The sequence below is a fragment of the Leuciscus leuciscus genome (assembly GCF_965113295.1).
Source record: "Leuciscus leuciscus genome assembly, chromosome: 5".
NCBI classification, from domain to species: domain Eukaryota; kingdom Metazoa; phylum Chordata; class Actinopteri; order Cypriniformes; family Leuciscidae; genus Leuciscus; species Leuciscus leuciscus.
Window position 1 is genome coordinate 29,950,176 of NC_138729.1, and position 121,896 is coordinate 30,072,071.

Below are 121,896 nucleotides of genomic sequence, written 5' to 3' on the forward strand. Positions count from 1 at the left end.
ACATGTTGAGGTTGATGCTGATGTGTTAACTCACTTTTTATTCAACATAAATGTTCCTCAATTTATCAACAATACCAATGGACAAAAAAAATAGATAACATATGTTTAGTTATTTTATGTAGATTTGTTTATCATGTAATATAAGCAGTGTTGACAACAATAAATTCTCCTACACAATAGGACACATACTCACATCACTCACTCAGATGTCTATTTCATGTTGTGATGTTGTGATGTGCTCATCTGTGATACTTATAGACGATTTTCCTGTCAGATGTTAATAGACATTTAAAATAAGCGTCTTTAAGATGTATACGTTTATGTAAATCCAATTTAGAGACGTACGTGTGCTTACTGGAGCTCCCCTATACATAAAAAAAACTTGTTTTTACAGCAAAATCACAACTATACTGTACTGTCTAACATCTTTACACCTTCAACAGTTCAACAGTTTACAGTAGTTCAACACATGCGATTTTAACACAAGGAACAATGTTTACTCACATTTGAAAACACCCGCGTCGCTGATCTCCGTGATGTTCGATTATCCTCGCCCGTGGCCTCCTGGGATAGAAAAGTATCGTGTAGGTTTCGGACATACGACTCCTTTCACGTAGGCTACTGTTTTCTCCTACTATATAGTAAAGTAGGAATATTCGGACGCACTATTAGTATACGCACATCCGTATCTCACGAGAATTAGTACGTCACCCAGGTAATTCTCGCCCACTCTTTTATGGATACTAAGGATTCGGACATACTTATTCGCTCGCCTACTGCTTTTCCCCAACTATAAAGTAAGGAAGTATGCGGTTTCGGACACAGCCATAGTTTGTTGGCTGCTTTCACTCTGCTGAATGAAAATTAGTGTCCTTGCTGGACAAACAAATTACATGATCAGCTCTGCCAAAGCTTTTAAAGGGTAACTAAACCCTAAAACTATTTTTTTTAGTTATTGATCTGTAAGACTGGGGCTTTATTAGTGCTTTTCATTGATTCGAGTACATTTTCTGACATTTGGGTACAAATTACCACTGATCTGTCTCCAGCTTCAGTGCCATGGCCTGCTTTACTCCACAACCATAAACTCGAGCCAAGTCAAACCATTAAAGTAATTAAGTGTATGTTAGCTTGATGAGCACTTGACAAACTTTGAATGGGCTATGCCTGTGATATTGACATGTTTTCTATTTTAGTACAGAAAAAGAACTGGACTGGACTTCAAGCTGGCCACACTCGCAGACTTTGTTACTTTGATTGTCATTTAAGCACTGGACTTAATATTATAAAACATATCATAGTTATCAAGTATCCTTAATAAAGGGTTAGTTCACCCAAAAATGAAAATTCTGTTATTAATTACTCACCCTCATGTCATTCCAAACCCATAAGACTTTCGTTCATCTTCTGAACACAAATGAAGACATTTTTGGTGAAATCTAAGAGATTTCTGTCCCTCCATTGACAGCCTATACGCAAACTACCACGTTTCAAGAAGTTCAGAGAGAGATCGTATAACTAATCCAAATAGAAAAAAAGTTACTTTAAAATGCACCAATATTTCATAATATTACAGTTTTTTTTGTTCAAGTAAATGCAGCCTTGGTGAGCATCAGAGATAAGAAACATTTAAAAAAATCTTACCAACCTCAAACTTTTTAATGCAACTGTATATAATTACTTCAACATAACATTATAATGTTGCTATGTTTTTATTAAACTGTTCGACAAATGTCCATTGGAAATTCTTCAAAATGCACCCAAGGCAGTTTGTTATGTGACTTTATAATAAAACATTTTAAAACTTGAAAATTAAAGTTTTAAAGTAACATGGGAATTTACCAACTGTAATAATTATATTTGTATAGAAATTTTTTTTAATGAAATGTTACATGTGTGTTACTAACCCTTACCTAAATAAATAGCCAGTAATCAAAGCATGCATAAAACATCCACACAGTTTAGGTAGAGTAAAAAAATTAGACCTTGCAATTGCAAGTGTGATTGTAAACTGTATGATTATTTTAAACCGAATTAACTTGATGTTCCTTGGTATCTGGACTTATTTCAGTAAGGACATTTGAAAATCTGTTAAACTATTCATTCAGGGTGAAATACGATACAAATGGGCCGGTGTCCGGCACATCAATCTTCCCCAGCCCAGCGAGTGCTTGAAGTGTGTACAGAGCAATGTAAGGCAGCATTGCTTTTGTTTCAGGGTGATTAACACACTCAAGCACCCACGTAGAAATGGGCCTGGCAGCTCGATCGCGCCAGGTCTAGACACGGTGAAAATGACCTGATTGTGACTGTCTGCGATAGATACAGTGCCAAAAAGAAGAGAAGAGGAGTGTGTGTGTGTGTGTGTGTGTGTGTGTGTGTATATATATATATATATATATATATGAAGAGTTCAGATGCAAAAGCCTCTAAGTGCCATCTGAAATTTTCTTCTAGAATGATCATTTTTATCAAGCTTGTATATTTAAGTTCAATAATTTCACTTAAATGGCAATGCAAATGACCTATTAATTGTCATTTAAGTGAAATTACTTAACTTAAATATACAAGCTTTATAAAAATGATCATTCTAGAAGAAAATTTCAGATGGCACTTAGAGGCTTTTGCATCTGAACTCTTCATATATAGACTAAACAATCATGAACACAGTGACGGGGTAAAATAGGCTGCATGGGGAACCAGGTAAAATTCTTGCCAGAAAATTGATCAGGGCCGGCCCTGAATGTGAGACTTTTTTACATTCTCAATCTCACTGTCATAATGGCCTAATTAACCCGGGATTCACCTTATCAATTGTCTTCTTCATTTACTGGGATGGGCAATGAGGTCCCAAAGATGTAATCCCAGTGTCTGAAGTAGGGGGCGAAGTTCCCTTTAAAGTGCTGATGGTGAGCCAGGTGGTGCGGAGCCCCACCAAAGCATGGCAGCAACCGGTGCACTGCCCAAGGAAAGTCATATCCACAGTGGTCCTCCACTGCCATCCAGGTGTTAACCAGATGGAAAAGGATTTCGCTAACAGGGTGGCAGCCCACCAGCATGGCACTGATAAATGCAAGGGTTTGTAGAGACAGCAGTTCAGAAATACTGGAGTCTTGAGCTGCCAGAGCAAAAGTGTCCCTGTTCAGATGGTGAATGCGGTGGATGTTCTGGTACAGCCAGGGAATTCTGGGGAAAAATTCATACATTTGTTTTAGTTTGAGATATATATTATTGTGTGTTATAAAATGTTATTTAATTTATGCTGAATCTACAAGTGGAGAAAATAAGTAGAGTGAGATATATCATAATGACATCAACAGATTATAAAAGATGAATGGAGGAGAGTGATTTTTTCCCCAATATTTTCTATTTAGCTGCACATGATCTTTGTTCCTTATATTTGTAATTTTAAATGTAATAAAAAGAAGTTGGCACATCACAGCTCCATAAATAGAACAATTATTTATTGCATGTTCTCCTGTAGAACATGTTTTGTTTTTGTTTTTTATGGTTGAGCGCACCCTCATAGAGCTTTTTGTTTGCTGGATGTGCACAGTTTTGTCTAATTATACAAAGTTATGTCATGAAACTCTAGAATCTAGAGTCTAGATAACTCAATCTGTTTGAGATCACATCATTCTCTATAGGGCACAGCTGATTGGTTCCTGCTGTATAAACAGCCAATGAGTTTGCTACTCAACATTCAAACACTTGGGGCCCTTTTTTAACTATCTAAGCACATGGTCTAAAGCGCACGGTGCAAGTGCACGTAGGGCGTGTCCGAATCCACTTTGATGGGAAAAATGTTTGGCGCCCAGCTCATGGTCTTAAAGGGTTGTCCCTATTCTCTTAAAGGAGTAGTTCACTTTAAAATGAAAATTACCCCATAATTTACTCACTCTCAAGCCATCATAGGAGTATATGACTTTCTTCTTTCAGACGAATACAATTGGAATTATATTTATAAATGTCCTGGCTCTTCCAAGCTTGATAATGGCAGTGAATTGCAACCAACAGTTTGTAGCTCAAAAACTCCAAACGGCTCCGGGGTGTTAATAAAGGCCTTCTGAAGCAAAGTGATGAGTTTGTGTAGGAAAAATATTCATATTTAACACGTAAAATTCAAGTTTCCGCTAATGCGCAACTTGTGACGTCGGACGTGGCGTATAGTGCGTCATGGCGTAGCGTAAATATCCGCAGTACGTCGCATTGCGCTTTACGCTTAAAGTCCCCATGAACCGGAAGTTTCAAATTACTTTTCTCCAGTGTTGTGACGTATTTCCAAGTGAAACAGAATATTGAACAGAGGGCAGAGTTTTACTTTAGCGCTCCTCCTCTCCACCTCTGCTCATAGCAGACTAACGGTTTGAGGGGAGTGGTTAAGCGCAGGGGTGGTAAAAGTACTCAAAAGTTATACTCAAGTAAAAGTAGATATTCATAAATAAAAAATGACTCCAGTAAAAGTAGAAAGTCCTCCATTCAAACATCACTTGAGTAAAAGTACAAAAGTATCCGATTTAAAAAATACTTAAGTACCGAAAGTAAAAAGTAAATATTCAAAATTTAAATATAAATGTAAATATAAATAATTAAGCAGATTGTTTTGGGAGTGATATGCAATGTTTTAATTGAACAAATGATGAGATTAGATACTGCAATTAAGAATTTGTTAGATTTGCAATCAAGAGACAATGAAGCACCTTAACGCAGTAGCCTATAGGGGTTGAACTTGCAATAGACATGTTCCATATAACGTTAGTCAATATGAAATCATTTAGCTAACAATAGTAACATCATTAACGTCAACTCACCTAAATATGTTTTCTCAGATTTGAGAGTGAAGTTTTGAATACTGAAATTGCATTCACCCGTGGCAGGCAAAGAAGACATTTTAGCCGATAAGAATCTCCCTTGACTTCAGTGAATTCGACTATTTCCATGAGATATGGCCATGGGTGATCCCTATCGGGAATCTCGGGATCATTGCTGGCAGCAATAGCTGCAGCTTCATCTGTTTCATCAGTTATCTTCCACTTTGCAATGACAAACTAACTGACTGCTGCGAGAGCATAGGCTATGCCGGCAAAGAGCTCGTGGCCTCGCGCGTTCTTTTTTTCAAAAGAAAACCAAGTTTTTCATTGGTTTGGAAAGCCAGTGTAATAAATACTTGGGAGTGGGCATGGGGAAATGTATCGGAGTAAAAAGTAAACTTTGTCTTTCATATTGTAGTGGAGTAAGAGTGAAAGTAGATGCAAATAAATCATACTCAAGTAAAGTACAGATCCCCGAAAAAAATACTTAAGTAAAGTAACAAAGTATTTTTACTTCGTTACCACCACTGGTTAAGCGTTTTCAACACAAGCCGTCAAACTGACGTCATCAGAACCAGACCGGAAGTAACTTTTCAGATTTTGATTAAAGATTACCACGGCAAACAATTTTTTTCTGTGTATTAACTTGCATGGATTAATTGTTCCCCACAAGACTAGTAATATGCGCTAACAAAGTAAATAGGATCAATTTTGATTTCATGTCGACTTTAAGTCAGATCCGTATGTTTGTTTGGCAGGAATGTAGTTATTTTACTTTATCAAGTTTTAAATATGAAATTTTTCATCAAACTCATGGTTTGCCTCAGAACACCTATATTAATCCCCCCCCCCCCCCCTTTTTTTGGGGGGGGGGGGGGGTTGCAGAACGTTCCACTAATGTTCCCTTGATGTTCTATTAAACTGATTTCATCTTATTTATTTTAGATATTCTCCCGCGTCCCATAGTGGTATAAGCGGCATGGAACATAAATTAATGTTAATAATCAGAAGGATATAAACATGTTTTTTTTTTTAACTATTGTTTAATCAATGGAAATAATCCAAGCACATAAACCATCATATGGAGGATTAAATACGTTTTTTTTTTTAAATAATCAATTTTATTTTTACCCATTAATATGTTAGATTTCGTAATTTTTATCACTGTACCACAGTAACAGATTTTATGTTAAGCGTATTCAACACAATACGGATTTTTTTTAAATATATATATTTTTCACAAACATTACAAAATTAATAACAATTATGTGACTACAGGATAACATTACATTAATTCTATATGAAATAAAACATCCAGATAAAAAGTTAAGACTGACCAGTGAATGTTTGTTTGGTTATAATGTATTTATGAATATATTGAAACTGAAAATACGTATGAATATGTATTATGAATGAATTTATTATGATGATATTTATATGAATAAAGAATGAGAGGAAGAACCTGAACATTTAGAAAATATTATTCCAAGAAATGTACAGCATTTGTACTGGCTCGTCTATCTGCAAGCTGTGAGTGGAGGGAGGGGAGTGATTTGTTCAGCTCTGTGTTTTTCTGAATGTTACTTCATGTGTTTACCTGTATTGTTTTGACCAATGCTGCATATCTGTGTTTTGCAGTGTTCATTGTCAAACTTATTATTTAATTAATTTTTATTTTTTTTATTTTTTTAAATGCTATTTTTATTTATATGAAAAAAAAAGGATTAATTGTATTTTATTGAGAAAATATTTTAGTTTGTCATGTATATTTTTTTATTAGATCAGATAAAATTTTAAGCTGGCATATGTCATGGTGTTACAATGTGCCCCTCACATGTTACAGCGTTCATACTATGGGGCATGTTGTCACATTTAACTTTCATTCTTCCAGGGTAAATAAAGAAAAAAGTGTATACACAATGAACGAAACAAAGCCAAATATTTGTACCAGACATGTGTAAAATTAATGTGGAATAATAATTTAACAAAATACTGAACCCTAGTTTACACAAACTGAGAAAGTCATAACCTATTTAATAGCCAAATAGCGAGAACAGAATTTAAAACTTTGTCACTCCAATTGTGCAATGAGGAAGCTCCACATGCTGAGATCAGAGAGATGTGTCCTGCTTACTTGTGAATGGTATAATGAAACATGAAGAACAGCGTATCGAAGATGAGCATGCATGAGACACATTCCCTGAATGCTTGAAATGAGGACGGTGCTCTCTCCGTGAAATGCGTGCGCCGTACCGACAGAAACAACGCGGTTAACGGTAAAACGCCAACCATGTATTTCCATAAAATCCGAGAAGCACATCGAAACCACTGATACAAGCCAACAGCTTCACTGCGTATCCTGTACTTCTGAATCCACCCCACGTGTGTACTGAACACATCCAGAAGCAAGAAGGGAGCAGAGAAGATGAGATGAGTGCTGAAAGCTGCGCACACGCTCCAGTGGGGTGACATGAGGAGAACATGACGTTCCTTATACATGAAATCCCAGATACACTGCAGCAATGAGTCGCCTCCGAAAACAAGTAAGACGAGAGCAATCATTCTTGTGAACTAGCCTACTGTTGTTTTTGCATAATCGCCAAAGGCAGCAACAGCAGGGCGATGATGTCTGAACCGCTCTCACTGGACAGTATGAAGAGTATAGTCACTTAATTCTGAGGCGGGGTGATGCTCTCCTCCCACCATCGCAACTTTACCAACTCAAAAACAAGATCACTCCATCTCTTTGTACACCGAGTTTAAATTTGTAAAAAATGACAATTAACACAATAAAAATAAGAGTTCCGTGCTGTCTTCTGATAGGCCATTCCCGCCCTGTTAAAATCTATTTAACAATTGACACATGTCATCTGGAAGAACAGACCGCATTAAAAAGAGCTCTGCATCCAATTAAAAAAGGTGATTTAAATGTAGGCTACTTGATTTTTTACTGTTGATTACTTATTTAAGAATACATTTATTAAAACTTACTTTAACCCTCTACTGCACGGTGTTGCCATATGGCAACATACCCTTTCTTTGGACATTTCTTGAAATTTGAAAATAAATATGAGCTCTGATTGGTCTTAAATTCATGGTAGAACCTGGTGGTAAAAAATGATATGATTTGATGACATCACATGACACTACACACCCTTGCACTGTCATTCTTTTCACACACTTTTGATGACTCCAGTAGCTGAAGAAGTGCTCGTGAATATGTGAAGATTTTCCTCAATTTTTCATATTTCTTCAGAATTTAAAAATTACATAAAGCATCTGGGATAAGTTCTAATCTTTTTTCAATCATTGTCACATTGTTTTGATACTACTATTACCTTTTTATTCAATAAAATAGGTATGTTGCCATTGCCATATGGCAACATTGTGCGGTAATGGAACAATATTTTGCCCATGCTAATGCAGAGTAGCTTTGTATGAATGACAATGTATGGATGCACTGATATAGTTGGATGGTTGTATTCTACTCATATATTTATATATATTTGTATATATTTATAAAGTAAAGTAAAGTAAATACGCTTATTTTGTTTAGAAAATGAAGCCGCCAGTGTTCTATGGCAAGGCTGAGAGGAGGGCTGAAATGTACAGGGTACAAGTGGTTATACCATCTCATGAAAGTGAGGATGAGCTAGGGATCAGTGATGAGGAGTATGAGAGGCAGGCAGAATTAGGCCTAGTAGACTCAGAGGATGAAGAGACAGGTTGTTACGAAACTGCTCCGAGACTCAAAGAGGAGATCCAAATGCAGCTTTATTGTATGGGGCAATCCAAAGACGTAATCCAATGTACAGGCAAGGGTCATACACAGATTGTCAGTCCAAACAAACAAACAAACAAACAAAACAAAACAGGCAGGGACCAGAGGCAAGAGAGTAATCCAGGGAACAGGGCAAGATATCCAAAAACCAAGAGACAAGAAAACCAAGAGAATGCTCAGAAATGCTCAGAAATGCAGTGTAACACTAAAACAAGACTTCGCGGTGAGTGCATGAATATGGTATAAATAGACTTGAGACTAACAGGGGGTATGGGACACAGGTGAATGCAATCAGTGATAATGAGGTACAGGTGACTGTGATGAGTGATCAGAGATGAGTCCGGGCAGTGAGTATGGGAAATGTAGTCTGAGAGTGAACGTGAGTGTCTGATGTGGAGTGCCCTCTGGTGGCTCTCAAGGGCACTCCAGCTGGTGACCGTTACACAGGTATCTATTCCGGTATGTTCAACATTCAGGTTACATGTCGTCCTTTGCACAGTGTTGAGCTGATGTTGGGAAAGGTGTAAAGTAGATCAAGAATTTGATGTTTTTGTCATTCCAAAATCTGTATGGTGAACAAAAAATAACCACATACACAAGTCGCTGTGCAGTCCCCATGCACATGTGCACGCACGCACGCACACACACACACACACACACACACACACACACACACACACACACACACACACACACACACACACACACACACACACACACACACACACACACACACACACACACACACACACACACACACACACATATGCAAAGACACAAACACATGCATGTTCTATCATCTATGAATTTCATGTCATTTTGGGAGAAAACACATCAGGCTGTTCCATTGTCGCACAATGTTGCCATATGGCAACGCACCCAAAAGTACCCCCCCAAAAAAAATTTAAAATAAAAAAAGATGAATATGTTAATTTGAGTCTATTTTATATATAAAAGAACACTGTAACATTTTTTTCCATGATTGCATAATAATGCGTGCAGTAGAGGGTTAAATATGGAATATCATCCCTGAATTGATTTTTGAAAAGTTGGGGGAGGTTTTGAATTTTTTAAGCTAGAATTTTGATGTAGCCTAAATAAGGTTCCGATAAAGCTTTCTTGTTTTCATAAAGGTTTTTTTTTTAATGGATGCTCATTTTTAGCTTATAACTTGCACAGTTGTAGGCCCATATGTTTAAAAACAAGTCCTCATTTTACAGAAACTGCTAAGATAATGGTATAATATTGGTGAGACTATATTATATAAGAATAAAGGACATCTAATTACAGCACATTCCTTACTTATTATAAGATCCCTGTAACTGCTAAAGAGTTTGCAATAGTATTTGATGCTATTAGTGGCCTTATTCAACTCTTATCAGGTCAATATATCAATATATCCTCCAAGTCTATCTCTCTATATTTACTAATCAGTTAGGCTTAAGTATTAATTAATACAGACAATACGTTAACGGTGTAAAGATTACAGATAAAAAATAATAATAACTTTTATATAAAAGCATTGCAGAATTATTTCAATGTATTACCAGATTGAATGGAAAGAAGTCTGGGCCCGTATTCATAAAGATTCTAAGAATCCTCTCAGAAAACTCTTAATTTAGCTTAAAAACTTTTGGAGTCTTAGCTTAAGAGCAATTCAGGACCGATCTGAGAGCAACTCTGAGTAAGGAACATGGTAAGGAAAAGACAAAAACTTTCATCTTAGTAAGGAGGCGGGGTTGACCCCATTGCTATGTATGACACAATCTTTTGACGACTGTGATTGGTTGGTTGTCCAAGAAGGGGAAAAAAAGTGATTTTAAGTATAGGGTCTATTCTAAGCCTTCACTTTGAAATTACATGCGTAATTTTTCCTATTTGACCGTTCTCACACACACAAACACATTATATATGTGTATATAAATCCTTTTTTTTTATTTACCATGCTGTTAATTTCCTATAAGGTATTTGATTGGCTTAGAATGATAAAAATTGTTCCACTCTTTCCAATTACACTGATTGCTGGCATGTCTATTTAAAGTGGTGGTTTGAATGTTGGTTTTAATGTATCAAACAAGGAATTTTCCCAGTTGCCAAATATCGTAATGTAGTGATTACTTTCATTTCTGGCGCTATGGCATTTCTGTGCTGTGTTGGAGATGTTAGCGTGTCTCTAATAAGATCAGTCACAAACATGATCCCTGCACGATCTAATCTATAGCGTCTTATTAACTCACTGTCATCCATTGTCTGCAACACATTTCTTCTCCCTCTTCGTCTTTCTGCCATTTTCTCCTCTGCTCAAGAAACTCTTAAGCCTCTTAAAAGTCCTCGTCCGTGCTCCTAACAATTTTGACCTTAAGACCTCTTTTAAGGGTTAATATGCTTTCTGAATTACTTTTTTCTTTACTAGGATTTTTTTCTTTAATTTTAAGAGTAAACGCCCACATTTCTACGAATTTTCTTAGAATTTTGTCACTAGGAGCTACTCTTTGCATTAAGATTCTTTATGAATACGGGCCCTGGGCCCGTATTCATAAAGATTCTAAGAATCCTCTCAGAAAACTCTTAATTTAGCTTAAAAACTTTTACGTAGGAGTCTTAGCTTAAGAGCAATTCGGGACTGATCTGAGAGCAACTCTGAGTAAGAAAAAGACAAAAACTTTCATCTTAGTAAGGAGGCGGGGTTGACCCCGTTGCTATGTATGACACAATCTTTTGACGACTGTGATTGGTTGGTTGTCCAAGAAGGGGAAAAAAAGTGATTTTAAGTATAGGGTCTATTCTAAGCCTTCACTTTGAAATTACATGCGTAATTTTTCCTATTTGACCGTTCTCACACACACACACTCACACACACACACATTATATATGTGTATATAAATCCTTTTTATTTTTATTTACCATGCTGTTAATTTCCTATAAGGTATTTGCTTGGCTTAGAATGATAAAAATTGTTCCAATCTTTCCAATTACACTGATTGCTGGCATGTCTATTTAAGTGGTGGTTTGAATGTTGGTTTTAATGTATCAAACATGGAATTTTCCCAGTTGCCAAATATCGTAATGTAGTGATTACTTTCATTTCTGGCGCTATGGCATTTGCGCTGTATCTGAAATATTAGCGTGTCTCTAATAAGATCAGTCACAAACATGATCCCTGCACGATCTAATCTATAGCGTCTTATTAACTCACTGTTATTCATTGTCTGCAACACATTTCTTCTCCCTCTACGTCTTTCTGCCATTTTCTCCTCTGCTAAAGAAACTCTTAAGCCTCTTAAAAGTCCTCGTCCGTGCTCCTAACAATTTTGACCTTAAGACCTCTTTTAAGGGTTAAGATGCTTTCTGAATAACTTTTTTCTTTACTAGGATTTTTTCTTTAATTTTAAGAGTAAACGCCCACATTTGTAAGAATTTTCTTAGAATTTTGTCACTAGGAGCTACTCTTTGCATTAAGATTCTTTATGAATACGGGCCCTGGGCCCGTATTCATAAAGATTCTAAGAATCCTCTAAGAAAACTCTTAATTTAGCTTAAAAACTTTTACGTAGGAGTCTTAGCTTAAAAGCGATTCAGGGACGATCTGAGAGCAACTCTGAGTAAGGAAAAGACAAAAACTTTCATCTTAGTAAGGAGGCGGGGTTGACCCCGTTGCTATGTATGACACAATCTTTTGAAGACTGTGATTGGTTGGTTGTCCAAGAAGGAAAAAAAAGTGATTTTAAGTATAGGGTCTATTCTAAGCCTTCACTTTGAAATTACATGCATAATTATTCCTATTTGATCGTTCTCTCACACACACACACACACACACACACACGCTATAAATGTGTATATAAATCCTTTTTTTTTATTTACCATGCCGTTAATTTCCTATAAGGTATTTGATTGGCTTAGAATGATACAAATTGTTCCACTCTTTCCAATTACACTGATTGCTGGCATGTCTATTTAAGTGGTGGTTTGAATGTTGGTTTTAATGTATCAAACATGGAATTTGCCAAATATCGTAATGTAGTGATTACTTTCATTTCTGGCGCTATGGCATTTCTGTGCTGTATCGGAGATGTTAGCGTGTCTCTAATAAGATCAGTCACAAACATGATCCCTGCACGATCTAATCTATAGCGTCTTATTAACTCACTGTCATCCATTGACTACAACACATTTCTTCTCCCTCTTCGTCTTTCTGCCATTTTCTCCTCTGCTAAAGAAACTCTTAAGCCTCTTAAAAGTCCTCGTCCGTGCTCCTAACAATTTTGACCTTAAGACCTCTTTTAAGGGTTAAGATGCTTTCTGAATTACTTTTTTCTTTACTAGGATTTTTTCTTTAATTTTAAGAGTAAACGCCCACATTTCTAAGAATTTTCTTCGAATTTTGTCACTAGGAGCTACTCTTTGCATTAAGATTCTTTATGAATACGGGCCCTGGAGTTTACAGGCTACATAAATACTGTGTCACCAATAAAGTTAAAGTTACATATAAAGTTATTCTTTTGATTTACCCAGTGAAACAATAGGCTCAAGATTTTTTAGAGACATGGAGACTTTGTATCTTTTGTAACATAGAGGAATAATCCATAAAACATTTATTTTATGAATGTGTATTTACCCATTATTTTTTTGAATATAATATTTTTAACTCACAAAATTAAAGATTCGGTTATCTGATAAAGATATTTTTTTATAAGAGTTTGGAGCAAAATTTGGTGATTAATTTAATAATTATGTATGGAAAATACTGTAACGAATGGCCTTAATCAAAATGACCTAAGCTGTGTCCCAATGCGAAGGCTGCATCCTCCGAAGGCCGTATTTGAAGGCCGATTGGCCGTATTTGAAGGCCGATTGCGTCACAGCGGCGTGACGAAGAGTCTGTCCCAAAAATACCTCTCAATGCACCCTCGTGGACTCGCGCCATGGGCCCTATAAGTCTGCACTACATGACGTCACCAAAGTGTGGACTCTGAGGAAGTCCACAAGTCCGGAGTGTGCCATTTGGGACAGGGCCTTTGTCGCGCTGCGATGACGCAACCGGCCTTCGAATACGGCCTTCCAAGGATGCAGAATTGAATTGGGACAGCCTTCATCGCGCCGCGGTGACGCAATCGGCCTTCAAATGCGACCTTCCAAGGGTGCAGCCTTTGAATTGGGACGTCCTTCGGCCCTGTCCCAAATGGCACACTCCGGACTTGTGGACTTCCAAGCCGGAAATAACGGTCTGGTTGTTGTTGGACACGAGAAATCACATTTTTGCGCTCCGACGTCTTATCTCCATGTCAACTACACAGCATAATTTTACAGTTCTATATTTTGATATTGTGCATGCCACCTGGGCATTAGACAATAGATACATCATGCTTATTTAAATGATGTATACAGTTGTACATAATAATACATAATGTTCCATTTGAACTAAGATTACAATTTTAACACATAATGAAAATGTGCATGAGTTTCAGATAAATTTACAGGTTTCAATATTCATACTATGTTTACATATGACTCAGTAAAGCCCTGACATTCGGTTCTATTTATTTAATTAATCATAATGTGATCGTATTATTCAACGCATTCTTATTATGTTTGAGACATCAACCACTGGTCGATGACCATGTTTGTATAAACTGTAGGTAACAACTGGTAAAATGTACATCTAGGTCATAAAAAATGTAATATTTTCTTCTCAGCCATGTCAACAATTATCCGTGAGCGAAATCTCCTCCCATCCGTTGTCTGATTGGCCTTTCGCAAGGATTCCTGGGTAGTTAAAGTGTGTGGAGCCTGCATCTATTCGGGCTTCGCGGAAGACCGCTTCAAGGGTACAAAGGGTACCCTTGAAGGGTTGCTGAGCACACTTCAGAGCGTTAAAATGCTGAATGGGATGGCCTACGGACTTGTAGACTCGGCGAGCATGCGCAATTTAAGTCCACGAGACCGAAAGTCCACATGAAGTGGGACAGGGCCATAAATGGATCCTTAGCGGCCTATCCTACCCCATAAGTCACTGCGTGTTAAGCAGGACGTTTGAGCTTCCTCAAGAACCAATGAGGTTCATTCTTGTGTGTTATGCAGCACGTTTGAGCTTCCTCAAGAACCAATGAGGTTCATTCTTGTGTGTTATGCAGCAAGTTTGAGCTTCCTCAAGAACCAATGAGGTTCATTCTTGTGTGTTATGCAGCACGTTTGAGCTTCCTCAAGAACCAATGAGGTTCATTCTTGTGTGTTATGCAGCAAGTTTGAGCTTCCTCAAGAACCAATGAGGTTCATTCTTGTGTGTTATGCAGCACGTTTGAGCTTCCTCAAGAACCAATGAGGTTCATTCTTGTGTGTTATGCAGCACATTTGAGCTTCCTCAAGAACCAATGAGGTTCATTCTTGTGTGTTATGCAGCAAGTTTGAGCTTCCTCAAGAACCAATGAGGTTCATTCTTGTGTGTTATGCAGCACGTTTGAGCTTCCTCAAGAACCAATGAGGTTCATTCTTGTGTGTTATGCAGCACATTTGAGCTACTTCAAGAACCAATGAGGTTCATTCTTGTGTGTTATGCAGCACGTTTGAGCTTCCTCAAGAACCAATGAGGTTCATTCTTGTGTGTTATGCAGCACATTTGAGCTTCCTCAAGAACCAATGAGGTTCATTCTTGTGTGTTATGCAGCACGTTTGAGCTTCCTCAAGAACCAATGAGGTTCATTCTTGTGTGTTATGCAGCACGTTTGAGCTTCCTCAAGAACCAATGAGGTTGTGGTAAACAGAAGCTCAAGTATGTTCGCTTGACGTGCGAGGGATTCTTAATGGAAGGATTCCACTTAATAAATTTGCTTAACATTATACACAAAATACACAAAGTAACAGGGAATTCCGTGTCTTATTGAACATTAAAGGGATACTTCAGGATTTAGCATTAAGCTTTGTATTAGTAGAAAACCTGTAGTATTTTCGAATTACCGTGCTTTCCACCCTCATATCCCCCTGAGATGAGAGATATATGTATTTTTTTGTCTGGAAAAAATCCTCCGATGACGCAAAAATCGTCATTTTGCCTCATCGGAGGATTTTCTGGCCAGAGGCTAAAGACTACAGCCAGTAGGAGGGGCTGTCCCGCATGTTCTCAACCCGCCCATAGGGTGGGATCTCACTCACAGAATGTACACATAGTATCAGCCATCTTTCTTTGGAAGCTAAGCTAGCAGGCTCTTGCTCTGTGGAGAAAGCTGAGTAGTAGGAGAAAGCTGAGTAGTAGGGGTTACCATCCTCTTTTCCCGGACATGTCCGGCCATCGAGATCGTCCAAAATGTCCGTGAGTCGCCATTCATTGTTTACATGCACACCTTTTGTTTCAATCTAACTGAATTCATCCGATTGGTGAATCTGAATGTAGTGTTTACATGAACGCTAAACAAGTGATCGGCTGATGTGTGTTTTAACATTGCTAAGAAAATTCCTCCGTGAGCACTCGCGTAACGTTAGCTACGGGTGGGCCTGGGCCCACCCACCTGTCAGTCAGGCCCATCCAGTCAGTGGCCTCACAAGGTAGCCTAAGGAGGGAATTCTGTTGCGATTATCACAATTAATGTTTCTTGATTCTTGTCTGGTTGTCATGGTTGTCATGGTGATGACGAAATGCCCGCGTAGCGCATTTCGCAGTCAGATTGCGAACAGCCCATCCCCCCTTCACAACAACGAGCACATTTCACATAGGGACACTGAAGTGTAGCTAAGTATGTTAAACTAAAATGAAACAGCGCAACTTACTAAAGTTCGTGTTCATGCTCGCATTTGAAAGAGAATTGATTGAATCGTTGGACTATAACAAAATCATTGCAGTGTTCAACTCTAAGCCCCGTCATCTGCTTTTATAAGCTAGTCATCAAAAGTAAGCCAATATCAAGCGTAGCGTTAGTTCTGGCAGGTCACGTTAGTCAAGCTCGCATCAGCTGACCCTCAGCTGATCCACATCTACCTATAGTAATAGGACACCTATCACCATATACATATATAAGCTCCTTCAGTATTAACAGCAGCAGCTATCGCGTTTCTCAGGAGCTAATTACCCGCCTCCATCCCCAGCTCCTCCTCTCGCCCTGTCAGGATTTGACATTCTGATTCCCCTTGAATCAGAATAATTATCGAATAATGTTATACTTTAAAATCTTGAATTAAATATATTTGCAAATTTTCATGTTGGTTCTGTTCTGTTTACCCCAAGGGGGATTATTGCTGCTCTCCCTGCTCTTATCCATGCTAGGCTGCATGGATGCGCAGGGAGTTCGCGCCCAGAACGGAACCATACCGCCAATCCATCAAACTGTATGCTTATTGTCAATCATATTTGACGGTAGTGGTCCTGACAGAACTACGTTTACTATGCAGTTTCCTAGTCAATGTTGTTTATTTAACGTGATTTAAGTGGCCGCTGAGCCAGACTATGACCAAGCATTGTTTTTACACACTGTCCACTACTGTCCTGCTGATTTGATGATGGTGTTGTTTTGCATCTGTCAGAGGCGCGGTGTGTGGTGTGGCCGCGCGCAGTGGAAATGCTGTTCTTATCGTTATGTTCTTAACACTGCTTATGTTGACATACATGCTTGTGCTCTGATTAAACTGTAGTGTATTCAAGCAGGTGTTTGTGTTGGCCTATTTTGATAATAGATGCATTTTTAGGCTGTGCCCACCTGATTTTCTCTGGGCCCACATACATTGTGATTCCTGGCTACGCTACTGTCCGTGAGAGATACGAGATCGGTGCGTCTCAGTAATCACGCAAACGGCCTCGCGCTGTTCTCCCGCGGCTCTCAGCCTCGTCCTGCTCGCCACAGTAAACATGAGGAATGGCGACTGTAGAACGCAAAAGCCGAATCCCGGACATTTTGGGCGATCTCGATATCCCGGGCAAACTCGTCACGGAGACTCACTAGTAGCCTAGCCTTGTTGTTTTCAACAGCGCTCTCTAACCGGGAGGCGTGGCTTGGGAGTGGCCTCCTAGGGCAGCGAAGCAAGTGCATTCTGGGAGTTGTTGTCTTTCATCCACATAAGCCAAAAATACATTTTCTGGCTTTTCTCAGTCTAGAAAGCTCCAAATTAAAAAATTTCTTCACATTTCTTCTACATAAATGACCTATTTTAAATACACATTCATCTTTCCAGAGGTGAAGTATCCCTTTAAGTTACAGTGATTTTATGTTTATTAAAAGAATTTTTTTTTTATGTCATATAAAACATTACATGTGGGTCAAACAGTCACACTCCACAAGTCTGCTTTTAATTTAATGAAAAGTCATTATAAAGAAGTTGACAAAGGTTAAAGGGATAAAGGGATATTAAAGGTGGTATCAGTGATTTCAGGCCCAAAAATATTTTTGTCACATTCATCTAATCTTTCCTAACGATCCGCTAGCTGCCCGCCCCATAAGCATGCCGTCAAAAAACCACGTCTCTGTAGGCAGCCTAGGCTCTGAGATCTGCACACAAAAACAAATGGTTTAGCCAAACACTCAAAACCAAAACAAATAGTGTTCCAACCAATCACCGACAGGGGGAGGGTGTTGTGAGGTTTTGAGCCAGCTTTTTCTTCAGCTCTGACTTCGCGTGCAGACGTGCACGAGCACAAAACCTCACAACACCCTCCCCCTGTCGGTGATTGGTTGGAACACTATTTGTTTTGGTTTTGAGTGTTTGGCTAAACCATTTGTTTTTGTGTGCAGATCTCAGAGCCTAGGCTGCCTAGAGAGACGCGTTTTTTTGACGGCATGCTTATGGGGCAGGCAGCTAGCGGATCGTTAGGAAAGATTAGATGACTCTGATAAAAATAATTTTGGGCCTGAAATCACTGATACCACCTTTAAACCCCAAAGTGAAAATGTTCTTGTCATTCTCATGTAGTTCCAAAACACCAATTATTTCCAAGTTAAAAGAAAAGAAAAGAAGAAAACAATGCTAAAGGTTAAATAAAGGGGGACATTATATAACTTTTCTCCAATAATGACCACATATTTCTTTATTAACAGCATCTGTGAGTCTTTTGTGTGGAGTTCATTCTGTATGTAATTGAGATCAGGCCGTGGGAACGGAATAATACTCTTAGTCTTTGTTATTAGGTCTCCAGTCAGCAGTGACAGATGCCAAATTCAAATATCTTTCACATTATCAGTTATTTATTGTTGTGGAAGAAGGCAAAGCTCTCACTTCGGCAGACAAAGACACTAAATAGACCACACTGCATAAGTTTTTAATTTACTAAACAAAGCACACAACTTTACTGCTGTGTTTTGGATACCGTCAAATAGTGCAGTCATTCGTTTATCTTGGTATTCCTGTAAAAATAAGAAGAAGAATGGATTACTAATTACATGACTAAAATACTACATGTCCTCTATCTTAGTGCTTCCAGTTATCTCCTGACTCATTTCCAAATCCCAGTGAATTACACTGTAATGAATTTGTCATTTTGTCTAACATTTGATATATTTCTCAATATTTTATTCCAGGCTTATCTAGTTGGGTTTGGTGCCACTGTAGTATTCACTGTCTCAAATGAATGTGCAGCTATTATGAAGCCCCGCCTCTGAAGACCCGGCAGACAGATTACTGTGAATACAGGAAACAAAGAAGAGAATCGGGAATCGTGTCTGCTCCCTGCCAGCTCCTCTGTATCCCTGATGGCTGTGATAGGAACCAGACAAAAATGGGAGGAGTCAGGGTGGCAGAGGGATGCTGAAAACTGTCGAGGAACATAGGTGTGTCGGCTATATATAGTCCTGCTCTTGTGCTGATTAGATCATTTGAATGTGTTCCTCCCAGGGGCGTAGAATTTAGTGGGGACGCTAGGGACTTGTAGAGAGAGAGTGAGTTTGTGTGTGTACAACCCTACAAATTATGCTCCACAAAGATGGCAATATCCGAAATCCTTGTGGGGATTTTTTGTTGTTGTTGTTGTTGTTGTTGTTGTTGGGAAAATAGCTTAGGCCTATAAATCATATAAGTGATGTTTTTTAAAAACGTAAAAATACAGAAAGTTTTATGTGATGGGTAGGGTAGTGGGGGATAGAATACACAATTTGTACAGTATAATCATTATGTATATGGAAATTCCCAACAAAACATGAAAACACAACATTGCTTGGTCTGTTGAAGGCTTGGTCTTGTTGAAATGAGAGGTCTGTTGGTCAAGTTGAATCCCTAATCATTATCAGCTGAGGCTGAGTATGCAACAATTTACAGCGAAAGACTAACCCTTGAACTTGACGGAATGCGATTGACCAGCCCTATTTGTTTCAATTGCAAGAGGTGTCAAAGTTTACACTACTCCTACATCCTACGTCATACATCGCCATGTGTTACTCTTTTGGCATAAGTCGACTTGTGTACGGCCGTCCTGCTGGAAGCTAGTTATTTTAGTAAATATTTTTCTTACACAAACACATCGCTTCACTTCAGAAGGCCTTTATTAACCCCCGGAGACGCGTGGAGCACTTTAATCATGGATGGATGCGCTTTGATGGACTTCCAAAGACATACACCCATTCACTCCCATTATAAAGCTTGGAAGAGCCAGGACATTTTTTAATATAACTCTGATTATATTCGTCTGAAAAAAGAATGTCATATACACCTGGATGACTTCAGGGCGAATAAATCGTGGGCTAATTTTCATTTTTGGGTGAACTATCCCTGTCAGAAAGTCCGTCCTGGAACGGAAAACAGGCAGCGGTTTCTGACGGACTGATATCAGAGTTGCTACTTCCAGCAGACTGATGCAATAGCCAGGCCCAGCCGTGCTCTCCCTGATAGTGTTCAATGTTGTGCGTTCATGCATTAAATGTGAGTAATTATGTCAATATTGTTTAGTGAGTCAACACTTTATATTTATTATTGTGAATGTCAGATGTTTAGCAAATGACCATCGCGGCGCTACGCTAATCCTATGATCATGTTGAGTTAACACGTGCTGTTGTTATTATATGCTGCGTCATGCTGTATATTGGAGTTTATCTTATCATATAATGTTTATTTGTTATTTGACAGTTGAGTATTCATTTGTGATGACTGTTTAGTCAGTTACTGATACTTTGTGAGGTAATTTGTGTACAGATATATTGATACTGTTATTTATATATTCTACAGACCACTAACGTTACACAACTTGATAACATTACATAACTTCCTTACCATCCCGAGATTGTAAATGGATGTCACTGACGAGTGCTATTAAAGAGAAGTTTGAAGAAGATATACTTCTCCCGTGCCTGATTCTCTTACCGGAATCAGTGTCCGCCTGCAGAACTGTAAATTATCAAAGGTTGCCAGATGTGCTACTCTGCTAGCCTGGAAATCCAGACCTAAATCTAAAAGATTAATGGTCTGGCGTCGACTAATGAAAATCGGCCAACTCGAGGGGCGGCACCAAGCATGCATTTGAAAATTTCACTGCACGCAATTGGATAACACTATGACCAATCACAACAATAAACCCCATACGCTTAGCTACCAGCGGAGCTAACTGGTAGATTATACTCTTACCGTATCCGGTCGGCAAAACAGCAAAAATGTCCTTCTTGCAAAGGAACGATTCGAGCGGCGTCTTCTGTTCCTGTTTTAGATAAAAAGCCAAGTCTAACTTGTTCATTGTAGCAGCCAAAGCCGTTTCAAACAACTGGTATTCACCCATAGGCATCTTGCAATGTTTACTAATGACTTCGACGTCACAGCGCTGTCGTCATCTGTTTAGCTCGCCTCTGGCCCGCCTATATCAGATAACCCGATCTGATTGGTGCAGCTCAGATCGAGGGGCATATTTAATGAGCATCATTACTCGACACCAGAGTAACTCGCTGAGCAAATTCAACTTGTGCTCTCGCGAGAACTCTGGATTACCAGGGTACTACTCTGCAACAATCCCTTTAAGATTATAGGCTACACAATAATAATTGGAAATGGGCTAAATAGACTGGAGTGAGACCATAGACGTCTCTCGAGCTGTCGCTATCTTTTTTGCCACTCTAATGTTATTACAGTCACAGATCACTGTAGCGCGAGCGCACATGAACCGATCACCTGTTCCGCTTCACAGCAGGACAAAAACATTAGCTTGTCCGATTTTTTGGGGGGAAGTGAAAGATAATTTTACTTGCCCGACCTGACAAGTAGCTTAAAACTTTAGTGACAAAAAAGTAATTAGGGAAGCATCTAAACGCAAGATTTTTTTTTTTTACATTTAGTCTTAACAGCGATTGATTAAGGGATAGTGTATTTCTGGTAACAAAGTCGCGTTGAGGCTCGCACTGCCTGTCTCTTTGTTAGAGAGACATTCGTAGAGAAATCAAACCAAACGAGCATAACAACACACACACGAAACTTTAAAAATTTAAAATGTTTTTTTTATTTATTAATTTTTTTATAACATTTGATATAGTTAAGTAACATAAGGAAGCTGTTTTGCTGAATGTTATCACGATTGCAAATGTTACATTATAGTTCAATAAACCAGTAGCCTAGTTCATATTAACCCTTCCATGCATAGAGGTCACTACAGTGGACAGCTATTAAAAAAGCATTTTCTTGAATTTGCATGGGTTTTGATGGCATAGTTGCACATCAACCTCTACAGTGGACCCTGGTGCATCATCCTATACATTGCCACCAAGTTGCAAGCTGTTGTGTGTGTCGATTTTTTCCCCCTCCAGTCCAAATCAAGATGGCCAATGGCCAGTCAGAAATCCCAAGTTGCTTTGGAATATCCACCCATTCCTTCTATCCTAGGACACTCTTGTAAGCCCGTCTAAATCGTTCCAATGGGGGGTTTCCGATAGAACGGGTGAAGGTCTCTCCGCGTTTCTGTCTTTCCGCATGGCAAAGTAATTTAATTCCATTTAAGCTTTTATCTGATCCCATTTTATCACGACCTCGAATTTAGGTTAGATTGCCAATTGCTTATTGGTCAATTATATAATAGTTTAGCAATACATTTGATTATTCAATTCAACTATTTACTTTATATGTTACTCGTTCATTAGGAATCTATGTCACTCAGAGAGTCTTGTGCAGGCCATTCTTTTACGCAGATCTCACGATCACAAACCCGCCAGTCTGATAGAAAACCAGAGGTTATGGCTAAAGCAGTTCAACAGTGCCGCACACGTTATTGTTAAAAAGTAGCCATGTAGCCCACTACAGTCGCCCATATAACAACTTAGTTAAAGCCCAAACAATAACCAGAGGTTATGGCTAATACATTAAGATAATGCCGCTTCAACGCTTGCTATTACCTTAATAGTATTTTTATCTAGCCCCCTATTTGCGACTGCATAACAACTTAAAATCAAGCAGTTAGTCAGGAATCTAGAATACCACCAGATGTGCCTCACGCTCCATCTAAACTTGGATCTAGTATGTACTTAACCCTGGACGCAGATTTGCGGAAACATAAGACTTTGCATAATCTACTTGAGAAAATAATTTCAGAGTAATTTAGAATCAATTCAAATGTAACAATTTATTATGTCAGGTAAATGTATCATGCCAATTGCATAATCAGTTCAAAGATAATCAATACAAAATCATCAAATGCTCAAAGAGTAAAATATGAGCCTACCTGACTCCAGAAATACATGATGCTGAGTGTCTGAGAGACACTCAACATTATGGGCTGATCTCATTACAAATCGCCTCTTGTCACATTACTTTAAACACTCAGACCGAGACAGAAACTTCTTTCTCATAGAAACATCTGCTAACAATGGGAATTTGCATTCAGAGTTTACACCTTTTGGGCAAGATGCCATTTGCCTGGAGGACGCACCCTAACCCACCTAGGACCCTAACCCTCTGTAAGCAAGATATTTCTAAACTCTTAAAAACTTTACTACCTTTTGTGTTACTTCTTTGGGGATGAGACCTTTGTACCAGTTGCACTGAGACATTCCAAATTATACCAAACATGTTTAGTGTTGTATGATGATTGTTCATATTAAACCATATAGATTTTTGGGTGAATTTCAGGTGATCTCAGCATGAGAGAGAGAAGGAACGGGGGAATGGGGGGTCAAGAGAAAGAGATGTAGATTAGGATGATGCTTAGGTGAGACTTGTGTCTCGAATGGTGATGCTAATTTCACAAGAGAGAGTTCAAATGTTAATTTCCAGAAAGGTTTTGTCTCTCAGCAGCGTTAACAATTTTTTTTTGTAATTTGATGCAAAGGTAATATAATACTAAGTATAGTGTAACATAAAGAAAAAAAAGAAAATCTAAAAAACTTTGCAGGATTTACGATGCAGATAACCGTTAAAATGCATCATCACAGTTTGTTAAGAGGGTCCATTGACTTTGACTGAACACTTTATTTTGACATGCTTTTTATAGTTCTTAAATTTCCTAAATAATAATACCTCTTTAAATAATAAAATAATTTCTTAAACTGCTGCAAAAACATAATTGTTGATGAACTTCAACTTTTAGAACCTGAAGACCCCCTCCCTAATAAAGTAGGCAACAATGGCCTTACTTCTGGAGGAGGCACAAAATGTCCAGCATTCCTGTTCTCACAAACATGATGTGTGATGGAGTGGAGAGTATCTCGACCAGCCATTTCTTTGTATGAGTTCTTCAGCAAAATAACATACTTCCCATCATCATCGACATCCATCCAAATTTGTGTATAAAGTAAGCAAAAAGCATTGTAAAAAAAGAACAATTCTACTAATACAGTACCACTACCATTTCACGAGTTGCGTATTTGGCATACTGTCCGAGTAGAGGGCTCTGAACTCGGAATTTGTGCCGAACCCCGAGTACTCTCCCTGTATTCCTGGCTGTGGTTGGAACAAACCAAGAGTGAAGAGTCAGGGTGGTGAAGGGATTTTGTGTGTGTGTGTGTGTGTGTGTGTGTGTGTGTGTGTGTGTGTGTGTGTGTGTGTGTGTGTGTGTGTGTGTGTGTGTGTGTGTGTGTGTGTGTGTGTGTGTGTGTGTGTGTGTGTGTGTTTTATAATGCAGATCAGTACTGAATGTACAATATAGTTTTAATTACTTTTTTTATGTATATTTATGTCCCCATTTTTTGATGAGGAAGAAATCTTTTTCAAAAACAAACAAACAAACAAACCCTACACCAGATGATCTGATACTTGTTCAACAACAAATTCAATAAAATGATAGTAACCCGCCCGGCACTGCCAGAACAACAGCCCACTGTAGAACCCAAAGAATAGTACAAAGATCTCCTCGGCAGCTGCTGGAATCTCTGTGGAATAGTAGTGTCATTCACAGCATCCATGATACTGCTCTCCAGTCACCTATTATGACTAAGCTTTATTTCAAAGCTGGACAACAATGGATATTCAATGAAATACGAATGTAATGCATGGACATACATCTAGAGAAAACAAATTACTGAAAGATATGGTTTGAAAATTTGTGTGGTCCTTAAGACTTTTTATACTATGCCACTTATAAATACCTTTTTTTTTCTTCAGAAACCTAAACAAACATCAACTCATTGTGAGACACTTCATATGGATATTCAAACCTCATGTCATTCGTAACCTGTATGCGTTTAGTTTTTTTCTGCAGTACACAAAAGCAGCTATTTTGAAGAATGTTGGTAACCATATAGTTTTGGCAACCATTGATTTCCATAGTAATGTTTGTCCATAAATGGAAGTCAATGGGAACCAAAACTGTTTGGTTATACCAACATTCTTCAAAATATATTATATGTTCCAGTCATACAGATTTGAAACTACATAAGGGTAAGTAAATGATGACAGAATTTTCATTAACATGTCCAGACAACATATCTCTTTATTATTATTATTAGATTATTAAACCATCTAGAAATGCTGCCTGTGTCTGAAAAAAGAATTCAGGTTTTGTGCAGTTGTACCACTTTAAATTGAACTGCTGTTCTCTATTATCATGATGTCAATGTTCATTACATCACATCTCTTTATCATCAGGAAATTGCACAAGCATAACACATTTATTTTCCTGTAATGTTCTCACTAAGTTCAAACTGAACTCCGGGTATCTGGATAAAGAGACAATTTTATTTCTAAAAAAATAAGACCCTATAAAATAGCGTACCAGTTAGTGTGATCATATTCACAACGGTCTTCCATGGATGTCCAAGTGTTGACAAAGGATTTCTAAAAGTCAACCAATATTTCACAAAGTCGATGCAAAATCTGAATCTGAACACATGAATTTTGAAATCTTGAGTTGCCTTTTTTTACATTTTTGCAAGTGTATTTAAACCTCTGAAAAATACATAAATGCACATTTCACATATAGGATTAAAGTGTTTATTAAAGGACAAGTTAGGTATTTTACATTTAAAGCCCCGTTTACAGATCGTTTCTGATGAAATAGAACGGTTAAGATAGAAACCTAAAATTCTCGGCACAGCAGCATGTGTCCAAAATTTTATTTTAACCGTTCTATTTCATCAGAAACGATCTGTAAACCGGGCTTTAACGATCTGTAAATACCGAACTTGTCCTTTAAGTGTAAAAGTAACACTGACCTGCCTGTACCAAGCATGTTTCTGAGGATGTCATCTTATGTCATAAAATCTGAACACAAAGGCTTTTCTTTTTAATAAGAAAAAAAAAACTTTAATGTATAAACAATTACCCACCCAATACATAGCCAACTTTTAATGTACTGTTAATGTACATGAAATAAAGAAACTAAACTTGACAATACACTAAAAAGAGACAGATTCAATACACACTCAGTGTTCCAGCAAAACACAGACAAGAACAGTAAAGGTCTTTGGGAATTTCTGATGAGTCTCTGCAGTTTTGAACAGAGTATTACACAATCTGCTGAAACGTTTAAAACAAAAACCTCTGCCTAAACACAACTGTTCTGAAATAGTCACACTAAAGTTCTCACTAAATTTAAGCTGTCCAGCTTTCAAAGACAGTAACACTAATGAGATTAATATATAATTTAAAATGTACAAATATGAGGTAAGCTGTTCATTTTTAAGAACATTTATACGAATATCAGTGACAAAGTTTTTATTTCCTTCAAGTTCCAGATATGCATGAATGTTAACATATCTGACTTCTAACTACAAATGGAAGCAAGCTATTGATCCAGATGAGTTGATCCACAAGAGGTACTAGAATGAGATATACTGTACATGATCTTATGTAACAATTTTAGACACTAAAAAAAATTGTTTATGGAACATATTCAAAACGTAACTTACCAAGAAATGAAAGTAGAATAAACATTCCATGAGTGAGAAACAGCCCACAGACATGCAACATTTTGAAGGTCAATGACCAGACTGAGACAAAAACTAATTTCTGTGTCAACACCCAAAACCTCTGAAATGTGAAAGTGACAGAAGAACTGGAAGGTTTATGAGATCACAGTCCTGCTCTGGGCTAATCAGTGCTTCACGCGAGCTAGAAAAGGCACAAAACGCCTGCCGATTTAAAGGAGGACATCGTTATATAGTGTACTGTACACTGCTTAAGAGAGAACATTTCTTGCTGCATTCAAAATACTAAAACTCTGCACACAATTTATACATATATATGATGCGGTACTTCTATATTTAGCAACAAATACTTTATGCTACACTGTTATCACATGACCTTACTCTGCTGTTAGTTTACACAACTATCTTCTCACTAGAAATTCTTACCTCTCTCAAAAGATTTTCTCAGTACTTAGCCAAATGTCCCCATTTTGTCCCCATTTTTCCCCCATTAATGGAGCTAATTTATTAGTAAGTGAAAATGCAAAACAAATGGCAAATATTAGAACATCCTAATTGAATACATACTCAGTTTCATTCTGAGGGGGGTTGTAGAAGAAAAAGAAGGAATTTAAAGTAAAGCCAATAAAATAATCCCTGAGGTATAAGAGCCATTAAGATGCAAAGATGTCTATTAAGTACATAAACCAATCCCTCAGTGTAAAAAAACAACAACATAAAACTGAATGACTGTTTTAAGTTTATAAACAATATATATTTTAAAACATGCACAAATCTCGAGCGTACATTGTCACATTCAAATTTAAACTGCCGCATTCTGTTCTATTGAAAAGTATAATACTCTGTTCAAGCACCACTGGCTTGTGATCAAGTCCCCAGGGTATAGATACAGGTAAAGCACCGTGTTACTTTACTGAAGTGGTTTCAGCTGCAGATTGTCCCAATGCAGTCTACAGACAGGCTATTAGTCTTTCATTACCCGTTCATTTATTCTCAGTGATACAACCCAGAGTTCTACCCCATCTCTCGTCATTCCAAGTCCAGGATCCCCTCTGAGAGGGCGTCTATGGCTTTGGAAGCAGCGGAGGAGCTTCCTGGTCCTGAGTCCATAAACATGTGAGGGATCTCACTTCCAAAGTAAATCTTACTATTAGCTGCTATTGCCTTAAATTTCATCAGCTGGAGATATTCAGGGGTCAGCTTGAGCTGTGAGAAGAGAAGAGATGAGATGAGGAGAATAACATGTTTTATAAATCAATGAGCACGTTAATGATGGGGTACAGTTTTAATTGTTTACCTTATTGGCCTCAGCTGCTCTCTGTGCGGTGTAGAAATCTGCATCTGCTTTTGTTTTCTGCGTAGCAAGGAAAGCGCTGTCTATAAAATCAGCAACAAAAAAAAGAGTGCAAAATGAACACAACAGAAATCACAGCAACATTCAGTCAGAATTGTGATGAAGGAGAGTCAATGCAATTTAAATTCATGCTAAGCGTCTCATATAATATATTCAGGCGGTTCACCAAAACCTCAAAAAATTCAGTAAACAAGTTGTAATTATAATTTAAAACTACGAGTTCGTGACTGCTTTTTACAAGTCGTAATCTTGTAATTACGGTAATTCCGACATAGTGTGAAAGCATCTTAGTATCTCAACATGTTGGCCACCATGAGGCGACCAGCTTCCACGTAAAATAAAGCAGACGACTATTAGATGACTGGTATGACTGTCTACATGATTTTTAATTTAAAAAACATTACGTAAAAACTTTTAATGTGGGGAAAAAATTACTGACTTTGTTGCACTCCTGCCAGATTAGTCACTAGTTTTACAACCAGCATTCAAAACTCAGTTGAGAATTGCTAAGACATTCTGGCCAGTTTCAGTACCGCTGGAAAGACCAGTACAGCGGATATCCAAGTATTACGAGACAGTATAAACAGCAGCCCTTTTATAATTGTTAAGCAACCCTGCCAGAGATCAAAACATGATGAGGCCTTCTAGATAAAAACAAATCTCTTTTTATTATGATTAACACATTTGATCAGCATAGACTTTCCATCCAACTATATGTATTGTGTTATGTAATGAATAACGGCATAATAAACTAAAAGTTCCAAAGCATGTTCAGAACAAACAGTCCTTGCATCTGCATTTACAACACCATATTGCACAAACATTGAGAAAAAAAAATAATATCTGTCATTCTACCCAGTTTTTAGTTTCACATTAGTTCAGACACTCCATAACAACTTCCTAACAAATGTTCTCATAAAACCTTAACACTGTGGCTTTTGGCATGTATGATTCAGTCCATCTTCTCAGGAAAGTCATTTTCCCAGTATTACAGTTAGAAGGCAAAGAAACCCAACCTTAAAAAAACATTCCAAAAACTGCACAGTAGAAAACATACTGAAGAGTCAGCTGACCATTATAAAACTACTGAGTATAGTTGGATGGAAACTTTCATCAATACCTCTAAGAGTTTTTCTCGTCAACGTGAAAATTATGTGAGAATGAAATGAGCAAAAAACTAAACTACAGACAGAATGAATGATTGCATAGAAGAAAAATGGAAACGATTACATGCAAAGCAAGTCATTGTCATTAGTGCAAGACATCTACAAATCAAACCAGTGTGTCCATTGACATTCTATCTTTCTTACAAAAATGAATTATGTATTATTTATGTATCAATTCACCATGTGCTATTTACTGAGAATAGTTAACCAGAATATATATATAACTTCCCACTGGCCTTCTCCCAGATTCTGGTTAACTATTCTATGTAAATAGCACATGATGAAGCTTCATCATGCTGTCTTTCTTTTTGTTTTTGCTCATTTCATTCTCACATAATTTTCACGTTGACGAGACAAACTCTTAGAGGTATTGATGAAAGTTTTGAACCTGACAGCTTCTGTAACAATGTGCTTCAAAAAGTGATCTGCATGCTGGTTTGGTAGACACTTTAAATGCACCTTTGCTGAATAATAAATGTATTAATTTCCTTTAAAAAAAAAATCTTACTCAACCAGAACTTTTGAATTTAATTTTGAATTTATTTAATTTTATGAAATAGGTACATAATGCTATGGGGTAATTTCTTCCAAACCCTGACCATTATTAATTTTATATTTTGATCAAATTAGGGCCCATATGGTTAATACAACCTGTTTTTTTCTCTTACATTGCAGTCTTGAACCTCTGAGGGAACATGAACACACATTCACCTACCTTCAATTTCTGATATCTTTTTCTCTGTTTCTTTTTCCATAACTTTCTGGCCATATTTGATTTCAGCCACCTGTGCCACCTTCTCTGCCTCTGCAGACAGGAAAAAAATAGAGCAACATTCTTTTACTTTTTAATAAGCAAAAACTTCATCGGTATCCAATCCACACGACCAAACATGCTAATCAGGCGGAGTGCTAAGAAAAAACATATTTGTTCACCAATGACAGCCTTTTTCCTCTCCGTCTCTGCCTCCTTCTCTACCACCTTCTGTGTCTGAGCCGCAATCAGTAACTTTGTTCTCTCGCTCTCCCTGAGAAGACACACAAAATAAAGAAAAAGAGAGATTCTGTTTCAATCAAGCTCAATTGATAAGGACTGACAGAATATTCTTACTTTAGACAAAAATACAGTGTTGCAGTTTAGATATAGAATGACAAGCTATGGTGTAACCAGGGTCCAAAATGTAGTCTCATATGCAAGTACAAAGTTACTTGCAAGATGGCAACATTATACATTCTGTGACTAACTTAACAACTTGTACTGTGTGTCACTAATATGCAGGATTATCAATTAATTAAAAAAATTGTAAGAAGAATAATTCCTTTGTCATAGATAGAGGCATAATATAAATCATGGCCAATTAGAAACAATTATTACCACTACATTCACTCACTGTGTTAGTGTTAGTTCCTTTTGGGTCCTGGTTGTAACACAATAAGCTATTACATGCAAAAGGTTCTCATAAACTCACATTAATTCATAGTTCCTGCGAATGCTTTCTGGAATGTTTGGTTTGGTAACACGGACTGCCTGTTTACAGGGGAGAGGAACAGAGGAGAGAGTAAGAGAAAAAAGTTAAAGACAGACAGACATCCTTTTTGTTACTAAACAAAATCTAATTAGATATTTGATTTTCTCTCTTCTTTTTTCCCCTTTTTGCTGCAAGAGCCTTGGGAAAGGAGTCAGAACAAATGGATCTCGGAACAAAATTAGTGGACATGTTTACATAATCCTAATGTGACTCACAGCTCATCGTGCATCAAGTGAATGACACATTACCCACAAAAGCTCCATAAGAATATTCACGCTACAAGGAAGCATGAATCAGGTTACTAATGATCTCAGTGTTGTACCAACAAGCTGATGACTTGCACATTTTTAGTGATAATAGATACAAAGGAAATCTACTGCTTGCACAGTTTATTACGAGGAAGGCTATTTTAAGCTTCTTTGCTTGAGTCTGTGAAAACTTGGTTAATCTGCACCAAAGGGATTTGATTACGGAAATCGGATTCCTGCCAAACCAAAGCTAAATAATGAAAGACAAACACATGCACAAATACACAAAGAGGTTATAGCAGCATCTTATCTCTGGTCTTACAAAATGTATAACAAGATAAAGCCTTGAATGTTTTTGTAATAAATTACGAAAGACCATGGTTATCTTTCCTGAATTCGAAAGACCCATTTAAAGGGATAGTTCACCCAAAAATGAAAATTAGCCCATGATTTACTCACCCTGAAGCCAGCCTAGTTGTATATGACATTCTTCTTTCAGACGAATACAATCAGAGTTATAGTGTTCCAGTGTATAGTTCCAGTGTTTACTCTTTTGGCGTAAATCGATGCGTACAGCCGTCTCCCGTAAGCTAGTTATTTTAAGTCGATACATTTTCAAATATGGATATTTTTCTTACACGAACTTCACTTCACTTCAGAAGGCCTTTATTAACCCCCGGACACACGTAGAGCACTTTTATCATGAATAGATGCGCTTTGATGGACTTCCAAAGACATACAGCCATTCACTGCCATTATAAAGCTTGGAAGAGCCAGGACATTTTTTAATACAACTCCAATTGTATTTGTCTGAAAGAAGAATGTCATATACACCTAGGCTGGCTTCAGGGTGAGTAAATCATGGGCTAATTTTCATTTTTTGGTGAACTATCCTTTTAACTAAGCACTAATGTATAACCTGTACAGAAGATAGAATGTTGACAAGAACAGAACTCTGTGGATTGGAGCAGAAAACAGACTAAATTGGCAAAAAAATTATGAATCCCACCTGAATGATGAGTCCAGGTGCCATGCTGGTAAGATCCTCCTGTAGCGTGAGCTTTAGATTCTCATCTATTTGATCTAAGGCCGAAGAAGAATCAACAGATCACTTCATGAATGATACACAGAACTTATACACATAACTCATTTTCACAACACAACTGCAAATATTTACTTTCTTTATGATTTAATGCCATATCAGCATCAATGGCTATATATTCATGGAAAAATCAGTATCTGAATTAAAAAAAATTATGATGATTACATTATATTATATATTATGATAACAACTGAATAATTTTCACAACTGCAAATAAAAAGCACTTCAGAGGCTTAAAGGGATAGTTCACCCAAAATTTTTAATTATTTATGTACTACAATACTATAATACTATTTGTGTGAATTCTAGTCACATGTGCAACACCGCCACATCACCACTAGAGGGCTGTAATCCCCTCACACCATTGTGAAGTGCATTTTGTTTTAGAGATATAAAGCCACTATGAACTTCCCACACTGCAACATTTTTAACATGCATTTCTAGAGCTAAAGAAAATCCAAATGAATTACTGTTAAGGTGTTTCATTATATTTTCTATTTCCTAGACTAGACCTTCCTAGTGAATTATATTGTGAATTCAGGGTGTCTTGACATCTTAGTAGAGAAAAATATGCACACAATTATTTAAATTCACCCATCAGTTTGAAGAAAGAAAAAAAAAACATTTACAGAAATGCACTTTCAATGAGAGTCTTTTGTGAGGCAGTTGCTGTCAGCTACAAGGAAGAGACCCTTGCTTTGAAATATGGGTCTTAAAGCAGCAAAATATTAACAAGTCTAATGATATAAAATCATTTAACACGGTATAGCAACACAACACTTACCAAATAGACCTATGTAGACCTCCTGAAGTGAGTGCACACTACAGAACTGATTCAGCTCATGGTGAACCTTGTTGAAAATCAGGGCTTTGTCATAGTCAGCAGTGAAGTTTCTCACAATGCCATAAACTGCAGCAGAACAAACAATGATAAGAAAGAGATGAATAGGGCACATCAAATAAATGACAGTTATAGTCTGACTCATCACATAAATTCATGGGGAGCAGGATAAAATATTTATGAGCAAGCAGGCTATACCAAAAAGGCTCTTTAGTGGGCCCTCCTCCCATGTTACAAGCCCAGGAAAACGTTCCCAGTTGTCCACCCCCAACGACAGCCTTTTATGCACTTCTACATTATAAATAACAAAAAAAATATTTTACCTGCTGAGGGAACAAGGTAGTTCACCACCTCAATCTGATCAAAGTAGATCATTACACCTCCACTGCAAAGCAAAACAATGTTGCCATATATGAATAACTGTGAAAATCTATTTCTAAAATAAATCTCACGCTCTCACAACAGAATGTGTCTGAGATGATCAGTGATACCCGACTGACAATCTGTTTTGTGAACTTGTGCTACGCCAGATGTAATTTAAAAAGCATTTAGTGCCAATGACCCATTAAATGAATGAAAAACAACAGTAAAGACATTTATGTTACAAGTTTTCCATTTCAAGTAAATGCTGTTCTCTTGAACTTCCTATTCTTGAGCAGCAAATCATCATATTAGAATGATTTCTGAAGGATCATGTAACCCTGAGTAATGATGCTGCCTTGCCATCACATGAATAAATTACTTTATAAAAATATTTTAAATTGTATTACTCTTTCATAATGACTGTTTGCCTTTACTGTATTTTTGATTAAATAAATGCAGCATCAGTGAACATAAGAATCTTCTTTCAAAAACAAAAAAAATCTTACTGACCCCAAACTTTTGAACAGCATTCTTTATAGAAACATATGATAACACATTTACCCACATTAAAGTTGCAGTAAGCAATTACTGAGAAACACTGTTGATATTTGAAATCTACACCCAAACAAACACAGCCCTCCCTTCATTGCTCCGCCCCCAAAATAACAAACACACTATGCAACACAAGCAACCACTAACAACATCAGACAGCTTGCTCAAGTGTGGATGAATCAGCTGTGATTCAACAACAACTACAGCATATGGTTCTGGGAAACATAGCAAAAACCAATAGTACTCATGTATGGAGCAGAAACAAAGCAACCTCAGCGTCCACTTTCAGGCCTTCCCGCTCTCTAACGTCTCTCTAGTGCTGGAATTATTTTTCCAATATTAATGCGGATCCTAGCTCTTGTCTGGTCATTCTTCCAATTATTTTCCTCTGACCTTTTCCTCTTTGCTCTTATTATCTCTGCTATCTCTCTTTAGTTTCAATTAATTGCTATTCATTTACATATGAAACATATGTAACATATGAAAATCATATTTCATATGTTACAAAAACAGCCTTTTTCCACCTTAGAAACATTGCTAAGCTACGTAATATGCTATCAGTTTCTGATGCAGAAAAGTTAGTTCATGCATTCATGACCTCGAGACTGGATTACTGTAATGCCTTATTAGCTGGTTGTCCAGCATCCTCAATAAACAAGCTACAGTTAGTCCAAAATGCCGCCGCTAGAGTTCTTACGAGATCAAGAAAATATGATCATATAACACCGATTTTATCATCACTGCATTGGTTACCTATAAAGTTCCGTATTAATTACAAGGTATTGCTACTGACTTATAAAGCCCTAAACGGCTTAGCTCCAGTCTATTTAACGGATCTTCTATCGCCCTATAATCCATCGCGCTCTTTAAGATCACTAAATTCAAGGCTTTTGGTCATACCTAGGATATCCAGAACCACCAAAGGAGGGAGAGCATTTTCACATTTGGCTCCAAAACTCTGGAATAGTCTTCCTGATACTGTTCGTTGCTCAGACTCGCTCTCCCAGTTTAAAACTAGATTAAAGTCGCATCTCTTCAGCCAAGCATTCATATAATCCCACAGTTCAAACTACAATCCGGCCTCTAGCTCATAAATGCCAGAGGAGAACTGGCCCCCGACTGAGCCTGGGTTCTCCCAAGGTTTTTTTTCTCCATTAGGTCACCTGATGGAGTTTTAGGACACCATTAGGTCACTTGATGGAGTTTTTCGGTTCCTTGCCACTGTTGCCTTTGGCTTGCTCAGTTGGGGATATTTTGGGGATATTTAATTTAATTTTATCAATCAATAAATTCCTCTTGAAATAAACTTTGTTGTATTATTTAAATGTAATACTGTGAAGCTGCTTTGATACAATCTGTATTGTGAAAAGCGCTATACAAATAAACTTGACTTGACTATTAATTACAGCAATAATCTGAAAAACCTCAGGGAAGAATAAGCGATTTATTTTTAACCAGTTTATCTGGACTTTTGTCAAGTTTATTTTTATAGAACAGTAGAGAGATGACAGGAAATGATAAGGAAAGGAGGAGGGAACAGAATTGTGAAATGTTTTAAGCCAGATTTAAACGTCTTAACCTTAAACCTAATACTATAGTCGATCAATTGTGTCTGCTCAGTAAATGATGTTCTACCACACAGTTTCAACCTTCAGCCTAGATAGGATTCTCCTGAACTGCTGTGGAGCAGGAGTCTCTATTAAGGTGCAGTCAGACTAGGCTTTAAGCATGCAAAGTTTCTTTTCACCCTGCAATGACTAATTATTTTCTTGAAAAGTGTTTTCATTAAGATATGTTTTACAGCCTGTAGTGTAAATCTCAGAGAAGGCCTCAGGTCAAAGTGCACTATGTCTCACTTCAGCAGCTCTGAGCAAAACACCCAGCTAGCTATACCAGCCACTGAGGAACATCAGGTGAGATGTAAGAGACTGTATAAAAGTGACAGTCTTGACTGAGGTTGTTAGATGTTCTGCAGGCATCTCGGCTTTGTTGCCTCCTCCACCAATAAAGTCGATGTTTGGGCATCTGGAACTCCATGACTCAAGAGATTTCTAACAAAGAGGAGAAGACTTTTTCCACCACACTATCCCCCGGTTTCACAGACAAGTCTTAAGCTAGTCCCAGACTAAAATGCATGTTTGAGCGGTTTTAACTAAAAGCAACTTGCAATGACATATCTTTAAATAATGATGCACACCATAATGTTTTTTCTAAGGCACGTTTATAAAAGCTACTTAACTGCCCTAATTGAACTAAGGTCTGATCCTGGCTTAAGCCCTGACTGTGAAACCGGCCTATATTACTGCAGGCCAGATTTCAACAAACAAGAATTTGGTATGTAGCAATAGAGAAAACCAAACGCCTACACTTAGCTGGCTTTCTTGCTCTTGCTTTGCATGCACATGATTCTGATGAATGAACAATTAACCTCACCTTGTGCCGCATGGAACATTCTTTACTTCATCTGTTTGTAGGGTTGTCTTTACGAAAAGAGAGAGGATGCAATAAGAAAAAGAAAACTGAGTTTAACTATACATAAAGAGTCTGCCTTTTACCTGTACAGATCTGAATGAAGTAATGAACGGCAGCATCAGATGAAATCCAGGGCCACTGGTGGCGGTCAGCAGAGCTCCACCTCTGAGAGGAGAGAAGCACACCAGTTACACGAGCCATAGAGTAGAGACTGACATGCTGTGCAGCATCTCCTTGGTTCTGGGAGCAGATTATTGGAAAATCTTGAGCAACTGACCTGTAGTAAACACCTACATGTCCTTCCTCAATCTTATGAAGAGCAGAAAACATTGCGGCTCCTCCTATGGCGAGGATCACAGAGGCAATCGCTCCCAATGTCATTCTGAACAAAAAAGATACACGTTAATAGTTAACCTAATAAAGTACATCTCCATGCTATCAATAGTCAACAACATGTAAAGTAACTAATGTGCATTGTATGCATAATTTACCATTAATAGCCTCAAACAGGAAATGTATAGTATTGTATTTTAGCAAACAAAGATGAAAACAGATCCCAGAACAACTTAATAATAATAATAGTTAAAATATATTGTTTACATGTAACGTTTTGTTGTATCCAGCAGATTAAAAATGCCTAAACTGGTTTGCTGTGCATCAACGATTAAAACGATTATGTTGGTGTATTTTATGGGTAACAGCTAACAACATTACTAGTGTGAAAACTACCGAGTTCGTGACAGATTGAGAGAGCATGTGGAACACTGACATTGCTGTGACTTTGTGGATAAGAGGATTGAGGAAACCAAGCACAAATACCTGAATGCAAATGTCTGTTTTATTGACTGTATATTGTTTGAAAAACCACAAACGAAACCCTCAGTTTAGTAAGCACTAGATAAGAGCGTTCAAAGCGCGTGTTAAACGGTTTTAGAGACATAATAACATACAGGAAGTCAGAATTGGTGTTCGGTAAATATATGACTTGAGTGTCCAAAAGTTGCCGCTGGCTATGGGCTTTCTCTTGGTGTTACACAAACTAATCGATACAGTTCTACAAATTAGTTACTGTTGTGTCAAAATCACAATATTATCTTGGCGAGAAGCTGCAATCTAACCAATAGTAAACATTACTAGCTAGCTTTAAAAGATGTGTCTACAAAGAAAATACTTGAGACATCCAGTCAACGCGATTACAACACAGAAAAAAATACTTTGTGGATGAATGCGAACTAAAAATGATGTTACCTAAATACGCGCTGTAACTGCTTCGCGGTGACCGGTAGAGAGACACCTGCGATCGATGAGGAAAATACAGCGACGCTCTTTTGCGTCTGACGTCACCACAGTTTGACCTACTTTTCCGCTGTTGTTCGAGTATCACACCACTAGATGGCGACAAATACCTTCCTATCAGAGCAGGATTGTAAAGTGATAGGGACGAATTGATGAATAACCGGAATTATTTACTTTTCTTTATTTGTCTCAGTGTTATTTTACTATTATTTATATACTATTATAGTATTTAGACCTATAAATATTTTGAATTAGATGAATCAGTTTTCATTTTAATTTTAGATTTTGTAATTTTGTTATGTGCTTTTGTCATTTCTATTTTTTTTAAATGGCCTAGCATATAGCAGGATCCTGGAGAAGCAGAATTCTGCAGAGTTTTGTTCCAACTTTAATCAAACAAACCTGAATAAACCAATCAAGGTCTTAAGGGTTAGAAAGCTACAGGCAGGTGAGTTTTTATCGGGGTTGGAGCAAAACTGTGGCTATCACGACCGACGTTGGCCACATTTATTTACTTTTTCTATGATGAAGTAATATGACAGTTTTTTCGAGAATTCTATGTAGTGTTTCTGCATTACAGGCTATAGGCTATTTTTTTATAATTTCTACAAAAATATTCCTAAATAATTTAGGCTATTTACTTTTAAATAAATGTTCACATTAGAGTTAGCACATCAGTTCACACAAACCTGTGGCATCATATGACATGCGATGCGATTCATCAAATTTAAATGTTGAATGATGTCCACACATACACAACCACATAGCTTTAGCATGACTTACGGCTGGTTACTTTAATTCTCTTTTAATGAGTGATTTCTTTTAAAGCAGTTCTCCCTTTTGACACCTGTGTGTGACTATGATCTGTTTTATCAAACCCTAAATTTAAATGAAAATTTAAATGAAGATTCAAGATAGACTTTGCTTTAAAACCCCATCATAAGATACATTTTCAAATCGATAGCTAATGATTCATGGGCCATTAGTGCTTGGACCCAACGATTGCTGCTTGCGGCTATATTTACACTATGACATGAGATTTGTGTTTGACTCCAAATAAAAGAAAGCTTATAGCTTTTTTGCAATGATTTCTGATCATCAAATGATGTTTAATGCAGACACAGTTCAAACAAAATTCGGATTTTATTTTCAAGGTGAACAGAGATATTTATGGCTTAATGGCACTTTACATTGTGGGATCAGATTATATACTTACAATCTCTTTTTATTATTATGAATCACATAACTAGGGGCCATAAGAGTAAAAAAGAAAAGACAAAAAAAATAAAAAAAAAATTGTGAAAATGAAACTTAAAATGGAAACCTCTTGTTCCCTATATACAACATGCGTCATGTTTTGTCCTTCGGTTTCACTATTTGTTTTTGAGGTTCAGTGGGATGATGATGATGGTAGTAAATTGTAAAAAATGCGCTGTGCAATCTGGTTGCATCTCATTTGGCGTGTTTCTTGTAGATGGAGATATACTCCTGCACATCATCAGGGGAGCCCAGCACTACAGGAACCCTCTGGTGGATTGAGTCAGGTTTGATGTCTAGAACATTCATGGCTCCTGTTGTTGCCATACCTCCGGCCTGCTCCACGATGAACGCCATGGGGTTGCACTCATACAACAGCCTCAGCTGGAGCCAAGAAAGAAACATGAAATCAGTGAGACCGTTGCCTCAAAATACATTTTAATATGACATTGATCTTTTTATAACACAAATGCCTTGTGATGTACTGTAGTTAGCATTTCAAAGCATTCACTGTTTAACCATGTTTTTTTCTCACCTTGCCCTTGGGGCTCTTGACATTAGCAGGGTACAGGAAAATCCCACCATAGACCAGCGTCCTGTGCACATCAGCTACCATGGAGCCCACGTAGCGCCCTCCATAGGGTGAACTACCATCCTGCAGTTAGAGAAAGAACATTATCTTCAAAGTGGAAGAGGCTTATTATGTTGGCTAAAAATATTCACTGTGCTGAATTTGACAAACTTTCTATATAATGTTCTATAGGCTATATACTGCACATTAAAAATAAAGGTACTGAGAAATTATGTCAGTCAAAACTTCATTGAAACTTTCCAAACACTCGCTTGAGTGAAAGTAAAAATGTTTTCATTTAACTTTAATGGACTTACTTTTTTTTATTAAGAAATTAAAGATTTCAATTTCAATAAATGCTGTTTTGGACTTTCTATTAAACAGAGAGTCCTGGAAAAAAAAGTATTATGTATTACATTAAGCAGCACAACTGTTTTGAATATTGATTCTTGAGCATCAAATCAGCATATTAGAATGATTGCTGAAGGATGATGTGACACTGAATCCTGGAATAATAGCTTCTAAAATTAGGCTTTGCCATCATTGTAATATATAATACATGTAAATATATTTTAAAATATATTGAAATAGAAACATTTAATTAAAATTGAAAAAATATTTCACAATATTGCTGTTCTGACTATAATTTTTGATCAAATAAATGCAGCCTTGGTGTGCGTGATACTTTTTTCCCCGAAAACATTAAAATCTTACAGACCCCAAACTTTTAAACAGCAGTAAGTTTTCTTAAGTCTTTAGTTCAGACTTGACTCTACCATGATGTTAACTAAAATCACCACAGTTGCTAAACAGATGCAATATAATTCTTGGATGTTTTTTCTAGCTCGGACCCTTCAGTGAGATATGCTCAGGATCTGGGGGCTCTTACCGCTGGGAATTTCTTCTTTTGCAGATATTCTGTGACATCTGGGTAAAAATGCTGTGCATAGCCTTCATTGAGACTGTATATCTTTCCCTTCTTCTTAATCCTGACATTCTGGTCCACAAGTATGAACTCACCGATGGCCTAACGATGGAGGAGGAAAGGATGCAGAAGATTAGACTTTTAAGATTTAATGCATTGAAAGTATATAAACTTCAGAATATAAGGTATGTAACATAATGCTGACATACAGGATCAAGCATAAAGCAGTTGACTCCCTGGCCTGTGGAGAGAACCATCATGGTAGCACTGCCATAGAGAGCATACCCTGCTGCCACAATGTTTCTGCCGCTCCGCAAGGCATCCTTCTCTGAGGGCTCATCATCAGTTTCCTGGAGATCATGTGCACACAAACAAACAAACAAACAAAAGCATTTATTTAGATGACTGTAAAGACATCTGTTTGTACTGAAGTGGATCTGAAAGTCTGGACTGTACCTTTCTGTAGATTGCAAAAATGGTTCCAATAGAAGCTAAGCAGTCAATGTTTGAAGAGCCATCCAGGGGGTCAAAGCAAACCACGTATTTGCCCTGGGCGAACGAAAGGACAGTGTCATGTAGTTTATTGGCCAACACAAATGCATTAAAGTAGCTAGTTAATACTGATGGATTTAATGAAGCAACAAACAAAATAATTTCACCGACCACAATACAGACCATAACAAAAGTAGGATTATTCACATATTACTTTGGCTAAAAATGCAGACTAAAATTATTAACTCAAAATTCCTGCATGTTATTAATTAGTTTTTAATTAAAAAAAATAATTTTACTTTTAATTTAAGGTTGGTCAAAAAAACAACAACAACAATGACACACCCTTTTCTCTGGTTCTATAATGATGGCCTTCTCATCTTCTTCAGACACCAAAACACAGGATGTGAAGGAGGATTTAATCATGTTTATAACAAGATCATTGGACAGGACATCCAACTTTTTCACCTGGTCACCTGTAACATTTGTGCTCCCGGCAATTCCATAGCTGAGAAAGAGAGATGGAGATTTATAACAGTGATTGATTCATGCAGAATTGTGTGGCCTGTATGCTTTTTCTCTTACAGTGCTGATAACGGGAATGAGTCAACCTTTGCTCTTATTTCAACAAGAGACAAGGTCTAATCATTGCCTCAGTCTGAAGTGTGTTTGCAAAGTAGCTGAACTGACCAGCCACTACAACAGAGAATTGACATATATATATATGCAAGCATGATGCATCTGGAAAAAGTGTTTTGCACAGATGAAAATTAAGGTTTAAACTATTGAAAAGGTTTTAATCAATGGGACACCAAACCACATTGTATATTCTGGGAAGTGGTAGTGTACATTGAATACCACACTTTTTTGTACTATAGGATGCAAAAATGATAGAAACGGTCTAAAAATGCAATCATATACTGTTATTTAATATGGCTACAGTTTATGTGAAAGTCCAAATGTTTGCGTGGAGAAGATGCAACAATAGGCTACTCACAGATTGGCAATCCCGGCTTTTCTGACAGCTGTGGAAATGGCTTTGATGGCCGTGCACATGGAGTTGAGAAGGGTTGTAAGCTCTCCCGTTCCTTTGGCTTTTCTGCCTTCTTCCAAGACAAACCTAGTGAGGGTCACCACATTGGTATCAAATGCACCTCTGTCTGACATGATGACTGACTGCTGGACCTCTGAGTTCCTGCAAATTCCTGTCAGAAAGGATGTATTAGAACTTAGTCTAGATATTTGACTGGGTTTAAAGGGGGAGTGATGGTAGTTTAGCCAATTGCAGGAAGGGTTAGAAGGGAGGAGTGGTTTTTTGCACATGTAGTCAATGGAGGTGAGGGCCTGGCCGAAGTCCATAGAGTTTATCACAGATTTCACCCTGAGTGCAGGGGGACAGTCAGTCAGTATCAATGGAGCTGATTGTATCAATTTGACTGATTTGTGATTGACTGTTTAACTTTTTGCTCTTCATCCATGTAGCAAATTTGATCTACAGTAGATCTTAGTTTTAAGATCTGTGCTTACAACGAAGTATTAAAAAAGGATGGATGATGAAATCACTAAATATAGCTGTTCTACTCTACAGACGTTATTTTGCAACATTTATTTATCTGTTTATCTAAAGATCCACATATGGCATAGTTGTTGTGACTAATGATTGATCAGCAGTTCAGAGCTGTCAGCAGAAACAGTTCATGTGCACAGGGTGTCCGTGATCAATGTGCAGTTCAAAGGTTAGTGTGCTTTGAAGGTTAATTGGCCACATAACAGTGGGGCATAGGATTCTTACACAAGATTATAACAAACTTACATTAAAAAAGATCAGGTTCCTTAATTTTTCTTCTCTAATCTTTGCTGCATTTCCACATCTATAGGTCAGTTTGAACAAAGGGCTAAACATAATGGTAATGTACAATAATGCCAATTATGCTGCTAATAATAATAATAATAATAATGAAAAGATAATTATAGTAATTTTTTTACTATAAATAATGTGGAAAAAACAGGAGGTTCATCTTGGCTCTTGATGAATACATGATTATTTAATTGATCAATGTAAGTTCATATGTTTATCTACAAAATAACTGCCCATGTTTTTTCTAACACATTATATAAAAAAAACACAAAAAAACAGGACTAACAGAACCAGCCTCGCTTGTCAGAGGGTTTATTGGTTCTTAAATGTCTCTTTACCTTTAAGAGAGTTTTACAGTAACGTTACTTCCGGGTTAGAGGGCGGAGTGGACAAGTCCAAAACATTCGTAAGGAACGCGTTGTTGCGACAGAACCACAATCTGTCAAGTAATGCTGTCGTGAATTAATTGCTATTTATGAATCAGGTTTGGCTTTTTCGACCTTATATTTTAACATAAAATAACATTATGTTAACGTAACATAAAATCTACGTAAAGAGCTTTAGTGGCTGCAGTTTTGTGTTTTTGTGATTCAGACAGTAACGTAACGTTATATGAGTGTGACCTGTGCAGCTGTAAAACAGCCATGTGTTACTTCAGCTGCAGACTGTTGTTGGCTGCATTACAAGTGCACTTGACCTTATTGCAGTTACAGGTTCAATATTAATAGGAGACGACTAACGTTACCTAGAAATTTACAGCCGAATGAAGCCATTTTTGATGCAAAGACAATCATTTAAGATGCATTTATTTTAATACGTTCTACAGCCTTAGTGTGTTGATTGATTTTTAAAATGTTACTTTACTTGGGTCATTTAAACCACTTTAAAATAAATGTAGAAATAACCGTTTGAATATATAAATAATCTTTAGCCTTAACAACATTTCAACGAAACTCATTGTCTATTTCTGTTCTTTGATTTCAAAGGCAAATATAGTTATACAATATAGCGTTGTTCATAATTTTTTTTTTTAAATGATACATTTTTTTCAGAGCCTTTGCATGGAAAAAGCTGTGTAGTATTATTATAATATACTCTTTGTAATCAAATCATGCAATGATCTTATTACAAAACAAATAGGTCTAAGGCGTGAATTAGGTACCCAAATTATATTGTAATACCAATACCTTCAAGGTTTGGCCTCAGAATAATTTTAAATGTCCTTATTATGTCTTTTACTGAAAACATATTCCTTAATTATACGTTTCGGTAATGACATGTAACTAAGATAAAATGTGTAAATGTGCTTTGTGTAGGAATGTGTGTGATAAGCTGAAAATAACAGAACTTCATTTGAGTTTTGTTTTGTCTTGTCAGGATGGCCTCCTTCGGCTGGAAGCGTAAAGTGGGGGAGAGAGTTTCCAAGACGACGGTGGAGCAGTTTCAGCAGGACTCAGAGAAGGTGGATGATGAGGGTGATGTGGAGAAGGAGGGAGTTGATTGGTTGCACGTGATCAAACGGCGGCGAGAGGTGCTGTTGGAGGATTGTGCTGTCAAGAGCAAGAGACTAAAGGATGAAGGAGCGCTGCTCGCCGAGCAGGGCAGGTAGGTGTTTGTGTGCTTGTTAAATCCAAATGTCTAATTCCAGCAGCCTTGTGTTTTTAAAGTCAGCATGAAGCGGAAGTTGCTGAAATAAGTATTTGAACACCCTGCTATTTTGCAAGTTCTCCCACTTAGAAATCATGGAGGGGTCTGAAATTGTCATCGTAGGTGCATGTCCACTGTGAGGGCGCTTTCACACTGGCAGTTTAGTGCGGACCGGGGCACGGTTCGCATGAAAAATCGCTAATGTGAACGCTGTCATCGGACCCGGGTGCGCACTAGAGTACCGAACCCGAGACTACCTGGAGGAGGTGGTCTGAGCTCGGTTGCTCCCGAACCGTGGTGCGGTTCGCGTTAATGTGCAAGCAACACGGACTCGGGTGCGCGCTTGTTCAGGAAGTATAGTATCCCGCGCATGCGTATCACTGTCGATATCATTGTTTGATTGCGTTTGCGATGACGTAAGATCACTGCAAACGCACCTGGGTTCGATACAACTAATTGAGTGTGAAACCAGACCAACGCTGCGGGGGGCGCCGGGAACGAGCGCACTCTGGTTCGGACCGCAGCAAACGAACCCAGTGGAAAAACGCCCTGAGAGACATAATCGAAAAAAAAAAATCCAGAAATCACAATATATGATTTTTTAAAACTATTTATTTGTATGATACAGCTGCAAATAAGTATTTGAACACCTGTCTATCAGCTAGAATTCTGACCCTCAAAGACCTGTTAGTCTGCCTTTAAAATGTCCACCTCCACTCCATTTATTATCCTAAATTAGATGCACCTGTTTGAGGTCGTTAGCTGCATAAAGACACCTGTCCACCCCATACAATCAGTAAGAATCCAACTACTAACATGGCCAAGACCAAAGAGCTGTCCAAAGACACTAGAGACAAAATTGTACACCTCCACAAGGCTGGAAAGGGCTACGGGGAAATTGCCAAGCAGCTTGGTGAAAAAAGGTAGCCTAGAAATCTAGACGCACCCTAACGGCAGCAAAATGTATTTTGCAGCCAGGGCAGTCTAGCAACTCTCCATAGACTTTCGAGCTGCAAAAACCTAAATTGGGACAGGCCAATCACGTCGTGTATAGAGTAGGTGGGGCGGGCTTAACATATGACGACAGAGTTGCAACGGTTCCCTGGCTGCCACTTGAAAACAAAGAATGGCGGCTGCTGGAGAACAGTCTTTCGAATTGGCTTTGGCCACGACTCTGGAGGACTTGGAGTTACGTTTTTCTTTGAGAAAAGAGCAAAGAACGGCACTTAAGTCATTCTTAAAAAAGGAAGATGTGTTCGTCGTTTTGCCGGCCAGATATGGCAAAAGTTGAATCTATCAACTAGCTCCGCTGTTGGGAAAACGCTCTGGTTGGTTGCAGCGCTGTCCTATTGCGTGCAGAGGGAATTTGAAAGACAGCCGTTTATCCCGCCCCTCGCATTGAGCCGCGTCTATGGTGAGTTGCCAGACCTAACATCTTGATGTAGGTCTGGCTTGCCAGGCTAGAAAAAAGGTCCACTGTTGGAGCAATCATTAGAAAATGGAAGAAGCTAAACATGACTGTCAATCTCCCTCGGACTGGGGCTCCATGCAAGATCTCACCTCGTGGGGTCTCAATGATCCTAAGAAAGGTGAGAAATCAGCCCAGAACTACACGGGAGGAGCTGGTCAATGACCTGAAAAGAGCTGGGACCACCGTTTCCAAGGTTACTGTTGGTAATACACTAAGACGTCATGTTTTGAAATCATGCATGGCACGGAAGGTTCCCCTGCTTAAACCAGCACATGTCAAGGCCCGTCTTAAGTTTGCCAATGACCGTTTGGATGATCCAGAGGAGTCATGGGAGAAAGTCATGTGGTCAGATGAGACCAAAATAGAACTTTTTGGTCATAATTCCACTAAACGTGTTTGGAGGAAGAAGAATGATGAGTACCATCCCAAGAACACCATCCCTACTGTGAAGCATGGGGGTGGTAGCATCATGCTTTGGGGGTGTTTTTCTGCACATGGGACAGGGCGACTGCACTGTATTAAGGAGAGGATGACCGGGGCCATGTATTGCGAGATTTTGGGGAACAACCTCCTTCCCTCAGTTAGAGCATTGAAGATGGGTCGAGGCTGGGTCTTCCAACATGACAATGACCCGAAGATAGCAGATAGCAGATAGCAAAATAGCAGGGTGTTCAAATACTTATTTTCCTCACTGTATATATATATATATATATATATATATATGTATATGTGTGTGTGTGTGTGTGTGTGTGTGTGTGTGTGTGTGTGTGTGTGTGTGTGTGTGTGTGTGCGCGCGCAGTTTGTGCACGGATAAATTGCTAATAATAAAATCTGTGTCAGTTTTGAATTCCTTGCTACATAGTATATATTGTATATGGGTCAGTGACATGACGTGCATATTTTTGTGTCCAAGTGCATTATTTCCTTTTAAAATAATTTGACAATTTCATGACACATCACTTTATTCTATAAAACCTATTTAGTTTGAATTCCTTTTTAGTTCATTTAAACAATACATATTATTTTATGTTTTGTTATCTTAAAGAAGTAGTTCACTTTAAAATTGAAAATTAGTCTATGATTTACTCACCCTCAAGCCCCATCCTAGGTGAATATGACTTTCTTCTTTCAGACGAATACAATCGGAGTTATATAAAAAATATCCTGGCTCTTCCAAGCTTGATAATGGCAGGGAATTGCAACCAACAGTTTGAAGCTCAAAAAAGTGAATCCATCCATCATAAACAAATTCCAAACTCCACTCTGGGGCGTTAATAAAGGCCTTCTGAAGCAAAGCGATGAGTTTGCATAAGAAAAATATTCATATTTAAAACTTTAAAGTAAAATTACTTGCTTCTGGCCAAATTCAAATTAATCATTTGATACAATGCACTTTTTTGTGTACATGTTTTGTACATTGTACCTATATTTAAAAAACACCTGCATGTAATTACATCTGTAATTAATTTATGTAATGATATCTATAATTACACTGTTGATCCTTCCCTCAACCCACCCTTAAACCTAACCGTACATTAATCTCACCTCAATAACAGCAAAAGTGTTTTGCAATACAACATGAACACAATAAGTACATTGTACCTGTTTTTTTTTCCATTGTATTTATTGTAATGTAAGTACATATTAGTTAATGACCTAATATAAAGTGTGACTAAGCTATCTGCTTGATTTTAAATGATAGGTCCCATTTTAAGATACACTCTTCTCTCATCTTACCTGATTTTGTCTCTTTTTCCACACTCTATAGGCAAGTGCCAGGCACAACCCTTCCAGGAAAATAGACTGACAGCTATTTCGCCTTTTACGGTTATTCATCTGTTAGTTGTTATTTAAGCAGGTCAATGCATTGGCCAGCAACATGACACAGCAGTTATTGTCAATGATAAAAACAGAGTTTGATTCATCAGCCAATAATCTTAAGCGGCTGGTCTTATGTCAGGAGTAGGGAACCTTTTTTCACAAAAGAGCCCGTTTTGTTTCAATGCATTTTTTCGAAAGAGCTAATGCAAAAACTATTGTTTTACTATTACTATTATTATTATTTTACTAAACACCTTTTTTAACCACATTCTCTGCAAGCCCCTGCTGTGTGAACTGCATGGGACAACAGTGCAAAAGAACCGCTGTGTGCTTCATTTTCTTTCGGTAACTTACAGAGATGGAGATATGAGCTGTGTCTGTCATCTGAAGGTTTCAGATTCAGTCTCTATGTTCCATAGAAGTCTGCAGCGTGACACAAATGCTTCGCTCTCCACTCAGATATAAAAGCTGCTGTCAGGTCATTTAGATTTGACGAGCCCCATGATTTTGGTCAAAGGCCACGGGCTCTCAACCACTGGTCTTAGGTTATCAATTATAAAAGTACCGCATTCATCCAACAGATGGGGCTGTGGGTTCACTATGGACTTACTGCATGTGGATGTCACTTGTTTGGTTCAAGGAGTTCACTAAATGTGCTGTCTCAAACAAATCTATTATATGGCTTCAGAAGACTTGAAATACAGTGCAGAAGTTGAATGGAGTATGATACTTTTCATGGTGCCATTTTTGGTATTTTTGAGCTTGACAGATCAGATGCTCATTCAAAAAACATTTTTTTTTCACAACTTTTTTCAATTAAATGTATGGGTTTACTGACCTTTTGAGATCAGCCAACTACTTACATTATCCATCCTGAATGAAAACATAGCAAGGATAAAGGGGTTTAATATATCACTTTTCAAAGCAAATCTTGTACTTTTATATATCTGATGTAGAAAAAAAGATTACATCCGTGTACTTTTATTGACATACATTCTGTCAGTGACTTTGGATATCATTTATTAAGCCTAACACCAGCTGAAGAGGCCTAGACGAGTTCAGTGCAGCTCGTAGAAGCTGAACATTTTAGCACTCAAATGGGACTTTTCAGTTTTAGTATGTCTGTGAAAAGCTCAACTGACGGTCATGAAGCAAGACTGAGTGTATTGCTGAAAGGTAATACACTCCAACTTGTGCATTTTGCTTTAGTTATTTATTTTCTTAGATAATAAGTAATTAGCCTATGTCATTGTTTAATATGCACTTTCTGTTCCTGAGGCAGCATTTCTTATATGAATCAGTGCATCAGGTGTGTCCGTATAAACATTACGATAGTCCTTACAAAGGATGAGACAGAGAGGAAAAAGGGCTTCTTTCTCAAGTTTCTCATCCTTTTACCTCTTAACCAGAACAATAAGTCAAATTAGGCCACTTGTTTTCTCAGCGTCCAAAGAAAGGCTATAAACGTCATAGCCAGCAAGCGCTTGGAGAGGATAACAGAATAGCTTGAATTTACTGGAAGATGGTTTAGAGACGTGGATTAAAAACAAGCTGCCATTATTGCGGCCTTACCCTGTTAAGCCTTAACAAGTCCATGAGAGGTCAGGGTAGAGTGTCACTCTTCAATTTTACAACCTTTGAGCTCCTTCTTTTCTTCTCCATAGCTCTCTGTCTTTAGATTATTTAAGACTGTAGTCTGAAATGTTGTTTAATGGCATGATTAAGCAGCACTTCTTTGGCTCTAACTGTGTAATAGTGTGCTGTAGGTCGCTGCCGCTCGTGATGTGATTGCTGTAGCTAGTACTATGCCAATATTTGTTGCACCTGTTTTTCAGAGGAATTAAAGGTGTTTGCCAGAAATGTGATGATGTCTCTAAGGTTTTGATAGCAGCTGGTCTTTGTTGGGATGTTGCATTTATTTATTGCCAGATCAAGTCAAGTAAATGACAGGGCCACTGGTTTTAGTGTTTATGTATAATGAATTACCCCTGCGGCTCTCTTTGCTACAGGACAGTTTGTCCCTGTAGTGGCTGCAGATTTGTTGTTTTGCGTTTGATCAAGACAGTCTTAAAGTTGGGCTCATAATGTTGTCTTAACATTGCAGGTAACCGTGCAGTGTAGTGCTTTGAGTGTAATATATACAATTATTTTGTATATATAAATACACGCATATGCATGTATATATTTAAGAAATATTTGCATATATATATATTATACATAATTTTTATTATATATAAATATTTTTTATATAAATATAAAAAAAAATCTTAAATATATACAGTACATGCATGTGTGTGTAAATATCTGCAAAATAATTATACACAGTACACACACATATTATGTAAATGCAAACTTTTTTTTTGGGATGCGATTAAGCGTTGCCCAGCACTAGTTTAAAAAAAAAAAGAATTATAATTATAGATAACTGTGGTGATGTTGTTGGTGAAAATGTACATGGTTCAACTCTGCTGGTTTTTGTACCTGTTTGTTCATCCTGTTCAATTGTTCATTCATCCCTGTTTATTGCATTTGGACTTTTTTCATACGATGATTTTCAATTAAAAAAAATTGGAAAAATAGATTTGAACACTACATTACATGTCTTTTTTTACTTTTTGTTAAGTGGCCCATTTAACTGTGAAGGGCAAAAATAGCACTGTGTTACCAGGGAGGACTTATTTAGAAAAGGGTTATCTAGGCTCATCCGACCTTGGTACAGTCATACTGTATGTATACATCATTATTCTGTGAGAATGTTAATCTAGACCCTAATAGATTTGAATGTACAGTATTTCAGTTCAGTACAGTACTGGAGATCTGGAACACATTGAAATTGGTAGAGGATCCATAAAATACAGACATTTACATATAAACTTTACAGTTAGATTGTGGAAGTGCTCATAATCTATTTAGGCTATGTTTTATACTATCTGAATAGGAAGATAGCATTACTCTTAGAAGTCCATCTATCCCTCTGAGATTTTTATTGTAGAAATGCAGTGTCTTTCTGCATGGAGCCATCAAGGAATATTTCATCAAAAGCTTATATTTTGTCTTTTAGAAGACACTTTTTATCAGAATGATTAACCATACATATTTCATAAAAGCCAACCATATTTGCAGTAGAGTTGTAGAGATGCTACAGCCGGTAACTTGAAGTGACTCATTCACATTCTTTCGAAGCCATTATGGCTGGGGTCAGTGACCAGACCCCTTAAACAATGATCCTGGCTTATGCTTTACACCAGTAAGTGAAACCCCAGCAGCCCCTGAAGAGGCGTGTTGCCCCGGCGACTCTTGTAATCAAGTTCTTTGGAGAATAAGTGGATTGTGATGAGGAAATGACATGGAGCTGGAGGACAGTGGGTGCAGGTCAGCACAATGCACTCACTATGAGACTGCATTTAATAACTTGTGTTTTTATATCTTTTTGCTGGTGCATATAAATGTTGTATTGGTATCCAGCAGTATTACCATGCGTAGAAGATGCTGTGTGTTTATTTCAAACCCTGTAGAACAAGTTACTTATTGATCTGCATGGGATATTTGAAAGTTGGCTTTTCTCAGGAATTTGCCTTATTTGTCATTTAACCCTGAGTCCCATTAGTTATCCCAGTATTAACATGACATTCAACTTAGATTGTTTCTTTTACTTTTTGGTAGGATTTTTCTTTCTTATAAACTTCCACTCAGTTTGAGATCAAGGCTTACACCATAGTTACTGAATATAAGTTGCATGGTGTAGAACTGCAGTTACATACTTGTTAAAACAAAACTCTACCATTAATATGTGAAAATAATTTAGTATCTGACTTTTTGCCATGTGACTTTAGTGTGAACAGTTAGGTTGGAAATAATTTGTTTATGTAATTTGTTATAATTAGCTGTTTGATTTACATTTGGTCTGAAATGTTGTGACACTTGCGTTGAACAGTTTTTACGCTAAATTATACATTAAACAAAACATTCAGTTTAGGAGAGTTGCCTTTTTTTGACCAGTGTGTGACCCAAATTTTAAAAAGGGCATGTGAACGCCCTCTTAATCCTTGTCTCGTTGATGTTTAGTTGTCTTCAATGAAAAAGTGACAGGACAGATGGCTTGTGTCTCCTGTCACTAATGTTGACACGTGTTGGAGCTTTTCCGCTATTAGTGGAGCTATTTCCTGGATGACATTCATTTCGAGTTAAACTTTCCTTGCAATACTTTATTAAGTGGAATGAGACCATTTTTAAGTTTCCATTGCAGAATTGATTATAAATGTTTATACATCTGTAATTTAAGTTCCGAAAGTGCCAACAGGCCAGATTTAGCTGCCAAACAACAGAAAACACAAGAGTAGGTGATCTATTATTACCTAGTCAGCATATTCCTAAGCTCATTTTTTTTTTTTTTTTTTATAGTGTCTTCACATAACATGACCTTTTACATGTGGTCAATATCAGACATTGGTCAATAATGTCTGATTTGGAAAACATGCTTATGTGGTAATATGATCAAAATTAGGGATGTGCACCATGATGACTAATTTCCATAACATTTAAACAGAAATGTTGTAACCGACTAGTCTAAGAAACCCTCAGAAGACAGTCCAAAAAACAAAAACAGTCTGTAATCTGTATAAGTGATCCATTTGAAATCCATTTGGCTACTTAGTCTTTGAATCAAACAATTAAATCCCACACTGAATGCTGGAAAATATTTTTTTTGTTATAATTTGAAATTAGAGTAACATTTTGTCCTAAATGTATTAATTTACATTTTACATCTATTGCTACTGTTGAAAGCAAGTGTAATTTTTGAAACCATTATTTTAAACAAATATATTTGTGCACCTTTATGTGTAATACTTCATATAGTGCATAATAAATCATTTTAATATTATGCCATGGGTAAATCAAACAGACAATTATGATGAATGTTGATGTTCCATAAGATTAACTTAAAAATTGGATATCTGACCTAACCGTTTACACTGAGGTCATACTTATCTAAAGCATTTCTACTTATAAAAATGGCTTAGATCGAATTTGAAATGTCAGACTCAAATATAATTTTGCACAGTGCCATCCGAGAAACCAGATCTCTATCACATGCAAAGGAAAAACTATAGAGTTGTCACTTTATAGATGCTCTCATGCCATTTCGCTTAGCTCCAACTGTTCAAGTGCATTTAGTTCACCGTTGTGTTTGTGAGTCTGCCTTCTTCCTGTTTCATATTGTCTATGTTCTCAGCGCAAATGCCCAGTACAGTAGAGTTATTCATAACCTTTGTATAATGAGAAATCTAATATGAGGATTTCATTCATGTTCAGTAATGAAGACCACATAATTTAAACATAAAGACCTAACAGAGTTAGAGTGAATTGCCTCCATGTAATTTTTCACACAATACCACACCCAACCACGCTTTCACACTATCACATAGCTACAGCAGCACATGTTTTTTGTGGCAATTCTGGCAAAGTTTTTTTTTTATTTTTTTTATTTTTTTTATTTGCACAAATTAAAAGAAAATACAACACCAAGGACATACTGATGCATATACAGTGCTGGAGAAGGCAAAAAGCCAGTATGGCTTATCTAAAGCCTCCACCAAAGAAAGATAAAAATAACCAAAGAATGCAAACACAATATAATACAACTCATATAAATATTAATAAAAGAAAAAATATGTCATGATAATATTGATGATAAAACAACAAACACTTCTCAGTAAATACAAAAAAAAAAAAAAAAAAAATCAACCAAATGCACAAACTAGTTTATCAGCAGACCTCTTAAAACTCTTTTAAAACTCTCTATTGAGGTACATTGTCTCGCCACATGAGAAAATCTATTCCATATCTGTGTACCTTTAAATCTTATTGAAAATTGGCCTCTACATGTGGTAAAGTTTGGAGGATGGAGATCCATTACCTGCCTGGTATTATGAGCATGAACAGCTGAGTTTGCTTTAAAGTATAACATGAACTGACTAGGAATCTTTCCTTCCAATGAAAATAATTTGTACACGAAAACACATATTTGGAAGGTATTAATGTCAAAAATTGAAAAAAACTGCAGTTTCTTAAATAACATAGCTGAAGATGTGTAGGAACCTGAACGAGCCGCTATCCTGACAAACCGTTTCTGGAGAATTAAAATTGTATGTAGCTTTATAGGAAATGTGCTCCCCCACACCATGTTAGAATATGACAAATACGGATAAATTAAACTGTAATATAAGGTACGGAGACATTTTGGAGTAACAAGATGGCTAATCCTCCTTATTATGCCGATTGACTTGTTAATTTTGCCACAAACATAGTCTATGTGTCCTCTCCAACTCAAACCTTCATCAATAATAACTCCTAAAAATGTTGTTGTTGGTAACTGAAGCATCTCAGCAGGCCCAATTCTAATTTGCTCTAGTTCTTTGTTATATGCTTTTCTGCCACTGAAAACAACAAAATTACATTTCTTAATATTTAAAGATAATTTATTTAACGTGAACCAAGCAGTGTAAGCAACTAAGCCAACATTTGCATTGCTCATTAAAGTACTAAAATGTGAATGTGAAAGAACAAGGGTTGTATCATCCACAAACATGATAGGGGAAAGAACATCCGAAACACTAAACATATCATTTATATAAATGAAGAACAACAGTGGTCCAAGAATAGACCCCTGTGGGACCCCACATTTTAGTTTAGATTTATTGGAAAAATAACCCTTAAAAGAAACAAACTGTGCTCTATTTGAAACATATTTCCATTAATTTTCCATTAATATCACACAATAAGATAGTGATAGAGCATATTTGTTTTTTTTAAAACTACTTATTACTGGCTGACCTGGCTGAGAGTTCTATATATAGTATCAGTATACATTTTTTGTTACTTGTGAAAAGATGACAGGACGTACACCTTTCCTCATACCTACGCCCTCTTTTGCAGGTACATTAACACTGTGTACTTTTTGCCTTCCCATACAGGCTTATGACGTGTTTCACAATCACGTACCTGGAAAACATCTAGTAAATTCTTTGTAAATGACTTTGACTTTTTTTTTTTTTTTTTTTTTACCCAAGGGTGATTTGATGAATTCTTTCATAGGAAGTCCTTATCTATCTCACCATTTACCACAGGACTTTGTAAAAAAAGTACCCAGCACTTATGTTTAATCACTGTACATTATTTGCATGATAAACACAGACACGGCACAGATTAAAGAAGCTGGACCGTTTTATGGACTCTCAGAAAAACAGCATGTGGTATTTGCACAGCTGATGTTTAACACTAGTTAAGTTTCCCATTGTGCAAATACAGGAACTGCTTCTGTGAAGAGGAGGTGACTGTCACAGTCATGTTTGATTCTTCGTGTTTCATCATTGTCTGCGTTAATCACTCATTTGTTGTCCAACACTAAGGATTTTCAGCTGTGCACTCAATAACAAGCATCATCATCACCTGTATATATGTTCGGTTCTGTTTCAATTCAGTGTTGTCAGTATGTAGATATGTTGTATGTTGCTCTGTTGCTGTACCCATTGGATTTATTAAATGTTATCTGATTGCCTTCATCTTCTTCTTCGTGCTCGTTACTACAACCACCAGCGTGACAGTGACTGCCTGGTCTGGGGAATTATGGGAAGCTGCATGGCCTTAAAGGTCTTTAATTTAATGTGGTAATGAGGTCTGACCCTGACCCCTGAATTTTCAACAAGAGACGTTATATGAAATTTCAACCTTCGTGACGTCGGTGGAGTAGGTTTTCTTAGAAGGCTGCATTTTCTGACATAAAACATAAGTTTATTTTCAAAACAGTTGATCTATCATTCAAACAGTTCCCAATTAACCACCAAGAAATCTTTTAGTTTCTTTCACAATTAATTGGCAACAAGCAGGGTAAACTTGTTTAATTAAAATTTTATTTTTACCCCTGCTATGATGAAATGGTAAAACACTTACTTATACTCATTTGCCAGTTTGCTTTTTCTGCAAGGAAAGAAAACAAGAGAAGACTTGCAGTGTGAAACCCGTCGACAAATATCCTGTCTTTACCCCATGCATACCTTACACAGGGAATGTTGCTCAGTCTGCCAGAATCATTGTGAAGGTGTGTGTGTGTGTGTGTGTGTGTGTGTGCGTGTGCGTGTGTGTGCGTGTGCGTGTGCGTGAGTGTGTGTGCGTGCGTGCGTGCGTGCGTGCGTGCGGTCAAAATTAATGTTCTTCTCAGTTTTTTTTGTGTGTGTATTATATATTTAGTATTTTGAACCAGAAATTTATTTTATTTAAGCCTAGAATCATGTGTTTGTCTTTATTGCCAAGATTGACTGTGTTGGAGAAAGTTACTTTTAAAAGTATTGTGATACATTATTGCAAAAAAAAAAAAAAAACCTAGCTAATTGTTACTTAGTTACTTTTAATGAAAAGTAATGCATTACATTTTCTCACCTGGGCTGGACTTGTTTGTTTTATAATAGTAAACAAAGTTATATTTTTGGCAAATATAAAGGCCCTTTCAACACTCTTTAGTAATAAAAACAAAACAAAAAATGAAACCAATATGATGTTTATCTAAAGTAATTTTTGCATTTAGCATTGATGAATTGGATCATCAAAGGTCAGCAGCAAATACATTGGTTAATAAAGTGAGATTAAATGCATAAAGTACAGTATATTTAATTGCCGGTTTGAATGTTTTGCCTAACGGTTTGCATTTCACTTTTTATTCATTTTGAGAAAATTCTGAATCTGTTTTTGTGACAAGTTGAGATAGGTAAATGCATGCTCACATTTAGTCTAGAACAGGCTTCCTGAAATCCAGCCCAACCTCCAACAATGAAGATTGAATTATTCTCCAAGTCTTCATCTTCATAGGCCACTCAAAATGCTTGCTTTGTTTGGTCATCACTATTTCTGTTCTCTTTACAAAAATTTCTCTTTTTGACTCTAATTACTAAAATTGACACTTTTTTTCAAATACTTGCCATTGACTAGATTAGCTGAAAGATGTATTTGCGTCATCTATTGAATCAGTTTGAATTTTCTTTTCATATTGGTATGAATAAGATCATTTACTTGCCATTTTTTATTTTTTCGTTTGGTCTTGTATAATAATTGAAATTGCATTTGTCATATGAATCCACCTTGTTAAAAACTATTTTTACATGCTAGAGCGAGGTTTAAAGACTTTGAGGACTGTTTGATATCACCTGTTAAAATGATGAAGCAACCTGCTGCTTGCAGAAATGAGATTTATCAAGATATTGGTCAAAAGTAGATGTGTTTGCGTTCTTGAATATGCCTTTGAATATACTGCAGTTATGTGTGTTTGATCCTTTAAATGAAAATTGATAGGAGTATTTTCTGTATATGTGTTTGCTCTAGAAACTGGGAGGCATTGAAGAGGTGGGACGACGCTCTTCAGCTTACACCAGATGATGCCGTTCTGTATGAGATGAAGTCACAGGTAAAAGCGAAAAACCGTTTTGTTTATACACACTATAAAATTGATAGTTATTCTGCAATAGTGGAATATACTGCAGATGTAGAGGCACACAGCTGTTATGCTGACACACTCTTTTCCTCGCTTCTCTCTTTTTCTCTTGCTGTTATTTTCATTTCCTCCTCCCCAAGTTTCACTCTCCAAACACACTCCCTATCTCTGGCTTTATAACAGAACTTTTTGACATTTTGGTTTTTTTCCATATATTCTCTCTTCTCTTCTCTCACAGTAATGGGCTGGAAGTGCACAAACAAACTGTATCTTACAGAGAGAACACTATGGACATACTGTACCTCTCCTTCACTCTGGATGGAAGGAGAACTCTGCAAATTTTAGACATCAGTCATGACAATACAGCCCGCTTCAGCATAAATAAATGGTACCATTTAGCAGATGCTTTCTTGTGTCTTAATGTAGGGAAATCCCCACTGGGTTTAAGAGTCTTGCTCAAGAGCACAGTGGTTCTCAAACAAGGTTATTACAGTATGTCGTTAACTTACCAGTTCATGAGTCAGATTTACTTCCCATCGGACCTCGGATCCTTTGTGTTAGGGGCTTAGACATGTAACCATATGTCTACCACCTCTGTTTTGTGAAGAATTATGTTGAACACAATGAAAGGTTAAAAACAAGCAAATTGAAGTAGTGCTTCACACTTGTTGCTGTTTTTCTTTTATTACCTTGTTTGACTGATAATTAAATTGAATGAATGAATAAATAAATATTATAAATCTGTTATTCAAAAAAAAAAATCTGTAGGCACAATTCATATTTGTCGACAACGTCAAGTCAAGTCACCCTCATTTATATGGCGCTTTTAACAATGTGTAGATTGTTCCAAAGCAGCTTTACATTGATAATAGGAAATTAAAGTAACAGAGATTGTTTTGGCTTTATAGCAGCTCTAGAATAAAGTTATTGTCCAGCTAAAGTTAGTTTGATTGATTCACTTCCGTCGCAACGATCATTAGTTATTAACTTAGGGGCCGCTAAAATGACACCGTTTTAACAGAAAACTCTTAAGTTCTTTCTGCGCAAACTTTAAAAACACAAACCTTTGAGAACGCTGATGGCGTGCACATGCACATTACGAGTTCAGTCTATAGGTATGCGCGTTTGAATATATGTGCACACTGCGCAGGCATGTAGTCCTTCCCTACAAATACTACTTGTCTGGCCTTAAAATTAATAATACAGAATTTTTATAACTTCCATGTTGCCACGCGAACCGGAATTATCCCATCAACGCTTTATCTGAAGATAGGTAAAGGGAGGGATAGGTAAACATCATTTCACTCATTTAAAATTTTAGATAAAAAGCTTTTAAGACCATAAGATATGAAGCAAATTCCAAAAATAAAGTGAAATAAAATGTGTGACTGATGTTGAAAGTGGCAGTTGCGCACTATAAATGTATTATTCATATTTTGTTATTCATTGAATGTTGGTTAAAGTAATCCCAGAACAGAGTCATTGAGCTTGCTTCAGCTAATAGTAGGCTGTTTCTGAAAAAGTTCAACTTTATAGATCACATGAACATGTTAGCAATTTGTAATGAATATTAAACCTGTTTTATGATGATGTATGACAGCATTAAAGGGTTATTTTACTCAAAAAAGAAAATTCTGTCAGTAATTACTCACCCTCATGTTGTTCCAACCCCGTAAGACTTTCATTCATCTTCGGAACACAAATTAAGATATTTTGATGTAGGAGTGAGACAGCTCTCAGATTTCATCAAAAATATCTTAATTTGTGTTCCGAAGAAGAACGAAAGTCTAATGGGGTTGGAACAACATGAGGGTGAGTAATTACTGACAGAATTTTCATTTTTGGGTGAACTAACCCTTTATGGCCGTATAATGTGCCGGGAAAAGAAAAGAAAAAGCAGTTTGACAACCCTCCAGGCGGGCTGCTCCTTTCAGCGTTAACTGGAGAAACGTCTTTATCCAGTGACTTTGTTGACAAGCGGCGGCTCTACACAAATCACATGGTATACATGCAACAACAAAAAAAGCATACCCTAAAAAAGATAGTATTATTGTTCAGATGGCAAAGATAACAAATCTTTCGCCCAATTGTTTCCGGCTATGATAAGCCAAAGATGCCTATTTTCCATTTCCCTTTTTTTTTACCTCATTCACTCATCTTACCTTTAATATCCTGTCTTTTGCACTCTCTTCTGTCCATTATCCACTACCATGATCTCATCTCAGCTTTAGCTCTGACAATCAAAATGAGAGTCTGCTGATAGGACATTACAGGATCTTGGATTTGGCACAGACATAGAATTTTTCTGTTGATCATTTTCATCCCTTTGACAACTGAATAGAATTACATTTTACACTTAACAGAGGGTATTGATAGATTTTGTTATGTGATCGTAATAAATATTAATTTCTCTCCTATCTATCAGGATTATAGTCACAAGTATGTTTTGTCATTTTAACGTCATTTTAAGCGATAAGAAAATTCAGTGACAAATGAGAAGAGGCCAATTAAGACTAGAATTTCATGATTTGTTTGCAATATTAAGCACTTCAAGAATTGTCTTGGATTGCAATATTTGTTTTTCTCTCTTTTATTTTACTTCAGTGGCCTGTAGAAAATTTACTGAATGGCCCTAAATGTAGATGTTTGCATACTTGCTTAGTCACACACACACACACACACACACACACACACACACATATATATATGTGCTTTAGAAATACGTATGCATGTTCAATGGCTCAGCTGCTCATTGAGCTGAGTACACAAACACACTTGTTTACTCGTTAATATCACTAACATAAAACAGATTGCATCCAGTAGCAGTCATTGCATCTAGTCACTTGGTCTTTTCTATCCACTTGTGACCCTGTTTTTTCTTTCTCATCCTTTCACAGTCTCTTTTTCCGTATATCTCTCCCTCCATTATTGCTCACTTTTTATAATCTCCTCTTTCATCGCTCTTCATCTTATCTTTGGCGTAAGTATTGTCTTTGATGTCTCTGTAACCCTGTCTTTTGCAGTGTTGTTTTTCATGGCAGAAGAGTGTGTGTTGAATGACAGGTTGGACTCTGCGCACCTTTTAAGTGATTGAATTCCTCATTATTATGTCCTATCAAAGCAATAACAGATGCGTGTTTTCTCATCTAGTTATCTCATTCAGAGATCTAACACAGTCTCCTTATGTGGGTGTAAACTCTAGAAACTGGATAAAGTCAAAATCAAATAGTCTATGCGAAACTCTGAATGTGATATAACAGGTTTTACAATACAAATGGGTCTCTATGGTTTTGCAAAAACGCAGTATGTGCATTTAAACACATTATTTTTCATAAGATATACTTGAGAAAGTGTTAAAAAGAGGGAATCAATGGAAAATGGTATGAATTTGTTTATGACTTGTTTATTTTAGCTAAAGCTTATTATATTTAATAATAAATAATATCACCAAATAATATCACTGTAAACAAAAGCCTTGCGTTCCTTGTTGGTAATGGATGGCAGTCAGTGAAGCTTCACTATAGGTCAAACATATAGTATTGGTGCATTTAAGTCTTGTCAGAATGATTGAATTTATGAGTTTAGCGCACATGAACGACAGCGTAAAGTCATAGTTACCAGAAGAAAACTCTGGATTTTCTTTCAAATTGCTATTGATCATAACACATCATTGTGTGAATGTTGACGTTTACACTTTTTTTATTTGTTTGCCACTGAACACCTAATGTGCATTCTTTGCTTTTCTTTGTTGATTTACTTTTCTTCTGTCCTAAAAGCTTCCTGTCAATATGAAATTGTCCAGTCAGTCCGTTTTATTCTGAACAAAATCACTTGAACGTACATCATGCCATTATGATTTCCCAGAAGCACTTGAGTGCAGCATAGGTCAGGGTTTTGTTTCAGTGCTGGTCACAAGGCTGTCCTTATTTTCCCTTTCTTGTAAACCAAAGTAGTGACCTTTTCCGGGCTGATCTCATGATCATGTATACGGGGAGTCACCTGAAAAGAACGAGAAGGTGTTTGTCTCTCTCTCATTAGTAATCTGATCACATTGGAGCTGTTGGTTGGCTCTGGTTTTGGCCTGATTGATCTACAAGCAATGTTTACCATCAAGTTGAATTTGCATAAAGTTTATTTTTAATTTCCCTTCTCAATTTGTCCTCTCTTCTCTCCCACCATGTTCCCAGCATCTGCTTATTACACACCTGTTCAATGGTGACTCTTACCTCAACATGTGAATTTAACGTTTTTCAGCCAGCCTGCAAATTTAGAACCAAACCTGCTGGAAATTAAGATTACAGCTCAGTTTTGTCCTTTAACTGCTCTTACCCTGGCAACACCCTGCGTTGTATAAAGCTGGTATTTACTTTGATTATTGGTCTGACCTGAATTAAAAGGCTTAAGTAAATAAAACTCCACAATGGAAACATCTGTGATGCAAGAACATCCCTGTCTTGCCACGTAGTGCAGTGTTTGCTAATTCATTGTCATTTATATTGTCTCTCACTTTTGACCCAAGTGGATGTTTAGCAACGTGATAACACTTTATTGATGTTTAAAATAAAATGTTCAATTACATCAGCTTGGTAACTGATTAGATATGAATTGAGCTTTTTAGACTTGACATTAATTTATAGGCCGAACTTGAAGTCTAATTCAGTTGCGATATCTCAAATTCTCTTAAGTGCTTTTTATTCAGTAGTTTTGGATATCTGACTAAAATTAGGTCTGTGGTGAAATCACTTTTTTTGTTCGTATACAGTATAAAATAGTTGTATGCTTAAAAATGTAAGTTGCTAACAATGTTCTACAATAGCTGCTGTAAGTTGCATAAATCCGGTGCACGGATTTTTGTCACGGCTGGAGTACACCACAACATTTGCCCAAATTTTTTGCCCCGTTTTGCAACCTGGACGAATGCAACCCATTCTGAATATTTTGAGCAGTCAGCGACAGATTTAACTGAAAATCAAATAGTGTATGAGAGGCACAGGTTTGTTTTGTTTTTTGTTTTGTTTTTTTGCTTCACACTAACATGTTGGTATTGATGTGATATATACACATATTGTTTTCATCTGTCATGCATCTCCTAGCAGCGAGGCTCGTGTTTTTGTGTGAGTTTGTTGTGTTCAGAACGACTTGAAAGTCTGGTAGTGTGTGATCCTCCTCAGTCATTTGGTTTATGATGCCCAGTTTTTTTCTGTAACCATTTGCAAAGTTGCCAACTGTATGATGCATAGTGCTTTAAAATCTGTTCAGATTTAAAAAATAAATAAAAAATAATTGTGCTGAGAATGTTTCAAGAGGTGAGTCTGTAACCTTTTAATGTGTAATCCTTAGGTGTTGATCACCCTTCAAGAGGTGTTCCTGGCTGTGCAGTCTGCAGAGATGGCCACCAAGCTCCGCCCCCTCTGGTGGGAGGCGTGGCAAACTCTGGGCCGCGCTCAAATAAGTCTTGGCGAAGTGGAGCTAGTAAGTATGAGCTACATCATAGTCAGTTTTCTAGTCCAGTGTTTCCCAACCACTGTGCCGCCAGGTTGTCAGGTGTGCCGTGGAAAATATTCAAATTCCAAAACATAATAAAAAAAATGCTACAAATAAGATTATATCATTGCGCTGTTGGGCCGAAACATTTAATCTCTATATTTCGTCATTGTTTTTTTATTTTTATTAATGCTATTGGTCGTCCTTTAAGTCTGTATGTGGGTTTTACAAATATTTAACAATTAAAAATGTTTTGAGGTTGTGACTAAATTATTGGCTCCTCAAACTGTCACTCAAACCTCATAACTCTACCCGCCTCCATTTAGAATGTACCGTGCATCGAGAGATACCGAGAGATCTCTGCTTGTGTGCAATGCAAGGGAAAATAAAGAACTGATGTTTGCGCAAGTACAGCGTTTTATTTATTCAAGAAATGCATTCCATAACGTCTTTTTGTATTTGAGGAGCGGAGAATAGTCTTAGGCCTTACATAAAAATATTGATACCAAATGTTTTAACTTGTAATTTTCTTACTTGTTTGTTGTGAAAATGACTGTGCAAAAATAAAATAAGAATAAACAGAGAGAGCTGATATTGACAGAGACAGAAACATCATATTACTATATACACTATATACAACACACAAGTTCACTTAAAAATAAAAGTTGTTATATATGTTTCAGGCCTATTCAATGTTAAAAAAAATATGGCTTTCAGTTATACTGTAATGTTGAATGGCTATACATAAAAATTTCACCCCCAAAAATTGACAAAAAAAAATATTTTAATCAGTAGCCCATATAAACAGCCAACCGTGGGAGTCAATTTATTAGGTGACAAACTGTTTCCACACAAGCAGTTTATTCAGCATACTGAGGCATCTCTTCCATTGTAAACAGAACAACCTATAGTCTTCCAGTCGTGTTATGGTATCGGTGTCTTTGTCGCATGTTAGAACAACATTCCTGTCTGGAAATTTTATCCTAACTATATCTCTACTCCTAAACCTAACCCTACCCATAAGTTATCCGTAAAACCAGAGGGAAAGCATGGGTGAATAACACTGATGTAGAAGCACCTAACCCTGGTTGTAAGTCTAAACTTGGCATAAACTGTAAACTTGTCCCTTAAAACTGATTTGTTGATTGGAATGTTGTTCCAGGATCAACAAAGATGTTGCACTCTGTGAAATCAGGTTCTGCATCTTTGTCAGTCAGTATAAGGTGCATAAGTTCTTCTGCCACTTATCCATCATTCAGATCAAGCGTCATTGTGATGAAGTGTGTAGTTCAGTACATCCAAGCCCAGGAGCATGGAAGAGTACTTGAAGAGGAACACTGCCACACCTTACATGCCCCGACCTGTGTGTGATTGTGTGCATTAGACACAAATGCTTAATGAAAGAAAACCTTGCAGATCCAACATTTCTTTGGCTAGTAACTACTAGTGTGTGTGCGTGTGTGTGTGTGTAATCTAAACACTCATCGCACACACTGAGCTTGACATGTTGGCTAGAGTTTGAAAAAATACTTTACTACTTTGGGCTGAGCATGCCATGTCAAGTCAATAACCAAAGAGAAAAATAACCTGAGGATCGAGGAGGACTAATGTTTACGTTCCGTGATTTTTAAGAGGGCTTTAATTTTTTGCAGGATCATGGAACAGATTATTATTATATTGTGTCATTGCAAAGCTCACACTATCAAGTTAATGTGTTGTTTAAACTTTTTAATCTGTGCTGCTAACTTGTAATCACTTTAAAATGAGGATTGTCTCCATTCATTTAACTGTGATTAGCATTTACCTTGATTCTGATTCATATTATCCGCCGTTTTTAATCACGTTATTGCATAATAGAAAGAGAAAAACAGCTCATATAACTGTTTTACAATGTAAAAATCATTCCAGCCAACATAAGATTAATATCCAATCAGTTTTACCACATTTAATTATGCTGTTCCTGGAAATCTAATGTTCATTCCAATGGAAAGTTCTGTAAAGTTTGTTTGAGCGATAAATTAAGAGGCTGGTGATTAAGTGTCAGTTGTTTTTCTTTCCTGTAATAATATATTTCCAGATATGTTTGCACAAAAGGTGTAGCAAATTTTTTCTTAGAAATGACTGTTATTTTATTTCCTGGGCGTTCTGTTTTATTTAAAATTGCAGTCAGTGAAACTGAAAAAAGCAACAGATCAGTTCTTCCATATAGTGATGTACATCGAGTGAAAAAAACAAACAAAAAGTACTTTGAGGCAGATCTGAATGAGATCTTGCGGTCAGTTTTGAAGGGACAGGGTTTAAGAGATCTAAATGATTGGAGAAGTCCGAAGTACATCACCAGAGAGTAAGTCTGCTATTTCTCCAGAAGATCCTTATGACATTTTTTATATTATTAAAAATTACGATGTAAAAAAAATGAGATGTTTCGATGTTTTTTAAAAATGAAACGTGCATGGATCAATTACAATAATATCAAGATGCATTTAGAAAATAGATGAATTTCTGTTTCATGTTGACATTCCTATGCTATTGTTATAACCACATAAAAATGTCAAGTAACTTTTGTTTATGGACACACACACACACACACCAACATCTTGAAGGATTCAGCACTATTGAGTTTGATGTGCAAGTCACCCAGCAAAATCGAATGAATCTGTTCCATGACTTCATCACAACTGTTGAAATCATCTCTGTTAAATCAATCAGGACCCTGGAGGAGAAAAGGTCTCCCAAAGCCATCAGATGGCTTTATTCCTCATTAAAGGTTTTCTTTTTGACAAGGGCTGGATTCTTGGCTCTTGCTCACACTGGCTCTGATATTCTTCCTCTTTTCAGGCAGATATGTGATCTAGTGTTTCTGTTGAAAGAGTTGATCGTTCCTTTGTAGATTGTTGAGTCAATAGGGCAATTATGAAGGTAAAACACCCCACTAAATCCTATTTATGAATTTATTATTTGCTCAGAGAGCAAATGTCCTCCTTTCTCTCTCTTGAGAAAGTGGTTGCAGTTGCTGTTTTTTGTATGCAGGCATGGATGATGTGATCTGTTAAGGCTTATTATCAGCCCATAGTTTTATTGAGCTGAAACCACATTCCTGTTTCATTTATAGCTGTTATTTTTTGAAGTGGGTTTTTGGGAAGAAATGGGAAATGTCTTTATGTGCAAGTGGAGTTGTTTTAGTACATGTTCAGTAATCCCAGAAGACTGCAGAGGTTTATTTTATCTTGAGAACTAGTGAGAAGTCATGAATGCTTCGGTTTGAATGTGGAATAAACATCTGTTCATGTTCATTTTGGAGTGTAAGTGATCATTGAAGTGCAGTGCAGTACTGAGTCTGTACATGTTATAATTTAGCAGAGTTAACATTCAGTGTGTCACTGCTTTTGGTCATATCAAACATTTACATTGAAGATAAACAGGAATAGTTTGGGTCACAAAGCACAAAAACATGATAAAGCAAAAGTGATATCAATTATTTCATGTTTTTATTTCAATTTAAAGTTGTTTTGAAATCTAAAGTATATTAAATTTAAAAAAATGTATTATACCATTTTGGTATACTGTATCACCCATATCTATATCATTCACACTAATGTTCAAAGGTTTAGGGTAAGAATTTTTCAAATAAATTAATACTTTTATTCAGCAAGAAAGCATAAAAAAACCCCACTAAGTGCAAACAGCCCACCTTGTTGGCAGAGGCTATTTACACTAACTCCTCCCACTGATGTCTGTTAGGGCCACTAATTTCACAATATTACTGTTTTCACTGCTTTTTTGATCAAATAAATGCATCCTTAGTGAGCAAAAGAGATTTCTTTCAGAAACATAAAAAAAAAACCTGTACCGACCCCAAAATTTTGAACGGTACGGTATATCTACATCTATGCATTTTGCATGTAGTTTCACCGTTGCGTATGTTTCATGTTCCCTGTGTGTGTTCCAGGCTGTACGGTCCTTCCAAGTGGCGGTGCACCTGCATCCGTCTGAGCGCCTCCTCTGGGAGGAAGACCTAAGCTGGGCCTTACAGCTCCGGGAGAAGCAACAAGCTCTCCGTGAAAGGGCGACACAGGAAGAAGACGCCCGAAGGCTCCTTGTGGAAGCTCCAGAGCTAAAGAGCGATTATGATTTTGAAAGCGATGAAGTGATTGAGGCTTGCACAGCCATGGCTGATAGACAGAAAAAATATGAGGACTTAAAGAAAACGGCGGTTGTTGTGGACACATGTGGGGTGACCAAAGAGGTGGTTGTTGAGGATGACAACAAACCCACTTCATCCTCACAGAGTGTTTTAGTCAAGGCACGAGGACTCTGAGGGAAATGGAGGCTGTTTTTGTGTCTCCTCATCTGTGAATTTTGTTTAGATTATGTTTGTACTGTTGATTTGATAATCCAGGGTTCTGACTGGCTTCCTCATAGTGTTCAACACAGTTGTTCAACTATCCCCAGTGAATTTGTAAAGTGAGCACCAGATTCCCAGAAGAATCTGAAATGCTTCTGGATAATTTTCACTCAAACAAGAGCATAAATTCCTTCCTTTTACTGAAGTATTCTGTTGTTATTTCATCGCTTTTAAGTTCTCAAAATAGCAGAGAAATCCATTTTTAATGTACACACTTGATTAGGAATGTCATTCCCAGTCTCCTTTGTTTCAGTCTCGTTTTATGTGAGATGTGAGCCCTCGCTGGGACCAGAGTGCTGTTATAGCAGCGTGAAACTCTGATGTGCCCGGACTGAGTGGGAAGAGCATGATACACACACACACACACACACACACACACACACACACTTGCTCCATTACCTATTTACAGACTATTGGTGTTTAGTTAGTGCTACTTAGAAATGAAGTAGCAGTATTATAGTCATTGTTTAAACTCTTGAGCTAAAGGTCATGCAGAAGATAGAAGTCATGCAGGGAGTGATATGATTTTTTGTCTGTCTAGAGATCTAGATCTAGAGAGATAGTAGAAAACAACCCATTAGTTTATGTGCTTTATTATAATAATTAATTATTTTCTTATTTATTTTTTTGGTGGTGAAATTCTTATAATCTTTACGTAACCCATTCCTGTCTAAGGCCTGGGTTATTCACACAGATCAGAGTGCGTTTTGCATACCAATGCACTGCTTTTCCATTGTTCTTGTCATGTAAACATGCTAGACAGACATGTTTGACTGTTCCGCTTCAACTTGCACATGACATGGCATTCTAAAACTGCAGCACTCAAGTTAAAAGAGGTTCAGCTTTTAAAAATGCACCTCTTGACCTCACATAGTTTTTTTTACTCGTTTTTAAACTCCAAATAAAGTCAATTTACACAGAACACATTTTTGCATTATACTTTTCCATTGGTTTTCCGTGTAAACATGCCATGGACATGTTTAGCCATTCCGCTCGCATCTTTTCCAGCTTCTTGCACGTTCTGAAATTGTTTAAAATATGAATTTTTTCGTTGACTGCCCTCCGTCTCACGTTTTTAAATCGCAAAAAAATTGTTCTGTAAATGGCCTCAGGTCATTTTTTGGTAAAATATTGTGCAACAGGTTTTGATACAGAAGGGTTCATTCACACGGAAAGCCCCACGACCACCAACTCCATATTTTGAATGTCTCTCAGACACACCTATTTTATGCCTGGTATCAGGCTGTCCCAGATGAAAGATGACCAATCGTGCCGATTTCTGTGGTAGTGGCTCCTTTAATCGTACAACGAGAGAGGTTCAAAGATGGCCGTTGTCACGGTCTTGCGACCAGAGATAGTCTGCGATAATGTTCAGACAGTGTCAGAAATTTAGCATGATCATCTCACAGTGTGTTTGCTGCTACGACCTACGTCTACTGACTAGCTAATAAAAATGCAACATGAAATGGCATATATATCAATGCGACATGGTTACCTCAAGCTCCATTTGTAAGGTTGTCGTGCCAAATTAGCTTCTTTTCTGCCATGACTAGTGTTGGGAAAAGTTATTTTTAAAAGTAATGCATTACAATATTCCGTTACTAGTAACTAACTGCGTTATTTAGTTACTTTTTATGGAAAGGAATGCATTAAGTTACTTTTGCGTTACTTTTTCTCATCTAGGCTGGGCTGTTTGTCTGCTTTTATAACAACAAAAAAGTTACATTTCTGGCATATTTAAAGGCCCTTTCACACCAAAAGTGAAATGAATAAGCATCAGGCTGAAGAAAATGCAAATTTACGCCTGTACAGTGGAGGGCGCAGTTCAAACAAACAAGCCTTTCCGCTCTGCTGCTGTTCTGGAACACAGAAGAATAGGACAACGGAGAAGTAAATGAGTAAATGTATGCTCACATTTAGTCTAGAACTACAATAACCTTATGTTCACATAGTACGCACAACACCTCTGCACTTGAAATCGTCTGTAGCAGGCAATAAGTTGTTGCCTCTACGAATGAGCTGATGAGTTGAATTCGGTGTGTTAGATGGAGACATACAAAATGTGCAGTGGTGGGGCATCCCCAGGACAGGTTTGAGAAGCACTGGTCTAAGAGACAATGGAAAAGCAGGGCAGTGGAATGTAAAAATGCTTCTTTCTTGTTTTTGCGTTTAAACACGAAGCGCAGGTCGGTGAAACAAAGTAAAACACTTTTAACGCGAGTACTGCATGATGCTGCAAAAGACATGTGCAATGGTCAAACTCGCACAGCCTTACATTTTTATGTTGATGATTGTCTGTTACTGGCACTAACCCCATCATTCATAGGCATTCATATCTGCATTGATACTGTCCAGCTGTGTGCGTGGGCTGCAAACCGAGGGATTTATGTCTCTAATGCTTTTTATTTGGCACCTGTGGGACCTGGCGGAAGCTTCCAGCATCCTTCTGCCTCCCGCTAATCCTCTGCTAATTGATGCTTCATTCAAATAAATGAGGACACTAACGTATTCACTAATGATGGTTTAGGGAGGTGCCTGGAACTGATGAATCATATGGACTGTGCTGTGGTAGGACTGCAGTGAAAGATTGCTTTTGTCAGTTCTTATTTACTTATACGTATAGGTCCCAGGACAGGTGGCAATTTGTACGTCATAGCAAGTGCACAAATGCGTGAGTCATGCTGAGAATACTTGCAGTGGAGAGTTGAACTGATTTCCCTTCATGATCTAATGGAATTATGGGATGTCTACAGTCGGTGAAGGTCTCCAGATCTGTCCCTCCGCATTGATCATCATGTAAGGATCATGATGATACCCTAGTGATTCACGGCACGGATTTCGTTTGACCCACAAATCAAAAGGAATGCCAGAGTTTATATATTTAAGGATGTAAATTTTATGTTTATGTTTATTCAAGTTTATGAGGTATAATATGACTTACCCTTACCAGTCATTTATTAAAATGATTTTTTAAAGATAATGAGCTCTGGCCCTTTTTAACAAAGCAGACACAAGGATTGCTGACACACTGGAAACATTACATTTGAAAATATATTTTGGGTCATTATGGGTCATCTGTATTTTTCCACATACAGATCCAGTGACCTGCAGAATAGGATGCACATCTCTGATGAATACTGATCATGTTTTTTAGCTTGAACTAAAGTCTAGACTAGTCTCGTTAGTAATTATTTACAATTTGCAAATGGATCCATTGTTAATTATGATAATCTGATATAAATTCATTTGTAATACTTGAAGGACTGGGATCGTTCAATTATTTTAATGCTGCTATGCTTATATTAATATTGAGTGCAACAAAAAATTGTTGTTTTTTTTGTTTTCAATTTTCTATTTGTTGATAGTTTATTTCAGCATAAAATAGCTGGCAATTGCACATTCTGAAGGGTCACATTGAGGGTAATAAGCAAAACAAGGTTTGAAATGCATGTGTTTGAAACTGTGTAAATGAAATGGTGAAAACATACAGAGTAATGTTGAATCATTTATATACATGCAGCAGAGGATGGTGCTTGCGTAGTTTAAATCATGTCTCATACTGTTTTGATACATGAAATGTGAAATGAAACAAAAACCATATAACTGCTTCAACATGGGTAGAACTGTCAAACCTGACCTTCTCACAGAGAAGAAATAACTACAGTCCACAGATTGTCCAAAACAACTCAAATAAATAGGAGCATTACAATAAGAAGCTGTTCACATTTTAACATCACAAATATGTACAGATGAACTCAACAGTTCCTCCTTGACGGCCACTGACTGATCAAGACCTTAGTGATCGATTTTGACAGTTTGAATTTTTTCAGTGGTTACAAGGATTTAAAAGTGCAAAACGTATGACCTCAAAAGACATTCAACATCTTAATAGCTTTTACAATTTCACCTCCTAAACGTTCTTGACAATGATATGCTGTGTATCATGTGCTCTTACATTGTATGTGTTTTCGGTACTGATATATTTTGTGACGGTATTACTGTCATTAAACATATGAAATTGCTTGATTAATTCACAGAATATTGTACATATTATGGAAATTCCTAAAAAATTGCACAGTTATGCCTAGCTACATCTTGTATAAGTTTTGAAATAGTAAACAGTTTTTTTTATGCATCAGTGGAAATAAAGTATTCTGGTCACCTTAAAATAAGAAAAAGGACATTTTAAACCACGAGTTCCAGCATGAGAAAAGCTAACAAGGCACTCTGGTTACTTGAACTTGTGACCTAATGAGGAATGTCTGAAAAAGGGAATTTGAAGTGGGGCAGCAGATTTTGGATCGCTTGTACAACCCACAAGGTCTGTGTATCCTTCTGATCTAATCAAGAGTCGGAAAAAATCCACTCTCCCTGGGTCAAATCAGTCAGTCAATTTTTTTCTAGTCAAAAACGAATAGCCTTCCTAAGAACGTACAATATAGACACATTAAATTAGCTCTGTCATTCGCCTCGTTGTCTAGATTATGCAGGATAACCTGTTGCTCAACAAAGCAGTTACCAGAAAAGGAAGCCAGTTTGCCTCTCCATCCTCCTCTGCTCTTTCACCCTTCCCAGAACCCCATCATGTAGCAACATTCTATTTCCTACTTCAGAAACCATCTCTCTTTCACTTTTTGTTTAGTACTCTGATTGGTGTTTTTTTCTCGCAACTATCCTATAATTTTTCTCTCATGACTTTTTAGTTTTTTTTTCTTTCGATTCGGTCTGAGTAGTTCTGATTCTGTTGGCAACGTTCAAATCAGGCTCCTGAAATGTATCCCCCCTCCTGACATGTTGCTCTTGCTGAACTGAGCGAGTTTTCCAGGCTCACTTTCAGCATGTTTCATATGCTTCTCTCTTCTAAGCTCAAAGTCTCGTCTGTGAAGGTGACTTGCAGCGGCTGATGCTTGGAACACTGCGCTTCATTTGGGGTGGAGTGCGTGCACGAATGTGTGTTCACAAAGTCTGTGCTCGTTTCTGTTCTGTTTTCTCCGCTGCTGGGGTCTACCACCTGAGAGTCACTTGAGAGAAGGGTTTGCTCGGTTGAAGTTGAACACGTCCTGCTCTGCACAGAGTCACCACAGCAGCCCATCCCCTGTCCCGCGTCCAGGGGATACAAATATGTCTGTGACGTGCTGATCACCTCCGGCTGCTCGGGCAGAACCAGCGACGGCAAATCACGAGAGACAAACGATGAGCTGTGGACACCATTACTGCAGTGGAACTCCGTAGGGCTCCTCCCGTGACTACGTCCACCGATACGGCAAAAGAGGCACTTGATCTTTTCAAGAATCTTCTGCACAACTGTCTTTCTCAGCAGGATGTAGATCCAGGGGTCTAGAATGGGGTTGACAGAGGCAATTCGGATGGCCTTAAGGTCTGGGCTCATTGCTGCTAGTGTCCCTCCTGATGTGGGATACATCTGGTTCACAAACACCTGCACCTAGACAGGAAACGAGACATTATCTGTTTACTTCTTTATCTATATTCACCGTACATTGATTTCCGACACCAAACACAATCATGTTATGAGCACTGATATCAGATACTAGTTGTGCCTTTCCATTATGAGTCAACACATAATAAAATCATCAGGGTACAGATCATAGGGATACCCATGTAGTGAATGTCAATAGATAACAATCAATAGATGGCTCCTACACTTAAGTTATTTAGAGTGTGTGTGACAAACTTTATGAGCTTTTCAATCTAAGTCACTCTAAAAAATGCAGGGTCATTTCAACCCATGGTTGGGTCAATATGGACAAACCCAACCATTGGTTTAAATTAAAATTTTTAGAGTGCAATACACGAAAAGATATGAACATTAAAAAAAACATGCATTATGGGATAGCATTTGTCTGACTATATTTTATAAATCCTAACTACATATGTCATTAATTTATATTTTGTTAATATATATTATATAATGTTAAGAAATTAAAACTTGTCTGTTTCCGTACAATGCACTGACAATGATGCAGGTGGTACAATGCAAGGCCAAAAATAGGAAAAATTAACAAAATAAAAAAAAAGCTTTTACAATAAAATTTAAGAAAATGATGGTTGGTTTACACAGGAAATTAGTATCCAATTTAAAAGTTGGGATAAGATTCATATTCATATATTTGTTTTCATATTTTTCATTTATAAAAAAAAAAACATCTATATATTAAATAGTCTGCATTGCTAAATCTAATATACATTTTCCAGTATATTATAATGTAATTAATACTTTTCGCTTGTAATTTTACACTGCAATTTTAATGTATAGTAGGCTATTGTAAAACACAATTTTGTGAATTCATGGACTTTTAACGGGGAAACCAGTTTAAAATGAGCTAAGACCAGCAAGCCTAGACGAGCTTGGCCTAGTTTAAGTTTTTGTTGTTTTCAGTCGGGTATCCCACGTTATTGTGCAACACGCTCTTAATCAAAGTAGCCTACGCTGTCATTTCCCAAAAGCCATCAAATCCCTCTTACCACTAAAGGAATGGAGCAGATGAGCACGACACCCGACGTGGCTATGAGAACAATGACCATCTGGATCTCCGCACCAGCCAGACGCGCGAAACTCCGCCTGCGCCTCATCTCCGCGACGCGCGCCTGGTCTGTCCCCAGCGAGGTCCTGCGCACGAAGCGCTTGTGCATCATGATGAGAGCCGCGCACACCAACACGTTACAAATGACAGTGACGAGGATGAGGACGGAGCTGAAGCCCGCGTACATGTAGGAGAAAGTGGCGTTCGAGCTGTCGTTTTTATGCCAGTCGATGAAGCACCAGGTTCCTGGATGCTGGCGCGCCACGGATCCCAGTCCCATGCTGGGAAGAGCGCAGAAGAGCGCATTGGACACATAGATTCCCGCGAGCGTCAAGCCTGCCACCCGCTGGTCCACGTAGTGGTTATAGAAATAGGCATGATTGATGGCGAGGTACCTCTCGACGGACATGGCACAGATAATACTGAGACCTGCCAAAGAGAAGAAGAGTAAAATAAACCCGGAATACTGACACAGCGGATCCCCACCGGGCCAATCGCCCTTCACGTAGGTGGCAATGGTGACTGGGCTCGCGAGCAGCGTGCCCAAGAGGTCAGTTACGGCAAGTCCACACACCAAGGTGTAAAAAGTGGTCTCCTTTTGCTCTTTCCGTGACTTTTGAAGCACTACGATAGCAATAATGTTCCCAACCACGCCAAATATAAACATAATGACCGGGATGGTAGGGTCCATGTTCATCTTCACCGAGTTGTTTCTCACATGCAGGTCGATGTTCAAATCAGATCGGTCACTTTACACGCGCTCAAGACGCATGACGTGAAATGCTGACTTCCCCAATCTATGTCAAAGATCCCACGATCATACTTTCCAAATGTATGTTTCATGCGTTGTTACGCGTCTCCAAAATATCCAAAGCGCGTCTCGGATTAGGATACATTTTGACTCGCCTGAGTCCGGTACACATGCGATCTTCCACAAATTCAGTCCTGTGTTTTTGCCCGTGAGAGGTGTGTAGTCCACAGTTGCCCTGAGTCTCAACTAAACTGACTCACAAGTTCTTCCCCGAGAGCTTTCTGCCAACTCCGCCCCCGAGCTTTAGAGCGCAGTCTTGCACCCTCCTGTCACTGCAAGTTTACACATATATGTCTCCGCATAAAAAACCTACTGGGCTAATATTTATCTACACAATTTACACTCATTGCCCTTTCTTCGTTTCTTTGTTTCTTTCTTCTGAAAATCAGACCTACATGCAATTCTACATGTGGATTTAAGCTGTTCTGTGTTTCTGATAAAGAATGTGTTTGCTCCTTAAGCCGCCTTTAAGAGAATTACAAAGGCAGCACATCCTGACAGCAAAAAAAATCTATGATGACGTGTGACATTATAATACATGTGTTTAAATAGATAGCACATTTTGTTAGCTCATTTTGTCTCTAAAAGGACCAGCATTTTCCTCCCAAAAATTTTCATATAAGGATGATCATATAAGTATATTCATTTTACTGCTTTTGACAGCACTGAAAATGTAATACAGCCACTTATGACAGTGTTGTGATGCCCCAGTCCACCATCCACCTTCCATGACCCTAATCCATCCTTGAGGCAGAAATAAAAAAGCACATGGAAAGTGTACAAAATATCTTTAAATTATCAAGATTTACATTCTGCCTTCAATGTTGAGTTCTGGCCCTGAGTTTAAGTAGCGCAGTACTGTATAATGTATGTACAAAGGTGGGAGTTGACAAAATATATGCTATCCATTTTATGTTACTTTACTAAAACTTTAATCACTGACAATGAGATTTATACACTTGTGAAAAAAAGTCAAATTAACAAATCAAGTCAGAAGGATGTTTGGTTTTGTTTTTTTGCATTCAGATTTCTTTGTCACCGTAATTTTGTCATCTTAACTTTTTTTTAGCCATTGCACTTTCAAATATTTTTTTTTTTTTTTTTTTTTTTGCATATGACCTGGGCAGTTCTGCAAGGTTTTCTGACAATGACTCACAGAATGCACAGCTTTTAAAATGTCATTCAACCAGATATTTCTGGATTTGTTTGCTTCCGTCATCTTGTGGTATGCCTTGTGCTTATTGACGTCTGGTGTCTGTTTAAGCTACAACAGACGCAATGTTATTGAAAGCCATGCATGCACCAGCAACAACATCGAAGTATGTATGAGAACAGAGAACATTGTGGTTTTCTGTGAGGTTTGCACTTCTGGTGTCTTTTCGCTTTTTGGTGTTATTGCTAGCTGAGCTGTACCAAGAAAGTGTGCGGCCATTAGTTATGAACCAGTTAACTTGTAACAATAAATTTGTGATCACCAATCACTACCTCAGATCAAGAAACCCACATCTATATTGTAAAATATATCACATTCAGTCTGAACAAAGAGCAGACGTTCATCACTGGGTAGGTTGTGTTCAAAGAGCACTTCTTTTTAGTTCTGGTAGTGATTCACAATGCAAGTTATAATTTTTTTTAAACTGCACATTGCGTTAAGATATGAAGTCAAAAGTCTTATAAAATAAAGTTGCAATTACGAGAAATAGATAAAATTGTGACAAAGTTCAAATTGCAATTATGAGAAATAAAAAAAATGATTTAAGTTAAAATTGCAATTATGAGACATTAAGTCACAATTGAGATATAAAGTCACATTTACGAGAAATAAAGTCGCAATTACAAGAAATAGTCACAATTGTGAGATTTTACAGTAAGAGTAAAGTTGCAACTTACATATAAAGTCACATTTGTGAGATTTAAAGGGTCATCTTTAAATGATGTGCAATTATGAGAAATAAGGTCCCAGTTACTTTTTTTAACTCTTACGTGGAAACAGGTTTATCATAGGCAAAATTGGGCAAATGGGGATGACCTCAAATGGTCCATGAGCATCACTCTAATAGATTTTCTGTGCAGGTATTGAATCCAACTCTCACAGCACAAAGCAGTATTTTTAGAACGTCTATTTTGTATTTACTACATCATGTATTTAACCTTCTCAGCATAACTTTCTGCTCAGTCCACTAGTACGATAGCAGTTAATGAAACATAAAGCCTCTTGAACTACAGCTTTTGTTGATTGAGCTGTCTGTGTTTGGAAGGGTGGTGCAGCTGACTAAGTGGCTGTAATACATTTTCAATGCTTCTGTGACCAAAGTCAATAAGCAGTAATTAAAAGTCATTCAAATGAAAGACGAGAGAATGATGGGTATTTACTTTAATGTAGAACGTTATTATGCTTTCCTAGAGAATGAGCAGACATGAGTCAGTGTAAAAAAAATAAAGTTATCTGTTTGATGACCTCTAAAAGCAAATTTGGAATATTTTCTTTGTGGTGATGGATTGTCTTTTCCCGTACATATGATGTAGTTTGTCTAAAAGGGTCTTAAACCACTATTCCATCAGCACTCAATATTTCCATAAAATTTAGAGTTCATCTTTGCCCACGGTCACTGGCTTTTGTCTTTGTCCCTTAAAAAAAGGTAGGGTTGGCACTTTCGGAGAGGTTAGCAATAGAAAGCTAGCTTTGTAAACATAAAGGCCTCATTATACTTCTGCGTCGGACCTACGCCGGAGCCTATACGCCGTAGGCAACGTGTTGGTTTTAATTTATACTTCTGCGTTGTTATCCGCGTTGACGCGCACCTAGGGAGCATGTGAAACCCCGAGGGAGGGGTTCTGGCAGACCAATCACAGCGCTTGCGTCCGCGTAGAATTGATGCGTTTTTACATTTTTGGAGAGGTGCACGTCAGGGTACGCCGAAGGGTACGCGCGCTACACACAGCCTACGACGTAGCTACGGCGGCAGTTCGACGCAGAAGTATAAATAGGCCTTAAGACCGTACCCTCCCTTCAGAGCGCTTTCTCCAAAGCCACGCCTCCTTCAACACAGCAGATTCTGCAAAGCATCACAAGAGATGGCGTTAAATTACCTCATGTGTCAAAGCACAAAACATTACAATAATAATGAACGTAAACAGCTCTTTCTTGTTCCTCCTGACTGCTGCAGATTCATTTCAGCATTGATAGTGTTCACATAGAAATGCATAAATTTGAGTTTGAGGACATGAACAACTCCTGGTAGAATGTCTCGGGTAGCCATCTCGTAATTATGGTTATGACACGGTGTAAAAGCAGCATAAGCTTGTTATTTTGGTTCAGGAGGAACTGTAAAAGGCAACTGCTGTTTGTTTGCGGTTCTCGGTGACTGTCCGTCTACAACTCTGCATAGCCTTAAGGAACGTGCTGATGACGTGTGATGTCTGTGTGAGCAGGGTGCGCAGAGCAGTGCTTAATTTGAGCCGATCCTGTTCCGGAAAATGTCTGATTTTGGATTTTTGCGTTCCGGCATTGTTTTTAAACGATCCGGCATAAACAAGTGCATTACATGGTGACGGTGCGTGCACACTGGCGTGAAGTGAGCGTTTTCAGTTCAGTTCTCGTGCGTTAGCGTAAAGCTGAGCTTCCATAGGAATTAATTGAAAACGCTCACTTCGCGCCAGGGTTAATGCAAATGTAGCCTATTTGGAGGTTATGTTTTGCTATTGGCCCTCAGCAAATATATATTTTATCAGCTTTCTTAAGTTCAAAATCACTATCATTGGTTGGTGCTTAATGCTTATTGTTTTGCGCGCAGGAAAGTGTAACATTTGGAGAGTAGCATCAAGTTTGGAGAGAGTTTAGCATATACCGGATTAATTATTCTAATATAAATAAGTTAAAATCACCAAAATGTCAAAAAGACAGCCTAGCATATTTTCATTTTCCATTTTCCATATCCACGAGTAAAGCTGGAAGTGTTTCTGATCAAAAGAGATCCCGAAGATGGAACTGTTCATAATAATCAGGATAGCACGAACAACTGGAGTTAGATCAGTCAGAATCAGAAATCGATGTAAAGGCAAAGGCAATGATGTTGTCCATGAGAGAATATCGCAGATGAACTGAATGATTTTTGGTCTCAACGTAGCTATACGTGTCAGAATAATACACTAGGCTGTAGTTAGGGCTGTGCAGAAACTTGTGAATTACGATCTTACAGTTGTGCCGTCACTGTTTAGTGATGTCATTGTATGTTCCGGGAAAACTTCAATTGTATGGTCAGTGTCAGTCACAGTGCCTTTTAATTGCTCTTTTTGATCTGGCAATTATTTATTTACAAATTAAGCACTATGGTGCAGAGGTTTGGAAAAAAATATGTTGACAAGCAGGTAGGACATCAAGTCATGACTGTTAATTACCTTTAACAGTCATTAAAGGAATTCTTTCATTTGCACTCAGTAATTCAAACGTCCTAAATGAGGAAGGGTTATGTAATTTTGGTGTTTCTCAATCCTCTAAGAAAGACACCCAGCACTGCACATTCTGGACGCCTCCCTTATAGTAGAGCTCCAAAAATTGTATGTGTCAGAGACATCTAAAAAGAGACAGACCTACTTGGAAAATGTAGAAATATAAAGGAGTCGCTGTAAGAATGACTTTTGACAGATCATCTCTTTCTGCTAGCATTATTTGTTTTATAATATTTATAAATGGTCCAAATATACTCGCACTGTGGCACACCACATCTCTTCAAATACACTGCAAAATTGTCTTAATGGGAATTGTAACCATGTGAAATGCAAGATGTTTATTGATTCCTGACTAAAGGAAAGGGTGTGAAAAAAAACAATTTGGTCAGGGAACTGAAGAGGAAGGAAGAACTAGGGAAACAAGTGTTGTGTGTCTGTTGTACTCTGTCCGTCGTGTGGTTTTTAGTCTGTTTGCGAATTTTGGAACAGTTTTGTTTAGTGGACTTTTAGAACACTATCTTTATGCTGCTTGACTAATGTACGCATGCTTATGGCTGTGATGGAATTTCTGATCAATACAGTAAATTTCCTCTAAATACAAATATTTGAAAATAGTGTAAATCATCTGACGTGACTATGATGCAACTGAAACACCCGGGAATGGCCTAAGATGCAAAGATAAAATATATGAGCATTATGAGCTACATCTCTGGAACAATTTAGATCACGTCCTGTTTTGCTGTCACCCAGGGTGAGACCTGATGTGACCACTTCCTCTACAAGTCACAGTCATGTTAGTGTATTGGAAGAGTTGTCTTTGTAAACACCCCTTCAAAGACGTAATACAGTGAAAGTGTAAAAAAGGAACTGAAAAAACGTTAACTGACACACAAGCACACACACACACACACACACACACACACACACACACACACACACACACACACACACACACACACACACACACACACACACACACACACACACACACACACACACACATTCATCACAAAATGATTTTTATACTGCACAAACTAGTCTATCCCCCAACCCTACCCATAACAGAAAACTTTCAGTCAACGTCTCCTCGTAAACCATGTTTATATTGTAATACACATGTCATTATACGCACACACAGACAAAGAGTTCTTTATCACATCTTTTGAAATCTATAATAATCAGACTCTGAGGAGTGGAATTGGTTGCATTTGAGCATCTGAATGATGATTTAGATGTCCATCTGGACACCGCCCCCCCTCAGAAGAAAAACCACAATTTTTCCATAACTTTGCATTTACTGGAATCCACTCCTTTAAGTGTCAAATGTATCCACATGTCTGACACATCATATCTTTCTCATGATGTGTCACACATTACAGTGTGTGTTGTGTTGGTTTTTAATGTATTTTAAGGCGTCATATCATTGATTGCTTATCATCTTTCCAACTTATAATATTAGAAATGTAAGGACTTTTTGTGTAGATAAAAAAAAAAGTATAGAAGATTATGGATTAAATAAATAAAGACGAGGCTGTTTCTCAACTCTTGACATTAGCCAATGTTATCATATTTATGAAGCGTGACCCTTCACAAAACAGTCTGACACATTTTGAAAAGAAGCCAAGACAAATGGCTTGATCATCCTGCATGGGGTAAGTTTTTACCAAATAACTGCTCAGATAAAACATAAGATTACTGGAATTGTCGTCCTGAAAACGTCGTCATGGGAAGTAGAGCCAGTGTGTGTCTGAAGGATCATATGACATATGACATATGACTGGAGTATGATGAATAAAATTCAGCTTTGACATCACAGGAATACATTTAATTTTAAAATATATTACAAAAGAAAATTACTTTATAATAATGTTTCACAATATTTATACGGTATTTCTGATCAAATAAATACAGCCTTGTTGAGCATGAGACCTCTTTCAAAAAACATAAAAGGAACTGATATATATTGTGATATATGTATAAATACAACTCAATTTTCTCAATTCACTCACCTTTGTCATTTTGGACCCTGTATAAAAGTCAGTAGATTTCACTTGGCCTCTTGATTTATCTGAGCCAGCTGGTTAGAACGGTACATGAAGTGAATTGACAAAACATTGGTAGTAATTGTTTGTCTCTCACATTTAGATAAGAAGATCTTTAGTGAGACATTTTGTACTGGGACATTTTCTGATGCTAATGAAAGCCACAACAGCCTCCATTTAGATGAAAATGAGGCCAAATTGAACATGCTGTGACCAAGACCAAGGTTTGAGTGCAAACTAACCACATTTGTCTGTGTGAGGGAGTGTTCATGTGTGCATACTACACTGTAAAAAAAAAAAAATTATTTGTAATCACAACTTTTTATCTTTTGTCAAATCAACTTAGATAATTAATGTGGTTCAGATAACATAATATTTTGAGTTTCTATTGATTAAACCAATCTCCTTCATTGCATTAACTCAATTGTTTAATTTCAATTAACTCAACTGTCTACTCAACTTACTTTTTTAAGTTAAACCAACAATAATTTTTTTACAGTGTACACTTGTCATCTGCCTCATATTTGTGTGCTACTCAGTGTGCATATGTTCAAATACGCCTGTGTGTGTCTTTTCTTATCAGTGTTCCTCCTCTCTTCTAGTGCAGCTTGTCGCTTCACATGCTTCACATGCTTCCCATGCTGTTGGGAGAGGGAAGAAGTCACCAGGGAGCTATATTTTAGAGCTAAAGGTTGCTGGGACTGTGGTATTCAGCCCACATTTGACTCATTGACCTGCATTACAGACTGTGCATGGGTCACGAAATCCGAATCGAAGATACCAAATGAAAATAATTCGTAGAGAGGGGAGAACGGAGTGTGTGGGCATGAGAGAGATTATTCTCAATGTTCTCAGCATGGAATGTACAAATTCAAACAATGAACAATCTTAAAAGCACTTTTTACTCAGAACTTCTACATGGTGTTGTAGAATGAGCACCTGATGCATTGAGCCCTTTACCGCCCCTTGTTTGTTATTGTGACAAGTTTAGAAAACTTTGGGATTTCCCATAATATTGCAAGTTAAAAAATAAATAAAAAATGGAAAAAGTGGTAGGAATATTTTTCTTCATTCCATGGCTGGAATTAAAGGAATAGTTCACCCAAAAATGAAAATGATCCCATAATTGACTTACCCTTAAGCCATCCAAGTGCACGATATGACTTTCTTCTTTTATCCGAACACAATCGGAGTTATAATAAATAATAGCCTGGCTCTTCCCAGTAATGGCATTGAATAGTGCCCGAGTTTTTGAAGCTTCAAAAAGCACATCCATCCATCCATCCATCCATCCATCATAAAAAGTAATCCATACATCTCCAGTGGGTTAATAAATGCCTTCTGAAATGAAGCGATGGGTTTAGAAACATATCCATAAATTAAAACTTTATGAACTATGATCACTGGCTTCTGGAAACGTCCGTATGCGCGTTCACATGTCGAGTTCCGGTGGAATGTAAATCTAAATGTTACTGTTCCACTAAAGTTGGTTGAGTCAGTTTTCTGTACCCAAGTGCAGTTTATTCCATGATTCAAAATGTGTATAAAACAAAATGATGACTTGGAAGTAAACATGACTTAAACAAACATAAACATAACTTGGAAAAGCATGCCGTGGCATGGACATCAATCTCACAAAAGTGGACTACAGAATCCAAGGATGACAAAGCTAGACATGGCAACATGAGGGCTATACCAGACTATTGATGAACAAATGAGCAACACCTGAAAGCAATGAAACAATAGACCAATGAGAACGTAACGCAAATGAAAACAAAAGCACATGGCATGAACACAAAGGAAATGTGGGAATAACATGACATGGCAACAAAGAGCCCAACCAAACACCAGCCTTTCTCCAAAACTGTCCAATCACACAGGACTTCTATATCAAGATAATATGTAGAAAAGCAACAGTTGCTAAAGTATAGTATTGGTCAGTTGCCTTTTTTTTAAAGGTGGCATTGTTCTTTCACTGATTCAATTAATGTTAACACTTTATATAATGATCCGTCATTAATAAGTAATGCAGTACAAATGTTAACTAATATGGAAACAAGATGAACTAATCAGTAAGTAATATCAAATTTAGGACTAAGATATAGGTCATCAGTAATTACTGAATGAGATTAGCCTCATTAAAGGGTAACTAAACCCCTGGTCAGAGCCTGACTCCACCCACTGGCAATATTTGAAAAATGCTGGAAAAGTAGGCAGAGCCCAGTGGAGAGGGGGCGTGCATCTGTGACGTATCTCTCTGCAGGCAAGGGCGTGGTTAGCTGGTACCCTCTGATGTCAGAGTGTACCACAACTTCCAATAGGAAAATTCAACTGCAGTAGCCACTGTTCAACCTGAAGAGGGCAGCACTCAGACGTTTTTACACCATATTTTGTAAAATTAAAACACTTTAAACACAAATGTCAAAAAAACTTCTTGAATCAATGAACAGCATTAATAAAGCCCCATTCTTACAGACCATTAACTAAAAAAAGTTGGTTTAGGGTTTAGTTACCCTTTAATAACTAGGACAAATTATAAAGAATTACCATTTAATTATAAATGGTATATATAATGTAATCACAACATTATCATGTGTCTAAGATGTAATCAATCTTTTTTTTTTTTTACTTTCAATAGTCATAAAATGCTTTACTAATTGCTCAAGTGTTACCTACTGGAGTGAGGTAACATTTGAGTAATTAGTGATGCATTTTATGACCACGTTGAGAGTTTTAAAAAAAGGACAATTGATCACATCTCAGACACGTTAGTGTTATGATTAGTGATTAATTAGTAAATCTTTCAAATTTGTCATTGTTAGTTATTAATTCTTAATGTGTCCAATCTCATTCAGTAATAATGTATTACCTAAGGAAATATATATGTCCTAAATTTGATATTACTGATTAATCTTGTTTCCATATTAGTTAATAGTAGTAGCTGAAGTGTTAATGTATTACTCATTTGTCCTGCATTACTTCCTGCATAGTTTCATTAATTAATGGCAGACCATTATTCTGGTGTTACCCAATTAATTAATACATTACATACAAACTATTTTAAACACCAATAATAATTATTCACACAAATGTTTACTTCATTTCAGTTCAGTAAATGCCTGCGATACATTTCAAACCTCTATGAAGATTTCAAGACTCCATGAAACCCTAATGAAAAGCATCACTTCTTGGCAAATTGTTGAAAGGCACTTAGAGTTGAAAGCTGTTTGACCATCAGTCATGTAAAAGAACTCTTAATATGTTTATATGTAGTGTTTATTTGCAGTACATGTACTCAGACATAAGCTGCTGGGTCTCTGCAGTTATGATCCTCTGCTGTATTCACAAATGCTCTCTGATGTCTTTATGAAAATAAGCATCAGAGGCAGGTGTTGTTAATGATTGCAGTTCACTTTGTTTAGCTGGGTCATCTGATTTGAATTCAGAATGAGGGCTTTTCAAATGACCACGACTATTTTGAAATCAAATGCATTTTATAGGTTGTAAGATTTTAAGATTATAAGGGCCACATGTATAATATATATTAAAATTATAATAGCCTAATAAAAAAAGCGAATTACTGTTTTGTGGACGTTAAGAAATATTTATGGGTGGTACATTTTCTTAGTTTAGTAACTATTGGCAGCTAAATCTGGATCCTGGTTATTAATATCACACTGTCTATACAGTATCTATAAATATCCAAGGCAGGTGGTTAGAAGGCTACATATGTCACCCATAAAAAGCCTCTGTAGGTCAAGGTTTTGCGACCCCAGATCTACAAATGAGGTAGAGAAACAATTTACAATGTGTCAAGCAAACCAGATCCCGCAACATGTCCGTTAATACAGTTTATCATGACAGGTAGCGGCAAACAACAAAGGTACTCACAAGAATTTACAAAACTATTCAGAGATCAAACTACACTTTGGCAACCATCATACAGTGTGTCATCAGCATGACAGCTATGTTGTTTTACAACAGTAAACAAAGACTGACAACATAATAGCTCATTTTGACAGGCTAGCGGGACACATTCATTTCAGACATCCATAAAGGGGCATCTGTGTGGGGGCTGAAGGAAAATATTCTATTGGAAGAATTTATAGCTTGACCTCTCAAACCAAAACCAGGTTACTTCTAACACGCTTTCGTACAGGTCTGTTTGGATGTGTGTTACGTAAGAGCTCACAAAGGGTGTATGTTTATCCGTAGGTATACAGGTTGTGCACATCAGTATGAAAAGGAAATGCTATAAAGACATTTTAGCATGCATAAAATGAGTACTGGTTTCCAGAGGACTGTTTAATATATAGAATGACAAGATGGAAGAGAAAGGAACAGTATGTAAACATGCAAAATGTAATCAATAGGAAAAATGAGGGAAAACACCTGCAGGCATTTCCTACTAATACACTCCATACGTTCCAGAATATGTATACTTTTAAAGCTATTAGTGTTAACAGTAATTCATCTGCTGGATATAAAATATGACCATATATGATATTGTGAGATGTATATTGTTTTATGCAACGTAATCTAATGGCTGGTGCAGTATAAATATGAAGAACAGTATGCGTTTCTGTGACACTTCACAGATAAGGTGATTTGAGAGAGATAACAAAACAGAAGGCACTCATAACTCCCTCATACTGTAGGTATGTGTGTGTGTGTGTGTGTGTGTGTGTGTGTGTGTGTGTGTGTGTGTGTGTGTGTGTGTGTGTGTGTGTGTGTGTGTGTGTGTGTGTGTGTGTGTGTGTGTGTGTGTGTGTGTGTGTGTGTTTGTGTGTGTGTGTGTGTGTGTGTGTGTGTGTGTGTGTGTGTGTGTGTGTGTGTGTGTGTGTGTGTGTGTGTGTGTGTGTGTGTGTGTGTGTGTGTACAAATCCAACGATAAAAGTTGGTTGGGTGTAGAGGAAAGCATTCCTGCTCTGCTGTCGGAACTGAATCTGTGAGTTTCCCAGGAGTACCTCTGCCTCTGTATTTTCACCTTTAGGCAAACTTTTTTTTTTTTTTTTTGTCTTATGCATTTGTCTATTAAAACTGCCCTGTGTAATTATATTGTGTGTTAGTATGTGTATGGAGAAAAACAAAGATATAGAGAGGGAGGGAGGTGTTTTAACGGAATATCAATTTTCCTCTTTCTCTCACTCTCATTGTTTGTGCTTCGCAGAGGGAACACTCATTAAAGAAATTATGGCTTAAATTATGCCTGTCATCTCTAGTTTTTATGTGTGCTTTTAACACAAGCTTTAGTAGAACAAGTCTTGACAGTTGCCAAGTATTCTCCCTTGGGCAAACCAAAAACAACACAGTAACCAGAAACTCAAACCCAGGAGAGAATGTGTATGTATTGTGCTGGTCATTCGGTTTGCACTGCATATGTGTGTGTCTGTGTAAAGAGCAAAGGTGGTCGTTGAGGGACTGTAATTGTTAAAGACTTCAAACACATTACTGGAGATTAAGAGGACATCAACAACAAACAGGCTGCCAAGCTAAATTTAGCTTAAAGAGACATGAATGATGCACTGAGTAACTTTCTAAAGAAGCTGCTTGTCAAGTTGTCATGTTGATGTTTTCCAGAGACACCCAGAGATTTTGTCGAGTAAAAGCCGTTTGAGGACTTTGAACATCACCTACAGGCACCTTCCATTAATAAAAAAACAACAACTTGTGGAGCACACTGGAGCAAACGTTTATTGTTAACATTCATGTTGCCAATGTAGAAAATATGCACATTTAACATATACGTATCAGTACTCTAAAGCAAAATGGCTTACTAAAAATAATCAAGTTAATGTGTCATTTTTTCCTGATTAAAATACTTCCTCCTCCAGTTTAATATGCCATATTGCAAGTTTTTAATTTTGTTGCAGAAATTTGCTGCAGAAATTGTACATTAAAGTTGTAAAATATTGAAACATAAACAGCATAATTTAAATAATTGCTGTAAATTTACTGAACTTCAGATTTGCATATGTGCATATATTGTTTTGCATTTCCACATATTTCCACATATATTTTTATGTGAATTTTGGAGAGTGTGACCCTGGACATTTGCAACAAAGTCTATTGTGCAGATATAAATAGGCCTAATCAAATTTAACCAACTGTCAGTTAACTCTCTCTGTACCTTCATAAAACTCTCTCTCTTATCTCATATGGGATATTCTCCCTTCAAATTGCCATATATAGGACTAACACAGGGCAGTTGAGACAGTCCTATCTCTAACGGGAATGTTGGCAGGAATTGCACTCTGGCTACTGTCTATATTGCTATGATACAATGCTGAGTGATGAAATCACAAGACTACTGTATCACTAGCACTGCTGTCTCTAAATCACTCCAGGTTATTAGTTTATTCATATCCATTTTATTTATTTTTTAAAATTTTTATAAAGCTATATAATCTCTGAACTGACTGCATGCCTTTATAAGGTACTTCGGAAAGTTACTGTACCATGTTGTTCTTTGTGTGTTTTGAGTGTGTGCGGTACAGCGCGTGTGGACTTGTTACCATTTCACCCGCTGGCAACACGCTCTTATCTAAATATACTGAAGAGAGAGCGACGAAGACATAAACTTTACTAATGCAAACCACAATCAGCATCCAACATACCTCTCTCTTCTCTGCCTCTTCTCTTTCACTTTCTTACCCTCTCCAGCTCTTTTCTTTCTTTCTTTCTTTCTTTCTTTCTTTCTTTCTTTCTTTCTTTCTTTCTTTCTTTCTTTCTTTCTTTCTTTCTTTCTGTCAGAAGTGTCAAGCACATTCAAATGTGCACCTTTAGATTTTTGAACCTCTAAAACATAAAGATTTACACAAATATTATTGGTAAAAATAAAAAAATAAAATAAAAACAGTTTGTCATTCATATCTATTGGTCTGTCCAGTTGAGGTGGACCTTCTGCAGATCATTGGATTTAAACTGAAAATGTTGCTACACTCAAGTCAGTTAATCAAGTCAGCAAGAAGATAATGGTGAAAAAAAAGTTCACTGGACAAGACGGCTGTAAAAGATTGTCTGTATACTTTTAATTTGAGTTTATTTCATACACATGCTGTGTATTCACATTTTAAAAAAGCTAGTACTAAAAGTATTACTGATCTTTTTAGTCATTACAAAAACTCACTGCTTTTTATATTAAAATGATTTTTTTATTTTTTTATTTTTTTATTGTCATAATGAATCATTTGCATGTTGGTTCGCACTTGATTTGTTGCTGCTGTACTCGCGAATAGTATCCAGTAAATTTCCATTCAGTGAAACTGGAACTTTCCTAGTTACTGATCAAATTACTGCTTACGTAACGTGTGTGTGTGTGTGTGCGTGCATGTGTGTGTGTGTGTGTGTGTGTGTGTGTGTGTGTGTGTGTGTGTGTGTGTGTGTGTGTGTGTGTGTGTGTGTGTGTGTGTGTGTGTGTGTGTGTGTGTGTGTGTGTGTGTGTGTGTGAATTTGTGAATCATTATTGTAAAATAAGCTCAGAGAAACATTAAGAGCTAATATTAAGAGCAATTTATTTCTTGTGTCTAGTCTTCATATGAAAAACACTACTCCAAAATGATTTTTTAACTTGTTGATTGATTAATCCAAGAATGATTACATTCTTTCTTTCTCCAAGAAAGAAACTACTCACAAAGAGCAATTCATTTAATAGGATGAGGTCATATTTCCAAAAGCACATGGTCTTACGATGATTGTAAAGATGATAAAATAGAGTTTATTACTTTATTCTCATATTCGACTATATGACCTAACCTTCTCCTTTAAGTGGTAGCCACATAAAATAGCAGGTCAGTGTATGCCACTGAATGTGAGGACAAATGTTATCCTCCATCTGTCTGAACACGACCTCATATCCTGTTCAGCACAGGTGAGCTTCCCACTGCCCTGATGTGAGCTAAAGCTCTTTTCCTGCTTGTACTTGTCATTTTCTCTGCAATATCTGCCTTACTATTTTCAATTCAATCAGGAAACATGTCTGAGGAGCAAACAAGAAAAATAACTATAGCTCTCTTCACTAACCATTAACAGTGATAAAAAAAAAAATTACAGGATATCGGAGGCGACAATCCAACCAAACGGTCTGGATTTTATTGCTTCCTCATGTTGTAAAAGGCTGCCAACTTCTTAGCTGTTATCGAACTTGTTCTGAGACAGTAAGTGATGATTCGAGAGGAGTTATGAAAACAGTGAAAAAAGAGCTTAATTTGGTTCCTCTGTGACTGGACATCTGTTTTTTCTCTATCATCAGTTTTCTGTCACATAGAAAACACACAAACCCCCAAATTTACTTTGGACTGCAAACATATTACTCACACGGTGATTATACATTACACTGTTGCCACTTCTGTCATGACAACAATGTCTTTGCAGAGAGATATCACTTAATATTTCTGTCTAGGTATTTTTTACTAAGACGTTTGGCTTGTGAAGGCCAAATTGTGTGGGGGGAAAAAACATAACAAAAATGACTTGTGGTCATTTGAAGTGGTCCTTGTCTGAAAGGCTTATTAACCAGCCAAATCATGTTTCATTGTAAATCTAATAATATCAACAGGTTGGGGTTTGAGTCAGGGATTCCCAAATCTTTTTGTCACCTGAACCTCTTTAACCCTTAACCCATATCTTGGGTCTTTAGTGACCCGGGACGCTACCCTCCTCCTCATTCATTTTTTTTAAAGTTAGACATCAACCTTCTTAGTATTCCTCAATCAATTCATTATGGACAATATAACAAGAATAAAATTCTAAAAGTTTAAAGTTTAAAAACAGCCTGTTTTCTGTTTAGGGTCACTAACAACTCGAGGTGTGTAAGAGGGCAAGCATTTTTTTCTACTATACCTAAAAATTGGATAAGTCCAATTCACATTTATTCAACAAGTTGGCAATATCTGATACACAATGATGAAGTGAAGTTTCACTCATAGTTACTGCAGGCAGAAAACAAAAGAATAGGAATTTACTCAGTGATTTACTGCAGAGCAAGTACAGAACGCAATCAGATATTAGTGCCATAGTCACTTGATGGTGGATCTGGACCAGATCATCTGGTGAAGAAGCTTTCAGCGATCAAAATATTGATTTTGAAGATGTTGAAAATTATTGTTTTGAGAATACAGGCCAGTTCTGTCAGGACCACTATCGTCAAATATGATTGACAGTTAGCATACAGTTAGGATTGGTGGTATGGTTCTGTTCTGGGCAAGAACTCCCTGCGCATCCATGCAGCCTAGCATGGATAAGAGCAGCAATAACCCCCCTAGGGTAAACAGAACAGAACCATTATGAATGTGTTGCAGATATCATTAATTCAAGATTTTAAAGTACAACATAATTTGAGAATTTATTCTGAGTATTTAAATGAATCACGCAACACTGTAAACCCTAACGCTCAAAATAATTAATTGATTTGAGTAGGACAAACTTAAATTAAACTAATTAGTTCAGTCAAATTAACTTTTATGAGTATTTAGCACTTTCTTTTTCTTTCAAGTTCACAGAACTGATATATTTTAAGTAAACTGAACTGTTTCATTGTTTTGAGTTTTATGAAATTATTTCTTAACTTAAGTTTAACGGAAATGGCTGGGATGTCTATTTCCCAGCATGCTTTGCCTTTCATCTTTTCAGATGAAAGGAGAGTAAATGCTCAAATTAAGTGTAATATAATGGGGGGTTTTTGTGCAAGATTAATGTTAAGTGTGAGATTTAGTAGTGATTAATGTTTTGTTATGCTAATTTAGAAGAATTTCTGTTAATGTTGGTTTTAGGATAGTTAGTAGATCAGTAGATCACGCGCAGAACTTTCCACTCCCATCGGCGCTGTTTTGGAATTGCGCTCTCACGCTAGTTTGCCCTGTTTAGTAAACCTGCCCCTATGTTTGAGATGGTGAATATGAGCCAGATGCTGAATGTACTGGGAAATGAGCTCTGACTAGGACAGTGATGATGGTATAAAACATCTGCTCAAACTGAACCTTTCCAAGCTTTAAAAGGTAACAAAATATGCTTCATTTTATTCTTCCGTAATTGTTACTCTAATATCAGGATAGTTTTATATTATCGTGACAGGTAGAGATCCATCCATGTTAGACATAGATCCGGTTCACTAAAGACCCGAATATATAATAAAGATTGACGAACCAGTAAAATATTTAAGGGTCAGTGTAAAATATTTTCTTGAAGTATCCCCCCTGAAGTTATTATTCCAATAATTTAACAACAAATTTGCTTGTTCATGATTTTTTTTGTGTGTAATATTTAAATAACTTTCCATCCCTCTTGCAATGAACTCTCTCCTCTGATGACGTGTTTACTGGTGTGACGGCAGGACAACCTGTCACTCACATGAGATCACAGCAATAGCAAACCCCAATGATCCAATCAATTTCATGAACAAACTCAAGTCCCGCCCCAAATTATGTCTTGTTTGAGAAGCAATTTCACTCTGATATACAGTGCATCACAATAGGGAAGAAAAGACCATTGCAACTTCCGTTTCAGGCTGACTGTAATATAGGGAAGTCTCCTAAGGGAGAATAATGTTGCTTATATTGTTTTCAAAAAATGCTAAATGTTTTCTGTTAGGGCATTTATAACTGACTGTATATAAAATAGTATATAAAAACAGTATTAGTATGCCCCTATTTAGATAAGTATGTGTTTGAGTTTTTTTGTTTTTTTCAGTAGCATTTGTCTGGCCCGTGTAGGAGTCAGCTATTTGCTGATTGAGACAGACAACTTCCTGTTAACACAGCCCATTTCCTGTACGCAAGACAGGGTGAAGTATTCAGCCAATGAGAACACAGAAACAACATCTATTCTAGTTCATCTAGGCTATTAGTGCTGCTAAGCATGTGTATCAACAAGCAAGCTTCGGGCTATATTTCAGCGTCCCAGGGCATGAGAAAAGACTGAAAGTCACAAAGATGGCATAAATATGTAAAAGAACAAATGATCTCAGGAGAGAAATATTAAGGTTACACAAAATGTAAGTTGACATCTAATGTTTAATTACCTTAATATTGAAAATATTAACTATACTTACAAATACAAAATGCTCCAGAAAGGTCATAAATGTTTTTGCATCAGGAATTAAGTTTTTCCTCTTTTGCGTCATCAGTTATCTAACCCTTCCTCCCTATTCAGCTCATAATCCTGCAGTGAATCCTCGAGTAACAAAGAATGAATCCATAATTTACTTCTTGTGTCCTCAAATATGTCAAAATTATAATACAAACATTATATTGTCAAACCCTTGAAGTCATTTGAACGCCTGGTGGAAGAAGTCAACAGAAACAAATACAAATGTGTGTTTATGCCAGTTTATGACACGCTTAGTCTTTGAGTTTGTGTGATCAGCATCTTGTAACCATGAGAAAGGTTGTGTTTCTCACAAAGAAGTTAAAATTGAGAATTAGATAGAGATCTCATATGTATTTCCTGTCACACATATAGGATCTGTCAAAAGAAGCTGATGATTTATAATTTTTTATTTTCAAGGCTCACCCAACTTGAAAATTCTGTCATCATTTAGTCACCCACATGTCGTTCCATCCTTCTTCCATGGACTACAAAATGAGTCACATGGCTTTTTTCTTTACAGTGAAACTGAATGGTATGTCAAGCTCCCAAAAAAGACATAAAGGTGTTATTACAGTGATACATACAACTTCTGTACACTATGTATGCGCAATACCACACTGATAAAAAAGTGGTGTAGAAACAATTTTCACTCAGAAGTAAAGCTAATTTAAAAAACAAACAAAAAGAAAACAGCAAGTAACAGATTTGAATTAAAAGGTTAGTTCACTCAGAAATAAAAATTCTGTCATAATTTACTCACCCTTGTGTTGTTCCAAACCCGTAAGACTTTCGTTCATCTTCGGAACACAAATAAAGATATTTGTTATGAAATCTGAAAGATTTCTCAATGAGAAATTTTAATGTTGAAAAAAATTTAAAATCTATTTTCTTGTATATGTCCTCCAATAATCTTTGTATCGCCAATAATATATATATATATATATATATATATATTTTACAGTGCATTACTTCTGAAGCCATTTGATAGTTTTGTGTGGAGTACATATTGAAATTTAATCTGCAATTTACTGAAACTCTTCTATTAAAAATATCATTCATATTTCATAAGTCACACACAAACAAAACTATCAAATTGCTCCAGAACACTTAGAATACAGTTCACCAGTCATATGGACAATACTTTAAAGGTTTTACATTTTACATTTTGGAGCCAGCACAATGGCTGGTCATCATTTCCTTTCAGTATATGGAAAAATGCAGCATCAAAATTCTGCTAAACTGTGTTACACAAAAAAAAGAAACCATATTTTGAAAAAGAGGATGAGAAAATAACAGCTTTTACATTTCTTAAAATGAACTAGTCCTTCAAATTGATTTTACTTTAAAAAACTGATTTGACTGTAATTTCATTTATATTTTCATGTACTTTAAATTACCAACTTTTTTTTTTTTATCCCTGATTCATTAGCTGAATTCTTCTTATTGAGGAGGAATAGTTTGATATACAAAAATGGTTTCTATACCAGAGACTCTACACCATTCAGCTCAATGTTTGACTGGCATATCTTTAAGATATAGCTTTTGGCATTAAAGTCCTGTTCAGCATTCATGACACATTAAATAATAGTAGCAACAGGTGCCTATTTCCTTATAGTTTGCTAAAACACCAATGGAGCATGATTCAGCATAGGATGTATACACATTTAATATATAATATACCGGTAATATACACCTAAAATATGAATATGTAGATTTGAGTACATTTCCCTATTAAATTCCTGCATATGGATGTTCAGTGAACAGAGATTGAACAAGAATGTATCTGACTTGTGTGACTCAGCAAGTGACATGTTTTTAAGGGTAAACTACAATGCAGGATTTTCTTTATAGTGATTTTGTAGAGTAGCTACCAATGTTTGGTGTTAAAAGAAATGTTTTAGCAGCAGGATAAACCTGTGTAAACCTTCAGAGCTACAAATGAAAGATGCTCTTTTTCCTTTTAATGAGAGCTAACGAAATATATGGTCCATTACGAGAGTTAATTCAAACCCTGCTTCTTTCTGAGGCTCATGGGCAGAAACACTTACGCTTAATAGCCTCTCTCAACTGCATAAATATGAACAAGGAAGTGCAGGCAATTAATGGGTGCACATTCAGGAAACATCTTGATGGTTAAATATTAAACCTGAAATGTGTCCAATGCACTGAGAGAACTCTCTTGAATATTTTGTACTGACATTGTGTATTTGAAATAAAGATAATTCATTCTTCTCACAGTTCTTAAACAGAAACTCTGGTCCAGCTACAAAAAACACAAGTTTTATCAATGTATTGAAAAAAAAAAACATATAATACAAGATGAATCAACATAGAAGTCAACATTCTGTTTCCTTGATGCCGTGAAGCCTATAAAAATGTAATGGTCAAAGAATGTAGGGGAAAAGTTAAATCCACTCCATAAGTCTTAGTAAAAGCTTTAAGATTCTTTGCCTCAGATTAATTTTTAAGGCACACATAAATTCTAGTCGCTTTTTTTTGTGGACATAGATCATTAAATGTGAATTCTCTTAAACCTTTAATGTGATAAAACAACAACATTTGGGGGGAAAATTCAGTTGTGAATCTCAGTTGTACAGTTCAGTCCCAGAACAATGCAGATTCATTTAAGATTTAAAGAGCTAATTATTTGAACTGTGCTAAAAAAATATATAAAAACACACAGATGGTGAAAACAACAGTAGCATCCCCATAGTCATCACAGATGACCATTTTGAGCAATTAACAGAGTTTTAGACAAGATTCATTTGTGCTGTCTGATTTTTCTTCTTATAGGCAAAACTTTTGAATCATTTAGTTCTGAACATATCAGTAAGCAAAAGCACCGATTTAAAATGACTTGAGAATCCGTTTAAAATGGCGTATAAGATTACTAACACTCTGGACAGCTGCACAAAGTATGTGTTCTGAGTTCATGGAAAATACAACAAACAATGAATCTTAACAAAATTAGTGGGAAAACAAACAGCATATTCAGAGGTTAGACTTCCTCTATTGAATGGCCTGTGAATTTGTACAGTACATGTGTACCTGTGGGATTTTGTTGGTATGTGTCCCAGACTAAAGGATTTTGAGAATTTGCTTGTCATGTGCTTGGAAGCTCCGTTCACATTGAAGAAACCCTGGAGGTCCTTGATCCAAAGTGTGGGAGATGTCATGGGTCACAAATTACATAATTCTGTTAGTGTGGTCTTTCTTTGTATGACTTTGTACTTGTTTAAAGCCTTAAAGAATCTTAAAATAATGCTTTGTTTGGAACAGTAAACGCACGTTCTTGACTGGCACTGCATTTTAAGCACTTCCATGTGAGTGCTTAAGGTAAATGTCAAAGTACATTCATACACATTCAGCTATTTCAAAACTATGTTTGGACTAAATGGCAACTTTGATAGCAGTCCAGCGCATTGGGGATGACCTGCCAGCCTTTGCCAGATATCATGTCATCTGGGAATATTGCTATATTCTTCAAAAGCTCTTTATCAACCACTGACATTTAACCCAGGGAACAGATATGGAAAACAACTCACTGATGACCTGAACTTAGGCCTCAGAAAAATCATTAATCAGGAAGGAATGACCTTTTGAAACATGCAAATGAGATTTCTCTTCAAAACGTTGTTTGGACGCCATATTTGAGAGATTCTGCTGATGTAAAGATTCTCTGTTTTTGATTAAGTTTCTATTAGAGTTAATAGTTTCTTAATGTCATTGTATTTTAATTTAGGATTTCATTAGTATTTACAATGATCAAGACAGCACATCTACTTAAAGCAGCGCTATGCAGTTTTGGCAATTTCTTCGCTGTTTTCTCGCTTTTTGCTCGCAGGTTTCTCTATAGAGCTCCCCCTACAGCTTCGGAATAGATATTTGACAACACTGTCGTCAAAACTCGTTGGCGACTTTCCCCCATCCCATCTTCTCCCTCTGGTCATGTGCATTTGTTTTCAAGGAAGCCAGCGAACGCACGGAGCTATGTCCACTGAGGTATGTATGATACACAGAAGGCTAGCATATAAATGTTTAGATAGTGTATGTGCGCAGTGCCGTAAAGTAATTTGTTACATCGCGAGACCTGACATCACGCGATACTTCCTGACACTGAGGCCCGGAGTTGCAAGGGTGGTTTTTCCGCTCACAGGCGCTAGGGGGTGCAAGAAGACCACTATTCAACTCGAAAAAGTCATATAACCATTCCAATGACTCCGAAGCTGATCAGTTAGGGTAAATTAGGCTAAAAGAAACTGCATAGTTCTTAAATGATCAGAAAGCCTATACTTTATCTACAGTACGTGCACATTAAATTGACATAATTTGGTGTAATATACTGCACAACAAATATGGTCTTGGAAATCTAAATTAATTTTATTTAATGGGATCCGGCTGTGCTAAACTATGCTTTTCTGTGAAGAACCTCCACAGCCTGCCAACATGTATATGGTCTTATACTACAGGGCCGTTGAATGCTTGAATCTGATTGGTTGACGAACGTTCTAAGGTGTGCATTATTTTCAGGGAAACGCACGGCTAAAGTAGTTCCAGGCAGGTCTTGACCGCATTACAGTTCCATATCACTTCGCGTAGTCAACTGTAATAACGGAAAGTAGGATACAATTCATAACAAGAAAAAGCATTTCGCCCCGTGCGCTTGATCTGCAATTTTCAATGTCTAGCTTTACAATCAATAGAAACATGCAGTTTAATTTTAATAAATAAAGTATATAGTCCTATCTATAATCAATAGAAAATTAAACTGAATATATAGGCTAAATAAATGAATAGTCCTGCAGCACGGATTTTTATTGCAGATAATATAACAAATAAATAATTATTGATAGGCCTACTTGTTAAAAGGGCTTTGTGTTTTTCATTTATAGTCTACTGTCATCTGTCAATAATGGAAAAAAAATGAACGAATTAATTGAAACGAATTGAATTAATAAATAAATAATAATATTGACGCACATGCTTTTCTGTCTCATTATTGCAACATCTCTCTCTAATAACTGCATTAATAACTGCATAATGAATGTAACTTGATACTTATGACTGATCATGTCCAAACGCGTGTTCAGCGCGTTCAGTCTGTGTTCAAAGTCGGTGTTTAAAATCTGCTGCAGTCGATGAAAACAGTCAGAGAATGTGTCAGCTAGTCGTGTGTCCCCAGCATTAGTCTGCTATCAGCGGCTCAAACTTCCGTTACTAACTCTAAAATGACGTTTTGGAATTAGCAACGGAGGCATGGGATTAGATGCGTAAGAAATTAGTCCTTCATACAAGAGCATTTTAATGACAAAAACTTTACAAACGTCTTGAAATACATAATCTGAACAATGTTTAGAGGTGTGGTAACTGTAGTATAAGCGGAATAATTGACTTCAGGCCGTTGAATTATTAGAAAAATAATGCACACCCGAGGTGGTAATGCGGTCACGACGCGAAGCTGTCGTCAATTATTCCTTACTTTCATTATAACACATCAAATGAATGGATGGGAATGCTACAGTCTGTTGAACCTTACCATGGTAGTTCCTATTTAAACTAATTTTAACTAAACTGAAGTTGGTACAGAATCATCTGGATAAATATATTGTAGTTTATATTTTGTGATAATGTTAGTAGTTGGAACACACAATAAATCTGGCTGACAGTAATGAGTAGAAAGGAGGGAATGAGTGATGATTCAATCTAATTGTTGAGTGTCTGCAGATTTAAGCTAATAGAGAATGATTATTTTATAGAATATAAGAATATTTTTCCTCCTTTTATATTGTGAATAAATATGTACAAACAACACACTTTGGTTTGAAATGTAAAAAAAATAATGTATAGCTCATGTTTACTGTATACAGGGTAAAAATAAATGCATTCAATTCATAATATTACTTTAAATGTAAAGGCTTAAAACATCAAAGCTCTAACTTTAGAGAGTGTATCTCTCTCTCTCTCTGTGTGTGTGTGTGTGTGTGTGTGTGTGTGTGTGTGTGTGTGTGTGTGTGTGTGTGTGTGTGTGTGTGTGTGTGTGTGTGTGTGTGTGTGTGTGTGTGTGTGTGTGTGTACACTTCCCAGTGCCATCTGCAGTAGCTCACGTCAGAGCAAATGCGTCAACGGGCACAAACATAGACAGCTTCCCTATAGTAAATCTAATTTATAAAGGGAAATAAATATGCCCATGCATACTTTGATGGATGAAAGCATGACACAGAAACATCCGATACTGATATTCCATTCGGTCACAAATGAGAATTATTGCTAGAAGCTAGAATTATTAGTCGGGATTGTTAAGAATCCCTTAACTTTGTTAAGGACATATCCATTTCACCTCATATATTTCAGGCACCAGTCTATGGAGTGAAGTCAAGCATTCTGCCTCAACAGCTGTCATACATCAACTTAAATGTGGGTTCATTATCTAAAAATAATGAATGAAATGATTTCATAGTGAAGAGTACAGGAAAGGAAGTCTTTAAAGTTTCTCTTTCCTTCATGTTTCATGAGGGAAAACTTGAGGTGACCTTACACATTTTTTGGGGGGATATAAATGAACTCTTTTTATTAGCCGTCATTATTATTTTGTGCAATTCTGACTTCCTTTTTTGTTAGTGATCTCATCAGTGACTTGTAAATTACTGATGAGGTTTTACTGTGGAGTTTTGAAGGTAACACTTTACAATACGGGTGCACTAATACGCATTAATTCATGCTTAACTATAATGCACAGATAATCATGTGTTAATGTATGACTCATGAAGAACTAAACCATGAATTAATGATTACTGCATCAGTAACTAATGAAGATTCTAAATGATTAATATATTAAGTCATTATGAATTGTTATTAATTAAATATGTCATAATGTATTAATTCCTTAATAACATATTTTATTAACTAATAGTGTAAATTAATGCGTTAATTACCACAATGGGTTGAAGTCATGTACTTCAACTTCGAATTGTCTACTTTAATTAATCATTAGCTAATGATTTGCAAATGTATTATTATGTTAAGACTTTACTTGTTGAGGCACATGACTATTAACTAATTGTTAAGTAATATGCCATTTTGGCTTTGACATCCACACTAAGCCATGGATTTCAATTTCCAACCATCTACAACCAATATTTCACTGAGTCCGATGAACCTTGTTCATGCACAGGAATATGTCAGGTTAAGCTTGAGGTCGTGGAACACTGAGAACATGCGGCCCAGCGCTGCTATTTCATAACACTGTGTCTAGACTGGACAAAGACAATAGAACGTCCATTATAGTCAGTGATACTACACTGGATGCGGCGCGACGCTACACGACAAAACCCTGACAATAAACCGATGCCACATTCTATTTCTGACGTACTCCGAGCTCTTGTGCTAGTTCTGTTACAAAGGACAAATGGACTTGCAATGGTCTGTCATGTCCAGTGTAGACAGCTGGTCTCGTCCAGTTTAAACACAGTGTAAGAGCCATCAGGAATTCAGATTCTGGTGTGGTGATATTTGTGTGCAGCCCAACTTATCCATCCTTCAAACACATTCTTTGACATTACTTTCACTGCATGTGCAAACTTTCAAAACCCATAAATGGCATATTACTTAACAATTTAATAGTCATGTGCCTCAACAAGTAAAGTCATAATAACATAATGATACATTTGCAAATCATTAGTTAATGATTAATTAAAGCAGACAACTGGAAGCTGAAGTACATTGCTTTGACCAATTATGGTAATTAATGCATTAATTTACACTTTTAGTTAATCAAATATGTTATTAAGAAATTAATACATTATGACACATTTAATTAATAACAATTCATATATTACTTAATATATTAACCATATAGAATCTTCATTAGTTGCTGATGCAGTAATCATTAATTAATGGTTTAGTTCTTCATGAGTTATACATCAACACATGATTATCTGTGCATTAGTTAAGCATGAATTAATGCATATTAGTGCACCCGTATTGTAAAGTGTTACCGTTTTGAAGGACTCTAAGGGCCCTATTTTAACGATCTAAGTGCATGGTCTAAAGCGCACGGTGCAAGTGCACTTAAAGCGTGTCCGAATCCACTTCTGCTAGTTTAACAACGGGAAAAATGTGAGGTATTTCGACTAGAGTGCTTCATTTCGCAAAGCAATCGATTTAGTTGATTTGGGGTTTCTAAAAGCTCAGATCTATTTTAAAGTAATCAAATAATTTTTGGGACTGACCGAATCGTTGTTTAACCAATTAGAAGGCTTTTGAGGAGCTTTCTGTCTGTTAATCTTTTTGAATGTTCACTGCAGCAGTGAATGTGCGGCCGGAAGCTGAGAGGAACTTGGAGTGTTTTCAGATGTTGCATTGTGGTTACACCAGAGTGGCAAAGTTGTAGAAAGACGAGGGTGTGTTTAATTATTTGGCGAAAACTTTTAAAAAACGCATCTTGAGACCATGCCATTACGTTGCACTAGGTCTGGAAGTTAGGTCAGCTCACAGCACCTTTAATGCTAACAGAACAGTTTGTTGCCCTAGTTGAGTGAGGGACAGTATCGACCCACTCTACAGATTAATAAAAAATCCTATCTGAGATTTTAATAGAGTTGGAGTGTTACTATTACTGCAGCATGGGAAAACTCAATATTAAGAGTATGAAACTTTCTACAGAAGGAAAAAGAGGCATGTTTAGTGTGTGCAACATTCAATGAGAACAGAGAACAAATGCATATTTCTGAAAGTAATGCAAGAGATTACATATAATAATTCGTTAATTCGTTACATTTATATAGCGCTTTTCTAGGTTCTCAAAGCGCTTTACATGGGAGGGGGAATCTCCTCAACCACCACCAATGTGCAGCATCCACTTGGATGATGCGACGGCAGCCATATTGCGCCAGAACGCCCACCACACACCAGTTTACTGGTGGAGAGGAGACAGTGATGAAGCCCATCACTATATGGGGATGATTAGGAGGCCATGATGGACAGAGGCCAAGGGGCAAATTTGGCCAGGATGGGATTACAAATGGACCTTGGTTTAACGTCTCATCCGAAGGACGGTGCTCTTTTGACAGTATAGTGTCCCCATCACTACACTGGGGTGTTAGGACCCACACAGACCACGGGGTGAGAACCCCCTGCTGGCCTCACTAACACCTCTTCCAGCAGCAACCTGGTTTTCTCAGGAGGTCTCCCATCCAGGTACTAACCAGGCTCAACCCTGCTTAGCTTCAGTGAGCAACCAGTCTTGGGCTACAGGGTGATATGGCTGCTGGCAAAAATATATACATTAAACAGACTTAAAAAAAAAACGAATCTTGAAAATAACTTATTTTGATGAGTTAAAGCAATGTAAAAACATATGTTATCATAACTTATTGATCCTAAAAAAATGACATTGTGTTTGGAAAGGAATCAGATGCAGCATGCTCAAAAAAAGAGTTAGGAACCCTACAGTGTGGTATTTTGACCCCTGAGACCCTCTTGAGTGTTCCCAAGCGTTCCTGGCAGAGTGACTGTCCCATGTTGGCCTTCTTGCTGAAAATACTGTCCAAAAATGCTGTGGTTTCAATGAGCATGCCAGTGAAACGGCTCTGTCTTGGCATTTCCCCTGGCAAGCAGATGGCCACTTTCAAGGTATTTATTAGCCAGAAACCAGTCTTAAATCTAAATAATCTATGAGACTCTAGCAAGCCACCTGTCAGCTGATGCTATTTATCATTCATGCCCATATGCTAGCTTTTTAAAATGTTTTTACAATGTGAAAATCGCTTACACATCTTTTAATGGCATTGTGCAATGACCCAGTGCTTGTTTACCAGATTATGAGATATTTTCTTGTTTAGTTTGTGGGTCAGAGTGAGGTTTAACATTTTTGAGGGATAATCAAGCTGCAGGATTTACTGATTATCAGAACATTTAAATTGGATCTGTTTGTTGATTCTAACAAGAATGAAAAATGTTGGATTGGGAAACAAATGTAGGCCTACCAGCAATCCAAAAGCATGGAGAGTGTTTCTGAGAAATTATAGTTAGAGAATGAGAGTCCCAATGTTTTTTTCAAACTGGCTTTTCCCCGAACACAGCTCTGCCATACTCTTCATACTATCATCAATTGGTGTCAATGATTTCATTACAATTGTACTTTTTTTTTTTAACTATTCCCGCTCATCCACACATTTCTGAACACTGGAGGCCACCCACAACCAAATCCGCATGTAATGTCTCGGTTCACAGCTAACTTTTAAGGAATGTGCGCTTTTGCAAATGGCAAATGTTCTCAGATGTCGGGACCAGTCAGTCTCGCCAGATTTCTTGATCAAAAGCCTTTGACTGAGATGTGAGTTGAATGTGCAAATGGGTGTATATGCGTACATATAATTTATTTATCTAAGCAGGCAATGTGTTCTTAGGTGCCATAGTTGGAGACACAATGCTAGCAAATATGCTCAGTTCAAAATAGAGCATACTGTATGCTCAACACAAAGCATTGTGCCAGCGTTAACAGGAGTTGACATGGTGCTATTAATTCAGCAGTGATACGTCAATTATTAGTTAGAGCTTAATTCTAAGCAGTTTAACACAGTGTTATATGTTATAAGTGTTGTACCTGGAACAGTAAGTGGTGGTCAGGCAGAACCAGAGTTTTGGAGATGATAAATAGCAGGTATTGTGTCTCATTTACTGTTATCTGTTTGTTTTTTTCCTTCCTGAGATGTCTGTTGGAAAACTGGTTTGTTTGTAGAGAGGTGCATCTGCAAAGTGGCAGCAGCTTGTATATAGGCTTTTCAGTTTAGACTAATTCTAGCTGTTTAGGGCAGCTAATAATAAATAGTAGCTCATTAAACGACAAACGTTGTTGAGTTGAAAGGATTTTTAGACTGAAAATGTTAGTAACACTTTTTTTTACAGTGTCCTTGTTATATTTGCTACATGTACTTACCATAGTAATAACAGTAAATTATGCATAATTACATCCAACTAACCCTCAACCAAATCCTAATCCTACCCTAACCCTATAGTAAGTACATGTACACTCTTAAGAAAAATGGTTCTAAACGGTACCCAATTAGGGTTCTTCGGCTTGTAACAATAGCAGAACCCTTTTTGGTGCTAAATAGAACCCTTTTTTATAAGGTTCCATAAAGAACCATGCTTTGAAAGTGCTATATAGGACCTTAACCTTTTCAATGGTTATTAATGAATACATTAATAGATAAAAATTGACACTGAACATCGTGTTCAATGTCAATTGTTATTGTTATAGATGCAATGAAAACCAAGCTCCAGTGACATATCTTCACAATCCCCTATGATGTCTTTACGTCCTTCATTATGTGTGTATTCTGAGTGGGCAGTTTCTCTCTGCAGATGATGAGGTTATGATACGTGACTGTTACATTGTGTCTCTTCCATTTGATTATGTAAAAACAATTATGGAAATTGTTGTAAAAACAGGAAATGATTGTTACAATTTTTAAAGTTATAATTTATAGTCATTTTAAGAAAGAAATCATTTACCTGTTGAGAGTATGTTGACAGTCTGTGTAGTTATATAGCTGAGCTCCAGCTACTTTTAGAGTATACTATTATTCAGTATATAATTACACTAACAATGACACCTTAAAATAAAGTGTAACCAACATTTTTATATTGCTGTTGTGTTTCTCTCACCAGCACATGAAGTCTCTAGTTAGGTGTTGAATATGTACAAAAATGTAATGTAAATGTACATGATTTTGTTTTGAACACATAATCAAAGACCAACTATAGTTAGTCTGCAACAATGAGATTGTGTGTGTGTGTGTGTGTGTGTGTGTGTGTGTGTGTGTGTGTGTGTGTGTGTGTGTGTGTGTGTGTGTGTGTGTGTGTGTGTGTGTGTGTGTGTGTGTGTGTGTGTGTGTGTGTGTGTGTGTGTGTGTGTGTGTGACAAATTTGTACCCAGAAGTGACCAAAACCTTCAAAAACAAAATCTCCAAAAACCTCCCTTTAGGGACGTCCTCATTTGTAAATCTGGTATTTAAAAAAAAAACTAACGTTTTTTTAAAAATGTGAAAATGCAGAAAGTTTTGTGTGATGGGTAGGTTTAGGGGTAGGGTCGGTGTAAGGAGAGAGAATATACAGTATATAAAAATCATTACATCTATGGAATGTCCTCATTTAGATAGCTAAGTAAACGTGTGTGTGTGTGTGTGTGTGTGTGTGTGTGTGTGTGTGTGTGTGTGTGTGTGTGTGTGTGTGTGTGTGTGTGTGTGTGTGTGTGCGCGCGCTGTGTCCAGACCTGCTAATGCTCTGCCTATTAGTAACAAATGTACGTGTACCTCAGTCATTGCTAATGCAGCAACACTTTGATCCTCAATGTTCTTACAAATTGCAGTGTTACCCTGTCATACTGGAAAGGCTTTCAAGTTAAATTTGAATGAGTAATTTTCCAGATTATGTTTTTTTTTTTTGACAAACTAGTGATAAGATTTGAAATCCATTATAAATAAAGCCAGCAGAAAAACAATTTAAAAATCAGCCTCATGTTGCTTGTTTCTACTAATAACTCTCTTATGGATAGTCTGTTTTATGTATTATGAGTGGGTACTTTATCACAATCATAATTATTCTCATTTGTGAGTAACATTGACTTGCTATTGATGGTGATCAAGTCGAAATGTGCAGGGTAATAAATCATGACTGCATGATTTCTTTTTTTTTTTCTTTTTTTTTATGTCTGTAAACGATACTGAATGTCAGCCAAACGCATAATATATTGGAAGTCTTTCAAAAATAACAGAGGGGCAAAAAATATATTTTTTTAAACTTTGTAAATGTTTTGTTTGAATGTCTTGCACATCAGAGTGATTACAGCTTAGATGCTGATATTTAGCACAAGGGCTGCATCTCAAATTTCTGTTTTATGGCTTGTTGACTTACATTAATTATGATCATGATTATGATGTGAACCAGGTCCAGAAAAATCCTATATTGTACAGGCAAATAACAGAAAGAGCATTAACCACAATGGACTCTATAGGACCCTGAAGTGTCTCTGCAACTCTTGTTTGATGGATGGATATAAATGTGAATTGCAGTCTTGCCATAGTTCCCGTAGTGAGGCAATCAGCCATATCAGCAGTTCTTAGAATATGAGTCTTAGTCACTGTACAAACGAAATTGTGCAATTTGTTTTGCTGATCAGAGGCATTGCATTGCATTAACAGTAAACATTTAAGTATATAAACTCTCTACTCAAGTGTCATTACTGAATAGAGACCAAATTTATTGAATATTACAAATATTTGTACCAATTTGTACCAAAGTTTAATACAAGTATTCTGAGCTACAGGCAACTAGCCTGGGAAAACCCAGACAACTTATGGCAAATTTAGATTCGCTCTGCATGTAGTCTGGCAAAGAGCTCATTCAAGGCCATTTCCATGCCGTGGAAATCGCGGCACCAATCAGAAACGTTGAGGCGGGCTTTACACGATGACGATCGCTCTGATTGGTTTTAGGTCTAGCCTATCCAATTGTGCCCAGAGGCATTTGAGCGACGTCCACTCCGTTGGTGAAGCGCACCAACTTTTAAACGTACACTATGGAATTTTTTCTCCACTAGGGGTCGCTAACATATTTACAATAACAAAGGCGTAGTTTGATGATGCAACATTTGCTAAGAATTATGGATCTTGTCGTCAAAAGCCGACCGATCTAATAATGTTTATGGATGACTGAATACATCAATGCTTTTATCATGACTGTGGGAAGCAGTTCGGGATTGCTAAGAGACAGCTATCAGCTCCCCACGCGACGCGAGTCCCGCAGATATAAAAGGAATATGGACATTTCATTCTACCGAACTACACGAGTGCAGAATTACAACTCACAGGTCAGTTTATTAGACAAATTAAACTTGTGAGGTAACGCAGCGTTGTTTCACTTGGTCTAACATTACACTATCACACTAAACTGCATTTGAATGTGTTGAAATGTATGTGTTAGTTTGTCTGTATGAGACTAGCAGTAAGCTAGATCAACATTAGAATAACATTCAGATCATATTCTGACATTTTATCATTGTTGAACTATATAACATTGATTAGTTTTATGTAAATGTGCTCACCTGTTTAATAAAGTACATGTAGAAGCGGTCGAAGTCTCGGACGTGGAGCTCTCGTTTATATACGGTCTATGGGAGCTCTAGGCATCTCGAAAACACCGCGCTGATATTGATTCTCAGTTTAGTTCTCCTTTTTTATCCAAAGTCTGCTTGCCATGGTCCATAATGTTTGAACGAAATAACAACAGCGTGCAGATAGACATTGCGAACTACACAGTTGTCCACGTCTGTCGTCTTGGTTACTATCAGAGGGCTCTGGTTCATAGCTCTGGTTACCATGGTAGTACAAGCGGAAACCAGGGACAACGCGGATATGACGCCATTGACTGCGACAAAACGGAAATAAAGAAACGTGCCGTGTCTTCGAATTAAATTAAAATTTCTCCTGGTTTGAAAGTTGTTGGAAACAGTCGGGATAATGTAAGTACACAACTAAAAAATATATATAACATAGATATAGTGATTTTTGCTATTTTTAAAGCAAAAAAATTACATATTGTGCCTTTAAATGCAGCATTATTATATTCAAATTGCAAACACATGAGGACAGTCTCCATGAAAGACCCACTGGCAGATGAACGTGCTACTACATTTCTCTCCGAAACGGTAGGAAATTAAATTAGATTTAAAAGAGGATTTTAACTGTGACAAGATGATTGACAGGGCAGTTTACATGACGGGATGCACGCGACAGATCCGTCCGATAAAGATGATGAAGTAGTATGTCCAAAAGTTGCCATACTTTTTTGCTACACATTCAAAAGTAAATACATTTTCTTCACAAAAAGAGTACTTTTATGGCGTAGTTTAACATAGGCGAATTGGGACACAGCATATGGCTTTACACGTGACGATCGCTCTGATTGGTTTTTGGAGTTTTAGGTCTATCCAATTGCGCCGAGAGGCATTTGAGCGACGTCCGTTGGTGACGCCCCTTTGGAAATGATTTGTATATGGAGCTTTGCCAGACCATAACTCAGTTACTACTGAGAATGGTCTGGTTTTAACCAGGCTAACAGGCAACATGTCTGTGGTGGCATTTGCTGAGATGTGTTTAAATGAGTCCTCCTCTTCTGGAACTACTTGTAAAATCTTCAGGGATTTTAACAGTTTACTTGCTGTTATTTATTGTAGTAGAAAAACATCTGTCTGGGGTCTTCATGTAGAGACCACAGCATCAGCTAGTGGAAGAGGAAGTGGTCACAGTTGCTTGTCATTGAGTGTTTGTAGAGCAAGTAATATCTTGCCCCTTTTCACATTTTCAAAGATGCTTTTCCCCATTGAAGGGATAATTCACTCATTGCAACAGAGCTGAGGGCTTGTACTTACAAAAATATTTGGAAGTTGTTGAAATCACATAAAACCAGATAAACTGAGACAAAGTCACAGCACTGAACTGTAAGAAATCACAATTTACAATTAAAATCAACCCATATAGTTCTATTTCAGTCAGACTAAATAATTTAATTCACTTGGTGTTGTAACGACACGGTTGAAACATAGGAGGAGCAGGATCCACGTGCAGCAGTAGTCTTTTATTAAATAAACTCAAAACTTGACAAATTCAGACTAAGAAACAGGACTCAGGAACAGAACAACCAACATACAACATCAAGAACTCACAAAGACTGACCTAGACACAGGGCTTAAATACACAGGCAAATAAGCTAAACAAGATAACAAGGGGGCAGGGTTAATCAGAGACACCTGGGGAGACTAATAAACAAGAAAAACTACAAAGGACTACAAAACATGGCACAGGACAGGAAATGACAAAAGGTCCACACAAGACAAGGGGAACACAAGACAGGAATTATGACAGGTGTAAATGCTTTACAAATTAGGCTACATCAATTTAATTACTTTTCCCTTAAAAGTAAAGTAAGGGATTTGCCTACTCTTAATTTTTCTGTAGCCTACATCAAACATCTAACCTGAATGCCATCTGAATTTAGCCCCGCCCACACTCTAAAAAATGATTCTGTGGCTTAGTAAATATTACAGAAATATTTAACTTTATTAACTTAATAAAATCTCTGAATATCGTTTACTTGATTGTTTGAGTTAAACATACCAAAATAATTGAGTAAAAATCCAACAGTTAATTTTATCTAAAATGTACAGATATATTTAAGTTTTTTTCAATAAAATGATTTAGTATTTGACTAACCAATTATTTCTTTATAATGCACTTAATATATTTGTGAAATTTCTATCAAAATATTTGAGAATGTTGAATTAAACTGATCTGTTTCAAGAAACAAAAATATTACTTAATTCAAATCAATATTATTAATATATTTAACACACTCTTAAGAAATTGAGTAAGTTTACTCAATTAAAACAATGCACCCCTCCCCCACCCTCTGACGTGACGACAACTCGACGGTTGGTTGAGTGAGCGGCGCGCGGGCTGTTTGAACTCTCCAGTCTCCAGAACAACAGTTCTCCTCTTCTCTTCTCAGCGTCGCAGATTTGGTGCATTTCCTCTGTGAAATTCAGGTTTGTGTATATTTTATTTTATCTATAAAATCATTATTGTGCTTTAAATCATTTTATTTAATGCAAAACAACATACAGAGGTGTAATTTGACACCTAAACGAGAGTCGCGCCTGTCTTTTTGTGTGATTGAAACGCCTTGCATAAACACACGACTTTATTCCTAATGATAATGAATATAATTAATTTGGATGATAAAATGTCCTCAGAACTGTCACTGTTTGTTTATTGGCAGATTATGGAGTCAGTCGCTCGCAGTATCTTTCGGCTATGAGTGAAATGCAGGACAGTGGTATGAAGTTCGAAGTTCACCCGCAGAGTGCGAGTCCGTCTCCGGCACGAGAACCAGCGCTGATGGTATTGGATAACAGACTGGTTGATTTCACTTGAATTTAATATTACTCATAAATATTGCTTTTTAAATGTTTAAATGTTAAATTATTTCTACTCAATTTTAACTCAGATTTACTTAATTTTTTTACTTGCATTTACTCAATTCATGCAGTATATTTAATTGATTTCACAGCTTTAAAATGTAAAAAAAAAAATTGTAAAAGTGTAAAAATGTTTCACCAAAATTTTTTTGTAAATAATAGTTCAACTTTTTACAGTGCACAACATTTTATGTCGGGAAGTTCGGTCCGTTGTGAAGCAATTATGCTCGAACCAGAGCTGTTCGGACCAATCAAATTGTCAGGGCGGGCTTTATACGATGATGGACAGATGATCAAAAGTAACATAAGGCTTGTTCGACTTCATGCAGCTCTGCGCAGACCGATCGGCGGCTGACTTGAAGCAGTGCATGCCGGTTAGAAATTTTGTCCGACTTGATACAGCGCCGACGCCACGTGACTGTGACGTATGCCATCAAAGTACCGCGAGAGCAATTCGAGAGTAGCCAGAGAACTCAGCCAGCGCAGCTTCTCAAGAGCGGCTGCACTGGGCTGCACGTGGGCTGATGACGACACAGCTGTTCCACGATTGGCCGGATTCACCGAATGACAACGATCACGTGTGTTTCGTCTTTATTCGAACACCTTTAGTTCCTCTAAAGCTCTCAAATCAGTTTATTATAACAGTAAACACTCTTTTCATGTCGTTGTCATGTTATATTGTGTCATGTTTATCAAATTAAAACTGATTAAAAAAAGTAGACTCCACTTCATTGATAGTAGCTTATGTTGAACTTTATTCTTGTTCAAACAGACGCTGTATGAAGCAGTACATAAAGTATTGAATGAAAATGTCTCTGAAACATCTGTGTATTATTTGGCAAATATTGCATTTATTTCACTGCAGCTGTGGTAAAGTATGCAAACACCACGTGAGCGGTCACTACGGGAACCAGAAAGTGTCCGGCTTCACGTCTCCGTTTGCAGCTCCTCCCCGCCTGCACGCGGCTACTCTCGCCGATCAGATACATCCAGCCGCAGCCGATGTCGAACACACCTATAATCATCCACGTCACCAAAGAGCGCTTGGGTTGAATTCGTTTACAACAAAGATGACTGCCGCTGGACAATTGAGATTTCACAAATTCACACTTAGTTCACAATAAGTCAGATGCTGATGCTTAAAACTGTCAAGGAATGTTAGCTGAGTTGACAGAGTGAATATATATATATATATATACACACTCACCTAAAGGATTATTAGGAACACCTGTTCAATTTCTCATTAATGCAATTATCTAATCAACCAATCACATGGCAGTTGCTTCAATGCATTTAGGGGTGTGGTCCTGGTCAAGACAATCTCCTGAACTCCAAACTGAATGTCAGAATGGGAAAGAAAGGTGATTTAAGCAATTTTGAGCGTGGCATGGTTGTTGGTGCCAGACGGGCCGGTCTGAGTATTTCACAATCTGCTCAGTTACTGGGATTTTCACGCACAACCATTTCTAGGGTTTACAAAGAATGGTGTGAAAAGGGAAAAACATCCAGTATGCGGCAGTCCTGTGGGCGAAAATGCCTTGTTGATGCTAGAGGTCAGAGGAGAATGGGCTGACTGATTCAAGCTGATAGAAGAGCAACTTTGACTGAAATAACCACTCGTTACAACCGAGGTATGCAGCAAAGCATTTGTGAAGCCACAACACGCACAACCTTGAGGCGGATGGGCTACAACAGCAGAAGACCCCACCGGGTACCACTCATCTCCACTACAAATAGGAAAAAGAGGCTACAATTTGCACGAGCTCACCAAAATTGGACAGTTGAAGACTGGAAATATGTTGCCTGGTCTGATGAGTCTCGATTTCTGTTGAGACATTCAGATGGTAGAGTCAGAATTTGGCGTAAACAGAATGAGAACATGGATCCATCATGCCTTGTTACCACTGTGCAGGCTGGTGGTGGTGGTGTAATGGTGTGGGGGATGTTTTCTTGGCACACTTTAGGCCCCTTAGTGCCAAGTGGGCATCGTTTAAATGCCACGGCCTACCTGAGCATTGTTTCTGACCATGTCCATCCCTTTATGACCACCATGTACCCATCCTCTGATGGCTACTTCCAGCAGGATAATGCACCATGTCACAAAGCTCGAATCATTTCAAATTGGTTTCTTGAACATGACAATGAGTTCACTGTACTAAAATGGCCCCCACAGTCACCAGATCTCAACCCAATAGAGCATCTTTGGGATGTGGTGGAACGGGAGCTTCGTGCCCTGGATGTGCATCCCACAAATCTGCTTGTTTATTTATAATTTTTAAAAAACTCACTTACAACGAGAAATGTTTAATTTCACAATCTATAGCTTTGGTTAAAAATTTGTATATGAAACATATAAATTAAAATACATTAATGACTCGTTATAACGTAGTACAAGCGTCTTCTATAATAAAGTGATTTTGTATGATTTGTAACCAGGCACTAAAGCGATTAACGTTACCCATAAAACGTGCTTTGAACCAATCGGATTGCTTGGTTCCTAAGCTCGGACTCATCTCTTCAGTAGAAATGAGGGCACCGCCATCTTTAGAATATTGTCTTTGAACTTCCGTTTTTGCGGTCGCTCTGATGGCATTGCTGTCCAGGAGTAATTAGCTTTTGAAGTGGATTTACTTAATGTAAAGTTAATGAAAGTTATCATGAGGACTGTAGCCTATTGTTTAAAGCAGATTACTTAACTAATGTCAGTCGACCGGGAAGATTTTTAAACGTGTTCATTAATAAACACGCAAAATTGCTGTGAAAATACAGACCGGAAGTCAAAAGACAATGAGCGCAGCGCTGAAAAGGGGCGGGGCTACATAAGGTCATGCCAAAATTATTATTACAGCTAAATTGTCGCTCATTAAATAAGAAAACTAAATTTGTGTAGATGATTTACTTTGTATAACCCGACATCAGACACTAGGCCAAAGCATATTTTTTTTGCACACAGTGCCGCGACCAATCAATCACTCCTTTACGACTGGCTGCCTGCACATTCACTGTCCTCGCGGCTGCAGCAACGTGCGCTCGCTTATCAATGCATATAAATTCGCGCCTACGGTATATTTGTAGAACTTCAAAAAAGAAAAAAAAGATGCTGCAGCCAATGGGCTGCCGGCGGGGGCTGGCTGCAGGGCAACTCAACCTCCACGGACAGTTTTTAATGTTTTATCAGACAATACTCAAGATTTTGCTTTAGTATAATTTTCGAGACAATTAGGGCCGGATTCGGGATTCGGAAAAACAGCTTAGATTTCGGAACTGTCCCGATTTTTTCTGGGTTCTGGTCACCCAACTCTAACCGGAAACTCCCGATATGTACTAACTACTAGAACGCGTAAGTAGTAGTACATTATTACTGCACATCTAAATGTAGGCTACTTAAATTAATTCCACTCAGTCAGAATAAATGGCTGATGGCTCGATTATCATTGGAGACCACACATTTGAGTTGTCACACCCTGAACATCATCAATTGCTTTAAAATAGGAAAGGAAGCCATCGCAGACAAGATAAGACTATGACCGTAATCGCATAATATCGAATTGGTACTATTAAACAAGAACTTATTTGCATCATGCAAGTAATGTGTGCATCGTATGCAGAAACTCGCTGAGAGTAGTAGTCAAGGACATTTTGCCTACCATAGTAGGGAAGTAGGCTATGCATAACCTATTTGGATGCAGCCAAATAGTGCCAGACTTTCATGGGTCTCATAACTTTGAGGATTTTTAATTTACATAATTGACATCATGTGGCAAACTGTTTTGTACTTCTATGTTGGGATAAAAAACAAAAAATCAACATTTTGGCACTACGCCAAGAGTGCTGGCCTATATGAAGATATCATAACATTCCCATCATGGCCATTACAAATTAAAAGATTTAACTTTATGACTCATTTAATACCGTACATTGGTGGCTTTGTGGTTAAAACTCTTCCATAAATCTAAAATACCAACTGAAGAGGTGCGTTGTTATCCTTGTTGAAAAGCTCTTTTAAAAGAGTAATAAACTATGACCAGATAAAACATGACTCATGATGACACACCCCCCTTTTATACAAACACAGGACGTTCAGACTTGTAGTTAGAGGCACTGTCTTGAGCAACTGTTTTAGTAGTCTGATTTGACGAAGGCTTACCATAAATTACTACTATGTCCACTGTTCTTTTTCTCTCGAATCAGTATGTGTTTGAATAAGTAGTCATGAAGAAGGGAATGTGTAAAATAGTATGATAGCGACACCTAGTGGAGTATTAAGAAAATGTTGCAGGATTCATAGACTAGATCAGGAAGATACCTGGGGCCTATACCATGAAGCCAGTTTAGGTGGCTAGCCAGGTATGTTTCAGCTTAGTTTGCACCAACCCTGGGTTTTAGGCACTATGAAAGTGGTTTGGCTTTTAGCAGTGTTCATTGCCATAGTAATTTACGCTCCACGGCTAACCTGGTCCGGGGCAGGTTATGGTCCAGGTAAGAGATTGCAAACCGAACTTGGACCAATGAGCTGTGAGCAAAGGATAAAGTCACTCCACCTGTTTCTACTCCAAATTAAAGGTCATTACATAGCAAATGATTTTTAAAGACAAAATCGTCTAGCTTTTACTAATGCTTATTTAGAATAATTATTTTGAATGATTTAGATATTAGATGTACCCTTAATCGATCACATGTACAATTTTAGTTGATCAATTATTATTACGCACAGTTTAAATTGATGAAGGTAATATAAATACGCTTTAGAATCAATAGATAAAGCTATTAAATGACTACATGTGATCTTAAATATTCAATTCTCTCTATACCTTTATAAAATTAACTTCACAACTTATACTTGCACTGATATAGCAAGACTTTTTCTTTTAGTTGTCCTCTTTCATAGACAGCCATTTTCTTCTTGCTCTGTAAATTGTTTAAATTCTTAATGTTTTTCAATCTTGTAACATTCTGCAGAAGAGAGAAGTGAATCGCGCTGCTTCTCTCGCGAGAAATGAATCGCAGTTTCACTCTTTCTCTGCATGTGATTGGCTGTTCGCTACTGATGTCACATCTAAACTCCGGATCAAAGCCCGAGTTGATAGAGAAAGTTGATGATCAGCATCATGGTACCAACAAAGCCTGGTTTGGATCGGTTTGGTTTTGTCAACTCGAAACTAATCCTGTAACCCTGAGTTTGTTAAACAACCATATGGCACAGGCCCCTGGTAAGTTAATATTTTGCAGGCAATATAGTAGCATGTTAAATAAATAATAATCTGAGGCCTCTTTTAACTACTGAGACAAGTAGGAGATGGTCGTGCACCAATTTATATCTATGAGAAACTGTTGATTTAAAAAAAAAGAATTAAGACAAACATACTGCACACTGAATGATTTTTAACCGTCCAATAAGTACTTTAATTGACACATTTTTATATAGATGCTCTGAAAAGTAAAACAAAGAAGCCTTTACATTGTGATACCTCATCAGAACACTAGAGGGAAACGCGATACTGAAACGTCCAGATCCTGAACAGATTACGTTGAGAGCGTTGAGATGCCCAGGATACTTTTGAATATTGCTGTGATTTGAAAAGAGCATAATAGTAAACTTATTTATACTTGTTTTGTAATGTTGCCTTGTGAGGTTACATTTAAATTAACTGATTTCCTACAAATCCCAAATATTGCTTAATATGACAGAATCAGCCTGACCACATAGGCTATGTAAGTAGCCTTTATGTATCTATGTGCTGGCCTACATCTACATGTATAATACATTTAAGGATAAAGTTGAAATCGATCCTTAAAGGCACAATATGTAAGATTTTTGTAATAAAAAAAAATATAAATAAAAAACACATTTCATACTTACATTATCCCAAAAGTTCCCAAGGATTTTTAAATCCAGAGAAATTAAAATGTTAAATAATGGCTCGTCATTATCGCCTATCAATGACGTAATATCCGCGCTGTCCTCAGTTTCTGCTTGTAGAAACCATGGCAACACACGTGGACATATGCGCATCTTGCACGCCTGTTGTGCCATGCAGTCATCATGGATCACGATTATTCATTGGTGAGTGCAGAAAATACCCAAAAACGTAAACTTAGTAGATCAACTGAGACAAGCAGGCTTTGGGACAAACGGAGAAATAAAACAAGGGTCAGTATCGGGGTGGTGTTTTCGAGATGGAGAGAGCTTCGCGAAAAAACTTGGACTTGACAGAGACTCCGCTCTCACATATGTTTTAATAGACCGGTAAGCAAATGTATATTATTTATTGTAGGAGTAATAGTCATGTGATTTGAACTCTTTCCCCGCCATTAACGGAAATTTCCAGCTTTCCTTGTTTTTATTGTAATACAGTAGGGGGCACTATGACGCATCTTCTGAAAGAGTTCTGAATCTCCTGATCAAAACACATGCAAAGAAGATGCAGAAAAAACAAGTTTCCCTTTCGAGAACGGTTTACTCGTATTGCGTCGCTAGACGCTATGGGAAAAATAAAAGCTATGAGAAAAATATTCTCGAGAATATTGAAGCCATTATTTTTAAACATAGTGCAGCTGCACAGCCAGCACAGTGCAGAGCTGTATAGCCAGCACAGTGCAGAGCTGTATAGCTTGCTGATTGGCTGGGCTGCGGGAACTGCACGAACCTATAGCGAAGCAGCAAGGACACGCAACATTTTGTTATGTTGCATGTCCAAGTGCCTATCAGGGCGCTTCCCGATTTAATCTCTTTCAGCGACGAATCACCTCTTTGCTGATCTTCTCCTGCTTGAAAGCCTTCTCGCCGTCGAAACGAAGCCAGCAGTGGAACGCAGCAAATCTGCAGCAGCAGTTCAGCGGACGGCGGCCTCCTGCTCAGTGCTTCTGACTCGATGCCGTCATCTGCTGATTCGCGGTTTCCCTGCGGCCATCCGGCGAAGTATCCTTTTTAACGAGCGAATCCGCCTAAAGGCAAATTTCTTTCTAAAAGAGCATGTGTCACATGCAGAGCCCCTCTGCATCTCACAGACGAGCACCGTGAGTGTGTTTCCTGCCTGGGCAAAAACCATGCAGAAACTGCACTCACACAGGGTGGCTGTTCTCATTGCGAGAACATGCCGCTCTCTTCTCTGCGCTTGCGGCTAGCTTTCTTTTTAGAGTGCTCTTTACCGAGGCAGACCCGCTAAAAGCCGTCTTGATGAATGGTTCCTGCCGGGGCGCCTGCGTTCTTCCCTGAGGTTCATGACGAACTGACAAAGTCATGGCGCGCCCACTACTCGGCCCGCCTACGCACTTCCGCCTCTGCAACGCTCTCGACTCGACGGCGCTGAGGAAAAGGAGTATGAGAAACTGCCCCCCCTAGAGGAAGCAGTAGAAACGCATCTCTGCCCGCCCACCGCCGTTGGATGGAGGTCTAAAGTGACTCACCCATCCAAGCTGGGCAGGACCACGTCAGCTCTTGCTGGTCGAGCCTATGCATCCACTGGTCAAGCTGCTTCAGCCCTGCACACTATGGCGGTCCTCCAAGTGTTCCATGCGAAACTCCTCCACTCCATGGACGAGTCTGGACCGGACCCCGTGGCCTTCCCCGCCCAGCGGCTGAAGCTAAACAGCGCCTGGTGCCAGCTAAGCGCTTCCCTTTCCCGAAACGCCAAGGCTGTTAAGAGTTAAGTCTTGCTGCGGCCGGACCACCCCTAAAAAGAGCTTGCATGCTTCTTCCAGCCCCCTTTTCAGTTCAGGCGGCTGGAAATGTTCTAATTACAGCCAAAGGGCCCGTTCACGCACATTTGCAAACAAACGCTATTTCAACAGTGACAAAAATAAAGCACAAAAATTCTCAGGAAAAGAGCACTTTTCCTCTTCAAATCTGCCCACCCCCAAACTATATTCAGCCTCTATTCACTCGGGCCAAGGCCTGGGAAGCCATCCCCGATGTGTCAAAATGGGGACTGAACACAATAAAACGAGGCTACTCGCTCCAATTCGCTCGAAGTCAAAATACTTAATTTGGCTGGCTAAGTTGATCGATCAGCTTGGTCATCTGCATTTTCCGGTTCAAATTCGGGCTTGAATTGATAAGGTAGTACGACCATAGATATCATATAATAAAGGCTAGATGTCTCGTCCGCACTGCTGGCCAATGGAGGTCGACGTCCGCACACAGCGGCCATCTTGCCAAAGGGAGCTTGCTCACTCGTAACATTGTGTTTTAATGGTGCATGTACTTTTAAATAACCATAACTTGCAAAATTTTCTACCGATTTTCAAACGGTTTGGTTTGTTATAAATGTCAGAGATGTAGTTATGACACTGCATACATATGAATAATTATAACATACATGTTCAAGAAGTCGGAATTATAGCCACGTTAATAACGTTTGTAAGAAACCAAACAAGTTTGTAAATCCGTCAAGATTTCAGCGAGATAAGAGGATTTGTGTTCGTGCTGATCACTCACCTTACTTCAGATACCACAGAGCTCGCCAGAAAGCTTCCCTGTGACAAGATGGCCGCCGGTGATGCCGTTCGAGACTCCGCCTTAAGACATCTAGCCTTATATGGATATCTATGAGTACGACATTATCACCTGTCATGAGTTGATGTTCCAAAAATGGTAAGGGGCGCAACATTTCCGTCACACGCTTAAGGTTTTTGGGCCAATCACAATGTACTGGATCGTTGGCCAATCAGAGCACACCGCGTTTTTCAGAACGATGAGCTTTGTAAAAATCGACGCGTTTCAGAAAAGTGGGGCATAGAGGAGCAACAATAATGTACTTAATGAGTTAAGGCCTATGTGTAAAATAAAGACTTTTTTTTTACCTAAAACTGCATAAACACATTGCATTTAACCAAATACACAAAATAATGTTGTTTTTAGAACCATCATTTGACCCCTTTAAAAGTCATTGAAATAAATATTTTATGACAAGTATCCGATTCCTGACCTAAAGTATTTCGGATTCCCCATCCCTATGAAACAGTGGCTTGGACTTCAACAGTGCTTAAAGGGGTCCTATTATGCCCTTTTACAAAGTCTTGATTTACTCTACTCAGATGTAAATATTAAGAATGGCGTCAATTTCAAACCAATTCAAGCCTGATTCAGACTTAAAGAATGTTTACGAACAAGAGGATTGTGCAGAATGGATTTCATGAACGGACTTTACAAGCACGGATTTCACAGGACGTTTCAGTGTGGTATGTTTGTTTTTTGTAATTTTCTTATACATTTTAGATACGATTTTATACACCATTTATTCATGATATTTGTTGGAAAACTATGGTAATACAAACAGTAATCGATAACAAAACCAAGGTTAATTTTCCTAAGAGGCGTTGAACAGTCTTACAAAAGCGAGAACTTACAAATGCAACAATAAACACTCCATCAATACAGTAATGTTAGTTAGCAGGTGAGCGGAGGCAAAGCTTGGCCCTTTGTTTACATCGTAGCACGTAGTAGTTTACGTTATCAGTAAAATGTGCAGCATGCAGATACACTTTGGGATTATAATGTTCAGGAACTGTGTTTAAAATAGATTTTAACCACTCTAAGTTCATCAGCCTTAGGAAGGTCAAACGAATGAGTTTTGGTAACGTTGTGGAAAAAGCAGCATCTCTTTGACATGGCGACAACACTGTCTTCTCTAATGCAGCTCAACCAGGCCTCATCCCCTTTTTTCCATATTCAGTGGGTGGCGATTATTTAAATGAGTAACATTATGACTTCACAAAGCCCTGAAAAATCGTGTTGTAGTCCAAAAGAGCTGTTCGCTGTAGTTCTTGAAAGTGGATTCTGTTAAATAAAATATCTCCCTTTGGAGTGGACTTTTGGCTTTGTAACCTTGCAGATATTTTTTATGCTTAAACAGCAACATTACACACTAACTGAAGTTGAAAAGTGAAAAAGCACAATATGACCCCTTTAAGCGCTGTGAGACTATACAGGAATGGCAAACTATAATTACCAATTAAAGGTCTGGTGGAAGAATTCAAATGCACCAAAGCAGGTTATGACACTCACTGAATCTGAAGATATTGCTATTTGAACAGCGGCCCCTCGGGTGGCAGCGAGGAGAAGTGTACTCCATCTGAAGCCGTGTACAATGCAAAGTCAGCACTTCATTTCAGAAACGTGGTTGGTCAAGCCCAACATGGGAGAGCAGGCCTTGGGCTCATCCCAAAAGCTCCTTAATGGTATGCAACATAAGGGCAGAAGAGCTGGTTCGTGGTAGAAGAGATGAGGAGGCAGGAGGATCTCAATGGCCAAGCAGGGTCAATGGACTAACTGGGTGAATCTAGAAAAGAGAAAACGCCTCGGTTACGACTGTAACCTCGGTTCCCTGAAGAGGGAACGAGCGTTGCGTCGAGAAATGACGCTGTGGGAACGCTTTGCGTGATGACGTCTTGAAGCACATGTAAAATCAGTCCAATGGTGTGGCGGAACGTCAGAGGCGGGTGACGTCACGTACCAGGAAACTATAAAAGCCGGCCCAAAACAGAAAACGAAAGCTTCGTAAAAGTCTGAAGTCGAGCTGACAGGCATGAAGGAGATATGGCAGGGCGACGCAACGCTCGTTCCCTCTTCAGGGAACCGAGGTTACAGTCGTAACCGAGGCGTTCCCTTTCAAGGGAACTCCCGTTGCGTCGAGAAATGACGCTGTGGGAACGTCTATACCAACGCCTCCATAGCTACAAATGTCTGTCCTGTGTGAAATCTGTAGAGCAGCACTAGGAAGACAAAACATGAGACCCTGGAGCAGAGTCTAGATCCAGAGAGTAAAACCTGACGAAAGTGTGCGGTGAGGACCAGCCTGCCGCATCACAGACGTCCTGTAATGAAACTCCTGAAATAAGGGCCTTAGAGGCCGCCATACTCCTCGTCGAGTGCGACCGGACAGCCAAAGGAGAAGGCTGCCCAGCCGCCTCATAAGCAAGTGAGATAGCCTCGACCACCCACTTGCTCATCCTTTGCTTAGACACCGGGCCCCCTTTGTTAGGGGACCCAAAGCACACAAATAATTGATCACTTTTACGCCACAAGGCAGCTCTGTGGACGTAAGCGTCTAACGCCCGTCAGCATTTTGGAAGGGAGGAGGACAGAAGGCCTGCAGAACAACAGGTCTGACCACATTAGTGGGGACCTTGGGGATATAACCCGGTCTCGGATGAAGGAACGCTTTAACCATACCCGGAGCAAACTCTAAGCATGACGGAGCAACCGACAATGCTTGAAGATCCCCTATTCTCTTGAGAGAAGAAATAGCCAGAAGGAAAAGAGCTTTCAGAGTAAGAAACTTCTCAGGAACCTCCTCAATGGGCTCAAAGGGGGCCTGGGATAAGCCTTGCAGCACAAAGGACAAATCCCAAGGTGGCACCCTAGAGCGAACTGCAGGCCTCAGCCTCCAAGTGCCACGAAGGAAACGAGATACCAAGGGGTCTTTCCCCACAGACATTCCACCCAAAGGAATGTGGTAAGCACCTATGGCCGCCACATAGACCTTTAAAGTGGACGGGGTCAGACCTGCAGTGAACCGTTCCTGCAGGAACTCCAGCACTGTACCAATTGGGCAGTGGACTGGGTCCAACCGACGGTCACTACACCAAGAAGTGAATACTCTCCACTTCAGGGCATAAAGTTTCCTCGTGGAGGGAGCTCTGGACTGTAGAATGGTCTCAACAACCTCGGTTGAGAGACCTGACTCTATGAGCTGGGCCCCCTCAGAGGCCAAGCCCACAGGTTCCACAGTTCTGGCCGAGGGTGAAATATCGAGCCCTCTGCCTGGGACAGAAGGTCCCTCCTGACGGGTAACTCCAGAGGATGCCCGTCGAGGAGGGACACAAGATCGGGAAACCATACTCTGCCCGGCCAGCGCGGGGCTATAAGAAGTAGATGGACCCGGTCCCTGCGAACTCTTTCCAGAACTCCCGGGAGCAGAGCAACTGGGGGAAAGGCGTACAGACGTAGCCTCGGCCACGTCTGTACCATAGCATCCAGTCCCAGAGGAGCTGGATGCGTGAGGGAGAACCAAAGTGGACAGTGAGACGTCTCTCGAGACGCAAACAGATCCACTTGTGCTTGGCCAAACTCCCTCCATATCAGCTCCACCACCTCGGGGTGGAGCCTCCATTCCCCGGGCCTCGGCCCCTGCCTCGACAGAGTGTCTGCTCCTATATTCTGTACCCCGGGGATGTAAGCTGCCCTGAGTGACAGTAACTTCCCCTGGGACCACAAGAGGATATGGCGTGCCAAGTTGGATAACGGGCGCGAGCGCAAACCCCCTTGGTGGTTGATATAGGCGACTACCGATGTGTTGTCCGTATGTACTAGCACATGGTGCCCCCTGAGATCTGTGATAAAGCTCCTCAGAGCCCGGAAGACAGCTAACATCTCTAGGCGATTGATATGCCAGGAACGATGATGGTCTTCCCACAGACCTTGAGACGAGCGACCCTCCAGGATCGCTCCCCAGCCCGTGAGGGAAGCATCCGTCGTTAGCAATTTGCGACGACAAGGAGCTCCCAACACTGGGCCCTGGGACAGGAACCAAGGCTTCTTCCACATAACCAAGGCACGTAGGCATCGCCGCGTGACCTTGATTGTGCGAAATGGGTTGCCCCTCGGGGAAAACCCCCTGGTCCTGAGCCACCACTGCAGGGGCCTCATGTGTAGCAGTCCAAAAGGTATCACGTTGGAAGCTGCTGCCATGAGACCCAACAGTCTCTGGAACTGTTTGACAGTGAGTAGCTGGCCTAGCTTTACACTTTTCACAGCTGCAAGGATGGAATC

General features: G+C 37.8%; 5 protein-coding genes and 2 long non-coding RNA genes across 14 annotated transcripts in view; 3 read left to right on the plus strand and 4 right to left on the minus strand.

Annotated features, from left to right (window-relative positions):
• The window catches only part of ch25hl3 (cholesterol 25-hydroxylase like 3), a 13,221-nt gene extending 5,740 nt beyond the window's left edge, over positions 1-7,481 (minus strand). For 3 of the 7 annotated variants that reach the window (XM_082169050.1, XM_082169049.1, XM_082169048.1), the window contains exons 1-2: positions 6,946-7,481; positions 2,807-3,186 (exon numbers count right to left, since the gene is read on the minus strand). In XM_082169050.1, the coding sequence (XP_082025176.1) occupies positions 2,811-3,186; positions 6,946-7,373 (804 nt within the window). In that variant the 5' untranslated portion in view covers positions 7,374-7,481 and the 3' untranslated portion in view covers positions 2,807-2,810. Of the gene's footprint in view, positions 565-2,806; positions 3,187-6,945 lie in introns of those variants that run through there. The other 4 variants (XR_014205912.1, XR_014205908.1, XR_014205909.1 and 1 more) reach the window with 4 other exon arrangements.
• The window catches only part of LOC309498361, a 205,525-nt gene extending 189,675 nt beyond the window's left edge, over positions 1-15,850 (plus strand). The window contains exon 3 of the long non-coding RNA XR_014205926.1: positions 15,782-15,850. This is a non-coding gene — a long non-coding RNA (uncharacterized lncRNA). The remainder of the gene's footprint in view (positions 1-15,781) is intronic.
• An 11,455-nt stretch (positions 15,851-27,305) lies between these two features.
• erlin2 (ER lipid raft associated 2) lies at positions 27,306-37,807 on the minus strand. The gene is made up of 12 exons (XM_082169059.1): positions 37,701-37,807; positions 36,730-36,834; positions 36,536-36,617; positions 36,414-36,460; positions 33,389-33,450; positions 33,009-33,134; positions 32,132-32,205; positions 30,815-30,873; positions 30,282-30,373; positions 30,064-30,153; positions 28,126-28,205; positions 27,306-28,034 (listed from the first exon to the last, which is right to left on the minus strand). The coding sequence occupies exons 2-12, from the start codon at positions 36,831-36,833 to the stop codon at positions 27,858-27,860; spliced, it is 993 nt and encodes a 330-aa protein (XP_082025185.1). The 5' UTR covers position 36,834; positions 37,701-37,807; the 3' UTR covers positions 27,306-27,857.
• A 1,065-nt stretch (positions 37,808-38,872) lies between these two features.
• On the minus strand, positions 38,873-42,204 carry fbp1b (fructose-1,6-bisphosphatase 1b). Its single transcript, XM_082169055.1, has 7 exons — positions 41,991-42,204; positions 41,339-41,501; positions 40,958-41,050; positions 40,711-40,851; positions 40,466-40,603; positions 39,541-39,660; positions 38,873-39,389 (listed from the first exon to the last, which is right to left on the minus strand). The coding sequence occupies exons 1-7, from the start codon at positions 42,158-42,160 to the stop codon at positions 39,201-39,203; spliced, it is 1,014 nt and encodes a 337-aa protein (XP_082025181.1). The 5' UTR covers positions 42,161-42,204; the 3' UTR covers positions 38,873-39,200.
• A 964-nt stretch (positions 42,205-43,168) lies between these two features.
• Positions 43,169-67,300, plus strand: ttc33 (tetratricopeptide repeat domain 33). 2 transcript variants are annotated; one of them, XM_082169061.1, is made up of 5 exons: positions 43,169-43,257; positions 44,229-44,456; positions 57,163-57,244; positions 62,612-62,743; positions 66,705-67,300. In XM_082169061.1, the coding sequence occupies exons 2-5, from the start codon at positions 44,230-44,232 to the stop codon at positions 67,071-67,073; spliced, it is 810 nt and encodes a 269-aa protein (XP_082025187.1). In that variant the 5' UTR covers positions 43,169-43,257; position 44,229; the 3' UTR covers positions 67,074-67,300. The 2 variants fall into 2 exon arrangements, with proteins under 2 accessions (XP_082025187.1, XP_082025186.1); XM_082169060.1 differs by having other exon boundaries at positions 43,210-43,335.
• A 3,352-nt stretch (positions 67,301-70,652) lies between these two features.
• Positions 70,653-74,701, minus strand: ptger4b (prostaglandin E receptor 4 (subtype EP4) b). Its single transcript, XM_082169054.1, has 2 exons — positions 73,644-74,701; positions 70,653-72,603 (listed from the first exon to the last, which is right to left on the minus strand). Exons 1-2 carry the CDS (start codon positions 74,397-74,399, stop codon positions 72,004-72,006), a joined length of 1,356 nt encoding a protein of 451 aa, XP_082025180.1. The 5' UTR covers positions 74,400-74,701; the 3' UTR covers positions 70,653-72,003.
• A 21,305-nt stretch (positions 74,702-96,006) lies between these two features.
• On the plus strand, positions 96,007-108,126 carry LOC309498352. The gene is made up of 3 exons (XR_014205916.1): positions 96,007-96,091; positions 100,884-105,416; positions 107,210-108,126. It is a non-coding gene; the product is annotated as an uncharacterized lncRNA (long non-coding RNA).
• Positions 108,127-121,896: the final 13,770 nt, after the last annotated feature.

Coding starts and splice junctions, on each gene's coding strand:
- ptger4b (XM_082169054.1), bottom strand. CDS start 74,399: ATGAACATGGACCCTACCATCCCGGTCATTATGTTTATATTTGGCGTG. Junction 72,604..73,643: donor TCTGCTCCATTCCTTTAGTG/GTAAGAGGGATT, acceptor TTTCCTGTCTAG/GTGCAGGTGTTTGTGAACCA.
- ttc33 (XM_082169061.1), top strand. CDS start 44,230: ATGGCCTCCTTCGGCTGGAAGCGTAAAGTGGGGGAGAGAGTTTCCAAG. Junction 44,457..57,162: donor CTGCTCGCCGAGCAGGGCAG/GTAGGTGTTTGT, acceptor TGTTTGCTCTAG/AAACTGGGAGGCATTGAAGA. Junction 57,245..62,611: donor TGTATGAGATGAAGTCACAG/GTAAAAGCGAAA, acceptor TGTAATCCTTAG/GTGTTGATCACCCTTCAAGA.
- fbp1b (XM_082169055.1), bottom strand. CDS start 42,160: ATGTCAGACAGAGGTGCATTTGATACCAATGTGGTGACCCTCACTAGG. Junction 40,852..40,957: donor TTTTTGCAATCTACAGAAAG/GTACAGTCCAGA, acceptor CATGATCTCCAG/GAAACTGATGATGAGCCCTC. Junction 39,661..40,465: donor AAAAGAAGAAATTCCCAGCG/GTAAGAGCCCCC, acceptor CTCTAACTGCAG/GATGGTAGTTCACCCTATGG.
- erlin2 (XM_082169059.1), bottom strand. CDS start 36,833: ATGACATTGGGAGCGATTGCCTCTGTGATCCTCGCCATAGGAGGAGCC. Junction 30,154..30,281: donor GAGGAAAAAGGCTGTCATTG/GTGAACAAATAT, acceptor TCCTGTCTGCAG/AGGCAGAGAAGGTGGCACAG. Junction 28,035..28,125: donor GAGCAGCTGAGGCCAATAAG/GTAAACAATTAA, acceptor CTCTTCTCACAG/CTCAAGCTGACCCCTGAATA.